At 35.5% G+C, this 144,179-nt stretch overlaps 2 protein-coding genes and 1 long non-coding RNA gene across 7 annotated transcripts; 1 reads left to right on the forward strand and 2 right to left on the reverse strand.

The window, feature by feature from the left end:
* Positions 1-3,046: 3,046 nt before the first annotated feature.
* LOC129265991 (uncharacterized) lies at positions 3,047-5,410 on the reverse strand. 2 transcript variants are annotated; one of them, XR_010293994.1, is made up of 3 exons: positions 5,125-5,410; positions 3,521-3,617; positions 3,047-3,135 (listed from the first exon to the last, which is right to left on the reverse strand). It is a non-coding gene; the product is annotated as an uncharacterized LOC129265991 (long non-coding RNA). The 2 variants fall into 2 exon arrangements; XR_010293993.1 differs by having other exon boundaries at positions 5,121-5,410.
* An 11,601-nt stretch (positions 5,411-17,011) lies between these two features.
* On the forward strand, positions 17,012-41,643 carry LOC129264797 (REST corepressor 1-like). 2 transcript variants are annotated; one of them, XM_064102173.1, is made up of 12 exons: positions 17,012-17,330; positions 17,432-17,488; positions 25,340-25,423; positions 27,314-27,528; positions 30,391-30,518; positions 32,633-32,705; positions 33,097-33,206; positions 33,742-33,943; positions 35,047-35,179; positions 36,061-36,227; positions 36,449-36,618; positions 38,546-41,643. In XM_064102173.1, the coding sequence occupies exons 1-12, from the start codon at positions 17,192-17,194 to the stop codon at positions 38,706-38,708; spliced, it is 1,641 nt and encodes a 546-aa protein (XP_063958243.1). In that variant the 5' UTR covers positions 17,012-17,191; the 3' UTR covers positions 38,709-41,643. The 2 variants fall into 2 exon arrangements, with proteins under 2 accessions (XP_063958243.1, XP_054758717.2); XM_054902742.2 differs by lacking the exons at positions 17,012-17,330; positions 17,432-17,488 and adding an exon at positions 17,955-18,020.
* A 918-nt stretch (positions 41,644-42,561) lies between these two features.
* LOC129265421 (spectrin beta chain, non-erythrocytic 1-like) lies at positions 42,562-103,110 on the reverse strand. Of its 3 annotated transcripts, none has more exons than XM_064102171.1 (40): positions 102,819-103,110; positions 95,039-95,182; positions 94,487-94,638; positions 85,020-85,193; positions 81,060-81,348; positions 78,566-78,866; positions 75,226-75,343; positions 74,181-74,503; positions 73,485-73,623; positions 71,907-72,072; positions 69,534-69,778; positions 68,902-69,102; positions 68,435-68,551; positions 67,716-67,736; positions 65,948-66,025; positions 64,782-64,946; positions 64,332-64,534; positions 63,692-63,917; positions 63,323-63,439; positions 62,573-62,848; positions 61,875-62,042; positions 61,216-61,388; positions 60,485-60,722; positions 59,690-59,953; positions 59,061-59,282; positions 58,051-58,341; positions 57,230-57,438; positions 56,539-56,743; positions 55,914-56,108; positions 55,415-55,483; positions 54,993-55,103; positions 54,114-54,358; positions 53,498-53,636; positions 52,956-53,040; positions 52,304-52,395; positions 51,651-51,755; positions 48,863-49,059; positions 47,979-48,224; positions 46,817-46,990; positions 42,562-45,683 (listed from the first exon to the last, which is right to left on the reverse strand). In XM_064102171.1, exons 2-40 carry the CDS (start codon positions 95,154-95,156, stop codon positions 45,476-45,478), a joined length of 7,065 nt encoding a protein of 2,354 aa, XP_063958241.1. In that variant the 5' UTR covers positions 95,157-95,182; positions 102,819-103,110; the 3' UTR covers positions 42,562-45,475. The 3 variants fall into 3 exon arrangements, with proteins under 3 accessions (XP_063958241.1, XP_063958240.1, XP_063958242.1); XM_064102170.1 differs by lacking the exon at positions 102,819-103,110 and adding an exon at positions 99,903-100,289; XM_064102172.1 differs by lacking the exons at positions 67,716-67,736; positions 102,819-103,110 and adding an exon at positions 99,903-100,074.
* Between the last annotated feature and the right edge of the window lie 41,069 nt (positions 103,111-144,179).

A 144,179-nucleotide genomic window follows, 5' to 3' on the forward strand; every position in this document is an offset into this window, starting at 1 on the left:
ATTTTGTTACGCGCTCGTGACGCGAAGGATTCAGCGAATCAAGCAAGCGCAAATCTGAGACGATACGTTGCGCTCTATAAAGTATCGATATCACAAGCGATATCACTTATAAACAAAGCATTGTTTGTATTGCGTCTTATAGGCCTTTGCTAATTCCAAAAGGGAAGATGAAAAGGGTAGATCGAGTCGTGATTAGGTAAAGAGATCTCTAGTGCTTTTGCCATCCCTAAATCGTAATTACCATACTGTAACTCATGATGAAACGGGCCCCAATTTATCATGTTTAATACGTTTCCTGTCCCCTTTATTCTCCAGCATTTCTTACTCTGTTTTTTTCTCCATTTAATCATTTACCCACTCAAAATTATTTTGTGCCGCCTTTCTCCTACATATGTAGAGCTCATTTTCAAAAGAGGTTATGTCCATTTTTCATCAAACTTGATTCTTATGTCTTCATGTAAAGATTTTTAGTAGCTATATAAGATGATACCATAGAAAAGTTGAAATTCCTATTAAAAAGTGAACTAATATGGCAAAGAAAAATCACCTTTTTTCAAAAGGGGTTAGGTCCATTTCAGTTTAGTTGCAAAAGGGGTTAGGTCCACACAGACTTTTTTTGGAAAATAATATCTTAAAAATATGAAGACAAGTAAATATCTTTTATACCCAATTTCATGTCCTCATCGTAGGGTATCATGAAAATTCAGTTTCGCATAAGAATATTGCAATATGGGAGAATTAAAAAAGAATTATTTTCTTGGAGTGGACCTAACCCCTTTTGCAACTAAACTCTTCTGAAGAACTCATTTGTCAAAAGGGGTTAGGTCCATTTTTCATATATTTTATTGTTTTCTGTCTCTAAACCTCTAAATTTTCAGTCACTCTGATGATACCAAAGAAAATTTGAAATTCAAATGAAAACGTGAATGGAAGTGGCAAAAAAAAAATTTTTTAATCAAAAGAGATTGGATTCACTTCAATTTACTTGCAAAAGGGGTTAGGTACACAATGATATTTTTTTAAGTATATAGAAAAAAATTGAAGACGGGTAGATTTCTTTTATACCCAATTTTATGTTCACATGATAGAGTAGTACATCATGACAATTTAGTTTCTCATAAGAATATTGCAATAAGTGAGAATAAAAACATGTTTTTTCTCGGAATGGTCCAAAGTGGCCCTAACCCCTTTTGCAACTAAACTCTTCATATATTTCTTTCTTCTTTTCCCACTTGTTATCTGTCTCCTGGTTTCCATAAATCTCGTCTTATTTCCCTTCCACCCCTTTTGTTCCTACTTCCCACATTCTAGCTCTCTTACCCCCCCCTCTAAATTATCTCTTCATATGTGCCCCTCCATTTCTTTCTCATCTCTTTTCAATCCACTTCTCATCACTCTTTCCCTCTCTCGATCTTCATCTCATTTTGAATTTTGCAAATTCCAAATCCCTTTCATTTTAGCTCTGTACAAATGCTATATGAACACAAATGAAAGACATAAAGGAATTCTCTGGTTAGTGGTGAATTTCATTAATTAGCCATAAAAAAATATCACATTATCAGAGGATTAAGCTTTACCTTTTTCTTAAGCGTATGTTAATACTTTGAACCAAAAGAATATTTTTTTTGTATGCTGGGGCAGCGATCCTGGGGAGGGCACAGTTCCCCCTACTTCTTTAAGCACTGAAAAGTGCCTTTTTATGCAAAAAAATGCCCCCTCACGAACGTGTACTGTGTCCCTTTCACCTGACGAGAACCTGTTTTAGGTGTTACCAAGTGCTCTTCCTTTTATGCAATTATTTTACCCAAAAATGCCCCCCCCCCTCCCGGAACGTGTTCTGTGCCCTTTCATCTGAGAGCCCGTCTCATGTGTTAAAGAGCGCCCCCTCGCCTTCTTGTAAGTGCCCTTTCTCAAATCACTGCCCCCTTTTACCCAAGAAAAGTGCTCCTAAAGAACTTGTTCTGTGCCCCTTTCACCTGAGGACCCGTTTTGTGGTCACCATGATGATTTCCCTTTGAAACAAGAAAACAATATTCTCATTTTGATAATATACTTATGAAGGATATCCTTTGTGCATTAAGTTTAATAATTCATGAGTGGGGGTATGTAAGCAGTTTCGTACAGATGGAGGGGGGAAGGGGGGCTTGAAGGACGCTTGCCCCCCCCCAAAAAAAAAAAAAATATATATATCATTCTGAATATTTTAGATTTTCTTTTTTAAAATGTCAAAATTTTGCTCGCTCGCAACTTCTTAAAATTTTCAAGTAATACAGCATTTTCCCTATGCCCCCCACTTTCAACTTCACTCCGCCGCTCCTATTTGTATGTTTATAGCTTCTCCTTTTGCAACCAGTTTTAATGAAAATCAACAAGAAATTTCATACGTCATGAATTTGGGGTTGTGATATTTTTTTTTTTTTTTTTAAATCGGACTTGGAAAAAAAAAACCTTTTCCATCTTCATCAGGTGGTTCCTAAGTCAGACTCTTCAATGTTTAATTGTTGGATTTCTTGAATGAAAACATCTGTTACACCAGTCCTGCAGATTGAAAAAAATAGAGAAAGAAAATCAATGAATTTAAATTAAAATTGTCGTGATTTATAAAACATAAATGTTTTAAGAAAAGTTAGACTAGACATAAATATGTTTCTTCAACACATAACAGGAAATCTTACTTCTACTACCGGTAATTATAAACTTGTACTTCTATAAAGCATATCACTTAAACCTGTTCTATGCAGTTTACATACCACTCTCCATTATAACTACATGTACTCTATGAAAAAATGTCAGAGAGTTCTCATAAATATATGAATCAACATATGTAAATTATATAAATAGTCAGAATTAAAGTTGATATGTTTTGTTGAACAGAATATTTTGATCTGTGATTAAAAACGACACTAACTATAATCTAAAAACAAAATTAAAATGGGTTTTTCAAAGGCAGGTCTATTTGTTGCCAAAAAAATGTGAACAACCTCCATTATTAAAAATATTCACTAATTAACTCACTCATATAACTGCTGTAGGTTGTATTTCTCTTTGTGGTCTAGTCGCTGTTTTATTAGGCCTACTTCACCAATTATTTATCATCATCAATCACCTCCATGGAAATTGTAAAACTGCATCATCCTATTGGACAAAATGTAAAATAAAAAGATTATAAAAAAATCGTAAATCTACAAATATGAATATCACACTAAAGAATGAATAAAATGAATTTTGTAAAATATGAAAAATAAATATTGCTTTGTTTATAAATAAATAGGAAATAAAAAGGCCATTTAATTACTAGTAGATCAAGGACATGACCTTATTTTATAAATTTGCCCCAAGGTACATAACTTTTGGCATTGGTTCTATTTTAGACTCGAGAGCCTGTATATTTAAGAAGTGTATAAACATTACAGATCCTACCTCTTTGTGGCTCGGATTATTTTTATTTAATGTAAACATGGTTAACATTCAATGCATGTAATGTATCTGTAATTTTGTAAGGTTAGTTTAAGTTTTATACCTGGATGAGAATCTGCAAAATGATGCATGCACTTATGATCATCATCTTGAACCATATAGGTAGACCTCTACTGTTTTTCTTGTTCTTCAAACTCAACCTGTTTGTGAAAGAAAAGAGAGAACAATAATAAGTGATCTTTTTCATGGCCGTATGTATAGGGGGAGGGGTTTGGGTAAGAGCTGAAATGTGAAACCTTCATCAAAAAGAGAATTGCATGACATCCTTCAATTTTACTTTAGAAAATGCACAAAACGGCCCTAGGTAATATTGGTCGTTTCTGGCCCTCGCTTTCTGAATTTTAGGTTTCTCTAAATTTTTTCACATGTCTGCCCCCCCCCCCAAAAAAAAAAAAAATCTGGATCTTTTTATTTCCGAATCTTATTTCATTTGATTTTAACATAATTTCATAATCTCATGCACTAGGTCTAGATCTATTTGTAAGAAAGTATAGATCTAGGCCTAGTCCAACGAGACTCAGTTCTGTGCGACAGCATTCATGTATCTAAATTAGGTCTAGATCTAGACTAACGATGGACTCTCGATCTATCTAGACCTAGAAAGTAAAGCTTCGGTTCTAAACCGAGATCTAGACCCTATATCGGTTTAGAAATTTTTGATGTCTGACTCTGGCTTTTATTCCTGGCTAAGACTTCGTTTCCATTATTGACCGAGAGTAGATCTAGATCTAGTCCTTGGTCCACTGGCAGTCATACTCGTACATGTAAATGGAGTCGTTTAGGCCCAGACCTAGATCATAAGCCCTGGCCTGGGGGTAAGTGTCGAGGGTTGGGAAAGTATGAGTTAGACTAGATTTGAATTAGGTAGGCCTAGCTCTCGATAGCATCGATGAATAAATAAAACTAAAGTAAAGTAGCCTAGATCTAACTCTAAGTAAGTATAAAGTAAGTAAAGTAGGGCCTAGGATTAAGAAGATCTAGGTCCTAGATCTATTGATAATAAGACAAAATGCAGAGCAGCATGTTATTTCTAAGACCGAGTCTAACTATATTTATAAATAACAAGAGTTAAAATGGGTGGGGGCTAAATGCAGAAGCCTGAAGTTATGCAAAATAAATTTGATATCTGAAACAAAGACAAAGTGAGGACTGAGGATTGACACAATGACAGGCGTATCTTCATCCACACTCCGCTTCACAGTTTATTCCTGACTGAGTCTCGATCTACTGAAGATATATGCAGATCTCCCTGTAGATCTAACGTTACAGTGTACAAAAAGAAGCCTCATTCTTCTTGTTTTAATCAATCGTGGGTTGGTCCTTGTTGGAGGTGAACCAAAACCAGCCCGATTATCTCTCGATTCCCAGCCGGCTAGGAGCCCGTACAAAATACATGTGGTTAACACAATAACACAGCGGCATAACCACAACACTGCAAGACCGCAACTAGCTACAGGCTGCACTGTACTGGGCGACGATGACAATCTAACTTCAATTTCAAAGACCAAATTCTGCTTTCCTTTAACAGAAGAATGATAGCAAACTCTCTAATTTGTTAAAGAAATAACCTAAGATCACAAAATACAGTGTGAAATGTGTAAATAGTCCACTGAATTCATGTGGTTGTATCAATTAATACGTACTCACCGGAGTGTTCGTAGGTCCATTTTGTGTGTGGAAAGAAAAGTTTCAGAATGAATAAATTAGATGACGTAATGAGGTCAAATGAATAATTAATTCTGTAACACGATACCACTAGTATCGATGACAAAGAATCGGGGAAATCGCGTATTATTGACGCTCTTAGCCAATGAAAAGGCCGGATTATGAATATCTTCATGCTCATGAATGTCAATGAGGGCTTATTTTTGTCTTCAAATGATCGCGGTAGGCGGAGCCTAATCTCATTTGTTTTGTGCTGAACGCGCACGCAGCTTTCGGTCTAGTAATATATTATAAGGTCTTTGGGCCAGGCGCTCCCGATCCAGGTGAGTGCGGTGACTGTGAAGCGCTAACGTAGGTTAGGATGGGGCCGGGGATGGGTGTCGGAGTCTCGGACATTTAAATTAAAAAAAAAAATTAAAAGCCTTCTTTTCTATTTTGTCTTTGGATGACACTAAAACAGGGGCCGCGGAACGGTTTTCAAAGACAAAGGGGGGGGGGGGGGGGCTGACCATGCAAAAAATCGCAATCCTAGGCTAAGTAAAATTCCTATGCCTGTGGTCATTTTTACATTTTTGTAACTCATTTTTGTTACACGGTTTGGGAAAAAAAGTGTGGGAGGGGGGCTGAAGCTTCTGCGGCCCCTGTAAAACATGGTCTAGATGTAACGTTCTAGATCTAGAGATCTAGAAATCTATCCAATTTTAAATTTAATCATCTTCACAAAGACTTCAGTTTTGTGCTAGGGGCCGCCAGGGCCTACCCAAACAGGAATAACCGTCGTTTCTGGGGATGAGTGGAGCCAACGCACTTCAGCGGAACAACCAAATACAGAGACTGAAGCTTTTGGTCTAGGGCCTAGCCTAGGCCTGGACCTAGGCCAGGGGCCTAGACCTGAGTCCTTAGCCTAGGCTAGGTCTAGTCTAGATCTAGAGTCTACAGGCCTAGTATTGGCTAACATTAACGTTTTAACGTTAGAAATTGATACTAAAATACTAGTCACATTAGTCTGCTTTTAATGTTAATTTTTCCTAAGATCTTAGCCTAACCGTTTGGCGTTAGGCCTGGCCCTAACGTTAGATCCTAAGTCCTAACTTTTAACGTTAGCCCTAATGGACCAATAATGTAATGGCATGCCATGGCTGTTGTTAGAAAATTGATTCATTGTCTGGACACGACAACTGCCGAACTGGGTAGCCTAACGTTAGTGTGGTCCAGTCAATGATCATGATTGATGTGTGACTATCTAGGGCCTAGAATTCTAGACCTAATTTCAGGCATTTAAATCTAGACCTACATGTAGTCTAGATCTAATCAAACTAGATCTAAAAGTCTAGACCCGGATTCTAGATCTATATATCTAGATCTAGACCCGGATTCTAGCTACACTAATTTTTCTACCAAGCAATATTTTATCTAGATGTAGATCTAGACCTTATAATATCCACTTCCAAAATACATTCCAGGGTAACATTTCTTCATGGACTTGTCCTAATGGATTAATAAATGAAACATGAACCATTTTGAATTCTAATACTGAAATATAGGAAGTAACACTATCTTCTACATCAAGATTTGTGAGGAATTGTATATTTTTGTCATACATATATATGTTTGTGGTATCAGAGACTATATTGTATGAAGCTCCTTGTTTCTTTCCTTTCCAGCATACCACATTATTCTCATCGGTGAGGAAACTACTGATAGAGACTAGAGGGATTGTGAAATCAACAGAGCATTTCACCATAGCGATGGCAGGTCCAGGTGAGATTTATTCTGTTCCAGATTTGTATTGCTTTGAAGATTTGCCAGATTTTGAGCATGAGACAAATAGCCACCTTTATGATGACTCAACATCTACTAAAGATAGCCGTGCCAATCTGAGCATGGATTCAGCTTTACAATGTGCCGTCTGTTCTAGTGTTCTTTGCAATGATCGTCAAAGCGAATCATCTACTCAACTACCAAGCACCCCTTGCTCACAATGGGATCCAAATGGCAATGTAAGTTACCATGATGTCTGGTGTGATGATGATTCTTGGAAGTTTTCATCCAGTGAACAAGAGGATTCTCAGGTCACCCAGAGCAGCACGTTGTCTTCAAGTACACCTTCATGTGCAGGAGAACCGCATGCTGCTACAGATATTGAAGGTGCCCTACACCAAGTTGAAAGTAGTGGTGGAAGTCTTCATGATGTAGCTGAATCAGAAAGTGTGTCATCTGAAAACCTTGCTGAAATGTCTGATGAAGATATATTTGCTGTAAGCCCTTCTGTCACTCAAGTTTCGTGGCCTGATAGATTTGATATTGAAGATTTTGCTACATGGGAGTTGTCTCAGATGAGCTCACTATCCAGTCAGTCAAGTGCACCAGCAGATGAACTTGAAGACTCTCAACTAGTCCCAAATCTGCAGACAATCCTGCAGAATCACAGGCATTCCCCTGGTGATCAGGTAGCTACTGCAGTAGAAATAGAGGGCAATACAGAAAATGAAGATAGGCAGAGAAATCAGCTCATCTTTAATTCAACATGTGCAGCCACAGAACAGGTTGTACCAGACTGGCACACAGAAGAATGATTTCACTTTAATCAATCCTTGTATAAAAAAAAAGAAAAAAAAAAAGAAGAAGAATAGTATGTTGGTATGAAAACACAGTACACGTGACCACGTGTGAATGATGTGATAAGCAGAATCGACTATGGCAAAGGTGTTTGATTAAGAGTTATATGGTATTCTGGTAATAAATAGATAAGCTAATAGTAATACCAATAAGTTACTTTAACTTACTACTGGAGTATTGCACCAAAAAGCACTCTACAGTCAGGGACAGCATCAGAGCATTCGGGGGGGGGGGGGGACCAATGTTCCTTAAGTTGATCGACTCAATTTTTTCTTTCAAAATAAAGGGGGGGGGGGAATATAAGTATTGTAGTTTTATGTCCCCAGGTCACCATTTTCAACTTAAATTTCAAGATTTTGCCTATTGTAATTCATGTTTTTGCTCAGTTTGAAAAAAAAATGAATAGATTTTGTGGAAGGATTATAAATTTATCCACTACAGAATATACTTTTATGTACATGGTACTCATTCATTTATAAACTTGAATGAAATTTATGTTGATTTTACATGTTATGAAAATTATATGTACACTGTATCTGTGTTGTTCAGTCCATGTATAAAAACTCATTTACAAGTTGAGTTGTGATATATGGGACAGTCTTATTTCATATTCAGTATCTCAATCAAATCTTATTCTTGATCTGCTAATGGACAATTTTTGAAGAAAGCTATTACAAGTTAATAATATTGATTTATCCTTTATTTGAAAGTCCAAGATACGAGAGCCCGTTCTCATGTTTTCAATGTCACTTATTCAATCTTTTCATTGGTTTATATGATAAATTTTGATTTACATGTACAGGGGCGGTGCCATGGGGGTGTTTAAGTAGTGAGAAAGTGGTCAAAAGTAGAACAAAAAAGAGGGAGAAAAGGGGAAAAAGATGGAAGTAGGGTATTACAATTAAAGGTTTGGCTACATACATTAATTCGATATACTAGCTTCCCCTAAAATTCAAATAATGAAATATGACGTCACATTCAGGGTGTCTCCCCCTCCCCACGATCAATATATCCTAAACATTTGGTTCCTTTGTTGTATATATTATCTAAAATCTTTTAAAAATGAATAACGGGTACATCGCAAGATATTTTCACTATTTCTCTGTATAACTCGACCATCGAAAATAAAAATGTTTGAAGGCTCGTTAATCAAAATTAATCCAAATTCTAGTTTTAAAACAGTTGTAATGTTTCTAGAACTCTTGGCTTGTAGGCTCATGCCAAATTTTGATGTGCATTCCTGCAATGTATTTTTCACTATTATATATATCTGAACTATTTTGTAAAATTAGTCTAATGTCTGGGCTGCCTCCCTAAATACTGGTATAGATTTATCATTTCGAAGTTTCATTTTTCTGAATCACGCAAATTAAAAATCCGAAAATAAGAAAAAGTGTTTGTTATCAATCTGAACATTTGGGTCATTGTCACCCCCCCCCCCATGGTTCGTTAGTCCGAAGGGTTTATAGTCTGAACTATACGAATCTTATTCCATTTTCAGACGCTCAAGCCTTTGAAATAACAAACATTTCGTTTTCGGATTAATGAATATTATTCCGCTCTCGGAATAATAAACTTTTTGGAATTTTGAACGTTATTTCATTGTCATAATGCCAAGGTTAGGATTAATGAACTTTCGGAATAGTAAAATGTATAACCTCAATTCCTCGGATAAAGTTATTCCATTTTGTATCTCCTATTGTTTATGCCAATTTATATAGTTCAAGCTAGGATTGTTTTGCATATGTTTTTGACGTGTTCAATGTGATATGTTTTTGTAGTGATACACCTCTTGCAAGGAAACGATATTCTAAATGGATGCTGTATGTGTATATAGGTTAAAAGGCCAAGTCCACCTCATACATCAATTTAAATTTAAAAAAAAATCAATCAATCAAACCTAAGAATTTCATGAAGATCGGATGTAAAATTTTAAATTTGAAAGTTTTGATAAAGTCTTGCTTATTTTCACAAAACAATTCAATATGAGGGAATCTGACGTGGCTCCCTATTTATTTTGTGTAAAGCTTTCAATTTTCCTCCTACCTTTCAGTATGTTATGTATGAATAATTGACTCCTTCGTTAATGCGTGAAATCGCCATTGTGGCCTAATGATGACTCAATCAAAAGCTTCTTTTTCATCAAATTACATAAATTGATAAATACTGTATTTTATGCATAATAGAAAAATACAAAAATAGTATGTGATGTCATCTCAAATTCGCTTATCGCCAGTAATAACTTTACGGAATTATCAAGCTAAACTTAAATAAAATATTCATGATCTAATTTTACATCCGATTTTGATGAAATCGTGCTTGTGTAATCCTCTATATTTGTCAAATTTTGGTTTGGGTGAACTTGGCCTTAACGAGAAATATGTATATGATGCAGATAACTATGCACAGTGTGTCCCCACTTTAAGTGTGTGTTTATTAATATCAATAATATGTTGAATTTTTGCTCATCGTTTGACAATTTATTGTTTCATTATTAAATTCTATTTTAAACAAAATGATTTGTATTATACATGTATCATTGTTGTAAGTCCTAGAAATAACGGGAAGCACTGATTCTCTACCAAGTGTATTGATTTCATTATTTAAAGGTGAAGTCCACCTCAGAAAATTTTTGATTAAAACGAATAGAGAAAAATCGGACAAGCATACGCTGAATAATTCATCAAAATCGAATGTGAAATAAAAATAAAAGTTGCAATGTATGACATGCAAATGAGAAATTTGATGATGTCCCTCATTATTATTTTTTAATTGTTTAAATTATACACTATTACCTGATTGTGTCTGTTTTGTGAAATTAAGCGACGCTTTGAAATGTCATAGCTTTCTTATTTTACATCAATTTTGATAAAATTTTCAGTGTTGGATTTTTCTCTTTTTATTCAATTCTACTTTTTGTTGGGGGTGGACTTGTTCTTTAATTCAAATCAAATAAGATAAGATGATGATGATGCTAATAAAATGATGATGATGATGACAATTATGATAACACTGAACATAATATGATAATAATACTAGTAATAATAATGATAATAATAATAGTAATAATAATTACCATAATTATTACATGACAGAGTGGATTTATTGAATGCACATAATACGACATGCACATTTTTTTGTTCGTAAATCATGGATCCGCTCCTAAACATTCTCGGGAGGGGGGATCCTTAATCAACAGTGAAGCATACAGGTTTTATGAAAGCAGTATGCAGATATCAAATTATATGAAAATACATCACAAAATATAAACAGGAAGTCCACCCCTGCATAAGAAATTTATGTGAATGAAAAGAGAAAAACGAGCATGACGCTGCGGGAAATGTCATCGAAATCTGATATTTGTGATAACTTTCTCATTGTAATGTTAAAGCAATGATCGACCCCCACCCTCTCTCTTTCTTAATATGTTGGAATTACCATTGCTGTAACATGATTCAATGAAGAGTTCCTTCTATTAATATTGTCAAATCTGCAAAGTCAAAATGTTGTATAATTCATATAATAAATAAAACGGACATTTTACAGAGCACTTAATAAAAAATAGGATTGGACCCTTTCACTGAAGGCTGACATCACTAGCGTACCTACGGGGGGGGGGGGCACTCTGCCCCCCCTGACGAACAACAACCCATACAAAAGACATATACCTGCCCCCCCTGACGAGCTTAAAAGACTTTTTTTTTTTTTTTTTTTTTTTTTGCTTGTCAAATTTTTTTCTGGTACGAAAACCTATATTTTTTAATTGAAGACCTTTTTTTTTTTTTTTTTTTTTTTTTGCTTGTCAAATTTTTTTCTGGTACGAAAACCTAAAAAAAAATTTTAAGACCTTTTTTTTTTTTTTTTTTTTTTTTGCTTGTCAAATTTTTTTTGGGCGGCCGATTTTGCCCCCCCTGTGGAAAATCCTAGGTACGCCACTGGCTGACATCACTGTGTGCTTTTAAACTGTTTTAAGTAAAGTAAGTGAATTTTAAAATGTCATACTTTCTTATTTTAACTACGATGAAATTTTCAGCGCTATGTGTTTAGATTTTCATGGACTACCCTTCAAGAAGTTTCTGGATATTGGTTTTGTGACGTCACATGCTTGCAACTCCCATATTTTTCATACAATTTAAATTCCACTACTTGCCAACCTCACTTGGTTCATTCTGGTATATTCGTGATTAAATATTCCAGTTATAATTTGTTAATAAACCATAAATGCCAGTTTTCGTATTGAATCCATGCACAGACTGGCTGACCAGTGGTTACCTGGTTGTTGCCCCCCCCCCCAAAAAAAAAAAAATGAAAAAAATGAAAAAAAACCAAGGTGGTATTTGGGGAATTGCAATAGGCCTAATCATGTTTTTCAACGTCATCATGGACATTCATCAAATTTTCTTAATCTGATACCGACTTGACCTCCAAGTTTCAGGCGAAATTTGTCATAGAATTTATGTTGTATAATTTATAATCGTAGGTTTATAGAGTTTATTTATTTTGCAATCAATTCATTCATTTATAAATTTTAAATCAAATTTTGTGGGGGAGACTCCAATATTGCAATCAATATTCCTCATTAAGAAATTTTCAAAGAACTATAAAACGAAATTGAACTAGCCTGCAGTGGCGTAGCCAGGATTTTTTTTCCTGGGGTCCTTGCTTTTTAATGGGGGGGGGGCAACAATTTTTTTATGTGTATGTATGTGACAGGGGCGGATCCAGCTTTCGTCAATTGCAACTTTCGCCAATAGGGGGGGGGGGCGATTTTTTTTCACCCATATTTTCCCCGATATGCCGCTCAAAGTTGATTTTTGTTTGTTTCTTTAATCTCATCAGCCCTATTTATTTTTTGGGGTAATTTCATGTATTTTGTCCTGAAAATTTAACATTCTGTGCAATGATTGTGATCCTGAACAAGATGCGTATGTATAGTTTAATAAACTTTCTGGCCTTAAAGTCGAAAAGGGACCTGCAAGGACTGTTTGCAGTTACCCATGAAGACGATACATATTTCAATAATTAAACAATTATTGAGATTTTAGACCTAAAAACGGGACACTCTGTTCATGTTTTGTAAATCATTAGTAGGATGGGTAATTGGGTATTCTCCTATTCGATTTTGTATCACTTTATTTTAATATTCATAAAGGATCAGATGACAAATAAAACAATTACATAGTAGTTTACAAACATAATTAACAAAGGAAGTAAAAGTAGCCCAGGTCCTGGCTTATCACTGCCGAGGCACGACATACAGTATAGAACATAATTCAAGATAGAAAAGAGAACAGAGTAATGTATCATAGCAAAGATCTTGGTTGCGATTAATCTCGTAATAAATTCTTATATTCTATATAGTCAAAATAAATAAATCATGTAAACATATGAACAAGCGAATTACTATTATTGATACACAATAGTTATTAATTTTATTGGTATTATACATGCCTTTGGTCTTTATCATCGTCGTCATTAATATTGTTTATTTGTATAACTGCTTTTTATTGATATTTTACTAGGCCTATATTGTTATCATTGTTAATCATTAGTGTTTTATTTTTATTTTTTTTATTATCATATTATTATTATAACTATTATAAATATTATAATAATGCGAGCGTGAAACAATAATTGATATTCTGATCTGAAACTGGATAATTTAAGCACGATTTAAATAAACGTTTTAAAGCACGTTTTAAATAAAGAAAAGATGTGTATCTCATTAAACATGCGTGCGCGTGTTTAGATTTAGTCCTAGAATCGGCGGGGCATTCTGAATAGGCCTACATTTTTTTTTATTCATGAAGATCAATAATGCGAGCTCGAAGCGCAAGCTGAAAACAATCGATATTCCGATCTGAAAAAGGGCCAAATTAAGCATTTATTTCAAGCACTGTAGGAACATTGTGAAGAGGATGTGGATCACACTTAATTAGTAAATGATACGAGCGCGCGAAGCGCGAGTGATAGTTTTTCATTATCATTTTGACCTAGGACCGGGACATTCTAAGGACATTTTGTGGCCCATGGAGCGTTGTGGTCCAGTGGACGGTCTCCGGACTTTGAAACAGAGGGTCGTGGGATCGAATCCAAGCCATGTTGTAATTTCCTTCGGCAAGAAATTCATTCACATTGTGCTGCACTCGACGAGGTGAGGTGAATGGATATATGAACGCTCTATATAGCGCCTATTAATATGGCGGCTCAGCTATACAGCCGAAAATACCAAGTATCAAAGCGCAGTTGAATATACACATAGTAACTGCGCTATATAAATGGACATATTATTTTTGTCATCATATGAAAATGATGACTATCTTCATATTATTCCTTAGCGCGAAATGAAACTTGTCGATATTCCATTCTAAAAAAAAATATCTTCTTGTTTATTAATCTAATATGCTTATAAGAGCGTGGAGTTCGTTCAATATAATTATTTAAGGTCAAGTCCACCCCAGGAAAAGGCTGACTTGAACAAATAGAGAAAAATAAAACTAGCATAGTGCTGAAAATTTCATCAAAATCGGACGTAAAATAAGAAAGTTATGACGTTTTAAAGTTTCGTTTTTTGGCCTGAAATCTCAATTTTGTTTCCGCTCGCGCCTGTAAGTAGCTTGTTATAGAATTGATAGAGGTATACAATAACTCACCAATTAAAATGCGAGCGCGCAGCGCCAGCTGATAGGCCTACGTTTGAATCACACCTGAAAAAGGATATTTTGAGAACTTTATCATGGAATACACAAAGACAATAGGAACTCAAATTGTTGATATTTTGGCCATAAAACGGACATTTTACAGAGCACTTAACAAATTTGTAAATAAAAAAAAAAAATGAAAGCTCGATGTCCGCGCGAGCTGAAATATGTTTTGTAAAATTGACATCAAAACTTCATATTTTAAGCTCCATATCAGCCTATTGAACAAGATATGAATCTCATCGAACAGGCAATGCAAGCGCAAAGCGCGAGTGAAAATTTTATATAGTGACATGAAAGTTTTTTTCTTGCAAGTCTTCACCTCACCTTATTTTATTCACTCGTTTTTATCTTTTTTCCTCCTCTCCCTTTTCCCTTCCTTTTCTTTTTTTTTGCCCCACCCCTTTTTTTTTTTTTTTTGCTTTGGCCGCCAATAGAGAGGGAGGGGGCGGCCCCTCGGGGCCCCCTTCCACTGGATCCTCATATGGCATGCATTTTGCATATCGTGATTGTTATGATTTTCCAGTTTTAAATCTGTGCTCTCATTGTCAGAGAAATACATGTATGTATAACACCGTTTAAGCAGTGTAACTTAGGCCCTACCAGTTGGTTTTTTTCAGCAGAATATTTTTTTCAGGAGGGGAACCGCACCTGGGGGTGGGCCGGGGGCACACCAACGCCCCTGCAGGCCTCGTAGGCCTTGCTTGTTACGTCATGATTTGTATTTCCTCGTCGTGATAGGCCCTACTATAAAAGGTGGAAAATGCGAATTGGAAGCCCCGGCTATTACAACCTTAAAATCTTTTTTTTTTTTTTACTTGGGACTTATATAATGTGCCTGTAAATGTTCCTGGCATTATTAGGGACATGAAATTTTACAAACACAACTTGCACGCGCAGATATTTCCAGCAGGAGTATATTGTTAATGGTTATTCCGAGATTAATATGGAGGTCACGCTTCGCATTCCCGTGACCCTAAAAATAGCCATCACTATCTGATATATGGTTATTGTTTTGTTTCCTTGACCATGCTGTGTACTTGTATGGAACTAAAGCGAGCGAGCGAGCTCTCGGTGTACAACAAAACCGGGGGTGTCCATCTCAAATGAATATCGTGACTATATTATATATTGGATTGCCTCCTTCAATTCCCCTCACTCTCGTTCTATTCGTTCCTCTCAGTTCTCTCTAATCGTTGAGCTCCGAATCTGGTGCATGTGGGATGTACAGCCTTTTCACTCGCAAATTTAGGTTGACCGAAGTTAATAAAGACAGCCCGGGGGGGCCACTTACATTGACGAGTGGATACCATGCGCGACCAAAAAAACACGTAAAAAGGATGTCTTTTTCAAGATAGGGCACGTTACGTACGTAACGTGATAAGGGTGTCAAAAACACAAAAATAATGAAAAAAGGGTATCTCATTTCGTTAGGAAAGCTACGTGTTTAGGGTCAAATTTGCGGGGATGATAAAACAAAATTAAAATGTTTTATAAAGGATGTCCTTTTTGCTCCAACACTACGTGTTTAGAGTCCGATTTGCGCGACGTGTGGACTAGGTAGGGCCGTTCTAAACCAAGTGATGTGTAAAAGTAACCGACGACCGACGGACCCGTGACATATCGCTGTGCTTGTTTAGGGGTTCATTTCAGGGAATACTTGTCAAGAGTATCGTATTGTTTCCAATATTTGTTAAGGGTAGGGTTTCACACGCCAATACTTGTTAAGGGGTGTATTTTCAGAATATGGAAAATACGTGTTTAGGGTGCTTTTCGAGACCCCATGGTCGCGCATGGTATCCACTCGTCATTGGAAGTGGCCCCCCCGGGAAAGACAGGGCGAAGATTGTATTTATCGAAGGCAATAGGCCTAATTGGATACTTCACGCTTGAGTCCTGGGGCACTGATGGGGGCTATAGCATATAGTTTTTAGGTTTATATAACTCTATGGGGCTAGAGTACCTCTGAGGTCTGATCACTGGCTTCACCGCACACTATTGGATTGCCTATACCCGGTGCCTATACAATTAATACAGGGCCATGCAGGGTCGCGGAACCTGGTGCGGTGGGGGGGGGGGGGCTTTAAAAATGTACGCCCAACCAGCATGCACTTTTAAACATGTAGGCCCTGCATAAAACGTTTAAAAAAATAAAAATAATAATCTGACTGTGATTGTACGGTCAGCCCTCCCTGAATTTCAAACTCGTTCCGCGGCCCTTATTACAATATGAAAAGAACACATTAAATTTCATTGTTTGCATCCAGTACGTTACATTTGGTTTTATTGTTGTAGATTACGCTAGTTAGTGTCCCTTAGAGCACCCGGAGAATACCTTATTTGCTGCAACACTCACCTCGTTAAAGGGGGTGTGACTCCCCCCCCCCCCCCCCCCCCCCTCGGGCGAACCGGGTTTTACACGAGGGTTAGGGCATATCATACACAGGCAGGAAACATAGGAAGGGAACCCCTGTGAAAAAATCGCACAAGCTATGTGCATGTGTGGTATACGTAGTGAAGACGAACCGCACTGCAACGTACGCACGAGTGCCGTGTGTGTGCACGTAATAGACAAAGCGTTGCAAAGAACGAATCGGAGCTGTACGCCGACTCTCGAGCCCCAGCCAGCGTTTCCGAGCATTAAATTTACTCTTTTTAAAATCGTAAAATTTCAAAGTTTAATCAGGGGCGTTACATGTGGGTTGTATTGGACGGATTTCTAAATCAATATGGGGGTAGTAGACAAGAATAGCAATTCCAGCTCTGAACATAATCATCGTTCTAATGGATCGAATTCCGGGGGTGCCAACTCTAATGGCCATCCATCAGAGGAAAGCGGGACCAGCAGCTCTGGAGAAGATGATAATGGTAGGTTTAAAAGTAACCTAATTTCATTTTTAGATCTTTTTCTAACTTTTTTTAGAGATGATCTCTTTCTATGACTTTTTGTCTACATTTTGTATTTTCAGAGCCTGGAATGCGTGTTGGTTCTGAATACCAAGCCATTGTTCCAGAACTTCAACCTGGTAAGTTTACTTTTCAAAATGTATTTTTTATTTATTTTTTTAATGTTGAGTACGAAACACTTGAATTGCCATATTTTTTATTCAATCACTTTTTCAGAATTTCTTAATTTCATTTAAGTAATAAGAAATGATTAAGTTGATGGATGAAAATAAATACTTTCAAAAGAACCTGTAAATTTGTTTAAGGCATATGTACAGTAACATATGATGGGGACCCCCGGTTGGGAAGCAGCACAACGCAACCGTCCGGGGGTGCAGCACATATGATTTATCATGTCTGAGATAATTTTTATTAAAGTTCGATTTCTGTAATTGTTTTCCCTTGTTTCTGTACATTTCTCTTTTCATTGGTCAGGAATAGCATTTTCTATAATATACTGTCAACATTATTCCTACCCAACTTCCAAATTGTTCCTGTATTGTTTATTTGTATCAACATTGATAGATATGTTGTGCACCCCCTGTACTTTACTGGCGGAGCACAGTTTCATATTGCTTTTTGTGCTTGTGGGAGGCTTATCAATGATATACAGTAGGTCACTCACGAATGGTGTTTAACCGTATGCATACATGAAAAATGATGTGATAGTTTTTACAGTTGTGCATTTACAAAATTATTTCAACAGTGTGTTTAGAGCTAGGAGTCCACATTTCAATGCTTATTTATTACATGTAGGGTGTAGCTTATTGTTTTATTTTTTAGAACTAGAGGTCTATTTTATTCATTTATGGTCTAACTTAGATCTAACTTACACTACAGTTATACTTTTAATTTGTTTACTTTTTTTTATATTTGTGTCAAGTTGGGTGTAAGTATCGCTTGTTTATTTGTTCATTCATATTTGTCTGTTTTGGTTTGGGACTTTCGGTTTAAATGACGTTCATTTTATGTCAATGGGTAAATGATCAAATTTTAGATACAAGTTATGAATTTGAAATCTATAATTTAGATTTCTATTTGACCAGTGTACAGATACTCTTGATTTTATTGATACTCTTGATAAATTAAAATTGATTTTATCCACTGAAGGACACTGTTGCTTTCCTTAATCACAATAGGGTATATATAGTTTATAAACATTTAATTACCTCTTCTTGTTTTGGTTCAGGTGAGTTGGTTAGTTTGTTGTGTTTTTTTATTTTTCTCAAATGGTTGAATGTTTTGATTTGCTTCAACCCATTACTTTTTTAATTAGCCTATGTGTTTTATTACATGTAGTTTTCAGTCACATACAATCACAATATTTAAAAGTAATTCAAAATGATTTGAGACTTAAAGAGATAAACAATCATAAATACATACAAGGAAAATGAATAAAAAATATAAATGAAAATAAGTGCATTTATTGATGTGTGTATTTTTTGTTTTCAGTTTTTTTTTTTTCATTTATTGTGTGTTACAAGTATTGCTTGTCAGTTTAATATGTAGTTGTCTGAATGTATGTACGTGTTTTACTTGGGGACTTTTGGTTATTCCTTGTTTGGTGTTGGTGATATGTCACTAACTTGTGATAATGCTTTAATTTTGTAATATAGGTCTAAATGGTTGAAATTAAGTGATGAAATTAAGTGTTGAAATTAAGTGATGAAGACAATAGATTTTAGAGAATACGATCAGTATAGATCTTTATATAGCGAGTAAATAAAAAAAAAACGAAAATCCACCATTTTGTGATGTCACATGACACAGACTAGCAGAGCTGTCCATCATACGTCATGTAACATGAATTACCCAGAATATCAATTTTGTCAAAGTATGGGGGTCTAGGGAACTGACCATAAGGGTAAAATGTGGGGTCTTGGGAACTAAATATGTACTTGGCGGTGTGAAAAACAGGGTTTACGGAACGGGATCGCGGTACAGTTGGTACGTGCACGCTAGCGGTACACGGTGCATGGAGCTGCTTGCGGAGGGAGTTGTGAAGCCGTGTGTGCAGTTATCGCATACAGTGCTCGCGCTGGACAATTTTGGCATGGCAAGGGAACTGAGATGTTTCGTAACGGGGGTCTTGCGAGCGGGGCGGGGTGGCTTCTGAATGGAATTTTTGTCATTCGGAGTATCTAGAGAACTGAAAATTAGGTCTGAAAAAGGGGGTCATCAAAGCGGCATGTCCCCGTACCACCAATATATGTGAGTGCCCCCCCCCCCAGGTTTTGTACCCCGTTTATGAGAAAAATATTTTCCCTTCATTCAACAAAAATTGGAATTTATATTACATGATAGGCCTATATGGGGGAACTAATCGCATATACATGTACATGTATATCATCAGTGATTTTATGAACTGGCACAAACCTTAATTTTCTAAATTGATTTTTTTTTTTAGCATATCTTAAGACCGGTCATTAACTGACCAAATTTCAGATCAAAATTTCAGATTTAAAGAATAGGACTTAAGGAGCATATTTAAATTTTGCACGAAATAACACATAGGCCTACCCCTCCTTTGATTTTACAAAGTGGCACTAACTATTCTTTCTGTACTGTAGCAGTTTCCAGAATGGCACGCAGAGGTCAATAACCAGACTGAACCCGACCTAGATGTTTCACTTATGCATGCACATAATAGCCTAATAAATGGTGTCTATTTCGAACAATAAAATATGGATTTTAAGATTTAAGATTTTTTTAAATGTACTGAATTTTATGAAGTGACCTAACAAACCCTGTTTTTCATAAAATTGGTTTCTGAAATGCATACCTGCACTTCATTTCAAATATTAAAAGAATAAATTCAAATTGCGAACAAATTTTTGCATAAATTATAAAAGGGCAGAATGTATCCTCTAAATTGGTATAAAATAATTGTTCTGGTTTCTTTCAAAGTGCGAAGTTATGAGCGTCAGAAAAACACTGAAACTTTGAACTCAATTATCTCAAAATTGTGTTTTGGAGACCAGGGGCCTGTTGCAGAAAGAGTTGCGTTGAAACGCAAGTCAAAATATCAAGTGCAAGTCCTGAATACGGGTGCCTCATTGGCTGAAAATCAAGTTGCGCAAGATTTTTTTAGTTGCGTTTGATCGCAACTCTTTCTGCAACGGACCCCTGTTGTGGTTTGGGCCAGTTCATAAAATCACTGATGATATGACAATGTTGCAAATTAAAAACTTGAAAAATGCATAATCTCTTATTCTTTGATGGATTTTCAAAAACCTTTACCAAAATATTTTTTTTTCAAATTTTATGCTTTTCTTAAAACCTGGGTAATTTTCAGGATGAACTTCCCCTTTAAGAATACACGAATGATAGGCATGTAAAACCTAAAAATGACAATGTAATACAGAATGAAAACATATATGAAAAAAATAAGCAATTTTCCTGCCAGGTGCATTCTGTTTACCCCTCCCCTGTGCTTGAAAGTGAGAGAATAGGTGGTTTCAGACCGATAGAAGTTCGTCAGTTCCAGGTATTTTCTGATCGGGAAATTTACCCCGATCAGAAAATACCAGGTAATATTGACAATGTGAAAGCAAATTACGTGTAATCTCCCCGAAAGAAAATACCCACTAAATAGTAGGTACCGTACTTGTCAAAATTACGAGAACTTTCGCGGGTATATTTTTCAAGGTCTCAGGTATTTTGGCAATGTGAAAGCAATTTGCGGGAACTTTTAGCCCAACGTGTAGTTGGGTGCGGGCGCCGTGGGTGGCTGCTGAGCAAGTGATTTTGAATCTCGCGCCTTGCTTGCATACTGCGCATGCTCGTAACTTCAGGAACTTATTCCGAAGGGTATGTTTCGGGGCGGTGTGAATGCAGAAATAATTAAAGGGTATTTTTTAGCCTAAAAATGTTCTCGTGATTTAACAGGGATTCTTGCGATCGAGGCGGTTTGAAACCACCTATTGAGTGTCTGAGTTAGGAGAAAGAGAGAGAAAAAAAGGGTGAAAAGGCAGTGGGGTGGAATAAGACAGAATTGGGATAAATGATCCATATCAAGGCACTGATATGAATCAAGGCTATGAATTATGTGTATGCTGGTAATATACAAAATTTTCACATGGCATGTATTTCCTTGAGATTGTTTTTTTTTTTAATTTATACTTTGGAAACTATTAAAGAAAATTAAGAATATACCTTTTATATCTTGATTGCCACTGATTCAATTTTTTTTCAAGTTGAGAAAAGGTGCCTCAATGCCATAAGTTCAAAATCTATGATTCTATATAACTTGTTTCTGATGTATCCTTTGGCATGAAATGTATGTTTAAAGTCTACATTAGAATGACACTAATTTGCTTTAATACAAGAATATGGCACTCTTGTCCCACATAAAGACATTCATGTCAGTAGATCTAGCATGACATCAAATGATATTGGTCTTTCAGAGTCAAGAAAGAAGGTAATATTCCTCATATATTCTTGATGATTTTCTAACTAAATAAAAATACTTTCAAAGTAATATGGAAAATAGATGGAAATTTCTTACATGTGAAATGGGAAGTCTGAGAATTTCCAGCAACTTTTGGAGAGGTCCCCCCTTCCCCCTTATGGTCAAACGATTGTCAAAATAGGAAAACATTTATGCTTTTAATTGTCGTTTGAAGGCAGTTAAACTTTGTGACTTGGCTACTATGTAAGGAGAATCCTCGAATAATTTTCCATAATATACTAGTATTTAATTGGGAAATAAAATTTGTCCCTTACTCTGTTCATGTTAATCTTGAATAAGAATTTCTGAATATCCATAAGTTTATAGCAAAGCATACTGTATGCAGTTCATCGACCAGGCATATATCGCACAACTCTTCTTGCCCCGGGGGGTCAAATGTATTGCTGTACAATGCGTGACCAAATTATTTCCAAACACCCCTAAACAAGTTTTTTCTCTCTGTGCAAAATAACCCCCTTAACAAGTTTTTCGCAGGCTTTATTTACACATTTTGGCCCCTAAACAAGTTGTCGCCAGAATATGACCTGGGGAAAAAACATACCCTTAACACGTTTGACCCCGCAATTGACCATTGACCCCACAATTGACCATTGACCAGTCTTTCAAAACCACCCTTTTTCTTGAAAATCTGTGTTTTTAAAAAATACCCTTAACGAGTGCGCACGTGGCCAGAATCCAAAACTGAAAAAACACCCCTTTAAATGCGTTTTTTGGGTCATGCATGTGTACAGCAATATATTTGACTGCCCCCCGGTCTTCTTGGTACTCAGCTCCTTGATATCCTAAAGTCACATTATCCCTGCCTCCCCCCCCCCCCCTCTTCATGTATGTTTGGCTTTGAGGAAAGTACCTTCCCTCATTTAAGGGTTCAAAACAAGACTATGAAAAGGCTAGCATTATGGTGACAGGAGTCAAAGACTTGGGCAAACTTGGAAAAGAAAAGAAATTTTATAAAGAAATCAACATACCTAAAAAATTCCATAATTTTTTTATTTATTGATGTAAAGTTTCAATGTAAATGCCAATATTCAGGCCTGCAATATTGTGAAAAAGCTAAATACCTATTTCATACAGCAGAATATTGGCACGAGAGTGCTTGGTTTACAATTGTAATTGTATCCCCCTTTTCATTGAGAAAATAACATTGTCACCTCTTGCTTAGGTCCGGCTCTCCCCTTTTCCAAAATACTGCTCTTTTCAGAATCTAGCATAGTATCTTGTGTCATTTAACTAATATCTTGGGTTTTTTTTTTCATTAACAAATTATTCATACATGTATAATGTACAAGGATTAAGTATTGTGTAAATACATGAGGTCTGCTATTTTCAGATTTTTTTTTTGCAATAAGTTATCAGGCTGTTACTCTGCATTAAGTTTTAATTATGGATACAAATCTGGATTATGAGTACATTGCAAACAATGTGTCCAGCATGTGACCTTGATACTTGATGAAATGCCAAATTCACCTGAACAAAAAAGCTTGTTTGAATAAATGAATATTATACAAAAAAACGAGCAAGTATAGGCTAACCCCAAATAGGAAGATCATTTAAATCAGATACTGCTACATGGCCTACATGTAGCCCTATGAATGCCTAGTCAAAGGGGAAGTTTACCCTGAAGAAAGTTTGTTGTCAGCAGAAAAAAATTATAAAAAATATTGGTGAAGGTTCGAGGAAAGTCCATTAAAGAATATGAAAGTTATTAGAATTGTAAGTTTTGGATTTGTGATGTCCTAAAATAGCAGCTGCCCCATATGTTAAGTAATATAAAATGCATGAATTTCATTTTTCTAATGGTTCCTGATGACTTATGTTTGTTTTTTGTTTTTTTCTTCATGATCGGGTGTGAAATGATTTGTCTATTGATATAAGAAAAGTACAGTAAAAACCATTTTCAATTTTCTGAGAAAATGACATTTCCTTGATTTTTTTACCATTCACTATGTAGGAATGCTGCTTGCATATATATATCGTCACAAATCACTTAATTTAAATTCTAATAACTTTTTAATTCTTTGATGGATTTTTCTCAAACTTGTGGCAATATTAATTATTACATCAGGGTGAACTTCCCCTTTAACCCTTAATAGACCGGGCTTTTGGGTGTTAACTGACTGGGGGGGGGGGATTGAATGAACTTGAATTAACCCCCCCCCCTCCGGCGGTGGTTCTAGGGTTTGTGCATAATATCACAAAATTATGATTGACAAGAGTTCTTGTGTCAATACTGTTGCACACCAATTCTCCCATAAATTGTGTTTTGAAAAAAAAATCAAATATTTCGTCTTTTTTGCCTTAACGATAAATGGAAAAATTATAATTCCAGTAAAATAATTGAATTGAGTCTTCACAGAATATATCACCTGAAAGCCAAGGATCGATGGTAGTAGAGTATCATCTAACTTTCCAATTAAAAAAAGTTGGAGTAGCCATTTGATTTTTTTTAATTGCTGATTCTCTGTAATTATTCAAATCAAACATATCTTGTCCCTCTTTTCAGCGATATTAAAAAATAAAAAAAAGCTACTAAGCATAAGGAGTTATTTCCTGAAATTGGTTTTGATATCAAATAAAAAACCACACAGATAGTTTAATCTCTTGTGAAATCACAAAATTTATCCTGTAAAATGCACTAAAAATATCCTCATTATAACCGTTTTAGGACATACACATTCATGTAGGTTGGTAATGAACTGGAATAGTGATAGCCAAACTTTTGGGGATTTACCATATACAAAGATAGGCTTTAACCTATTGTGATCCAATGATTAGCTTTTTTTTCCTCTACATGTATAAAATGTGAAGATTATGAAAATCAAAATAATTGTCCTTAATAGAAATGGAAAAGGTAAAAGTGAGTGCTCCCTCTTTTGTGTACTGCCCGTAGTCACTGTTGTGTTTAATAAACAACATGTATGTAAGTTACAAAGATTTAAAAGTATTTCCGTTTCCTATTTTTCGTACCTTTAATAATTCATTGATATTTTGAGTACAGTATAAATTTTAGTATTAAGCTTGTTGAAATGTAAAAGTTATAATTATCTTTTTTTTTTAATTCAATGAATAATTAGTGTTATGCTTGTTTGATTATTTTTCTCAATGGTATCATTTACATAGACATGAGTTTGGGATTGACTAGTCCTTTAACAAGCAGCTGAAAGTACCATGTACCTTATTGTTTATTCAGTTACTAATTCTATTGCCAACATGATTGTAGAACAGTTTGTATTCAATACTAAATCCTACCCAATACGATATACACGATAGGCTTTATGTACATGACTACTTCCAGGCTTTAACAATTACTTATTTTGCTCAATACAAAACCAACATTAGGCATTGATTTTTGTAATATATCAATATAATGACAATTGGGTATTGGTTAATCATTTATAATGTAACAGACCGATACAAAATAACTACATGTAATTACCATATATTTATTTCTCTGCATTAGATGTTCCTGTTGGGCGCCGTGGAGACAGCAGACCAGAGGCTTTACTTGTATGGACTCCAAGTCAGGAAATTTCTGATCCAAAATGTAAGTGCCATAAAACAGATTTGTTCAGTTGTATACCATAAAGCTTGAACAAATAGATTGAATTATAACATGATGAATCAAACATGCTTAGTGGCTTAAATAATCTTTCTACTGAATGAATGGCAAAAAACTGAAAAAGCTGAAATTTCATCAAAATTGATGTAAACTAAAAAGTAGCCTACTGATATCTTTAATATTGTGTTCAAACATGGTGCACATAGCTCAGCAATTTTATTTATACAGAGTCAATGGGATATGAGGCAGCAGATCTATAAGTGTTGTGAGGGAAAGGATTTTTTTGGGTCATAAAACAACAAAAATAAGCAGATTTTGGCAACCATATAAATTTACATATAAACTTACATGTAAATTTATATGTTTGCCAAAATTTTAGGGCAAGAAATATATGTCAAGAGTTGTGCAGAGACAAACTCTTGACATCATTCAACGTGACTCATGCAAATAGAAATCATGATATATGATACCAGTTCTTTTGATGTCATAATGCAATATTAAGCGCCCTATATAGCGCTATGATGTTTTGTCCAGGGAACTGTAGACTTTTTAAAAAGGTTGTTATGTCTGAAAAATTGTTTTGTCACATATATCTAAAAGAGATTTGATGTGTAGAGTTCGGAATTGTACAATGTACATTTACTTCTAGATAGACCGGTCAAACTTAGTGGTGAGGGTGGTTTAATGTGAGAACTGTTTGTTATTAAAAAAAACAATTGAAAAAGATTGGTATGGACACCCTTCTATGAATTGCAAAGTTGGTAATCAAGCAAAAAACAGATTTTTTTTTCAATGGCCTGGGGTTCAAATGATACTTTGCTTTTTAAACTCATATACTATGGAAATGTGTATTTGACATCAGGGTAATACAACATCCATCAGGGTCCTTATTGATCAAAGAAATATAGCATGTGATTTTCACTGACAAATGTATACTCAGCATCCCAGCCAATGAGACACAAAGATTTCAATAGCTTTTAACAGTCGTTGACAATCACTTGCAAGTGGCAAATGTCTCCCAAGGTCCAGTAACCAATGGCCAATATCCAGTAGTCTGTAAGCTTGTTTCTACTGGTTATTCCACACCACCTTGTATTTATTTTAACCAAATCTCAGTGGGTGGTATTCTGTTGAACCTGGGTTAACTTAAACTTAGACCATATTTTTATGGAGTGCCAGTAGTCAACTTATTTATTAATTAAAATTATTCTTATCCTGCTGCAAAATGTTGTCCAAAAATTATTAAAAGAAAAAGTATGGAGTACCGAAGTGATGATGTCACAAAAAACTTTTTTAGCATTCCATATTTTGGTAGAGCATGATGAAAAAACCCCACAACCCAAATTTGGTGGGAATCGGTCCATGGGGGCCTTAGATATGACCTCATAAATACATGTACATTCACTTCACTGGGGCTAATTATGTATTCATGAGGTCATATCTAGGGGCCCCATTGACTGATTCCTACCAAATTTGGGTTGTGGGGGTTTTTCATCATGCTCTACCAAAATATATGTATGGTATCAAAAACGCTGATATGCAAAAAGTAAAAATTGATGATGTCACACTTTAGTACTCTGTATGAATGATAATTAACATTATAACATTATATTGGCCACGAATATGGAAAAAATATAAAGCCCAGTATTCAATAGAAGTGTGATTTGAAATTCTAGTTTAGACTATGGTTGAATTCTAGTTTAGACGAGGGTTCAGAATACCACACTGTACATGTATGTCTCAAAAGGTGACCGATGGATCACTTCACATCTCCCCAATTTTTTGAAGCCCATTACTTTATAGAAACACACTCAATGGCAGGTGATATTCAGTTAGTTTTCTATAAACAAACTTCTTTCCTTCCCTCATGTGCAGTGGATGAGTACATCAGCGTGGCCAAGGAGAAGTTTGGTTACAACACCGAGCAGGCTTTGGGCATGCTCTTCTGGCACAAGCACAGTGTTGAGAAGTCTCTAGCTGACCTTCCAAACTTTACACCGTTCCCTGATGAGTGGACCGTGGAAGACAGAGTTCTCTTTGAACAAGCATTCAGCTTCCATGGAAAGAGTTTCCACCGCATCAGGCAAATGGTGAATATCTGTGACGTAGCTTAAAAAGTCAAATTTCAATTTTATCGAAGAAAAATAGAATTGACATTAATCATTAGAAAGAATATGTTTCCATGCTTTCAATCTTTATCATTGCCTTAAAGAATATTGTTTATGATAATGCAAAGATAATATTAGAGCATTAATCACTTTTGAGTCATAGGTAGTCATACACAGTGGAGTATTGAAAATTTGTTCTCTTTTCCATGTACCTTTATTTCCAGAAGTGGAACTGTTGGAATTAACTAGTAGAAATAGATGGAGACAAAATTGCTCTAAAATTAAGCATACGGGCATTTTCACGGTAACTGACATTACACGGCACAATGTTTTCACACCTTTCATTGTGTGTATCTCTAAAACAACAAATGATGGGAGTTTGCTTTTGATAGAGTTAATAAAGTGAACCTTGCTGTATAACCTGATACTAAGTTTTCCTATGTAACCACATTTTTTTACGCATCAGCAAGCAAAAATGTGTCGGTAACTGACATTACGCAAAAGGACATGCAATTTTAGGGTGTTCATTAAAATTGAAATATCTCATGTCCCTGAGTAGATAGAGTAATAATTTGAATATGTTGATATACCTCTGTTACTAGGTTAAGATGTGTCAAAATATTAAACAATTCGTTTTTGTCTTTTGGGAGCTATGATAATTTTTCCACAACCATGCTGGTAACTGACATTACGGTAACTGACATTACACTTAATTTGCCATAGAGATAACACATGGAAGTCAAATGTGTGGAATCATTGCATTGTATCTTCTGTGCAGAGCTTCACATGAAAGTGAGCTTGATGTGGAAGTATACCCGAGTTTCTAGGAACATTTCAATGAAAAAACTTTTTCTTTTTCTTAATTCCTTTCTTTGATTTGAACATTTTTATCATTACTTGTCGGTAACTGACAATACACATTAACATTTACCAGTGCTATATGATTTTCAAAGGCATAATTTTCTTGGTACTTATATGTAAGGCTTTTTAAAATCATAAAAGTTTCATAATACTTCACATTTTTAATTATCAAAAGATAAGAAATGTATGTTTTACTTACTCTGGGGGGGGGGGGGTCATAGCAGCTACATGTTTTCCTATAGTAATTTAATATTGCATTGACTGTACACATGGATTTTTCTGACTATACACCCATAATATATTCATCAGTTTTATATTGACTTTTTAAACCTTTTCCTTCTCCAACCTCCCCCTCCCCTCAAAAAAGGCAAAATGAATAAGGGTCTCCTCCCCTAGGCTACACGTAACCCTCCCCTGAATCTCATGCGGCCATGTAGTTTTATTGATTTCTATTCTGGTCAGTGCAAACAATGCTTGTTCATATCTGTCAGATTTCAATTCTCTTCATAATTTGTTTAATCATTTTCTTTGCTAATTTCTTTTTTAAGCTGTCAACAAAAAATAAACTCCAGCTTCTAAACTGAAACTGAAACCTATTTGTGAATTAGAAAAAAAACCCACAGTTTTAGTAGATCCATGCAACAATGATCAGAACTGTCAAATTTCACTTTTCATCTATACTTGTAAACCAAAAACAAAATTGTATCACACATCCACACTACTAACAGGTATAAAAACCAGGAATTTACTTTTAGCGAGGCAATGCTCAAAAGAATCCTATAAACTAAAAAAGGGACCATGGAAATCCCCTTCATCACAATGTTAAGCTTAAAAAATGTTGCAGATTTAGGCAATAGGTTGGGAAAAGTACCCCCTACCCCCCCCCGAAAACCAAACAAAAAATTGTCTGATACAATTAGGTACTTGGTAACTGCATGTACAAAACAATTTCATAGTAATTTTTTTTTGCACGATGGGAATGCAACTTCCTTCATAATTTCATATTGTATTCTTTGTGAACTATACCTTTTAAAAGTCAATAGCAAGCTCCTTCTGGTGTGACTTTTAAAGTGAAAGACTTAAATAACAAGTATACAATATTTCTTCACCATAAAATTGACCACATATTTGCATTTCAATATTGGTAACCAATGTTTTATCATGGTAACTGACATTACATCTCGGTAACTGACATTACATTTTCCACTTGGTAACTGACATTACATATATTTAATGGTACCCTATGGCTTCATTGTTAATTGGTAATCTTTAATTTTGGTGTAGAAGGGAGGGGTGTTACCTAGAGAGGAAATCTACCAAGTTTCATTTAATATATCCTCTTTTCCAGGAAATTAGAAAAAAAGTTCATGTTTTCGGTAACTGACATTACATACCTTATCACTTACTTCATCAATATTTTTTTATCAGATGAATGAATTACTGGTGTTCCTTTCTGTGGGATTTTAAAAAGTGTTATAATAGCAAGCTAAATCACAGGCAAAAACATCATGATCAAACCTGTTCTTTAAAAATCTGTCAAAACAAAATATGTATCAATATACTATTTTCAACACTAATTTGTATCCATACTTTGGCAGCCATTTTGAAATAAAAATTGGCTGCCAGGGTCGGAAATGTTTTTGTCTCGGAAACTTCAGGTCTTGTTTTATTAAAAAACATAAAGCTTTTGACATGAATATCAACTTGATTTTTTTGCCTCTGTGTCCATCTGTGGTGAAAATGCCCATACAGTAAACATTCAATGATCTCAATAGGAGGAGCTCATTCTTGTTTTCAAATTTGTGATATTCAATTGATATTTTATTTGCAAAGAGTCTTTCTTTTTTCTGTTTACGTACAAAAATGCTTATTCACAAATCAAATGTAATACATTGTCACAGATAAAAATGGCAACATTCAAATTTATTTTGTCTTTTCCCATTGTTGATTAAATTTGATAATGATACCTTTCTCCTCCTTCAGTTGCCTGACAAGTCCATTAGCAGCCTGGTGAGATATTATTACCAATGGAAGAAGACACGAACACGTACCAGTCTCATGGACAAAAAGATCGTCAAATCATCAGCTCCTACTACTCAGAAAGAAGGAAGGTAAGTTTAATACCTGTAAACCCGGGGGGTGGGGCACTCAAATTATTTTTTGATGGGGGTGTGCCTCACGAAACTCTGAAATGGGGGTCTAAGGAACTGACTAAAAGGGTAAAGTGTGGGGTCTTGGGAACTAAATATATACCGCGGTGTGTGAAAAACAGGGTCTACGGAACGGGATCGCGGCACTGTAGGTATAGTGCTGTGCATGTGCTAGCCATGCATGGCGCAGCTACTAGTTATATGTAGGGAGTTCCCAAGCCGTACGTGCATCCTCTCACATGCGGTGCTTGCGCTTGACAATTTTGGCAGGGCTGGGAAACTGAGATGTCTCGTAACCGGGGGTCTTGCGAGCAGGGCTGAGCGGCTTCTGATTCGGAGGATCTAGAGAACTGAAAATTAGGTCTGAAAAAGGGGGTCATCAAAGCGGCACGTCCCCGTACCACCAATATATGTGAGTGCCCCCCCCCCCCTATTGTAAAGATGTCACATATTACAGTCATTCAGATTTTTGGAACCAATGGGGAAATAATTCAGGGTGTCCTTGATTCTTTGATTTCATATTACAGAGTACTTTCAAAATCTTGGCTCTGTAACAAGAATCATTTAATCAATTGCAAAACTTGCAAATTTACAGTTTACTGTGCAATTAACTTCAACCTACCCACCCTTCATGAAGTTTTCAAATCTACATAATTGTCAGCATAGGAAATACATAAGGTCGATGGGGGATTTCGCCCTCATTACAGCCCAAATTGCCCCTAAAATTTCCCCAAATGCATGCTTTTGGGGTGGCCAGTCTTTCTAGAGTTGCCCCAAGATCTGTTCCAAACAATATTCAATATTGTTTAGAAAATCAATATTCTATCTGTGGCAGAAGAATAATATTTGCTTTTACAGCACAATTACTTTTTACTCTGAAGCGTAGCCCTTCTAATGAAAGAAGTAGACCCCAAAATTCTGAGAAAGAAAAATATAAATATACAAATGATGCATGGGTTAGAGTGGGTCAGTAGGAACTGTGTGCACAAGGTAACTTTGGCATGGTTTAACCCACGAGGCGCAGCCGAGTGGGTTTAGACCATAATGCCAAAGTTACCGCGTGCACACAGTTCCACTGACCCACGAAAGAAACCCATGCATCATCTGTTTTATAGAATGGAAAAAAATTATTGAATAAACCACAAAAATTAATGATTTACCGGATGCATGATAATTTCATGCGTCCGGTAAATTCAATTTACTGGACGCATGAAAATATTTACTGGACGCATGATTTTTTTTACTGGACGCATGATTTTTTTTACTGGACGCATGATTTATTACCGGATGCATGAAAATACCAAAATGTAATGCAGACCCTTTGATAACCCTGGACAACATAAATATTTATGCCTAAATTGATAATATGTTGGCACAAAGGCATTATTATACCCAAAATGCCAGATACAGCTTTGCATTGACTAGTCTAGATAGTACCGGTATGAGGCAGCCTCAGACCTCCAATAGCTGTGTGTGTATGCCCGGGCCGCGCCGGGGGCCAGTGCCTACGGCTGCCTGGGCCTGCAGTGGAGATTTGGCTGTGCACAGCCAGCCCAGCTGAAACGTTAGATCGTATGTCTGGACTTCTCAACTAACGAGTTTGCAGGCAGTTTTAATCCCTATGACAATTACGGTACCGTATTTATACTTACAGATCATTTTGCATCCTTTATTTGATTCATTCTGCCTTGATCGAAAATTCAAAATTTTGACGTAAACAAGCGTAACAGTACATGCGCGATGACATCACAATGACCTTTTCGGACGATAGCTTGTTTACAGTGGATATCGTTTTGATTATCGGGATATCGTTCATGCAGCCAGTAAAAATTCTTGCATTGCTCTCAACCAATCAGATTGCAGGGATTTTCCCATCCATTCTATAATAATTGTTTCATACCCTGGTTGTTGCATCATGTATGTCATCATGTATCTCCAGGAGATTAGTGCATGTTTTGTCTCTCTTAAATACCCAACCTATGTAAATTGTTTGTAGTTTACAAATCTTCAGTTATTGTACCTTGTTTGTGGTTATCTCTGGAATATTATATTTTTTCTTTTTGTCTTTCCTCCAGTGGAGAAGAAGAGCCTCCTAAAGAAGAGGAACCAGTTGAGAGCATGGAGACCGACAAAACTGAAGCAGCAAAGGTAAGCAGCCATTTACTAATGAATCTAGCTATTTGACAGTATATACGTTGGGGGGGGGGGTTCATGGTATGAATGTTTGTGATAGATATTTATTTAGTAAGCATCCAGAAAATGACATTGTTAGGGAAAAAAAAAAAAGAAGCAATTCTGGAGAATATGTCATGTCTATTCCTTCCATTTCTCACTAGAATTGGCTATATGCATATCTTTTTTAAGAATTACAATTAAATTATACAAGCTGCAAGTTGCAATCACAATCAAGTATTGATTATAGCAAAATGTGTTACAATTATGAAAAGTATTATGTTTAATTTGTTGATCAATTATATCTGTATCAAAAACTCAAAGAAGATGTTTAATTTGCTATGGATGTTCTTTCATGTTTTTGTAGGATGGAGCGACGACAAGTAAAAGTGTGTGTGGTAATTGTGCTAGTTCGGTCAGTCAACTTCATACTACACCTAAAGGACAGCTATGTCATCCGTGCTACAGCTACTGGAGGTACACAGACTTTTATTCATGATTTCATAAATTTATAATAACATACAGGTATCATGAGTGTCTCACTGAAAATTCAGTCAGTGTTTCTTGATCTTGTATTTTAAGTGTAATGATGCCACTTTGTTTGCAATTGTTTAGGCCCAATATTGTAAATGTTGTGTGCAGTACAATAATCTCTAAGTTCAAAATGCTCCTTGTGAACCTTTTTATCACAAAATTGACAATATTTTTTTGCTCTCTTTGTCATGATCTGCACATATGTACAATTGGCCTTCAACCTTTAACTTTAGCCATTCTGTGTACAGTTATCATTTGTATTCTGGAGTTAAATTTCAAGCTCTGCTCCCATGTAAAATCGTTGACTTTAAATTCTCTTCATTTTTATATGTCAGCTTTATCTTTACTTTTGTGCTGGGCATTCCATTAAGGAAATTAAAATCTTTAACCGAGTCATGTAAATTCATTAAAACAAATATTGAGATATAAGAACTGTAGGATTTCTTTTCATGTTCTTGTCAATGATTCATTATTGCAGGCGTACTGGTGTCATGCGTACCCACGTGGGCCCGGTGAGAAACGAGATCCAGACTCACCATCGTCATCATCCTATGAGGATGAAGAAGAAACCCCCGCGAGGGATGTACGTAGATCGTGATGACCTCCTTTCTATGGCAACCACTCAGGCTGATGCCATCTTTAAGGGCTTGGATGCAGACATTGTTAATCTCAAAAGACAGGTGAGAGGCATATAGCAATCTGCCAGACAAAGAGGGAAGCCATATAACCTGTTATATTTCAGGCTTGGTCAACCAAACCATTGGCAAGACAAAGCTCATCAACAAAGTCGGCAGCTTTGACGCATAAAAAAAGTTGCACAATTTTTTTGGTGAATGGTGTCCATTTAAAGGCTCTCAAATTTGTTATTTAGTACAAATGAATTTCTTTGATGTGCCATATTGTCCTAGCAACTTCGGAATTCTTTTGTTACAGATGATTTGCCTGACTGCAAACTTTTAAGAAATATTATTGAGCTTTGTTGCATATTTGATATGCAACTTTTACCTGTACTGCTTATTATTTCCTTTTATTAAATTTCTCTATATTAGTAATTCTGTTGTACATTGTTTACCTCTAGTGTTTGTGTAAGATTGATAACAAAAAGTCAGTACATTTTTTCCTATTGGTTTGAAGAGAAAAAAGCTTTATTTCTGAACAAAATTTCGTACATATGTTGAAAATTGATTTTCAGAAATGTTCTAGTGAGCATTTACAAATATTATCTATTTAGAGTGTATTCGCGATGCATTAAAACACATCTTTAGGTGTGCATCAATTGCCTGTTCAATTCGAGAGCATATTCCTATTAAAGAAGATCAAAATCTGACGAATATCCAATAGGCTCCTGTACAAAACTTGCTGTCCAATATGAGACCGAATTCAACAAAAGAGCATGCATGAATGCGCAAAATATAGAATGCGTACAACAATGAATGCAATGCGATAAACAGCATAGAGCACAATGATACTTAACGGCATTATAATGAATTACATTTAAGTCATATTTCTACATTAACCTTATGAAGTGAGACCATATTAACCGATTGTGGTAAATGACTTGACTTGCTCAATCAAAATTTTCCCACTTTTTTTTTTGGGGGGGGGGGCCAACTAGCATTACCAGATTTTAAAAATTCTAATTGTCCAGCCAATAGACATGTTTATTAACCTATATTCTCATTTGATAACAAAGGTTGTTTTTGACAATGTGGAAGGGTATTATTCTGAGCATATTTCTTATTATTGGTAATATTCACATTTTCTTTTCTTGTTTTGATTATAGCTCCAAAATAACAAACAATTGGTTGGTCAACAGAAGGAGAAGATGATAGATGTTGATAGCTTTCGTCCTCCTGAGCCAGCTCAGAGAAACAAATCAAGCTGGACCAATGATGAACAACTACTTGCTGTACAAGGTAAACAAAGATAGATCAGAGGCTAATAGGTTGTACAGTCGATTCTCATGCTTGATTGCATGTAATAAAATGTAATCAAGCATATAAAATCAGCCCTTTGATCAAATGCCAAGCTTTGTGTCAGATGTTTTATTGATTTACCATTGTGATATCATGTATTGTACAGTTATTAATGAGCTTTATTAATGCTGTGGAATTAATAGATTTCCTTGTTAAAGAAATTGTTAATCATCATTATTTTCTCTATCAAAGGTAAGTGAATTGGGTGTTTATAAATGTGTTTAGTTCATACCATTGTTGTGACCTTTCTCACTGTTGTAAAAATACTGTTCTAGAATGCACATTTTAATCGCTATAAATGGTCAGAGATTGCAAGGAAATATGATTAATATGATGATGTGTATGATGGTAGATTGTGATATAGAAAGTGGAAGAACTTTGAAAGTCTTGTGTCCAACTTTCCAACATTTGTAAATGGGGTACACACAGGCCTCCCCCTCCTGGCTTTGTAAACTTGCAGATTCAAGAGCCAATGAAAATGGTGCTCCCTAAGTTTCTAGCCTGTGCTGTGTTTATTTTATAATTTATAGGCTCTTTTGCAACTTGCAACCTTGGACTATTTTTGGCATATTGGGGAAGGGGGCAAATCACCTTTTTCCTTTGATATGTAATGAAATTCACTGTTTTACTATAATGATAATGATGAAACACAATTATTGTATGGTGCATATCACATTATTATATAATGTCCCCTTTTGCTTCCAAAGGATTATGTTCTCAGTGTTCCATCCTACAGCCTTGATGGCCAGTAGCTGCCTTACTGCTTCTAGCCTTTGTGATGATAATGTTAATAATGGCTAACTTGTACTGATTTATTTCAGCTTTAAGGAAGTACGGTCAAGACTTTGAAGCAGTGGCTGATGTGATTGGTAATAAGAATGCTGCACAGTGTCGTGCCTTTATGGTGACCTTCAGAAGACGATTTAACCTTGACAAAGTTCTTGAAGAGTATGAAGCAGAGAAGAAAGCAAGAGGAGACACTAGTGAGGTAAGACATTCAGAAAGTGAGTGATTGGATGGTATTGCTTAATATCCTAATTTTTCCAGATGGTGCGGTAGAAACATAAAGAAGTGAAGTCACCCATTTTAATAACTGATAACATGTGGACATGGAAGTGTAATTTGACAAGTCAACTAGAACATTCTCCTTTGGAATGATTGTTAAAATCATTGTCTAGTTTCACTGTTTATTGTTGTTTTTAATCTCAGCCACCTGTAAGTAGTGCTACCAGTACACCATTGGCCACTGCTCCCCTGGCTGTTCCAGTCATCGCTAGTGCCCCACCCCCTCTGCATAGACCAACGGCAGCACCAGCTCCCGTTGTCACTCAGTCACCCCAATCACAGAAACCTCCACCTCTACAAACACAACAGCCAAGGTAGATATATCTTTTTTCAAAATTATACTTATAGAAATTGTTTTTAATTGTCAAGCATATCATTTGCTTTATTGCAGTTTCTGTAGTAAAAGTGGGGCTGATGGGATGAATGCTTTTTAAAAATAAATTTATTATGTACTCCCATGATAAATTTGCCTTTAGATATAGCTTACTTGCTATGCAAGTCAGAATATTTTTTAATGAGTGATGAGATCCTTTCACTTTAATAGAGAAAAATTAAATTGCTTGCAGGAATTTTCTATTCCTTCAATTGCTCCAAGAATGTAGGTTGATGAGGCTTCTGATCTCAAACTTACGTTTTTTATTTGCATCTTGAGGAGAGAGACTGCTCATTTTATTATTACTCTTTTGACCTTTCAAGCATGTAGAAAAAAGAAAAATAAAGGATAAATAATTGAATCTATATCTTATTTGGCCTGTTTTATTAAAGTATTCTTGAATTAAGGAAGATGTTTGTAGATGAGAAGCTCTTCCTTTTATGCATTTTGCGCATGAAACAACAGCTCAAGCTTATGCAAGCATGGAAGTAATAACTTTGCATGTCTGAATAAATATTTTTTACACAGATGGCATTATATAGATGTCTATTATTATTTGCAGATTATTTTCATAAACAATAGATATGTATATAAGTCCCATTGATACGTTTGTTTTATTATGGTTACCATTTTATTAACCAGTTTATTAAACCGTCAAGTAGGAAATATATGGTTATGAATTCATGCTGATTTAAAGATTAAGCAGGCTGGGGGGGGCGGGCATTTCATGATTGGTCAGACACCTGTGCTTCTCAGCCAATCAAAATCAAGGAAAATTGTCAGATAACAATTGTAGATGGAACCCTCTCCAGGTGCATTTGATTGATAGGTTGTTAATTACAGGACATGCCTTTATGATATTTACCTTATAGGTTGTAAATTACAGGACATGCTATGTGAAATTCACTTTCGTGTAAATTTCTTTGATCAAAATTTGTAAACAAGTAGGAATGTGTAATTCACATTTTCACTGGGATCTTGTTTATGAAGGAAATAGAGATTCAGTTATTTAGGGAATATTGGATGGCCTTGAGTGGGATGCGTTGAAATATTGTTCTTCAGCGAGTAACAGTATTTCTACGCATCCCAAGAAAGTTGGTCATCCAATATTCTTATTATTATTTATATACCCCCACAAAGCTAAACATAAATTAATAAAAAAAAGTTAGTTTAGTAGTAGGCCTAGTGTACGGTATCAGTTTGTAAACAACAAATTCACACACATGCATTGCATTGTATGTATTGCATTATACGTAAAATTCTCACATAAATTACATGTAGCTGTAGCGCGCGTCGCGTCGTCTGCATAATTATGAAAAGCGCAACTAATACGCAATGCAATTTCGTTGTGACGTTACAATAGCTTCATGCGCTCAAACATTTATTAACCAATGATAATCTTGTGGGCGGGGCAAAATATTCATTTCGTCCAATATTGAAATTATTGGACGGTTTGCATGGGCATTCACGTTAAAAGTCAATTTCAATATTTTGTCTCCTCGATACAACCTCGCAAGACGTCAGAAAATATCTGCACCTCTAAAACACTACATCTAAATAATAATGATACATAGACTAGGTCCTTATAGGAAATATATTATTCACAAAATTTTATGGTTGGATATTGATATTGCAAAGGCCAGCTGAAATTCCAGTGGATCAGTATCAGTTATGTTAGTTCAATTTCTGTATAAAAATAACATTATTAGCATGAAATTTGCTGACTTTTTAACATTAAAAAAAAAATTGAGGGGTGGGTAATTTTTACTAAAGTCATATCCACTTTAACAGTTTAAGATAGTTAAATGATTGAATTTCATTCTTATATTTGTGAAGTAAATTGGTTATCCTTGTATCATACCTACCAGATTCCTTCACCCTCGAAGTGCCCTCCAGCAGCCCCCACCACTTAGACCCAGCACAGCAGCATCCGGTCCCCTGGCCCGCTCTAGACCGCCCATCATGGGCCCCTTATCAGGGCATCCCCCTACCATAGGAGCTGCTACGCAAAGGGAGCCATCACCACAATAGATTTGCCTCATCATGCACCAGTACCATGTCATAGGAGGCTACAACCTAGCTTCATCCACTAGAATGAACACTTTTGTCTTACAAAATTCAAGAAATATAATATATCCATTCATCTAATTGATATAAGTCGTTTATGATACATCAAAACCTATAGCTCCTTTTTTTGTTTAATTTCCATTTACTTTACCATACAACCTCCTCTTGAAAAACTCAATTCATTTTTTTTTTTTTAATTTCCATTCACTTTACCATACAACCTCCTCTTGAAAAACTCAATTCATTTTCAAATGTTTAAGCACTGATTTAGTTTGTGACTAGTAGCAAATAATATGATCAAGTTTTAATAGATTAATGGATGAGACTGAATTCCCAAACAAGTTTAAGAACAATGACACATAGAACAACATTAGCTTGTGAGAATCAAAATGAAGTGCCATAGTTCTGATTATGCAAGGTGTGCTATTTTACTCTATGTCCTTTGAAAAAATTTGATATTTCAATTTTGAAAGTACAAATCGAGGAAAGCAAGTGGACGACTTGGCTGTAATTGTACTGGAAACGAATCCAAGACTTGGCCGTAAAACTTGCAGAAATTGAAAAACCAGGTACTGCTTAAATTATGATGGAATGAATAAGATGTATCATTTGTAGCTCCTTTCACAAGTTATCTCAGGCATAGATAGTATTCAGATTATTCTGTTTTCTTGCAAGTTTGTCATCTTTTCAATGTGACTTTTCAAGCTTAATAGTCATGATATATAACTCATGTCAATGCACGTGTTGCCTATTGTGATTATTTCACTAGTTTGCATATTTTTTTTATCTGTTTGACATTGATTTTATAATGGATACTTTCTTTGTTCCCATTGTTCATCCTACCTACTGACTTTATGAAAATATTGTTGATGTTGTTGCAATGTGTTAAAGGATTGCTTTGTAATATGTTTTTTTTTTTTTTTTTTTTTTTTTTATTTGGAATTTAATTTATTTTTCAAAAGCATTACGAATAGTAAGGTAAATGTCAGATTGTAAATAGTAAAATTACCTTAATTTATGAAATGCTGAAATATATGTTGATGTTGAGCAATTGAAACAAGACTTTGGGTTTCAGTTTTAACTGTAAATCCAAGGTAGACATTTAAAAAGCTGCAGATGAAGTCTAGAAATAGACAAGTGTTTCATTCACATTTGTAGATATCAGTCCTATGTAAACATTTGTACTTTTCATATTGATACTTTGTACAATTATATTGAGGAAACTATAGATGGAAACATTTTTGAGAACTATGAATAGTGTATTTGGAATAGGTAGTAAAGTAACAGGAAACGGTGAGAAAAAATAGGGTGATTACATTTTCCACAGGATTTTGATGTGGAAATTGAAATATTGTCACCAAAATTTGTGTTGAAATTTATGTCAGGTAGTGATTTCCTGAAACAACTTTTGGGCAATTCCACTGTGGAAAACAATTAATCCTTACTGTACTCAGTGTATTGGGCCTATTTTTGATCTCCCTGCTGATTGAGGCCCCCCTCCCATCCCTGTCATCTCAGCCGCTCAGTATGTGTTCGCAAAATAAAATTTGCACAAATACCATTGACAACATAGTCTCAAATTATATGGTCAATTTTCCTAAAATTAATTTTGCTTTGAAACTCATAATTTGTAGTGTAAATGCCCCTTGAAGGAATCTAATGATATATATTTTTTATTGGGGTATGTGTCAATGAAATTTATAGGCAACACTATTTTGATAATAACCAGCATTAAGATATTCATGCATTTATAACTTTTAGCATGAAACACATTTGCATTGGATTTGCACATGCAATCGCATCTTCAAGCAACTTTTGGCATGGCGAACAACTAGAAAATTATCTCAAAATGCCTTGAGGTTTGCATTGTGCGTTGCTGACATATTATAGGAGCCCCCTCTCCCCATTACTCAACAAGCTTATAATACAATATGAATCCTAATAGTCTTAGTTTGATTTTAGAATATATTTTTCATTCTGGTATTTTTGTATCCAAGTTAGTAAATGAAATACATTGCCCATGTGGAATTGCCTTTGGATATGAGAGAAAAATCATTTAAACACTGCTTGTTAGGAGACTTTTTTTTTGCATCTGCCAAACCAGCAGAAACTGGAGAGACAGATAAATGAAAGTTTGAAGAGTTGAAACACTATACCTGTCTGCTAATTATTTAATGTCAGGGAGAACAGTGACAACTCCTTACTAGCTGAAATTTACCTGATAGTTATCTACTCACCAATGGTCATAGTTGAATGGTCTCAAAGAGGCTGCAAGATTGGTGGACTGGTTAAATTCTTCAGCACAGTTCTTGTAAATATATAGATTATTTTATACAAATTCTTGTCTTCAAAATGAAAAAGGGTATTTACAAAGTAAATAGATGCTCACCCATTTTCACTTGAGTTTCTTAGTATGTCTTTTATAATAACGTTTAAGGACACATGTACATAAAAGCACAATAATACTAATTTGAAATTACCTGAAGAAGTGAGCGAGTGCTGCAAAATTTGGGGCTATATTCGGCTCTACTTACCATTACCAGGTAGGTAAATGAATTAAACGACTACGTATACACTATTTTCCACCTCTCTTTCTAAATGGGAGATTTGTAACCTTTTTTAAGTGAAGAATTTTGATATCAGAATTTGGGTAGGCACTTAACTATACCATAATATATTGTAGTAATTTATTGACTAGTTATGTAAATACGTGCACAATGATGGAGGCATAGTGTGAGGGGAATTGTGTTTTCTCCTGCCAATATGAGCATTCATTGTTACAATGTCTTATACTGTTAATTAACCCAGGTTTCATTTATGAATGTGATGCGTTTCTTCTACACATTTTTTGTATATTATATATACTGTTATTGTAAGAAAAAAGCCTGTTCCATCATTATTTATTTCTGTTCTACCGGTAATTCTTGGGTTGTTTGTGAGGACTGAAATTATTTTCCAGAAGTAAATGTCGACCCCCCCCCCCCCATGCAACAAGTGGAGTTGATGAATTACAGAAGAATCAAATAAAACAAGCACTGTACTGACAATTTCAACAAGTTGTAAAAACAAATTTGATATCAAATTAAATCCAAGAGCTCGTCATGAAATGATTTGATATACATGTATGTAAAGGGGTACTCCATGCTGAAAATAATAATTTGAACAGATGGAGTAGACAAAACACTGAAAATTTCATTAAAATCAGACAAGGAAAAATGAAGTCAAGACATCTTGGAAGTTTTGCATATTTTTTTGCTGAAACTGTTTTGCATTCATGAATATGCAATGAGCAAGCTGGTGATGTCATAACCACATTTATTCTTGTGTATGTTATTGTATGAATTCCAGTTTTGTTCTCCAATAATAAAAAAATTGATTATTTATGCAGGGAGGCATATCATACACAAATGTATGAAAATGTGAAATAAGAACATTCTTATGTTAAAGGAACATGACATCAGACCGCCTATTGAATATTCATGACAGCATTCATTTTATCCGTTATCGCAAAATGTATTGCTCATCTTTAAATTCAAACTTGCTGAACTTGGATGAAATCTACAGCGTTTTGCTCAGTGAATTTTACTCTTTATTTAGATGAAATTATTTTCAGCCCAGAGTACCCCTTCAAGCTATGACAAAGGTGGTTATTCCATTTCTGTTCTTGGATGTATATTGTGAGAAGTGGACATTATTTATAAAGCTTGACCTCATTTATCAAGCTGCATATTCTTTTAAAAATTTAACCTTAAATGGAGATTATCTATAATCCAAACTTATAACGACACACGAAATGACAAACAATGGAAACTACAAATACATTTTTCACTTGGATTTATTGGCAATACGTGACACATACAAAATGAAGGGCTCGAGAAATTTTCTTTTTGAGACGTAGAGTGAAGAGGGATATGGTCCTGTGTGTACATTATTATACCAGGCACAACGAAATCACTTCTACTATTGGCTGTGTTACGTAGAAGTTTGTCTTAAAACATGAATTAAATATGTCAGCTGAATACATAAGTTAATTATTTCAATGATTTGTAGGGAGAATGGAATACATAATTTGAATACTACACTTCACTACACACATATGGAATACCCAAACTAAGTTTGCAATTGGTTTAAGATATCAAAAGATCTGCAACATCAATTTAATCTAACTAGTGAATACTACCTCTGAAAACTGTTTTGTCTATCTGCAAGGTGAAAAATAAAATGGTTCAGTTCCAGGAATGGAATTACATGTTTACTGACTTTACAATGTATTAAAGAGTCGCATTTTGAATGCATAAAGGGAACTAATGCTAATGTCCACTTAAATGGCTGTAAGTCCATCACCTATAAAGAATACGCACAAAAAACAGATGAATACATGCTATGATAATGTCAGTTATTTCTCACCTAACTGCACAGTTTATGTGAGGATCGATGATGGTGGTGTAATGAGAGGAAAGCTCTTCATGACATAGTACATTACAACTAAGAGCACCTATATAAAGCAGTCATTATCGTTATGGATAAATCGTACTGCAGAGCAGTTGCATTTTCCTCTTAAACATTTCATCCTCATTAATATGCATGCTAGATATAAAAAGGTCTGACAACAATATTCCATCTACAAAAAAATAATCAGTGCTCAGGAGAAAACACTGAATTATTATCCCTGGCAAAAGTGCTTTGAAATCTTGAGTTAATTACAAAATTAAAGAAAAAATTGAGGAATAAAAAAAATGAATACATCTTAGAGAAAAACCATACTGCACTATTGCAAATAATAAGCACTACAATGGAATTGCAAATAAATGATTCTAAACAAAATTAAAATTTTTCTTTGATTTGAATACAGTCTACATAAATTTTGAACATATAAAAGTAAATACATAGAAGTTGTAAGTAGGGCTGAACAAGATGAATTATATATATACTTCATCGAGATAGAATACTTTAATATACATTTACTACTGGCAACTATTTCAGGTTTTTTTTTTATGTGACCTACTTTATCTTATCCAGTTTAATATTGACTGAGTAGCTAAGCCAATTCAATTAAATGAGTTCATGTTAAGTAGCCATTTTGAATTTTGTAATTGGACAAGTGACACAGGCAAACTCATGCCTGCATTCTAGCTAAGTACAATAGAAAAAAGTCAAATATTTTTTGTAGATATAAGTCACACCACTATAAGAACATTTACATACTTTTTTTTCTTATGCAAGCTCTAATTATATGATTCCGAAGAAGAGAGAAAAACCACACATAACGTTAGATGTTATCTTGATTTAACTAATTTCCCCTACTGCTTAATTTTTCTTTGTACAATCTGCAGAAAAGAAATGACATTCACTCCACAAAAGCCCATAAAATGGACTTTATGTCATGGACTAAGCTATTTTTAAGATGTTATTTTTCTGGATCACAACACACAACAATAGCTGATAAGATTTATACCCTTTTCCTCTCTTCCCAAAGACGCTAAACATACAGATCATACTGTTCAGCAGTTCAGATGCATGCCTAATATTTAAGATATACAACTATCAAGATACAACAGCAATTTGAATAATAATTGCAAGAATTAACAACTTAATATTTATACACATTCTCTTTTAAGATGCCTAAAACTACAACACCAAGATACTCACATACACATCATTTACATGAATATTTACCTCTGTATACATTTTGTCTACATCACAATTGGATATTAAAAAGACAAGTTAGTGTCAGCTATTAAATATAACATAATGCAGAACACGCAGTTAAGGTCTTTGTGTGCCTACAAGATGGATAGACAAAAGTACTCCTCATCGAGGTACAAGGTAACGTCGTTTCGGGTACTGGACAATAATAACAATAATTATATCAACAGGCAGTACTGACTTCAGATACGATTCATCTACTTATCATAAGTTACAGTTTGACACGCCTTCGTTTCAAGTAGTGACATACAAAATGCCAAGTAAAAATCTCCGCTACCCGAAGCTTAATGAATCTAAGCTATATGGGCTTGGTATCACCCCTAATGACTAAAAGAGTAAGGGTGTTTAAAGCATGTTATGTCCAATGAAAGAATGAATCGCCTTTCTGCCTTTCTACTTATTTCTTTGTCATTTCTACACACAAGGGGACTCGCAGGGAGATAATCTATGCATATGATTTACATATGGAATGCCGCATGCACGTCTTTGATGAAAACCCTCCTCGTCTCTTTTTTAAATATATTCAATAGAAAGAAAAACAAACGTCTTGACGTCAGACCTTCTCCAGCGCTGTTCATTCACAGCGCGCCGATATTCTCAAAGACATGCCTAGTTTACAAGAACTTCAACACTAACAGCCATAAAGCCAATCAACAAGCTACCAATTTTAGTTGTGTCTATCATGAACTCACACTACACTTTATACATATATAACATCATCACTAAATCACCACATGACAGCGCAACCGTAGAATAAGAAGAAGCAGGAAAGCCTAGTTTTTCTTTCATACCGATAGTCCAAAAGCCTTGCAGCGAATAAGTCCTTGACAAATCTGTAAAAGTAATTTAAAAAAGAGCACTACCATTCCAATATCTTTTTTTCCATGTCCGTCCGATTCAATATCAATCCATGATAACAGTAATAGTACTTCAACAAATGTCATGATGTACAAGGGGGCTATACATGGGGAAAGTTGGAGGGGGAGGGGGGTCACCATTGATTATCTGACCCCGCCTCAGGGCTCTCACTTCCGCTTGAGGGTAAAGAGGCCCTTTCCCTTGGCCTTCTTGCCCCCTGGTGAGGTGGAGTCCGCTGGGAGAGTTTGGGCTCTTCTCTGTTCCTTGGATGCAGATTCCCCGGTACCAGAGATAGCTGTATGAAGCTGGTTCAGCCAATAGCCCAGTTCTTCACTGTCCTTTGCTTGGAATAGAAATTCTGATGCATCAGCCAACCTGTCAAAAAAAATGAAAATCAAACAATCCTAGGTAATCAAATGTTTCAAGTTTAATTTTTTTAAATTGGTATTTATTGTAAAGATGAGATAAAAATTCATTAACAAAACTTTCCAGAAAATACAAGCAAACGGGTGTGTCCACTCTGTAACCTTATGATTACCGAAGATTCTGATAGGAATCTGGTTTTATTTTATTCTAAAAACTTCTTTAACCCTAATAAGACTGGGGGGGGGCTGATTCAGTCCCCCCGACATTTTTTTCACGATAAAACACTCGTCGCTCGCTGACTTTTTACTTTCAAGTCTCGTGCAACTTTTGAGACCAAAATTGCAAGCCCTGGGTACGCGATTCCAAAATTTTGCAACATTCATGAGTGCATGCAGACACAAAATTGCTCAAAAACGTGAATTTGTGTACAAATTCAATGCAAATAGTGTTCTTAGCCAAAATGCAAAATATATTTCTTGTTTATAGTCAAAATAAAGTGCTTGAAAATTTCCATAGAAAAAACAATAAAAAACAAAGAAATATATAATAAATAAGTGTGATGTTGAAATTCTTTAAAGTACATTTGATCAGATTCCTATAAAGAGTCTGAACCAAAAATTAGCATTTTAGGGGCATTATTTAGTTAATTAGAGCAAAGTTTATGTTACGCATAAATTAGCATAATTAATAAATAAGCAATGAGATTTTTGGCAAAATTTGAACTTATAGTTTTGTAGATTATACCATGGGTGACGTGTGCGTGCCAATTTTTTTTTTGCGATCATGCGATCGACGGCCGAGAACATGAGGGGGGCTGAATCAGCCCCCCCCCCCCCCCTCTTCTTAGGCCTTAAAATAGCCCAGTCTATTCAGGATTACAAAAAGCAAAAATCAAATGCAGTTTAAAAAATTTAAGGCATTTTAAATTGATTTTGATCTAAAAAACAAGATCCATATGACACAGGAATGCAGGAGTGTTTCACTAAGCTCAAATAAACTTCTTAAAAGCTATAGGCCAATCACATCATAATTTCAGCTCATCAGAGAATCATCCCCTAGTCAATAAACGCATGAGCAAGTGAATGAATAATTGAAGAATGAACAATTACAACAAAAACAAGCCAGCTTATATTTGGACTTACTTGAGCCTGAAGACATACTTCTTCTTGGTGTAGTCTTCTGCGTATTCCGCGGTAGCCCCAGCCAGATTGAGAGGATGTTCATTGTTGAATGGGATTTCTTTGAGCTTGTTCTTAGGATCCTTGTAGAATGAGAGTGATTGGCCATGAGTCACTCCGTATACATGGTTCCAAGATCTACAAAAGTGGACACAACAAAGAATTATCAGAAAAATAAGGCCTCATACTCTGCCAACACAATGCACACAAATCCCAGTTCAGCTTTACAGCAAGCTGCTATCTGGATTATTTCTATTAACTACAAGGTACAACTTTGACATTTCTTTTTGTAATCAAAATGACAAAGTAAACATAATGCAACTGATGTTGAGTAATTTTCTGTTGTCAGAGTTTAAAACGATAATGCAGTAATTCTATATAGTTTGGGAGTTTGTTTTCAGAACATGTTTGATGCAATTGCTTTTCTTGTCCTTATTACCAAATAAATAACATCAACAACCTTGATTTTCATGCATTTGATAAGGGATTCCCTGAAACTGAGGAATACATATCACAATGAGTTGATGTACCTTTATGTTATGTAAGGCACCAATATGCACATATTACATAAAATCTAATGGATAACTACACAAAAACTTGCTTTCCCCCGAGCATAATCTGATCAATGTAGTGATGTGTTACATACTGCATGGAACTGAGAATTTCAACGATTTCAGTCACACTTAACTCTTTCTGAATGACGTCCAGGTGATTTTTAAGTACAATTAATTAACTTTGGGAAAAAAATAGTAATCAACAGCATTCTCAAGCTGTGTTTCTGTTTTTAAGAAATACAAACTAAACCTCAGATAGGTTAATAATAATAATAATAATATACAGTTCTTGTATAGCGCATATCACATTATGAATAATGTCTCTATGCGCTTCCAAAGGACTTGGATATTATTACCCCAGCTGTAGCTTGGCAGCCGTAATTACTAAGATTACAGCGCACACGCATTTCAAGGAATAAATTCCTTGCAAAGGTTGCAAAGAAATTGGTCCTTATAGAACAAAGAACAGCATAAAAGGGGTAATAGTATGCAGTGCTTAGAAACATTGTTTTAAGCATTACATATATGTTGCATTTTATTATCATTATTATCATTATCAATAGAAGACCTACCTGTTAGAAGCCTTCTTGCCGCCTGGCTCATATAGGTACTTCCTCATGAGGAAACCTTCAGCTTCATTGCTTCCACCCAAGGCTCCTGCTGGTACAGTTCCTGGTGCTGGTTCTTCTTCAGCAGCCATTGGTTCATCATCATCTGGGCCTTCTGCACCGTCTACAGCTGTACCGGCATGGACCTCTTTCTCGGCTTCCTGGCTCACCATCTCTTGTACTTCTTCTACGTACTTGGTGGCGGCTTGCCTGAACATAATAAAGGACATTCAGATGAAGTCTTATGAAAAATATTATTTATAAATAGTAATCATAATTGTCATAGTAATCATACTATGCGTATACTTGCCTGAAATAGATAACATTCAAATGATGTCTCATTATTCAAAATGAATCAGCATAACACACATGGATCTTAGTAAGCTTAAGAAATATTTATTTGGTAGCTCTTGCTTGAATACTCCAAAGCAAGTCGTGAACATGCATATACTCTGAGCGAGTAAGCCAGAATCAGACAACTGCATTCATGGTAATTAGTCCAAGGAATTCTTTAATTTAGAACAATTTGGAAAACAAATTTGGTGAAGCAAGGGGAATCTGTCAGAAAGAAACTCTATCTGATGTCAAAGAGGTCGTACCAATCTACTTGAATTTTAGTTATAAAATCATTGGGTGAAGAAGCATATTATAATTTCATTTTTTTTCTTGATCAGCATATTAAAAAATAAGTAGTTATGATATTCATGATTGGTAATCATTTTATGAGCAACTATGACCATATCATAGATATTGTCTCTTTGTCTAAGATAAGAGAGAAATTATACCCTTTAAGACTAAGGTTACATACACAACTACATGTTTTACAAAGACTGCAACCCTTTACATACCTAAGCTCTTCCTGTTCTTGGTGTTGTTGTTCCTGCTCAGCTTCTTCCTTTGCCCTTCGTTCCTTCTCTCTTTCCTCATTCATGAAGTCATCTACAATCTTATGTTTGAGAGACGGTGATTCCTTCATAGGTGGAGAGTCCTCACCAGCAGCACGGCGGGCCTCATCTTGACGTTTGCGTAGTTCTCTCAACTCAAACTAAGGAGAGATAACAAGTGCTATACAATAAGGTTTGGTTTCTCATGAAATGTAACCTACCAACTAAATATTAAGAAATTTTAGGATTATGGAAAGGGTAGAAGCAAGCCAAAGGAGGAAAGGAGGTTGACATTATCTATACTGGGTTGGAGAAGGGAAATGATAAAGATGTGTATCAAGTTGTTGGGGGTACTGTTATGTTAGATGTGTCTGGAGTAGCAGAATGAAACTCTTATTTTGTATCCCTTGTTCATATTCATAGTTATAACAATTTTTTTTATTGAAAATTTTCCCTGGGGTAATTGAACTTCAAACCCCCCAAAAAATTATTAGTTTAAAAATTCAGCAAGAAGTTATTCATATCAGTTTTCCATATGAAAAAGCAAAATAAAAATTCTCTATAAACCATCTTCACATCATCCCATTAATTGCCCGATTAAGAAACTTCTTTTATAAAAATTTACAAGCTGATATTTCAATAGCAAAGTATACTTATATCTCCATTCAAACACATTTCATGATGTCAAGGAGCCAAAGGCACTTAAGGTTCATTGTGAAGGTTTAAGATTCAATATAGCATTTCATCATGGAGACAAGGCATGGGAATCGCAAGATAAAATTATCCCTCCACCATGAAATCAAACGAAACATCATCATGAAGATCAGTCATATGTTATTGATGGGGAGAAAAAAGCATGAAGATCATATGGAAGATTCTTGAGAGATATGAAATGTTGGAAAAGTTGTAATACTAAACAGCAAGAGAGAGAGGCAACACCCAAAACCATGACAAGATATAATTATATATGCATCATAGAATGCCTGCTACCAGGTAAGAGGTGAATACAAGCCTATTGTATCTATGGATGTCAATGAGAGAAGATGACTTGGGCTAAAACATATTACAAACTCAGAACTATGAGCAAATGGAAAAATTGGTAAAAAAAAGTAACTGCATATTTGAAGATGGTCTTTGCTTTGCATGATGAGATTGCTGATCTTGGGCACTGAAAACACCTCACTCTGCGAAGAGCTGTAAAACATGAGAAGCTTTGGCAGTAATTCTCTTGTACATCAATGAAATACAGAGTATCCAAATTAGGAAAGTGCGACAACTTCATCCAGTTCAAAGTTATCTTTGGTTTCATTACAAATTTTGAAGAATGCCTGATCGGCACAATGTCATATATTTTGCAGCTGGGACATAAGTACACCCCTCTTCAAAAGCGAAATTTATACAAACATGATTGCAATAACACTGTAACGAATGACAAAGTCATCACTTTTGAAATGGTGCATTGGATTCATATTTTACTATAGAGAGCTGGGATTTGTGCAGGATATGAACTATATCGATCATCTTGTTATTACAACAAAGTGATATCATCTCACTGAATATTGGATAAGAGGTACTGTCCCCAAAGCGACATTTTTGCATTCTCGCAATATCTAACTTGGATATCTGTTAACCCCCTAAAATGTTCCCGCTACTTTCAACGATACTTACAGGCCCCAGTCGAGGATCTGGCTGATTTTTCTACAATTATTTCAAAGCAGTGACATGCAAAAGCATTGATGAATTATTTTGTTTGCTCGATTCTCACTTTGAATCCAACAAATCTAAATAACTAGAGCATTAAAAAGTCATCTGATATATGGAGACTACATACTACCTATTTTTCTACCTAAAAGCAAGCATTTGGTGGCTGTTGTATTTCTAATATAATGATTAATGAGTGTGAGTTAACAATCAAGAAAGAGAATACGGACTACAATCTAAATTTTACCAGTTTAACTTATTGCTTCAGTAAATCAAAACAATCTGTATAGGTTTGAATGTTTCAAATGTCATAGGCATGGAGGTTTATCCAGAGAAAACTTGCAAAGAATAGAAACATGCACCTTGAGATTTACTTGCAAAGAATAAGACTTCTTTTAAAGAAAAAGAGAAAAAAAATGGCAAGGGTGTGATATAACAGGGTAGATTCCAGGCATTTGGGTTGGAAAGGTGTGCTTGGAAATAATTTTGTTCTTTAATTGCATGAACGTAAAATACTTTTGCATAATATGCTTATATTATACAAGATTAGCTCATTGATTAGTATAGACAATCAATTTACACAAATTTTATATTGATAATCTAATTCAAGATTTTCCTTTTGGTTCTTGTGATTAAAAAAGTAACCTGACACTGTTTACCAATTATGTCCATTACATAACAATACTGAAAGCCTTTGCTAAATGTATTTGGTAGAAGCAGCTTTATTAGAATGCATTTAAATTGTTTCAGTTAAAAATAATTTATAAAAAAATCAGGCAATTTATTTGAAAACTGGACCAACTTATCAATCATCAGATGAATAATATGTAAGAAATACTACATGCAAAAATATGACACACTACTCATTATTTTCTCTCTTTTTTTCTCTATCATTTCTAGTGAGATGTCTAATTAGTTCTCTTCTAACCATAAACTAACAAGCAGGCATCTAACCATTCTAATCCAATGCTACAGCTACACTGTATACACAAGGATAGAGTAGAGTCTTTTAAACATGTACGGGAGTGAAGAGTGTGAGGGTTGGACTTACTGTTGTTAGTTTCTCGAGTGCTGTGAATCTCTCTTCTTGACAGTAGAGGGCCTTCTCGAAGGCCTCATGCCTCTTGATCAATTTCTCAACCTCGTCTAGTGAGTTCTAAAAATATAAAGCAAACAAAAAAAAATTATCAATTTTCCATCCTCTTTCTCTGTATACAATTTTTTTGTGTGTTTCTTTGCAGAACACAATCCAAACAGTCATACGTTGACATCTGTGTTGACATAATTACTTGAAAAATGTCCATTCCAAAGCAATGTTTAAACTTGTCACTTACATATTTACCATCATTAGTATCATCATTGTCCATTTTACTTCCATCAATTAGGAAGATTCTTTTTCGAACTCAAAATATGGATCTTCAAATGAACTATACACTCTGTTTTGATATATGTTATTCAACAGAGCAATATCATTTTTTAGTATGTACATCTGACCCACTTATTTCTACATCAAATCAAAAGTTGTTGTGTTCTCATATCAATATGACTTGAACAGTTCCCAGAGTGAAGTTAGAATTGAGAAAAATCTAGACTTTAGAATATTGTTGATGTTACTTTTCAACTATATTTACAATGTTGCGATACTGCCTACTCCACTTGTGGATTGATTGTGGAATCTGATAGAGAAGAAAGAACTTGACTTACTCCATAGTCTTCACTTCTCAGGTACTGTTCTTGGCTGATCAGCCAGGTTTCAGCAGCATGGGCATCACGGGCAAATTGGTATACCTCAAGAACTGAGGAAAAATAATTCAAATTAGAAATCAGTTAAGCACAAGTTACCGTAACGCTTTGATTTGTGTATCACACACCTAAAATAACAGAGAAATAAAACCATCCACCTACGGTGTTGATGTAGAAGTTGATATCACTGAGATCAAGTATTGCCTTAAAATAAGCCTTCTACTTAACCTGTGGATGAACTAATTGATATCACTGGGTTGCATTTCAAAAGAAATAAAATTAATTTATTATTACAGACAGCAATTATATAGGTATCAACATAAATACTGATGTGATTGACTAGACTCAACCCATTACAAAAAAGGAAATCATCACATAATCATAGATTAATAATAGAACAATGAGTCAAGCTAAAATTACCTTACAAATTCGAACTGCATGCCCTGAAATGCTTACTTACATCATTGCCCTAAAATGAAGGGGGCATCATATCTCATCAAGTAAAATATGTACATAGATATAGTTCAATGTATATGTACTTTTTAATTGATGGGGTATGCCTATTCTCATTCATGGTGTGTAACTGAAATTGACTAGAATAGTAAATACTTACTGAGCTGTAGGTATTCCCATCTGTGTTCCCAATCAGCGATCATTTCTTGACGTTTGCTACCAACCTGGACTAGCTTGGCATGGATCTATATACAAAGAACAAACCAAAGAAGGATAAAATATGAATATTAAACCATATGGAGACAGGCAGGGAGTAAGAACACAAAACAAAGAAAGCAAATACATGTCAGGACATAGACTATAATTGAAAGAGCATATGTGATCATCAAGAATATACACACCCCTAATAATGTTATACAATAGCAAACTGCTGCAGTAATCACAAAATAGTTCCAAAGCTACTCAAGTTATTGAAAAATTACAGAAAAAGAGGAAACAAGATACAAACTTCATCCAATAATTGTTTTTCTCCACTGAGTCAGCATATAAATATAGAACTATACTACATATAGAACAGGGCAATGCCCTTCAACACAATACATGACATATTTGTCCCCACCCGATGCCTACAATTACAAGCAAAGCAAAACCTCACTTGGGTGAGAGAGTACGAACAGAGAGAATTACATTAAAGCAACTTACATCCTTAGATGCGTAGTGATCTCTTGCCAACATGTCTTTACCCATGGTGAAACACTCTGTGAAGTTACCATCCCTAGTATCAATTTCTGCTTTGATGTTCTGATGGCCGTTCATCAAAAGCTCAACACCAGATACATCCCTGAAGGAACAAAAATCCAATACAATAATAAACATCTTGTATTGTGGTTTACAAATACATTCGTGTTTCCTACTAAAAGCTGATACATCTCAATTTGCATAATAAAATACAAACATAAATAAGAAAACAACCAACATTCATTCAACATTAGTAGTAATATCTCCACTGAATACCCCTGCTCCCACACGTGAGCCACATTTTATGAGAATTGCTTGGAAAATGAGGTGAATGATCCACATGAATTTCCACTTCATTGTTTCAATGGGAGGCAGTTACAAAAGTAATGCAATTCAGACACATTAAAAAAGTATGTCTTGCACATTTTCATATCCTAAGATACTAAGCGTATGCTAGCAGCTTATATCCAAAAATTGATAACAAACATTTTTGTGATCTCAACTAATTACAAGCTCCATCAACAAAATGACCGTCCAACGTATAATCTTCTAAAACTTAAAGAGTTTGTCCTGTTCTTACCTAGCTTTGTCCTGGTTGATGATCTGGAGCAGAATGTCTTCCATCCACATCATGAGTGCCCTGACAAGGTTGAGGAATCTGAAGAGCTCATCAGTCTGGTCTAGCCTGACTGAGCGGAACTGGATAGATGAGTTGAGGTTGTTCCATGCATCCACCACCTCCTGCTCTCTGTTGTCGATCTCCCTAGCCTTGTCACCGGCATAGGCGGCTCGCAGACGGCCAGCCTCCTCCTGGACATCTTTCACCTAAAAAGATTGGGTAAAAGTAAAAGAGATTCAACATTAAAATCGGCTCAAAGTGTCTACGAACTACACTTCTATTACTTGGCTCTCTCTTACAATCAGAGAAAAAAAAAATTTAAAGTAGAGAAAATAAATGCCCATACAACCACTTCAGCGGGTAGAGGTATAAAGGGTTATTGGGAGAGACTAACATTTAACCTCCCAAAAGCTTACACAAGTACATTAGGACCCTACTACAGATTGTAATCATATTCCTGGTTATTGCACCTACTTTCTACAACATGTGATTTTGAATACTAAATGATTGAATGAGGAGTACAGTGCACGATTGTTTCAAATTCTAAGGGACTTTGAAACAGAGGGTCGTGGGTTCGAATCCCAGCCATGGCGTTATTTCCTTCAGCAAGAAACTGATCCACAGTGTGCTGCACTCAACCCAGGTGAGGTAAATGGGTACCGGTAGGAAGTAATTCCTTAAAAAGCTGTGTGCGCTATGAACGCCTAGCTTAGCCGGGTAATATAGGAGCGCCTTGAGCACCTAACAAGGTGGATATGTGCGCAATATAAATACCCTATATTATATTATTATTATTAGATAATATAATCACTGACATAACTGAGAATGTAAGGAATGTACCTGTTGTCCAAGAGCAGAGAGATCACTCTGGAAGGAGACATGTTTCCTCTGTAAGATGGCTACTGATTGCTGATCCTTGCCCAACTCCTCTGACATCTCATGTTGCTTCTCCTGTAACAGAAGAATATTCAAAGGCAAACATTAACAAGCTGAAACAATCATTTCTCATTCCAAGAATGAAACTTAACAGAGGGGAGAACCAAAGACAATACACATTCTTCCTTTGGTGATAACAGACAAATTTCATAAAGTAGAAAGTTATAGTTACACAAGTACAATTTGGAAATATCTCCAAGACATGTTTCTTAGAATTGATACTTCCCATTTACTTCTCATTTGATTTATCAAGCAACATTCCATTATTAAAGTCAATTTTTGTTTCATTAATTGTGATCAACAGTGTTTCTGAATAGTGGACTTACCTGGATATGAGCAAGGACATCCTTGGCATCAGAGTAGAACTTGTGAAGCTCATATGATGCAGCCAACATCTGGAGAAACAAAAGACAAAGAAGAGAAATTTGTTTAGAATTTAAAAAAAATCTTGGTTACTTGACAAATTATTGGATTAAAAAATAAATTGAATTAAAGTAACCATCACAAAAAGATGGAAAAGTGAATTTCAATGTTTAATACCAAACATATACTAAGGACTACAAATGAATGTAACTGGAATAAATAAAATGGTACCAGGGAACTGGATGGATGAAATAGAATGAAAAGTAAATATTTTTATGAAGAGCTTACTTTGTGTATTTTGTTTTGCAATTTGTTTTAATTTTACATTAAACTTAATGGCAATTCACAGGGTTTCTAATTACAAGGTAATAATATAAATTTAAGGAGTCAACAGGTCTTTGCCCTCAAGTGTTATTTTTCCACTGGGGAATGATCACAAGAAAAACATATATCTTCACTTACTCTTGTTCTTGTATCAATGAGTTCAAGGAGATCAGCCCAAGCTTCATTGATTTGGTCTTTCCATTCTGCAATGATTGCAGCGTCGGCATGACCCTCGTTGATGAGGGTATCACAGGTCCTGTTGGTGTGGGCAACCTTCTCTGTGCCAATGTTGTGGGTGTCACGGGCAAACTCTGAAAATCGTTGCTGCAACATCTGAGTGACAAATATAGGATGAATTCATTACACATTGCTCTACATATAGCTTAAAGATGAAAAATTTGAAATTAGAAAGTAATGTATATTTATCTGAAGGTACTATCCAATTACAAAATTCCTACCATTGCATTTGACTAACATTAACTAATGCCCATGCCAAGAAATAAGTTAAAACATCCCAATGGCAACTAGAGACCATTATAGGATGAATGAGACTTTCATCAATGAATGAGGGATGTCAAATTGATATTGATATCGATGTTCAACAATACTCTGAAACAAACCCCAGTATTTTTCAAAATTAATATTTTTTTTACACACAGTTGTTTCATAAATAGAGAAAATCAAGCCTATTAAAAAACATATATATAAGATTTCCCCTCTTCCCCTCCCCAAAATGGGAACAAAAATGAAATGCCAACCATACCGTAACATGTTCAAGGTCCTGTCCAAGTTCATGTGAACCAGCAACAACTTCCCTCTCAGCGATCCATTGCTCGATGTCATCAACTTCTTGGTTGAGGGCGAAGAGTCTGGTAGTCTCTTGGAGGCGTGCTCTCCTCTCCTCGGCAAGATCCTTCAGACCGGCATAAAGTTTGTCAATCTGAGATTGACGGATTGCAATCTGGTCACTGTTAGAACATAATACAAAGAAGAATGGGTAATATGATTACAATGGAAACAAAATTACTTAACACTACAGTCAAGAAATACACAATCTCAATACATTGAACCTTTACGATATGTATTTTGGGTGGACAGTTTTGCTTGGCTAAAAGACACAAACCTGCCTGATCAATCTACCTTTACAACCTTACAATTATGTTATCATATGTTGAAAATTTATAAAACCCCAAGACTTTGACAACTTTCTTTCATCAGCACCAGTCAGGATCACCCACCATTCAGAATTTCTGACCATCACTCAATGTAATATTGTACCCATGCAAGTGGAACTAAATGCCTCACTGACAAAGAAAAGATAAACCCAGACTTGTTTTTGCCCCCCTCAACCCCTAGGGCAAGATGTAAGGTAATTTTTGGAGACAGCCTCTAAAAAGTACCCAGTGACAACCCTGGAGTACCCTGAAAGTGAAAAATGCCTAGTGAAGTTATACCTCTGTGGATGTCCCTCATCGATGAGTTGTTTAGCCTCATGCGAGAGCTCATTGATGGTTTCAGCGTAGTCTTCTACAGCATTCTCAAGGATGGCATGCTTCTTAGCCATGGTAGCAGCACTAGCTTCATCCTTAGCACGTTCTTCACCCATCATGTACAGCTCCTGTTCACTCATCCAGGCTTCAGCCTCCGCTGCATTGAAGTAGTACTGCCAACAAAACATAATAAAAATCATCAGTAACACCATTTTAAATACCCCGCTCTCTGGATTCACTACCTAATATGCTGCATTGTTTCCAGCGGTGTTATTTCTGCAAAGCGCACAGCAAAACAAGTAAATTTTCACTTCTTTATTCATGTTTTTTACATACATATAAGTGAATCAAAATGCAACAAATCATGAAATCTTTTGTGAATTGCTCAGTCTTGAAGCATAATCACAAAGGATTATGTACGTAAAAATTATAAATATAGAGAGAACAAGAGAATTGTGAAATTGGATCATTTTCTTTTCTTTAAGACACAACGACAGGAAAAAAATGTAATATCAGACTCAGAATAAACCACTTTGCAACTGTTTCATGGAAGGTAATTTGATGTTCCGTTATAAGTTTCCAACGATTTCCTTGATATTTGTATGTACATAAATAAAGGCAAAGAACCATTTCATCATACACAATACATTAAACTAAATACACTGCCATGACATACACAATGTAGAAATAGTTATTGCAAGTACTTTGATCAATTAATAAGGGCCGGTACCTAACAACATGACCAATAATCATATCTTCATCTTAAGAATGTGCAATGTTCTCACCTGTTGTGCCTTATTTGAGTCAACCAGCTTATCTTTCCTCTCTGTAATGGATGACTTGAGCATGATGACATGTTCCTCAAGCTCTGTGATGCTGACCTTGATGTATTCTGATTGAGGATGACCCTGTTCAATCATGGCCTTACCCCTCTCTATCACCTCCTCAACCTGAGGCACGTGGCCTTCCACCTCGGCATTGAGGGAATTGGTCTTCTTCTGCAAGGTCTGTACTGCCTGGAGGTTGTTCCCAACATCGTGGGAAGTAGCCAGAGGTAGCTTTTCCTGGACCCAGATCTGAAGCAAAAGGAAAAGACAGTATAAATAACATGTTCCATCCAGGTGAAAAACAGGAAAAAGTTGATAGGGATGTGAGAGAAATGTAATATCAAGAGCGATACATCAGGGGAGCTTTTCAGGACTTGTCAGACGTTTTATCTGACAAGGAGTCACATTTTGTCCAACAGTTACCACAGAAACCGTGTTTCTCAGCCAATAAAAATCAAGGCCAGAAATGGTGAAATGCTTGCGTGATTTTTCACAACGGTACATCGTGTCAGCATAAACCTTATATTTCATATTTACTCTAAATATCTGTATATTTGTTAAAATGTATGCATTCACTTATGTTGCATGTACCTGTATTGCCAATAACCAATATCCCAGGCTCATAACTTTTCTATTACTGTTACATATATGAATTTAAAAAAATTAGTTTTTGCGAAGGATTGCATTGATATCAAACACTTTTTAAAGACTTTTAAAAGAATCCACAGATCCACCTTAAAAAAAGAGGTGTAAGTGAAAGTGTAGGAATTATAAATGTTTCTCCTTGACATATGGCAATGCCGTTACAACATCCATCAATAAGGACATGACGTTTTATCATATTCAAAATATTTTTTTTATTTTTTTACAATAAATATCAAATTTATTGTCGTGGTGAAAAAGCAAAGCTCTACTGCGATTTACTCCTTACTGTCAACAAAGTCCAGAGTCCACTACAAACATCTTACCTTCTCATCATCAAGATCCCTGAGAACCTGGTACCCTTTCTGTTGTGCCTCTAGCTCTTCTCGCCTCTTCTTGAGTGGATCTGATAGGTTGCTGAATCGAGTGGCCATGGCTTCCTTCTTGGCCGTCACCTTCTCTATGTGTTCAGCATTCTCTAGTGAGGATACCTGGCATTGTAAGCTCTCTACCTCCTCTTGCTTGACTACCAGGAACTGTTCATAGACCTGAAGGAACACACAACATCCATTCTGTAAAAATCTATTTTCACAACATATTTGACAGTCAATGCTTCTGGTTGAGAAAGATACCAAACCTTGATCAACAAGTCCTTCACAGCACAGACCTTGTTTATAATCTCATGTTCATTCCCAAATCTTAAAATTTCTTTGTTACATGTAGTTAGACATCATCATCATCAAGTAGTAGACGCTCAGGCCCACAATGTAAAGATTAAAGGCTACATACAGTGTCTGATTATCCAGGAATCTTGCTGATGGCAAGTTATGTCCTAGGAAAACTCCTTTTCAATTCAAATTATTTATGTTTAGATATTCCAATCTTCAGAGAATGAAAATAAGTGGTGACTTCAAGCATGTGATATCCACACTGAATCTCATGAAAGCTTTCCTACCTGTTGTTTCTTGAGCAGGTTGTTGACTGAGACAAGATCCCCAGCAGCATCAGCATGACACAGCTCGGTCTCTAGGTCCACGATCTTCTGTTCCATGTCATCACAAGCTTGGGTGAAGAGAGCCTGGCTATTGGCTTCAAACAGGGTCTTACCCTTGTCTTTGGTCGTGTTCTCAAGCTCATTCCATTGCTGTTCAAGGTCAGCAATCTTGGCCTGGACTTCCTCCTGGGTCTCGGGCTTCTCTTTAATGAGTTCATCTCCATGCTGAAATGATATGAACAAGATCATTACCATATGTAGATACATATAGAAAGGGTTTAAACATAAATCATCTCATTCATTTCCGCATAGAATTCAGTATTTATATGCTGTACTGGTAAAATCATCACTGAAATGTCCGAACAAATTGAATCATTTCACGTAGATTCAAACTTCTGTCTTTGAAAAATTGTTTTGGATGTTAACACCTTTGAAGAAATCTTCTAACATTCTAATGAAGTGTCTCTGTATTAGAACAAAGAGTCTATGTTGTAGGGTAGAGACACTTATTTGTTTTTGATGTTTTTGTTAAATTGACCTCCTGGGGATGAAGTTCTGTACTATGTGTTTATTTCAAATCTACAAGCAGATGAAATACTGATGAGCTCCTTGCATGCAGATATTCTGCTAACAGTTCTAAATAAATAGAAACAATTATTTGTTACTATTCATTATGAGACCATAACTTTAAAAGTAACATGTATGTTCATTGGAAACAAAAGTTTTTTCCTAAGACTAATTGAAATGGTATCAAACCTCTTTGAGCTTATCAAGGCGCTCCTTGTTGGCGACCAGCTCAGCTTCGAAGGCCTGGTGTTTCTGCCATTTGCTATGGAGACTCCTGGCTCCATCATAGGTCTCCTCCTGGGCTACGACCATCTTCTCCACCACCCAGAGACCAAGCTCCTCAGCCTCCTGGAGGAAGGACTGCAGGAGACGGTTGTCTTTCAGCTTCTCAAGCATAGCCTCGGCAGCTAGACGGTTGGCCTTTCGTCTGTTTGTAAGAAAGCAAGTGAGGAAATTGTACCGTGACTTGAAGGTATCCAATGGCTATATCAGAGCATTCCATCTACATGTATGTATGCTTCATACATGTGCATGAATGATTTAGTGATCAAAACAGTCCTCAGGCTCCTCTTATCTTGGAGCTGTGGCTAATGCTGCGTATTGGAACATTCCTCAACTTACATGTACTGTTTCATGTATTCTTAACCAAATGAATCAATTAAAAGGTCCGAAAATCATATGAAGAAGTATCAGAGCGGCCCAAGCTCAAGTTGATCACATTTTCTAAATTAATTCAGAGCTTCATATAATCCCAAACATTACATATGATTTCAATTCAAATTATGTTATGGACACTATTCTTATTGAAAAGAAGAAGAAGCAAAATTTATCGCCTGAGAGATATGTGAAATCATGCTTAGAGTATTCATTGTGATTTTCTAGGAATTAGGTTTTTATTTTTATTTTTTTTTTAGACTGACCTTTCATCAATGTTTTCTGCCTTCTTATTGATCTTGTCTGCAGCATAATGGTCTTCATCACACAGCCTGTTAGCGAAGGATAATACAGTGTTGATCTTCTCATCGTTAGTGGCCATCTGGTCAATGAAATGCTCATACTTCTTGATGGCTTCATCACAGGCCTCAAGGGAGTTCTGTCCAGATAGAGAGAGTGAGATCAATAGATCCAGATTTCAAAAGGCAATAGGGATGACCAACATAGTTTAGTTGAATGCAAAAAAGTAAATAAATAACAAGTTAATAAAAAAACATTAAATTCATTAAGATACTACTTGCTCACAAGATCATTGTTTCGTGAAGGTCACCATCATTAACATTTTCAATTGTCCGAGTGCCGACTAGCCAATCAAACAAAGTTTCTCTAAAACTGTTAATGATTGGAAATCTTCATGCAAATATGCTCTGTTTATAAAGGTAGATTGAAATGGTAAATCCTGCAGATTAGACAAGATGCATTAGCAGTACTTTATCAAACCCACTTATAGACAGTTACCAAAGTAGTCTGAAAACTCATTTGATTGGTTCACATGACCTGAACTAGCCTGCTTTCCATCTAGCAGGTCTAGTCTTGTCCACAAATTTAACCGCATCACACTAATCTAAAAGAATAGAATACTTACAGGTTGTTCCACTTTGGTAAGGAAGTTCTCCTGTTGGTTGAGGATGCTGTCAGCTTGACGTGCATCACGCTGGAACATCTGGTAGTTGAGAGCCTGGGAAAGGAGGAGTTGACGGTTGTCCCACATCTGGTGAAGCTCAAGCCATCCATCATCCAACGCTTGCAGACGCTGTAAGAAAAATGCAAATGGATACAGTTTGTGAAAATTACACCCACTCAGTCATTAAAGTTCTTCATAAATCAAAAGCGTTATGGGTTTTTGCTAGACTTCTCACATGAATTAAGTTCTGACCTAAATACATTGGTTTATTCTGTGTGTTATAGATAATAAGCCAAGGCAGCAGTAACTTTAAGACAGATTAAATGAGCAAATTCCCTTTCAGCTGTTCTTGTACATAATTCATCTTCTCACCAAATGACACATTTCTATAATAAAACAGTCTAGCTCATAATTTTATCATTCTATCTGCTTAACCATATTTTATTTTCTCACTTTTTTTCAAATGTATACAGTATGTTTACCTTTTTCAGATAGGACCTACATGTTTATTCTTCAGGGGATTCCCATATCATTTATCTAGTCCGAGGCGCAGAGGGATGGGGGGGAATTACAGATAAAATAATGTTTACTTGTGAGGGTATATGAACAGAGTATTACATCTATCATTTAGAACAAGAGTATATGAGATGTCTCTTTACCTGTCTGAGGAACATGTACTGTGTGTCTGTCTGTCCTTCTGTGATACGTTGTCCATTCTCCTTCATCTTGGCATACTTGTCTTCATAACCATCAATTTCATCCTTGATGGCAGCATGTTTGTTGAGGTACTTCTCAGCCTCAGCCAGAGACTCTGGGGTCTCTTCCGATGCCACGGTGGTCATGGTCCTGGATAGCCAGGCCTGGAAGTCATCCAGGTCACGCAGGAATTGATGTAGGTCACCGGCCTCGGCCAGAGCAGCTTCACGAGATTTTAGCTGCAAAAAAACAATTGTTAACAAATTTTAGTAATCTTCAGTAATGATTTTGTAATTGATTTTGAAAGTCAGTCTATTCAATATAATTTGTTTCACATAAATTGGGCCACACTTTTGAACAAACAATGCCATTATATGCAAAATACTTACAAAAAAAAATTCAATGAGGGTTGGTAGAAAGGGCTAAAAGCCACAGGTCCTTGTGACCTGTGCTTGTAATAAAATCTACATGGATAATTCCAGTGATTTGTCTTGCTAACAACCCTTGCAATTTGATACAATAGGGCTACTTGGAGCTGTGTAGAATGAGTCACTAAGGAGATAAATGGTTGTGACATCATCTTTCTGTACTCTAATTTACTGTTATTCGAGCTCCCATCTCTTCCAATACATGTACTGTAAGATATCAGTTCCTTGTGAAGTAAGTTTATTCATCTCTTGTGTGACATAACAGGTATAGTTGTTGGTACTCACCAGTTCCTTGAGGTCAAGCCAGACTACCATGATCTCATCATATCTCTTCTTGATAAGTTCAGCATCCTCTGGGTGTTCTTGAGCAAGTTTCTGTGCCTCGTTATCAAGGGCTTCAAGCTATGTTGAGAGAGAAAACAAAACAAAGTGATACTCATGAAACCAAGAGCTCCAAAATAAGAAAGAAGTTGGAATACTCGACAAGGAATACCTCCTCTCAAATGCATGAATAAACAATCATGTTATGGGTTCATAAGGTTTGGGTTTGTTCAAACATCAATCTTACATTTATTATATGATGAAAGTTATTGTAAACTGAGATGGAGATCTAGAAATTTTCTGATAGATGGATGATGAGACTGACAGACCCACCTTAGCCTCGATAGCAGCCAGGTCGCTCTCCATGCCTTTGAGTCTGCGCTGTAGGACCATGATGCCTCCAAGGTCGTTGCCAAGTTCTTCTGTGGCCTGGATGAGACGAGCCTTGTCCCTGATCCATTGGGTGGTCTCCTGGCACTCGATGTGGTAGGTCTGTACCTCGGTGACAGCCATGACGGCATCCCGCTTCTGCTCCAAGAGGGCACGTAGATCGGCCCATCTGAAGATCAAAGCACAATTTTTTTACTTGTTTGGTAAGGAAACGGTTTGAGCTCTAATAAGGTATCAATATTATAACACTAAGATAACTGAACTATTATTCATATTCAGAAAGTAAGGTGAGACTAAAATGTAATTGGTTGCCATAAAAAAATCAAAAATTAAATCATACCTCACAAATATCCTACGAATACTACATGTACTCATCTAGAATTGTGAGCAAAGGTAGATTAGTGTAGGAATGAGAAATTTTTAAACCATTTTGAGGAGCTTTTACAGCCCCCCCCCCCCCCAGCAAGAGTTAAGTTAGTGCATTTTTCAGGTTTTATCTTAAAATTCTTATTGTATCGGGCGATTCTTCTGCAAATGATGGGACATATACAATATTAGATCAACATTTCTCCACCCAGCTTACCTGGCATTGAGCTGGTTCTGTTTTGTTGTGATTTCTGTTGAGTTTGGATGCTCTACAGCCAATAGCTGTCTGGCCAATTGGTTGACCAGTTCTACCTTGGCTTCGTTGACCTCTACCTCCTTCTCCAGACGGTCAAAGCGAGCCAGAATGACCTCGTTGGATTCTAGATCCTCAGCTGGGATTAGAGCAGTTAATGTATGCTCCTACAGGGAGATGGTACAAAAAGCAGTGTAGATAGTGTTATTACATTACATGAAGAGCTTAGTTCTAACAATTTCACCTTTTTAATCATTTTTTTCAGTTATTTCAAGTCCATTGTGAAACATTCAATGGGTAACAATATCAAAGAATTTTCACTCAAGACTGTTTAACAATATTCTCAAATTCTTTTGAACCTAGTTTTAGCCGAGTCATCATTATACAATAAAAAATAAACATGTAGCTACTCACCTTCTCATCTATCCATGCCTCGACAGCATCAGCCTCGTTGAAGAGTTTGTAGAGGGAGAGGGCATCGAGGAGACGTTGCTTGCGGAGCTTGGCAAGCTCCAGGAGCTCCTTGTATCGTCTGTCGATGGTTCCAAGACGAGTCTGTACTTCTGGGGAATCTCGGTCCTATTCAAAGGGAAAAGGATTTAAAAAGTCAAAGTACTAAACTTTGAAAAATATGGTTAGGATATTGATATAACTGACTTTTTTGTATTTTTTATTCTCACTAATTTTTATAGTTCAAAATTGCCAAAAACTTTTTGGAATGGCCAATTCTAAAAATCAAGACCAAATATATCCAGTCATATATCCTGAAAATATCAATGTGTAAATAATGACCAATAAAATATTGGGCACATTAATAAGATTAGTAAAATTTGACTCTATATAAAAACATGTTTTTAGTAAATTGAGAGGTCTCTGCTTGTTCAATAAGTAAATACTTAAAGGGAAGGTCCGGGCTGAAAGTATTTATAGCTTAATAAATAGAGGACTTAGAATTCACTGAGCAAAATGCCGAAAATTTCATCCAAATCGGATAACAAATAACAAAGTTATTGAATTTTAAAGTTTAGCAATATTTTGTGAAAACAGTTGTCATGAATATTCATTAGGTGGGCTGATGATGTCACATCCCAACTTGTTCTTTTGTATTTTATTATATGAAATTAGGTTTATTCAAATTTTTTCCTCCAAGAACTAGAAAAATTGGATTGACAACTGATTTAGTGCGTTAGATATTTATTGCTGCAACTTATTTCATTATAAGGGAGACATATTATTCACACAAGTATGAAATAATGAAAAAAATATGATTTTATGTAATAACATAAGAAAACGGAAAGTGGAGATGTGACATCATCAGCCCACCTAATGAATATTCATGACGACTGTTTTCACAAAATATTGCTAAACTTTAAACTTCAATAACTTTATTATTTGTTATCCGATTTTGATGAAATTTTCGGTATTTTGCTCAGTGAGTTCTACTCTATGTATTAAGATATAAATATTTTCAGCCCGGACCATCCCTTTAAGGGAAGTTTAAAGAAATACACTGAATTATAATTTAAATTTTAAAGTCAAACATAATGTACTTTCAATCAAAGATAAAGGAGTGAGCCTACCTGTTCTCCCAGCTCTGCTGCTTGTTTGTGAAGACCGTCAATAATGTTGGCGTAGTTCTGCAGTTCTTCTGTAACATCCTATAAAAAGAAAAATTATCATAAAAAATCAATGGCATTTCTGATACAATAACAGATAAAGAATACTTTATCAGATCTTTAATAATGTCATGCTCACGGCAACATACAAAATAACAACAAGTTGTAATCAATAAACATGATAAACAGGATAATTCCAGTTCACGTTCTCATTCACGTTCACGTTTTCATTTTTATAAAGGATAATTCCAGTTCAGTCAAAACTTGCATTGCTTCATCACCATCACATGAGTTTCATTCAGAAAAATTCACGTTCTCATTTTTATTTTGATGACTGAATGAATGACTAATACTTTCAAATATACATTGTCTATTTATCCGACAAATCTATTATATTTTTTTGGTTTAACTTAATGATCCATTTAGTTAATATTTAAATATGTTCTTTTTTTCTATCTTAAATTTTGAGGGTTTTTTTATAGATACAGTGCTATTCAAACACATTATATAAAAGAAACAGTTTATTTGAAAAAAAAAATCAGTTTGGGATCAAATCATAACATGTTAAATGCTAACATTTTTTTTTTCTCTCTCTCTTAATCATTTTGACTTCTCATTTAAGAAATAAGAAGAAAATAACACACCAGGAGGTATTGTGGACCATCTACAAGACAATCTATGTCATGTGGAAATATTGGAACTGAATTGTGGTGGTAAAATATTAGGAATCATCTCACAGCAAATCACACAGCAAGGAAGTACTCAATCCATCCTACAGTATCGCCTTTACGGGTATATAATACCTTGCAAACATGTAATATCATTCAAATCACCATGATTAATAAAATGTCCTCAGTAAATATTCATTTTTCATGTATGTATATATTCATTTGAACATTGTGTCACTGTCATTAGTTATGTTAGGAAACCTCATCATGTATTGTAATCATCTTCATCCCATGAATACTGTGGAAAGGAACAGTAGAGCTCCACAATGCACAGTACATGTACATGTGTAATGCTAGTATACCCCTTGCTCTGAAGGCCTTCTGATAATGTTATTGACATTCTCTGTATCATTGTGCAAACACAGCGGCCATGTTATCTATGTGACTCATTCCCATAGTCTACAAGACATCCGATTTTCAAAATGGCTATATGAATAAGATGCAGACCTTTGGAAAGTGTGAGAAAATCTATGCCCTAACGAACATTTTGAAACGAATATCAAGTTTAACCTTATTTTTTATTTTTAAAGTGCAAGGTAATAATGGCCAAAATGAGAGGTTACTTTCAAGAAACCTAGAAATGCACCTATTTTACGAATCGTTGCAATATCGTAAATATCAGCATTGAAAAATTGGGCATTACACATGTACATGTAGATGCTCATACAATTGTCAATTCCCAGTGTAATAATACCAATTTTATAGGTCACTTATAAACTTGTGTTAAAGGAATCATATAGTAAATCCATGCAAATGTGTAAAATCTAAAGCAATCTTAAATCCAAATATTACTGGTTAGTGAGTTATCGTCATCCACAATGCTACAGTGATATAAAGAAGATCTTTAATACAAGTATCACTTTATTCTTGTAATCTGATATCATCATGCAAATTGCATTCACACAATATAAAGGGAGTTTGGTCTGGGTTTGTATGACTATATTGGTTCACACTAAACTGCAATGTTATGTTTTATATATGTACCACACCACTTCTAAACTCACATCGGTCTTGCCATGAATACTCTGGTTTCGTATTTGCAACAGGCATGTACAAATCAATGAAAGAAAAATGTAACGCCATGTACATACATGTATGCAACATAGAAGTTAAATTATGTTAAGAAATCACTATGAAACAGAACAAAACAATGCAGACCTAGCCTTGATTATCTATCAATATTTACCACAACATGTTTTTCCATTATCAAATAAAACCACTAAACAAATAAAATAGGCACTACCGAATTGAATAGCCTTGAGAACTCATTCTTTGCATCAATAAGTATTACACATTTAGCATTAAACAAGTATGGCACAATAGGGGCAGGTTTAGTTGAGTGAATCATATTAAACAAAAATAGAAAATAGGTAAAAACACAACTACATATGAAACCTACAGAAATAAACTTTCTTTATCAAGCAGCACATATCTATAATTTCAAAATGAAACATCGAAGATTCATTATTTGAATAATCAAACAAGCTTAACTAATAGCTCTTTCCTCTTGAGTAGACAAAATTGCTTTTTAAATAACATGATTTCAAAACATACTTTTTACATCACTGGTGTTGACGAATTTGGACTAATAAATTGACGGGAAAAAATGTAGATAACTGAAGACAGAGAAGACCCCCCCCCCCCAGTATTTCAATATTGATACTCTAACTAGAACTCTGTAAAAATATGATCCCCTTGATCGTACATGAGCTAATGTTCTTACCCTGTGTTTCTTGAGTAGAGATTCAGCACTGGCTTCGTCCCTTCCAACGTCCTCGCTTGAAACGAGACGAAGGGTATCCAACATCCAGGTGTCAACATCGTCAGCATCAGCAAAGAACTGTTAAAGAAAACAATTATTCAGGAGGTTGAAGCAATCATTGCATTTTTACAGTACAGTACTGAACAATGAAATATCAAGGCAACAACTGATATTTTCTTTTTGTTTTCTATCAAGAATCCTTATCACCTTCTAAAATCTTGAGTATAGAATCACTCATATACCATCCCCTAACCCCCCCCCAATCTGTAACATTCATGAATAAATACAGTCTTTAAAATAAACTTGGAGTAGATAGAATATAGAATAACATAAGAAGGTTGTTGCAGATTTATAAGAAAAATATGAAGATAGCTTCAACATCATCAGAAGATTGTTTTTTCAAGCTGTCAGAGAGAATTTGTCTTTACCTGGTAGAGGTCAACAGCTTCGAGGAGACGAGCTTTCCTCTGGTCAGCCAGCTCCTGTAGCCTCTGCCACATGTTCTTGACATCGGTGATACGGTCCTGAATCTTTGGTGCTCCAAAGTGTTCCTCTGCGATCAGGTCCTCGCCCACCCGGATGTTGCTCTCCAGCTGTGCATGACGACCCGATATCTCCGTCTCCAAGGCCTATAGATAACGGGTCATCAACAATTCATGGACATTAAATTTCAAGTTTACTAGAGACGATTACAACCTAAAGAATATTTTCAAAGGCTAGAAACGATCTAATAAATGACCCATGTTTGTTTTACACTGACACAACTCTAATTCAGGATTTAAATCCAGTTTAGTACCTGATAATAGGGAAGGTAAGGGGAGCATGTCCAACAGGTTGTCAGATCTGACAACTATCCTTGATTTTGATTGGCTGAAAAAGCACAGTTTCTATGGGTACTGTCAGATAAAACAAGTCGTTAAAACCAAAATTCAATATCCAGCCTCTGATTCTGTCAAAATGATGTAAACTTTACAATTCTAATAGTTCTGATTAGTACTAGAAAGTGCTTTAAAGAAAGCATACATAATTGGTTCAACGTTTCATCAAATAGGAGGGTTACCTTTTGTTTGTTGAGTAGGAGTTTGACAGTGGTGAGATCATGTCCAATATCCGTTGATGACATGATCTGCTGCTTCTCCTTGATCCAGTTCTCATCGTCGGCAAGATCCCAGAAGAACTGCCACAGACGCAGGGACTCATCCAGCTTGTCGCGCCGGAGACGGGCAAGTTCTTGAAGCTCATGGTAGCGTTCTTCTAGGTGGTTCATGCGACTTCCGACAATCTCTGGATCAACCGGCAGGTACCCTGAAGACAAATCATACAATGGAAATACACAACTGAAAATATATATCAATATTTACACAGAATATCACATTCAGATGGAATATTTTGATATTATAACAGTATCATAAGACAGCATGTCACATTTTGCACAGAATGACTTAGAAAGCAATTTCACAGATTCTAAACAAGCGATATTTTCTAATTTACCAAAAAAAGAAGAAATTACGAAAATATATACTTCTCAATATATCTATACATTTGATTACAAAAATAAGCAAATCAGAATGAAAAGGAAATCAGGTAATAAAGAAATTTGCTAAGCATCTTTATTATCTCCTTTTTTCAATTTCAGAATCAGAAGCAATGAAAATGCAAAATAAAAAAAATGGGCCAGGATCACACATTTGAGAAAAAAATATTGAAATAGAATAATATCACAAATAAAAGTTCTTTCTTTTAGAAAGCCACTAAACATGCACATGTTTCTCTATACATACATTGAGATATCCTTGAATTTTTCATTGAATGAATGAGGTACATGTATTCATAGTTCATTGACCCTGACTGTTTAAATAAATTCCAGACATGTGTTAACTGAATGATAATCCACAGGATAAATCAACTGCTAATTGTATATATCCTGTCAGTAACACACAAGGCTAAAAAGATGAATTGGTGCCTCAGTGGTAATCTTTGCTTTTCAATTTTAAATCATCGTAAACTTCTCCAAACTTAAAAACATACTAGTAAAATATTTTCATCTTTGTTTTCAGTAGTTAAGAATACAAGAATACTGGAGCAGGTTTGTAAGTTTCGTTCATTTTCCATCTATCTAAAATCATAGAACTGATTTTATTTATATTCCATGGAGATCTCTCTGGCATTTTTTTTCTCCGAATACTTCATTAATATGTTTTTTTTTTATACCTGTCTTCACATACATCACGGAGTGTAAATATTTGCCTTATAAATTTGCCAAAATTTGTACACTTCTGAATTAAATTATTGAAAAAGCAAATAGATTTTGATAAAACAAACACACCACAAAATAAAAAATAAACACCAACAAACCTCAATATACAAATCTCATAAATAACAGAAGGGGTTGTTACTTATGACCAGTTTATGAAAATGACCAAACTTTGAAATTTTAAGCTTAAAGGAGAATGAAACCTTTGAAACCAGCTGAATCCATATCAAAGAGAAAAATCAAAGAAACATATTGTTGAAAGTTTGAGGAAGATTGAATGAATAATAAGAAAGTTATGAGCATTTGAATATTGAGATCACTAATGCCATGTAGTTCCTCCCATTGGCAATGCGACAAAGATCTGTGATGTCACACACGTACAACTCCCTCATTACTTTAGTACTTATTTCACTTATATTGTCACTTTTATAGAGTCCATCACAAGGTGAGGTGTTCTCTTTATGAGAGGACAAGTACAGAGGTTTCACAACATTATTATCATTGATGAATCGTTTGTCATATGATTAGAATGAGCAAAAAGAGATGTTTTGGAGTATATTTTCAGTGTCCAAAAGGGGAGAGTTGTTCATCTGTGACATCATAGATCTTGGTCGCATTGCCAATGGGAGGATCTCCATAGCATTAGTGATCTCGACATTCATATGCTCATAACTCTTCTATTGCTAGTCCTATTTTACTCAAACTTTTGTTGATCTTATTCTTTGATTTTTCTGCTTTCACAAAAGCTAACTTGCTCCAAGAGTTTCATTCTCATTTAATATGAACAACTATGTTAAACAGGGTACGAAAATAACACACAAAGCAAGTACAGTACATGCACCTATTTATCATGTATTAAAAAGTAGCTTCCTTCATATGTAACAAATAAATTCCAAATTTCATCAGTATATCAATATTGAAATAACTACTTCAGAAGGTCATATTCCAAATTACAATTTTCATCGCTCTAATATCCACCTAATAGTTTCATCTTCATCAAGTGAATGAATATCCAACACATGACTCCAGATTACATTTCAAAGAAAATAAAAAACACTTGTAGACATCACTCACGCATACACATAATAAGAATCAGGTATATCATAAGAGCAATAATACACAATATGAAAACAATAAATGATGACAAAGAAATGCACTGAGTAAAGGAGACATTCATACCTGAACCATCCGGTCCATTGGGGTCCATATACTTGGCAGCCTGGTTGTTGATGTTGGTGACTTGCTCACCATACACCACAATGTCGGATTCCAGCATGTTGTGCTTCTGTATGAGATCCTCAACCCCCATCAAGTGCTTGCCATAGTCCTCCGATAACAGCAGCACCTGGAAATTGAAAGTGTCATTTTCTTTGGTCAATCCTCACAGCTATCAAAGGTCAATATCAAATTGCAATATATTCTACCAGCTCGCGAAAACCAAATGTACACCATCAAGATCTCCCAATAACCTAATATCGGTGTTGTGGCCAGGAATAGATTCTCACCATTCATTTCTTTGGAGCAGTGTTATATAGTTCACATACATGTACATATCACGCATGATGTCAAAATGTAAATGAACACGGTTAATAAAATCTAAAGAATTGAATTTTTTTTCGAACTCATTCTCACAGAAAGAATATGCTTTGACAAGGGAAAACAAGAAGACATCCCTTGTAGCATCAAAGAAAGGGACTCCTGCTTAGATACCACACAAATAATTACCATGATCGCATGATCAATTAGCTGGAACCATCGTCGTGTTGACACAAATGGTACAATCCTCAATGAAACAAATCGGCAGGCAAACCTTAAAGCCAATATACTCCAATCATAAACTTGACCAACATAAAATTCAATCCAACAAGTCCTTCCCATCACCACCATGACCACCACAACTACCAGGTACATAGTAATGAAGACCAATACAGGAGCAATTGTTCAATTCATATAGACAATTTTCTTCTTGGGCAGTTGTTTGACGTCATAATACCCAAGAACGGAATCCCCTCACCTTCCTATGATCTCAAGGAGGATTGGAGTCAAATTGAAAGTTATGACCAATATCATCACCTCGCCACCATACCATAAGAATATGTATGTACCTTTATGAGCAACGATATGTACAGGGAGAGTGTACTGGATTCAATCAAAGAATATGACTTATTCACCTCTCTGCTCGTACTTTATTACACAAAGGAATTGTTGTATTTGCTGACACCTATTTCTGGTTTATTTACATGTGATCCTTGATGTTGCTCGTTCAGTTAAAGTCGTAATTTCTCTAGATAATTCAAGTGAATCAAAACTAAATTTCATCTTTGGATATTAAAATCAACAGTCACAGACCTGGATTTCAAGATGCACACAGTATTGCTGGGGTAATATAAGATGGTCTTGGGCACCACATTTGTTGATAATCTCTGTCCAACATCATCAACTACTATTAATCACAATAATAATCATCATACTCGCTTATACAGGGTATAACACTATCTCAAAGCATTCTACAATAAATGCAACATAATTACCCTGGCTATAAAAGAGCAGCATTTAAATGCTCTACATTACAAGGAATAAATTCCTGCCACATCCCCATTCACCTCACCTGGGTCCAGTACATCACAATATGATTAAAAATTGTATGCAATGTTTTTTCATTCAAACGTAATGCAGTGGACTCCCTTCTAAATTTGCCAACTAGGCTAGAAGCACTGAAAACTTTGAATAGATACAAGACATGATCCTATTTCATACCTTTGTTTCTTCCATTGAGTCTAGGAGAAGTTCCATCTCCTGGAATCGTCTCTGGATGTCCAATGAGAGCTGGAGTCTGACACGGCGAGCCTTCAGAAGCTCTATCAGGTAATCCCATAGGCGTAGAATGTTGTTTTTCCTGAAAGAAAATCATCACATTTATTTCACCATCAACTTTAATACATGTATGAAATACAATGAAACACAACTAATTCTTGATGTTGGTTGAATTTTTCTTTTTCTCATAAAAAAATTATAAAAAGGATGTTTTAACATGCTAGTAAGGCAATATTTGAATAAGTTTTGTGGTCTCTTTCTTTAACATTTCCTTTTATTACCATCAATAGAATCAATAGAACTTTTTTTTTTACTTCATTCTCTAAATTCACCATTCATTATTGGTGAATTCATTCTGATTGACCTAAAAAATCATTTGCAACATTGATGCTTATTAAGAAATCTGAGGGATTACAAGTGGGTAAAAAATGAAATTATTTACTAAGATTAAGAAAAGATGGAAAAGAAGTCTTGATAAAAAGCTTATTCAATATACTTTCAATTTCTTGAAATTGTCAATAGATAAATGTACTTTACATCATGAATTTTTTTACATTTTTCACATTGTTTCGTTTTGGATTTTCATTTAGAGTAATGAAAAATAATCAGAATATGAAGAGCAATGAACGAAAAAATTACCTTGCATTAATCCTCTCGATGTCATGATACCTCTCCTCTTCCAATTCTTGGGCAACGGCCACAACGGCAAACACCCTCTCTTGATAGGCCTTGATGTCTGTCTCGATAGCCTCATGCTTCTTGGCTGCAGCCTCAACTGCAGGAAGGTCAAAGCCGAAGTTATCCTGGGCTACAAGGCGTTGGTTCTCACTCAGCCATGTTTCACGCATGGCCGCCTTTCGGTCGAAACGGGCGGCCAGCTGCTCCAGCTTCTCCTGGCGGATCAGCTCCTGGCGCAGCGCCAGCTCACGACCGTGCTCAGACTTCTCCAAGTTCTCCCATGCCTGGGTGAGGAGGATGGAGAGGAGGGGTAAGAGAGAGGAAGAGACAGAGACATCAGTCATCATCTTCTCATTAGAAAAATGATATGGAATGGAGATTTGTCATGTCCAGACCACATGTCCTTCAGAATGTCCATCATACAAGGATAATCAGAATTCAATTTACTTATGACACTGAGCCTGAGAGGCTTTACAATAACACCCTGCTATCATTTCACCATCACAATAAAATTGGTCAAGATGTAACAGAAATGTACAGAAATACTGCATGACCCTATGTTCTCCAAATTTTTCACTTTCATATCAATTTGAATTACATCTGTTTATCATATCAAAAACTAAAAAGATAACATTAAAATTGTGAGTTATTATCTACAGTTTAACTGATAATTTATTCAATCAGATACAAATCACACATTCACAGTAACAATCTTCCATTTTCAAAACAAATAATTATACCCTGCCAATATTAACATATTTGAATAAGTTCACCATTTTACATTGTGTTATCAACCTGGATTTCTTGTAATCTTCTTTCATCATTGTTCAGTTCCTTTGAAAATTTGAATCAAGATTATTTATATGACAACAAAGTGATTGTTTATTTCATAATTTTTAATCTATTTCATCATGTTTGGAAGGTAACAAACAATCATAATTGAGGATAATCCCCTGGCAGAGAATCCCCTGGCAGTGAGTCCCCAGGGTACATGTATGCCACTGACCTTGTTGATATCATGCACTAGCTTGCCTTCCTTGGGCAAGAAGGGTTTCTGGTTGTTAGCCCTCATCTTACTCTGAATGGTGAACAACATCACCTCAAGGTTGCCCTTTTCAATGAATCTAAAAATAATCAATACAAATGAGAATGGTTGGAATTGGTATGGAGAAAGATATGGGAATATACAATGGCAGATATGAGGCATACAAGGATAGGGAAACAATGGGACAGAGAATTATGTAATATGTAAGATGCACAATACGGGATGATGATCAAGACCGAGTAATGGTAGAATAATTGTAGAAATTGGTTAAAAAAATAAATGACTGAAAAAATACAAACACTAAATTAAACACAAAATAGATTTTTTTAAATAACAAAATTAAACAAAAGTATAAGCATTGCTAAAGAAAACAGAAAGAAATTTACGAGAAAGACAGTCAAGAATGTATTGATTGATTAATGGGAGGAAGATCATGAAAAACAAAAAGAAAAAAAATCAACATTTACATTGAGATTGAATCAATTGAGTACACAGTTGTGCATGCCAGTGTGCTGCATGTCCATCTATTAATGTTTTAAGTGCTATTTTCTAGCTCGGGTCTGCCAATGTATATTTGTGTCTGTGATTAATGCACAAGCATTCACACATTCATGTTTGTTCAAAGGTACTTCATTTGCAATGGATTTTAGGTGTGTTAGGCAAAGAAAATGCATATCTGTTATTCTTTCTTCTTTTACCTGTTAACAGATCTGAACTGCTTGCAAATGCATTATATAAATGAATTACAACCAAAAATAAATTACCTTCACTAAAAATCAGTAGCATTTGAATAATAATTTAATAAAAATTTTAAATCGTTAAAGTACAATGTATCTGAAAAAACAATGCAGCCATTCCTAAGTACCCTTAACAAAAGAAATATTTTTGATACAACCAAAGATAAACCTACAAAATTATATAAAGAAATTGTCTGTACATGCACATGCATTTCCTTGTCAACAAAATAAAATATGTACATTCACTGATAAACATAATTATTTTCCTCTTAACCAATACTTATACAGGCCTACATGGACATTGAAGAAGAATATCTTTATTTTTTCTGTGGTATCAATGACAGATCTGAGAGCTGGAGCATCAACATCACATGATGTCTGGCTTATTTAATTTGTGGCTGACTGACTGGTATGAGATTACAGGCCAGTGTTTGAGGGATACTGACTGAACACCATCCATCATGAATCCAGAGTGGTGTTGAAGGTAGTCCCAACCAAACAAAACACTTCTCCATCACATAATTCCCTAGCTTTTGTGAGTCCCAGCTGTCCCTATTGCTCTTGACTTGCCAGTGCAGGCACGATTGTCCATGATATCATTCACACTGAAATAAAATCTTTGGAAAGGCTTCCCCTTTTTTTTTGGGGGGGGGTTTGTCTCTTTGAAATACATGTATGAAAATATAACATCCATTCCCATATATCTAAGCATTATCAAAGAGTAATCTTGTTATCAAGGTACAATGTACATGTATGCATATATAGGGGAGAAACTAGCAATCTGGGGGGGGGGGGGGGGTTCTTCATCATTGAAAAATATCTTCTCATGTTACTTTTATCCCCTATCTGTAGAATTCACACAAAAAATCTGATCAAGGTATGCAGACACTGTATCTCTCATTAATTCATCATGTTCAATGTCAGAGCTGATTTACACGCAGAATCTAATTTTGGATTTCTTTTCCACGCAAGCATGGATTTACTTCAAGAATGGTATAACATAGCAATCTTGCAGAAACATTTCACCACTACTGCAGCGCTCCTTCTTTAAGTCTTAGAAATATCGTAAAAATAGCTCCCACTACCTCCCAGCCAAGCGTTACTCAAACGTAAGAGCAGAAGTTGAAAGTTTGCCAATCCAGAGTCTATATTTGTCTTCGTCACCATAGAAGCATGCGATCAGAAATTAGAAGGAGAGAATGTCTGGATGAACAGACAAGAAGATTTTGATGCAAAGTACATTGATGCCATCTACAGCAAAGCTTAAATGAAACATGATTACTTTAAAAAGTTTAAAGTGAATATGGATAGAGAGTGTTGTGGGTTTTTTTTTTCTAGTGTAAATATTCATAACTCAATTCAAACGACATTTTAACTTTTGCCTTTGGTCCGCGGACCTACATGTAAAAGGGTTTCAAAGGTATTGTTTAACTTTGTGAGCAGCCGATTAAAAAAATTCTTAAATCAAGATAAAACATGTGTACAAGTGCATGTATTAGAACTAATAAACCCTGAAAACAACCATTATTGAGAATGAAAAGCTAAAACTACAAGGCAAACCCCGATTTTGTAAATAGGCGTCTTATAGACGCCTAAATAGTACACATAATTGTATGGGATGAAATTAAGATGGTGTTTTCGGTCACTTTATATTTCAATTTTTGAAGCACCAAATAATTATTTTCGAACGCAATTTTTTCTGGGCTTCATTTTTGTAACATATCACAGACACAGGTGACAAGTGTGACCTTCTAGCTCAGATTTTTTAAAAGTCAAACCAATGTTAACCAATCACTTTAAGGCATGTTACCTGGTGTTAATCACCTGAGCACATTAGAGCACATGGAGAAAGTGCAGACTGGCATTGAGGCATACCTATTTAAGGGCTCTGAAGGTGAATAAAAGGTCAACTATTTGGAAGGAAAGGTTGCATCCTGTCATGAGAGTGAGGGGGTTTGATCATGAGAGAGCGATACATACAACATTGACACAAACTACACTACAAAGATACAGGGTATCCTTCCACTTCCAGAAGTGCCATCGGGCAGCGAGCCAGCTTTGTCTATCATTGATGGGAAGATCATCCCTTTCAATGTTCCCTTATCAGGTTTTGCACTCTCATTGTGGCAGTGGCAATGTTTCCGGTACTTCTTTGGGATTCTGGTGGAAATTCAAAACTCTTGGATTCATCCAGGAGTTATTTTCTTCAAAATGACAAGTCATTTCCTCAGTGAAAAAAAAGAGGAACATGAATAGAGCAGATATGGAAGAAAGCATTGTTCATGTATGTGGGACGGGCTACTCTATGAACACATCAAGGGGATTCTTAAAAGTACAGCTCCAACAGAGTGATTTGAAATTTGCTCCAGTAACGATTTGCTCCCATTTGAATTACAGTAAGGACTGAGAAAGATTTTATGGTTTAGTTTGATGTCAGGATAAGTTAAAGATCAGGTTTTAAGTTTGATTTTAATCATTTAAAACATTTCCACAAAAACAACTGTCACTGGTGCAAATACATAAAACAATTAACAAGCCCAAAACCAAAAACATCAACATCTTACTTGGGTGGTTTCTCTACTGTTCTGTAGGTGTTGAATGCAAGAAGCTGTTGCTGTACACCTTGCAACGAGTTGGCGAACTCCCGGTCGTTCAGGATCTCGATGGTCTGCCTGATCCACTTGAGGAGATCTGACGTAACCTTGTCGTATTCGGTGATCAGCTTGTCGTTGTCGATGGCGCCACTGATGACCTTGCCGATACGCTTACCGGACACGGTCTCGGCCTTCATCTTAGAGAAGTAGTGGTAGTAGGTGACCACATAGGTGATGATTGACTTCTCATCGGGATGGTCCACAACAACATCTGAGTGTAAAAAAAAAAAAAATGAAAAGATATTATGTAGATGTTTAGGGTCTACTATACTGTAAATGATAGATAAAAGCAGGGTGCTACATAAGCACTTGCCCAATTGCCGAAGGCAAGTAAAAGTTAGAGTTGGGCAAGTGTTTTGAAGTAAGACCAAAACTACTTGCCCAAAATGGGCAAGCAAAATTCTCACAGTAGAATGACCAAAATTAGGGTCGATATGATATGATATTGACCCAATTTTGGTCATGGCAGGTAGATCAGTTCATGTCAAAAGAGAGAAAAAGGTCAACAGTTTATAAAACTGCAAAACTCTCTTTTGAAGAGGTAAAACTTTTTTTCAGGATTTTTTCGGGCAAGTGAAATAGATTTTGGGGCAAGTATATTCCAACAATTTGAAAATTTACTTGCCCAACCAGGCAAGTGCTTCTAAATAGTTATGTAGCACCCTGGATAAAAGCATATCATTCATGAATGGAATTGATTTTTCTCCTTTTTTTCCCCATTAAAAAAAGGAACAGAAAATACACAATCAAGTTACCATGATAAATGTTTTCCAAGTTTTATCTGTGGGAAAAATGCACATTTTTTAAAGATGTGAGGAACCATAAAACTCAGCACACAGAATCGATTTCTGTTTTTTTTTAATGTGCATTTTAAAGATATTTAATTCAATATCAAATCAATATCAACTGTACACCTTTACATGAGCAGTATAAGCATTTTTTTCCTTTTATTTACAAATTTTTTAGAAACACAAACAGTGAGCTCAAATCTTAAACGAATGTCCCTTCCCTGAAAAAACACGTGAACAACACACTACTAGCATAAATCGAGCAGACACTTTCCCCCTTTAAATGATAGTTATACTTTTGGACAAATGATAGTTATACTTTTGGACAGGTACTGGGTCATGTAACAATAGAATAATGCAATTAGCTTTGATGCATGCATTTGATTGTAAAACCTTTATCTGAAATCTATATACCCCACAATCTAACCAAGCACAGCTGGGGACCAATTAGTACAGAGAAGATAGCAGCAGCAGAATTGATTTATGAGAGGGATCCATAAAGGACTCAGAATCAAATATGAAATTCACAGGAAAGGTATAATGTACATGCATATTCAGTGCATAGCATTTTCACCCATTCATCAAGAGAGTATCTGAAGAATCTCTAAAAATATATCATTAAAATGTTGAGCCATACAAATCTTGAATTCTTTGAAGATAATCTTTGAGAACTCTGATCTGTATGAAGCTGATACAATTCTCTTTTCTATATTTTCTCTCTTATTGCCCCACCCCTCCCCTATTCCATAGAATGCATATTTGCACCTTCATTTGGAAATAGGCTGACCTCTTCTACTCTACCATAGCGACTCAGTCTATGAATTCACTTTCCCAAGGGAAATACTGAAGCAAATGCATCTAGAACATGTAAATAATCCCCTTTCAAACTGGTGATGACTGAAGATTTTGACCTATCTACAAGTACACACATTCAATAGGCCTACATTGCACCAGGCAGCTATGCCTGTCAGATCCTAATGGAAAATCAGAATGTAAACAAAGTTCTTTAGGATAGTGTCGCCACTGTCTATTGGAATCTGATGTGGAAGATTTATTGAGCTCTTCTAAAGGGAGATATCTTCATGTCATCTCAGATTAAGAATGATTAGGACAAATCACTGGATGATTATCTCCAGGAAAAGATACTAATGAAGTCCATTTAGAACCCCTTCTACTGTTTATTGTGTTGGGTGAGCTAAAAAAGACCACACAATGTCGAATATTATTTCAAAGAAAATGATAGGAGACAAAAACAAACAATGTGAACCCGAATTGGAGGACAGTATAAAATTTAATGTTTATGTTTATGATTTATTTTATCAGCTCTGTGTTCATGTAGAGGCATCATGGTCTAGCGGGTACATCTCCAGACTACAGATCACAATATTTGGGTTCAATTCCTGGTTTGGCCCCTATGGCCTTTGGCCAGCAAAGTACTATTAATCTACTTTTACCACACTTGACAGAGGTGTTAAATTGGTACCAGGAAGGAATGCATTCCTCAAAATGCTAAAAAGTGCCTTACTTGCAGCTATGCTATAGCTAGGTCCTGCATAAAAGCGCTATTCCTTAATAGCATTATGATTATAATCATCATTAGATCAGTCTGTACTCACCTTCGGGGTCTAGGAGCTTCATCAGGCCTAGTTTCTGTTCAGCAACATTGAATACATTGTTTAGGTTCTGAACTGGTTGTACTTTGGTCAGTTTGTTGTAGTCGATCAGGTCCGGCCTATGCTTGTGTACAAGTGCATTGAAGGCCAGACCATCTCGCCAGCTTGTTGTGAAGTTGCGGATGTCTACATTGGCGTAGCCGGCTGTTTTCATCTGGCACCAGAGGAGGAGGGCATCCTTAGCCGATCGTGTCTCCTGGTTGTCTTCATCTTCAAAAGAAATATCTTGAATCTAAAGAATCATACAAAAAAAGAAGATATTGTCATCTTTTTATTTCCAGGATAACAATGACACAGTATTTAATGTACATGTAAACACATTCAAGGAATCATAGCAGGGGAATTCTGTACAACTGTTTCTTTCAAATACTTCCAACAGAATTGCAGAAAAAAATTTAAATAGCAGCAAAAATAAGAAGCCTGAAGGTCCAAGCAATCGAGAGACAATGTAACTTACTCCAATGAATCCATTCTTATACAGGTAAGGTGGCATAATCATGCTAACAGGCCTTGCCTGAACAGCACCTCTATGTTAGGAACCCAGTAGAGGCACGACTGACCAAGTCCCATCATCTCAAGAATACATAAATGTGTATGATTTCTTGCTAAACACGTAAATGAGGGGTCAGAAAATGGATGGAAGATTCCACCACCAGCTAAACTTAGGGTGTGATCAAGATGGTGTCTGATTTAGAAGGTTGATAAATGAAGGCACCTGCGTCTCTTCGTGCCACTTTGATACCCCCAGAGGAACATTTAATGAATTTTCCATTTAGCATGTACTGAAAATACGTAATCAGGAAGATATTTCATAACAAGAATTGAGAGAACTTTCGCTTGGTTATCTCCAAACTTGTTCATGTTAACTGTAAACAGTATTTTTTCTTTTTCTAATTTTTGAATTCACTCTTTCAAGGATAAAAAATGTAAAATATAGGTTTCTATTGTATTGAAGCAATTAAAAGTAATACTAAACTCTTTTAACAGCTTCATTACAATTTTACTCTGTACTACCGGTAATCATATCCCCTGGAAGAATGTAAGAATGTACATGTAAGTACATGTAAGTTTTCCCTCTAATCCTACGTGTTATGATTTTTTATTCAGATAAAGATATGTACACAAATTGCTGTATAGTACATGTACATGTATGTCTACATACTGAGGTTTATGCTGTTCATGAACATGTGGGTGTATAAACTCAAGTTTGAATTTTGGAGCCATTCTGGAGGAAGTCAAGCTAATTGGTTCATAAAACAGGGAATAGTTTATACCCACATCCTCAAAGATTCTTATCATAGCTTGGCTGTTTGTAAGCAATAATTCACATTTCCTTTGGAGTTCAAACTTTCCTAAGTACTCTAATAGCTAAGGTGTACAAGTACATGTGCAGTAAACAACTGTTGCAATACTAACACTCAACCTTTACAGATATGTGATTTCAGAATTACACGTTTTTTGGGGGGTTTTCACAAAGAAATTATTCTTAGATATTTTTTTCACTGAATTGCCAAAATATAAGGCCTACATAAATGTACATTCTCTTCAACTTTTGATGTGAAATCAAATTGGATTCTATACTCTGTACTATACTGTACACATGAAGGCCTACATGTATAGATCTGTATTTTTAAATATGTCTGCATAAACAAATTGTATCTTTTTTTTAGGTACATTACTGTACAGTATGTACATGTACACTGTGCAGTCAAGTAGATACATGTAATGCAAATTTGTATTTCTTCCAGCTTGCATTTTACTGTACAGGACTATATAATGCATGTACCTACTAACAGCGCACTAAAGATAGGCGAGCCATGCTGTCATCCATACAGCAAGCTCTAGAGGTTTTTATAATGTTATGCATCAAGTGCTGGGTGTAGTTCAATTTCATCAGCATGGAATGCCCTAGTGCCTGTAGGCCATGCACCCAACGATGAATAAGCCAGCATGCCATAGCAGCATTCTCTGTCAGGCAAATTGCCTTCACCTTCGCTCACTCTTCTCCACTCACTCCCACACTTTCATTTTCCCTTTCTTTTTTTGTACCTACTGCATGTATATTGGCCTAAATATGATTTTTATCATTACTTTACCTCTCATTTTATTAAGCACCATCTCATGCATTCCTAATATGCTCTCAGAAAATCCCATTATTCTTTTTTTTTTCAGTTCAGATTTCTAGATTTTGAAGATTTCATTTCCAATGGTTTTTTTTCATGATTTAGGCCATCTTGAGGAAAGAGCACTTAAACAATCATAATGATATAGAATGAAGTTCCTCCATGGGTTAAAATATCCCCTTTTTAATAGCAATGTCCATGTACATTTATGTCTTTTTCAATCAATATCTTTAGATATACTCCCTGAGACATTGAAAATAAAATGCATATTTTCATTTAACAATTTATCCCTAACACATACAGTTTGCATTCTTCCCATTTCCTTCCTATGTATGTACATTATATATCTCTATAAAGACCCTCATCCCTTCCTCTCTTTCTCTTTCTCTCCTCCTTCTCATCTCACATTCAATACACTGGAAGCTAAAAGCCGCATCAACCTCCTTGGTGCCTCATCAAAGCCCGAGCCGTCATATTGCTTCAGACTGGGCTTGGCCACTAGTGCATTTGTGATGCAGAATTAATGCGTCAAATAAGCACTCTCGATGTGTTATTCCAATTACGAATCCTAGCTTACTTTGCTTACATGTAAGTTATCAAACAGTTTGACTGCATTTGTAAAGTTGTAAATGAATACAAAGGCACAATGGGAGACATCATTGAAATTATTCACTATTAAAATGGGATTTACCTTTCAAAATAATGCAGATGTCCCCCACTGGGTTTGCATATATTGCAAGTACATGTACTTTATTCTCTGTCATGTCATGAATGGCTGTACTACTAGCTGTATCCTCTAAAAGGTGGTGAACATTATCATTCCTTTGATATATTTTAATTGGCATTATTGTTTGGAGAAAAAATGAATTAATGCATGAAAACCTTCCTTTTTTTAATAATTCAAATAATGACATTTTAATGTTTTTTTTTTCTTTCAGAATTACATCATGACTTTGTACATCCAATAAAATAAACTTATACCACTCCAGTTTAAAGCAAGAGTGGAGAATATCATGTAAATTGACCAGCTCACTGTCACATTCCGAGACCTTACTAAAATAGCATGCGTAACTATTTATGACTGTGAACTTGAATTAACATTTAATCACTTTAACATCTTCTCTTTGACGAGAAGCACATTCCAAAATATGCATTCTGCCATGCAGCCAATGGAAAGGTCATGTTTATAAACCCTATCTATCATTCACATGGTACAGTTACATGTACATTACAAGCGATGCTGCGGCTTCAACCATGTTACCATCTATACCAGTATTAACCCACCCATAATATAAGACTGACAACACGAATACTGAAGAATACTGGCCAAATGATTTCACCTTCTTTTATCAAAAACAAGATTTTTGTTTGTATGGGGTGGGGCAAGAGAAGAAATGACACATCTCTCTTTAAAAGTTTCGATCACAAAGAAAAAAAAAAGATGACAAACAATGGAAAGGCATCAGGCATATTTATTATGCTACACTGTAGTTTTGTTTTCATGATAAAATTTCCAAGATAAAAGTTAATAAAATGTGACCCCATTCGATTTCAAAATTAAAAGAACAATTTCCTGGTGAATCTGGTACATGCATACCACATTTACAGAATTATTGTTTTTATCATGAAAATCAAGTACAGATGCTTTCTCTTACATGTTGAGGAAAAGGTATTTGCACCGCTGCTGGTCTAAAGTAAGACGTGAACATTCATATTTGAATGATGCGTTTCTTAAAACCGAAATCAACAACAACAAAAATGGATCTAGTTGGACACCTACCTGGAATCTAAGGATGATGGTCCAGATGAGACCGAGGGTCAATCTGTGGTTGCTATCTACGATGTCATGGGATCCCATGTTCTCTAAATGTACACGTTTCTCTTTCAGGAATTGCAGGGCCTTGTCTACGTTCTCTAAGCAGTGAATGCGCATCTTGCCTTTGGTAGGTTTGGGCTGTAATAAAACAACAAGATTAATGAATTTAGTATGACATACTGTATTATCATGAGGCCTACTGTATGCTGGTTGTATAAACACTGTACGCAATGTTCAATAGCATCTTACATTTTCAGGCATGCTATGCAGAGGATTGAATGGACGTCAGCAACATCACAAATTTATAAACAATCTATCGGAGCCTGTTTTAAATTATTTCAAAGAAATATTATATGGAGCAAAATCATTCTCTCCTGAAAAAAAATACATATACAGCATAAATCATGCATATCAGAGAAGTGCAGATACATGTAGGATGAAAGGTAAGTTATCAATATCACAGATTAATGAACTATCAATGGCTACAAGCCTACATGTTTAAAATTGTCCTGAAGCCCTACATGTAATTTAATTTTTATAAACATTCTGGAATGAACTCTTGCCCCCTTGAAACAAATATAAAATCCCATATCTTCCCAATGCAATGCAGTTTTAACAACTGAGCTGATTTTTTTTTTTTTCTTGATCACTCATCTTCTCTGCATCATACAGTACTTGTAGATATTGGTATCAGGCCGATGCAAGAGGAAAAACATCTGGTATTGGAGCAGCGAAATTTTCTTTATTTTCATAGATTTACGTATGAAATAACCAATTATTGTTCATATTTTCGCTAACTTCCGAGGCATTGTACAGGTACAGCTTAAACATTTCGCAATCAGTGAAAAAAGAGACACTCTATTCAACGAGGCGTTATAGAGGCCATAGAGCATCTTTCTTTCACATTATGCGATCTCTTGCACCATCGCTCCCATGCCTATTCGCCATTTGTATAATGCTGATCAACGCATTATTGAATGAAATTCAGTGGACCAGCTAAAGGCCTGGTCCCACAAATGTTTTATGCATATTAGGCCCTACAGTATGTAGCATGATCTGGGGCCATAGATTTGCAATCTATGCAACCTACAAATGTAAAGGTTCATACATGTACATATATTTGGGACTTGTGTGCAATCTTTCTTTAGTTGCAATAGAATGCAACTTTTTTTTTAAATGGGCCAATGGTCAACAATGTGATGTCTCATGAACCAAACACAACGCCACACAGGCCCCTACATGTACAACATACCTACACATAGAAAATAATTTGTGTTTAACAATAACAGTAACTCTTTATTCTTCATTATGCACCCCAGCCTGCACATACATGTACATGTATGTACTGTGCATGTACAGTATGTGCAATTAAATTCTAACAAATGATAAAGAGCAAATACCAGGTATGAAATAATTCACATTTACATTTGTACCTGAAAACTTCAGGAGAATGGCCTTGCTACTGTTTGTTTTAAAAGGCATGTATTTTACATATCACATCGTCACCAATGTGTTCCATACAGTATGTTGATTACACACTGTACATGTATGTAGTAAATTAAATTTACATGTATAATGTACAGCGTACATGTATGCCTACATCATACATGTACATGTACACCCTTGGGCCCGTATTCTGAACTCGAGTTTAACTTATACCCTTTTTACACACGCTAAAATTTCCTTAACCCCGTACTATAGGTGGGGCTAAATGGCAATTTAGCCCCACCTATAGTACGGGGTTAAGCTTAGCCCACTTTCTTTTTACACAGCATTTTTGCAAAGTGGGCTAACCCCACCTTTAGTACGGGATTATTTGGCCCTGCAAAAAAGCAGGGTTATCCCAGCAATTGCGGTGCTAAGAGCGATAGTACGGGGTTAAGATCGCTAGTGTAAAACGAAAGTGGGCTAAGCTTAACCCCGTACTATAGGTGGGGCTAAATGGCAATTTGGCCCCATCTATAGTACGGGGTTAAGGAAATTGTAGCGTGTGTAAAAAGGTACGAGTGAAGTACTTGTACTACGAATGATCGACAAAAACCACTAGTCCGGGGTTAGCGAGTTTCGTGTGTGAAAAGCAAGGATTCCTTATCCGGGGTTAGCGATAACAATTTGGCATGTGTGAAAAAGAAAAAAAATAGTACGGGGTTAAGGATAGTACGGGGTTAGCGATAGTCCGGGGCCAAGAAAATCCTGTGTAAAAAGGGTATTAGAGTCACTGTGGACTAACTCTGTGCTAAATTATGGGAAGCCAAAACATGTAAAAATTTGTTCACATGTTACATGTACATGTATGTTTCTAATGTTACTGTGCTCTTTCCTAATTAATGGTGATGACAATTATCTTATTTATCCTTTCCAGACAGTTAAGTCTGATACATGTATGAGAGTCAAATGAACTGATACCATGGACCTCTACTGTTACAGATTTATGTCACAATCTGCTATCCATACATGTACATATAGTTAAACTGCACTTTGAGACTATAGAGTTTAGAATTAAACCCAACTTCAGAATACAGGCCTTGGGCTATACTGTAAAAATACAAATTTATCCAACAATCAATGAGTGCACTCAGCTCAGAGCAGACTCTCCAAGGGTGAGACCTAACACCCTGCATGCATAATACCAGTCCCCCACAGTCAATAGAAGATTGAAGGTTATCAACTATACCCTGGGAAAGGAAAGACTTTGAGGTTTGAAACAGATGAATGCTCACATACAATCATCTCTATTTGTTCTTTTCCCATTCAATACACATCCCTGAATTTTTTTTTAATGGTGGAGTTTGACATAATGTGATCACATGTTGAATTATGAATACTGTAGTAGACATCTGCGCACACTATTCTCTTGCCACGTTTCAGTGCATGTTGATGACTCATACAATAGCAAACAGTGAAGATGCTTGCATGGGTCACACTCTACTGGATTCTTAGCAAGACATGTATGCCAGTGAGTACGTGGGTGGTGGCTGGCCAGTGTGATCATACTCCAAATCGTCAATTTGACTGAATTCATGCCATGATTTCTACATACCAGTACATTATATTAATTACCATTCAGACATTTTTTCATTTGACCTTTCACGTCTCTTTGACATAACACAATAAAAATTAAAAGTAATTTACTGACACACAATGTACTAGGCCTACAACACACTGTTCATACATGGGCACTGTACAAATACTGTAAGCCCATGTTAAAGGTGAAAACATTATTAAGGGGAAGCCCAAGGCACTCCAACAAAAAGTTGATGAATACAAAAAGCATGTTAAAAAAAAATTCAAATTGGATGTATGTGTACTGTACATGTTAAATAAGAAAGTTATGACATTCTAAAATTTCAATAATTTTCTTAAGACAGCTGATGATGTCACTCACTATTTTTTGTATTGAAATTAATAAAGTACATTATTTCAATTTTGCAAATTTGACAATAATGATTCTTCATCAAGTGTTCAACAATGGTAATTCTAAATGGTGGTGGTGATTTTTTTTACCTGATTGCTATTACTGTAAAAGAAAGCATGAATGCTTGTACATGTAAGCAAGCAGCCAGACGCCTAACGGCTTTAATAGGATTCTCTACGATGGACCTGGTAATGAGGATACAAAACTGTAAATGCCTTTAAAGGTCAAGTCCACCCCAACAAAAAGTCAATTTGAATAAAAAGAGAAAAATCCAACAAGCATAACACTGAAAAATTTATCAAAATCGGATGTAAAATAAGAAAGTTATGACATTTTATACATGTAGTTTCGCTTAATTTCACAAAACAGTTATATGCACATTCTGTTTGGTATGCAAATGAGGAGACTATGATGTCATCCACTCACTATTTCTTTTGTATTTTATTATAGGTAAATGAAATATTCTAATTTTCTCCTCATTGTCAAGTAATACAACGATTAATTCCTCCCTGAACATGTAGAATTAGCATTGTTTAATAATATATGGTTCAGTCAAGTTGGTCTTTATTGTCAAATCTATAAAAAATGAAATATTGTATAATTCAAAGTTTCAAACAATAAAAAACAAAAGAAATAGTGAGTGATGGACATCATCGACTGACTCACTTAGTTGTGCATATCACTGTTTTTTGAAAAATAAGCGAAACTTTAAAATGTCATAACTTTCTTATATTACATCCAATTTTGATGAAATTTTCAGCATTATGCTACATGTAGTTTGATTTTTCTCTATTTATTCAAGTCTGCATTTTCCTGGGGTGGACTTGACCTTTAATACCAAAGGACACTAGCGTAACAAGTGGGAAGCGAATCCGAAACCCCGCTCTACCAACTGAGTTTTCCCCGCCTCCGATGGTGAATTTTTTATCATATGAAAAAATACAAAAGTAACCAACCAACCAAAGTAACCAAAGTGAGTGGATGAAATCAGCGGCTCACTAATGAATATCAACCATGTCTTGCGAAATTAATGTTAGAACTTTCCTATTTTAGAACGTTCTTATTTCACATCATATCAATTTTCTTGTTTTTATTCAAATCAAGGTTGACTTCACTAACAAAATATGGATTGATTGAGGGCAACTTGAACAATTTTTTGTATGCAAATAAATAAAGTTCATGTAGCAAACACCCCTCCCTTTGTTTCTTCTCAAAACTCAAATACAATTTGTACAAATTTGGCGCGTCAATATAACATGTGACTGACCGTTCAAAGTCCTCAACTGATTTTGTTGCATTGTGAAAAATCCATGCAAACTCAAATAGCTCAACTTCTTCCGGCAACATTTTATACACATCAGTACTCTATAGTACAAAGACATAATTTTCAAAAGGTATCACAATCGCAGTTATTACTGTTACTTTATAACTGTGTTAGTGATGCCCATTTGCATGAATTAAAAGTCACTTTTATCAATCTACTGTAGATGTAATTCTAAAAAAAAACAATTCTTTCTTTTGCATTGTGTGTGTGTGTTTGGGGTTATTACATTGTAATTTGATTTGAAAAAAAAATTGTTCTCATTTTCACAAACAGTCCCAAGAGGTGTTAAAGGAGAATGAAACCCTTGAAACCAGCTGAATCCATATCAAAGAGAAAATCAAAGAAACATATTGTTGAAAGTTTGAGGAAGATTGAATGAATAATAAGAAAGTTATGAGCATTTGAATATTGAGATCACTAATGCCATGTAGTTCCTCCTATTGGCAATGCGACCAAGATCTGTGATGTCACACACGTACAACTACATGTACCTCATTACTTTAGTAATATTCTCACTTTTGTAGAGTCTATCACAAGGTGAGGTGTTCTCTTTATGAGAGGACAAGTACAGAGGTTTCACAACATTATATCATTGATGAATCGTTTGACATATGATTAGAATGAGCAAAAAGAGATGTTTTGGGGTATATTTTCAGTGTCCAAAAGGGGAGAGTTGTTCATCTGTAACATCATAGATCTTGGTCGCATTGCCAATAGGAGGATCTCCATAGCATTAGTGATCTCGACATTCAAATGCTCATAACTCTTCTATTGCTAGTCCTATTTTACTCAAACTTTTGTTGATCTTATTCTTTGATTTTTCTGCTTTCACAAAAGCTAACTTGCTCCAAGAGTTTCATTCTCCTTTAAGCAGTTTCAAATACATGCAACTTGTGCTATTTTGGAGAGTGAAGTTAAATTTTGATACCATGATACATTGTAACTTCAGTGCTGCCAACAAGGGGCTATAAATGTCACTTTCTGGTAATTAAAAAAAACTTGTTAAATTTGAGCATTGATTTGACTTATCAAAAATAATCTGTACATCCCATTTGCTTAATACCTGCAACTTGTACATAAAGAGTACTTAAACCTGTGTCTGTGGTTCTAAAAATGAAAAGTGAGAAGTCAAGTGACCACAAACACTATCCAAATTTTATTCCATGTATAATTGTATACCATAGAGTCTCCAGCAGAGAAATTTGAAGAAAAAAAATTCATAGAAAAAAAAGTTATAGATACATGTATTTTGAAAGTGTCTCCAAGAATTGGACTTTTATTTTCCTCCTTTTTTAATTTCAATCCACACTTCAATTTTTTTTTTAAACAAGACCATTGTAATGTTAACCATTTTTAAAGCACCATTTGGACATTGTACTGATACAGTTACTGTGGCATCAATGAAACATTAAAAATAAATGTGTAGTACTATAGTGCATCTTCATCCTAGATCTACAATGTGGACATTAAATTTATTTTTTTTGCAAGATTTTTATATTAGGCCATTACATGAGACTACATAATTCCTACATGTACATGTAGACCTATATCTATATTGTACAACGCCTAATACGGTACATGTAGCTTGTTGTACACAGGTAAATGGGAGGCTGAATGTCAAACATTCGTACCGTTGCACACACGACGTACAATCCAAAATGTAGTTGCATGGCTTTAGGACATGATGTCACAATACGATTCAATTCATTAATTCTCAGTTAAAAATGAAGGCGAAATACGTGTATAGCCTGCTGGCTAAATGCTGCCCGAGGTCATATTATTTCATCTTATTTTTTCATATTTTTGCCAAACTCCGAGGCGTTGTACAACACAAATAGCGATTATTCTAGTTCGGGCAACGGTGTGAGATTTCGCATTCGGTGAAAGAAAGAGACACTCTATTTATATACAGCATCTTTCTTTCACCTCATCCAAAATCTCACACCATCGCACTCATGCCTTTTCGCTATTTACTGTATAACTGGTGACCTAACATTTTGCAATCATTATTATCTGTAGCATCATTACAATACTGTACTAATAATCATTCAATTTCACATCTTCTATTACAAACATAGACCAGATGTACCGTAGTCCTACATGTATACTGCAAAGCTCATTAATTCTATTGAGTGTTTCCAAGGCCAGGGGAGAGAGTTTTTCGTACACTTTAGATGATTTTTTTTTAAATGTCTACAGCTGTATAGGACCTACATGTACAGCAGCCATTAACAAGACAAGTAAAAGGAACATGTAAGCCTACATGACATTGACAAATAATGTAAACATTTGTACTGTACATGTAGGCATACTTCACAATAAGGTAATTCTGTACATACGTACACAATACTTTAATAGTGGTGGTCGAGAGAAACCATCACTTGGGACTTACATTTCTCGATAAACCAATAAATTTGAAATGAAAAATTGGCCCAATAGTGGACGTACATGTATACTACATAGTGTACTGTACACTACAGTACATGTACATCATCAGCCTCTGATAGAAAACCTTTCTATCTCAGCAGCATACCATGTTACTGCAGTATGCCTGGATAACAGACACACCCTTTTGCAGCTAGAGTATTCATTGAGCAACACATAATAAGTCACTGTGTGTATATGCGCAGATGTATGGAATAGGATTCCCTACTCCATCTATACATCCCTAGTACATGTACAGTACATCGATGAGAATGAGATGGGAAAAACTAGACTTGATGCAGTGCCATAGAAGTTTACAATGTGTATAATATCTTCATAAAAAATTATTGTTTAGAAACACAATGCATGCAGGCATAATAATCTGAATAAGTTTATTTTACTTCACTTTCGATATCCAATCCAGTTTATAGATCATATTTCCATTCAAAGTACCGTTAAGTTCTGTGTAGGCCTACATGTATACGGCGCACTTACATGTATTTTTACATCAGGAAATGTAAAAAGTTGAGGTGCGCCATATACACGGGTACAACGGAATCGCGGCAGCAGTCCCGACATGAATGCATACATATATAGTACATGTATGGGGCGGTAGACAGAGGATAGGTGCACGGGATGTTGCACAGTTTTATAAATGTCAAAATACACATAAAAAATTTTCATACATGCAATATTCATGATGAATACTTATCACTTTGAAAAAAGCAAAAACATGCATGATCTTTATTCCACTAGCACTGCACAAGGCACTGTGATCTACCACTACACTGATTCGGCAGCAGGCTTTTCCCACTCGCAACGCATTAACAAGGTTGTACAAGGTACGGTCACATGATTTTTGCAAATGGTAGTGGCATATATACGTGCGGGTTTCTACTACACCACCAGCATATTTGGAGTTAGCAGCGTTTTTTTCTTTTTTCTCTGTTGTCCAATTAATTACCGCTTATTTAGTGTTGAAAAGCGAGGGGAAAAAATGTGGCGCAAGTAAGGAATGTGTCAATTCGGATGGGTAATTTTCATGTCCTTATAAACGGGTGCACCGTATACACAAAACTTTACAGGACTCAATCCATTGAATGCAGGCCCTACATTTATGTAATGGAGTCCTAAAGCTACATGTATGCATAAAACTCATTGCGCATTAATTTTAATAGCAAAATGCAGGCCCTATGGGACTGTTACCGTATATATACAAACAAGCTGCAATAAATTTCAAAATTAAGAGAAAAGCTGCATAATTTGCAGTATTGTAATTTTATTCTCATTAATAGTTTATTTTCATTAATAACATGAATAGGCACTATACGTGTACCTTAGAAATACGGACACAAATATGCATAATTATTTTCTTTGCCTGAAAAATTGAGTACATGTACATAGCATTAGGATTCCTTTCAAACCCGGGTGTGAAATCAAGATTTGTTCAAAGATGGCAAGATTTTTGGTCATGTTGTTTAGTGAGTTTTATGCTACCCACTTCTTGAGTCATTATCTTTAAAATATTTACCACCAATTAAATACACAGCCTGCCCAAATATTTGAATTGCCATAGTAGGACCAACTTTGTATTCAATTTGGGCAGACAACATTCAACACAAACTGGCAGAAATATGTCATATTTTCACGCTCCCAACAACAGATTTCAAGTGCAACGAGGCACTAATTGTTGCATTTTATATATGTTTTGAAGACAGGCCTATAGGATTTTAATAGGGCTGGGTAAAAATGATTAACTGCCAGTCAAATGATTGTCAAAAGCATGTACCGTATTTCAATTCTGGCAAGTGTTCAACAGTATGGAAGAAAACAGAAAAAGAAAAGTATCAGTGAAAATTCACAAAAGTCCAGAAGTCAATCTTTCAGAGTCGAGAAAGAAGTGAATATTTTGTTTTCTTCATAGACAACCAGATGAAATTCTTTCAAGAAAATATGGACAATAAAAGAGTATCTCATCATGGGTCATCATGCAAAGTGAAATGTAAATATTTTTATAAGCTTTTCAATTTTTTTTTGTCACTTCTATTTTTCTTGGAGCAGTGCAGCCGCATTCTACAGATTTCAAGGGCCAGATATATTATTTTGTTTTGGTCAGACTTTCACCATTTTGCATATAAATGTATTAAAAGAAGAAACAATAAGAAGAAACATACTAAAAATACACAAACATGAAGGCAATATAATTTCTTAATCCCCCCAAAAAACAGGAAAAAAATGAGCTGAAATAAATCAAATAAAACAACTTACCAGTTTGTCCCCTGATAAAACTTCTAGTAGTTTGATTAGCATACGTCCATCATATAAATCCGTATATAGATCCACAATGCGACAGCCAACTCTTTGTAAATGTGAGTTTACCCATTTTGTGAATGTTTTCTTTTGCACCATTTCACGCTCATCTGGAAAAATTAAAAAAAATTATCATCAATCCTAATAATTAAGAGAAACCTTTACGGTAATACAAAAGCATGAATAATTGCTCTTTCATTCCATAGTCCATACCGGGAGTCCATATAAAAACAATATAACTTTATTAAAAGTAAATGAATTAGTGAACAATTATGTAACTGTCCATGTGCACCTTCAATGCAAAAAAAAAAAAATTACACTTAGCACAAGAGAATCTAATGATTTTATCTTAATATTGAATGAGCTGGATAACAGACTGTTGAAGAATACAATTCTATTTCATACAAAGGGATTAGTGAGATATGTGATCCCCCTGTAAAAACATACATGTACATGCCCAACTATTCCTGTACTTCTAAACTCTGGACAAATGTTGTTTCGATTTCTTACCTGCCAGCGCTCTGATTCGAGAACGCTCAAACAGCTTGGCTCCTCCATCATCCAAGCTGCTTTCCACGTCTTCATTGTTATCCCACTTGACACCATTGTTTTCCATTTCTACCGACATGGCTCAAAGCCTATGTCTTCCTACTCCTGCATAAAATTAAAAAAAAAATTATTATAGAATAAAATAGAAATCTAGTTTGGTTTGTCAAACAAAAGTCACTTGGGACTGCTGAATTACAGATTTGCATACAATTTAGAAAAAATTTGTAAATCTGAATGAGACAAGAATGCATTTCGAAACAGGAATCATAAAATTATAAAAATACAGAGCTCATGCTCATCGATATTATTAATATAATAAATTCATTTGTGAGGGAAAAATATATTTTGGGGGCTACTTTTCAAAACCTTCTGTCTAAATCTGCAACACTGTCCAGACAAGCTTTCACAATGCAGTGAATGGGGGTTTCCAGGGCTCTTTTGAGCATTTTGGGGGCAAAATTGCCCAGAGCCACTATGTGATTTTTTTCCTGCTGTAAATGTGTAGGATTTACTGTACGCCGAACATGTACATCTTTTCCTTGATATTTACAGAAATAATTTGCTGACTTTAAGTTGGTTCTTACCTGTATACATGTAGGCAGATGTATACAGAACAGAAAAAAAAAGGGAAACATTTTTTTACTGCTACAGATTTATCAAGATCCAACATCATTACCGTAAGTAACGGTCTATTAACCGCACCTTTTAATCGGCGGGATAGAAGCAAAAGTCGGGGGTGCGGTTTATCCACGGTGACGGGTCTGAGCCAGCTCGTCGTAACCCTTCCCGAACATGTAAGACGTCTGCCAGTTCACAACACATCGAGTGGCCGGGCGTAGCCGCCCAGGGCAATGTCGTTTAGAGGGGTATGAGCCGCGGGTAATGATAAGCGATTAATAAGATTTTATCAAATATTGTCCATAACAAACGCACCCACCTTCATGACACTAATTTCGACTTTTATTCTCGGTTCAAAGCAGCGAAGTTCCCTGGCTAAGTTCAAAGAGAAGCCAAGCATACTCGGTAATATTTTGTCACAGCTGAGCGAGAGTTGAGTTAGCTGAGCTAGCTTGCGTTGTATTGTGGTTATAGTGCGACTTAAGCTGGCGCTATTCATTTTAACCCTCGATCCCCTCCAAAGTCCTGTTTCGCGCCAGCTTATTTTTTCTTTCCCCGTTTGCTTTTCATAAGATACCATGTACACCACGCAACGAGAGAGACGGCACGAAGCCGTCAAAACAACTGTAAAAAATGCAAATTTCTTTGTTTCTTTAACCTTCCTGTAATCCCGTATCCAAAATTCATGCTAATACATCGAATGCTAGACAAATTCTGAAAGTGATTGTGAGTTTGTGATGCAAGAAATGTGAATGTTTCTTCCTCCTACGGCGGGAAAGACACAGATCATTATTTGATAAGATGTACTGGTACCGATCATAGTTTGCAATGTACAAGAACGGCAGTGCTGTGTGTGTGTACACTGTGACTGTGAGGTGAGTGATTGTGTAAGTGGCCAATATTGTCGGGACCTTTCTTTCTTGCAAACATTTGTAGATGAATTGATCAAGAACAGTAGATTTCCGCATACCGGTAATCTCTTTGGATACTTTGAAATCTTTAACTTAGTTTTTGTTTCTTCGTACCTCAAATATAATGTGAGGATTTTTTTTGGTCCAAATTGGGGGTGCGGTTTATAGTCCGTTACTTATGGTACTCATTGTACATAGATCTATACATGTACACTGACCTAAACACACACGGCAATGTACATTGTAGCTCTGATTCATCATCGATGCACAAAATAATGTCCTTAAAAAGAGCAAATTCGGAATCTCAAGTCACAACTGTGACTTTTGGCCTTGGATTAATGACTCGATCTAGTATCACAAAGACAAATACATTTACTGGCTTCACTAGCCCTAACGTAAATAAAGACAAAGATCTATTTGCATAACAAGCCCATGAATTGAAATCACAACCCCCCTTGTGACTGGATCTTGGCTACATGTACGTCTCATGTCTTTCATTCAAAGTTTAAAACTACATTGTACATGTACTCCTGCCTACAAATTGGTCTGACATATTGCAGCTTTTCACAGCAGTATCCGGCATTGATGACATTACAAGTAATTCAGACTCCAGACCAATTCTTTTCCTTTTCAAGATCAGAGAGAATTCATGGTCATATATGTAACTTCAAAAGAAACGTATCCGTACAAAACTGAGGCAAGAGGTTTTCTCACAGAGAATGTGTGCATGTGTACTTGATTTTTTTTTGTACGTGTACAAAGGAGATATATGATAATTTACGGTCTAGGACGATATATTATATTACCATCCAAAAGACATGATCAGGGTCTGAACCACTGCATCAATTTGTAACTTCCCCACATGGATTGGGTTACAAGTGAACAACACAATGCCAAGAATCATTCAGTGAAAAAAATTACAAGATAAAGTTGTAAACATGTTCAAACACATAATTTGGAAAAGAAGTGGAAAGGGGCCTTGAGAATAATCCTGATGATAGTTCATGTCCATATTCTACCAACTACCTATGCCACTCAAAACCAAATACTTCAAAGGAGCAAAGAAATGTAATCCAAGGTAAATCCATGGTAAATTAAAAATGCAGATCTCCAACTTCTCTAAATTGGTCATAAAAAAGCAATAATAATAAATACTTCCCATTTTTACTTTAAAAAAAATCATATCTTTTCCTCTTTTTCCCTCTCAATTTATTCAAATTAATTCAGTAAAATCTTTAAAATCTTTAAATTACAACCTGTGCAAACTGTAATAACAAATTTGGCCTCAGAATTCATCAGCATGAATCGTGCTATTGACTTTATTGTAATTTTCAATTTGTGATTCAACGAACATCAGACCACGGGCTGTGAAATGAAAATTCGTTACCAGAATTAATCAACAGATCGTATCCAGATATCGGATAGATTCTAGTGTTCATGTTGTTCCAAACCCATGACTGACATTACTATCTATAGAATGTAGAAGTGAGGGCACTACTTTCTCTAGAAGCGAGGGCATTACTTTCTCTACATATACATCAAGTTCATGTAGTCCTGGATGCAGGATCTTCTGAAAAATATTCCTTTATGTCCAGCTCTTGGTGGAGCGGTCTGGGGGAGGGCCGGGGGAGGGGGGGAATCGAATTATGAAATGTGCCGCACCAAAAATGAAAATCAAGGGTTTGGAACTAAAATTTGGTCTTAAAATGGGGGTCTCCGGAACTGCTCTAGTATCAATGATTGCTAAAAATGCAATGCTCTAGAACGGCATGAATTCTATGTTTCGGAGTGTTGCATGAAATTGGTCATGGCGTTTCTGTGCGATGAACCAATCAGCGACCTCTGAATCGCTGTGCAGGGCACTGGAACAAGAAACAATAAATTTTAGGGTGTCCGGAACAGGGAAAAATAGACATTTCTATGGCTTTCAAAATCAGTGATGCTCTGGAATGGAAATTTAGGCTGAAAATGTGGTTCTGGCATTATGCCACCACAAATCAATCCTCTTTTCAAATTGTAATACATTAACCTCACAATCTCATGAAGACTAACAACTATGTTGACGGGGTGGTTGGGGGGGGGGGGTACTCGACCAAAAAAGTAGTAGGTATGTGCCGCGGGCGAGAAAAAAAAAGGGGGGCCTTGGAGCGGGCTTATTGTAAAAAGGAGGGTCCTCAGAACGGGCGTCGGAACTACAAATGTTTGTGAAAGCGGGGGTCCTTTGAACGGGTCGCCTGCATGTGAGTGCGTATGCATCCCTATGGAACGTGCATGCAGCTAGCTCGGCGGCACGGGCGCTGGGTGCGCTAGCGCAGAGGCGATGGTCGGACAGCGCTCTGCGGCCCCTTTTCACCAAAATTGCGGCTTATTGTAAGCAGATCAATTCGGCCGGAACTGCGTAACAGAAAATATGCGAAGCTTTGGGGGGGATTTCTTTCTTCTTTTTTCTCGATAAGAAGAAAATGCTATGCTTTGGAACAGAAATTTGAGTGTAAAAATGGGGGTCCCCTCTGCGGCACAGCCCCCACTATGCATTATATTATTTATATACTGAGTGCCCCCCACCCCGGGTTGGTTGGTGCTTATTTTTACAGCGTTTGCATTTATGCCCTTTCTGATTATATATTTTTTCTCCATTATTCAGACTTTTTTTTCTTCATTTTTCTTTAAAAAATTCAGTCGAAAGAGCACAAGTTGCAAAAACAAAAATATGGCAAAACCAACGCAATATAAAACATAGTATACAAAGGAACAGAAATGAAGGCTGTATATGCTTTATTTTTCAGGCTTTACTGTACATTGCCTCATTAGGCATCAGAGTATTAATGCATAGCCTACATGAATACAGGACCTATTTCATTTTTTTTTTGGGGGGGAAGTATAATTATATAAAGAAGACAGACTCGACTTCGGCCTACTTTACTTCGTACAAACAAAGTTCTGACATAGGCCTATTCATTATTCTTTTATCATGCTGAAGGAATATTCACTACTATAATACTACTCGAGCCATAATCAATGAATAACATCCCTTTAGTTTCTCACAAGGCACATGATTTATTACTATTCAATAGTATTGAGTATTGGTATTGCTTGGAAAGTCCACACAGCTAGCTGCACTATGTATGATGATGATCGTGTACCGTTATGTCCCCGTTACGTCTGGCTGCTTTACCCCTATTCAACACCTTTATCCACCCAGGCTTGATTGACTAACTCAAGATGCACACACCCGAAACATGTACGGAAACATTACGAAGATCCCCTTCTTTTAATTATATATAATACAATCTCACCTAAATCCAAAATAGCTTGATGGTATATTCCAGCTACTAAAATCCCTAAAATCCAGCTTGATAACAGGTCCTTTTAGTATTTTCCAAGGCTTTTCATTCCACATACGATAGATCCTCAGTCGGGCCAGCCGAAACACAACGCCACGCGCATTCATCTGTGTATCCCATTTACGTGCAAACTAAATAGGAAGAGTCGAACTATGTTTCATACGCAGAGAAGAGGCTTGGCTGGCTGGTAAAGTACACAAGTATGCATTGCTGATGGTGTAATATGTTGATTTCATCTTCCAATGTGTCTTATTCTGTTTGCTTATTATCGGCAATAGAATTTTGGTTTTAGTTTGGGAGCAGTCTCAAGTACATTAACATGATCATACGGATTTGTTCCCTTTTCGGTTATTGATTACTGTTCATCAATAGTCAAAGAGCCACTGGAGTGAAACTTTCAAAATATAATTCCATCGATTGTTACACTTCGGGACCACTATGACCACGCCCATTTTTTACCGCAAAAGTAAAGAACTTTCTTTTATTCTCCAAGTACTTTGCAAAAATTTTGCGTCAGAGCTTTACTTCAAGTAATGAGGTATGGCTACATGTTTTGAAAATGATAGAGACTGCAGTGGGGGTGAAAAGACGCCATCCATTGCCAGTGCCACACAGTGAAGCAGGAGCTAATAAGATGAAGTGAGCACCGTGGGTCCTCCTCCAAAAACTGATATTGTGCCATCTCTCCATGAAAGTGATAGGCCTAGGCCTACATGTATACCCCACCCCCGGTCTTTTGCATTAAGGACATTCTAGGAAAATTAATACATTATTTAGAAATGTGAACACTGGGGTACAAATGGAGACTTGGGGCCATGGACCTCAAAAAAATAAAAATAACGACCAAGAAAAAAAGGAGAAAATGAAAGAGAAAAGGGTAAAATCAGGGGCGGCGATCCTGGGGGGCTGGGGAACAGTGCCCCCCCCCCCCATTTTTTGAAGCACTGAAAAATGCCCTTTTTATGCAAGAAAAATGCCCCCTCACGAACGTGTACTGTGCCCCTTTCACCTAACGAGGACCCATTTTAGGTGTTACCAAGTGCCCTTTCTCGTATAAGTGCCAATTTTTTTTAATTGAAAATGCCCCCTCACGAACATGTTCTGTGCCCCTTCATCTGAGAATGACCCGTTTTGTGTGTGAGCAAGTGCCCCCTTGCCTTCTTGTAAGTGACCTATCTCGTATCAGTTCCCCCCCTTTTTTTTTACCAAAGAAAAATGCCACACACGAACGTGTTCTGTGCCCCTTTCACCTGAGAAGGACCCGTTTTATGTGTAAGCAAGTGCCACCTTTCTCGAATCAGTGCCCCTTTTTACCCAAGAAAGGTGCCCCTCACAAACGTGTTCTGTGCCCCTTTCACCTGAGAATGACCCATTTTAGGTGTTACCAAGTGCCCTTTCTCGTATAAGTGCCAATTTTTTATATTGAAAATGCCCCCATACGAACATGTTCTGTGCCCCTTTCACCTGAGAAGGACCCGTTTTGTGTGTGAGCAAGTGCCCCCCTGCCTTCTTTCTAATTGCCCTATCTCGTATCAGTTCCCCCTTTTTACTCAAGAAAAGTGCCCCACAAGAATGTGTTAGTGCCCCTTTCATTTGAGAAGGACCCATTTTATGTGTTATCGAGTGCCCCTTTGAAACAAGAAAACGATATTCACATTTTTATATGTTACTTCAAAACCTACGTGCCTTAAACTTCATGAGTCATGTGAGTGGGGTAGATGAGCAGAGGCGTAAAGATGGGGGGGGGGGGGCTCTTGCCCCTCCCTAAATTTTTCACGACCAATTTTTCTTTGTTTTAAGATAGTGCCCTTTTTAAAAGAAAATGTGCCCTTTTTTCCTGTGCCCCCCCCCCCCCCACTTTCACCTTTGCTCCACCGCCCCTGGGTGATGATAGTATTTTCTGAGTATCATGTCAACAGCTAGATCGCTCGTAGCCCTTTTTGCCACTGGCTTCCTCAAATGTTTGGCTCATTATGCTTCTGTTTGTTCAGCTAAAAAAAAATAAACCGGCCATCATGAAATGATCTTCTTTGAAAGATTTACATGTCAATAACAAAAATATTCTCCTTGTTTTGGGGAAACTTGGAATAAATTCCCAAAGAAAAGTAAGCTAGGTTATGCACTGATTTAATGAAGATGGCAGGGATCAGTATTTAGTCCTGGCGATGATGTAAGGTTTTGGACCATGATCGTACACTCAAATGGGGGAAAAGGTAATTATGAATAAAGAAATTAAATAGGTATGACGCCCACAAGAGGTGACCCCAATGAAAATCGCCCATTAATTTGAAAACTAAATCATTTAATATAAAACTATTAAAGTTGGCATAAAATACTATAACATGCAAATAATGTCTATCCGTCTATTTTTCTAAGCGCTTTGAGCTCAGAATACTGTATTATATAGCGGCCCGAAAACTTTTGTCATTTTTCCACTCCCCCGATTCCCAACTAGGCCCGAAGCATGGGCACCCCTGCATCCCACTGAATAGTGAACATGATTGAACTTATTTTCTGTACTAGACAAAGCCTACATTGTAGGTTCTTTACCGTCTTATAAAGTCTCCCCCATATCATTAATCAAACACAATACAATAAAGTCTTTGGAATATGAGAACTTCATCAAATCGGATGCAAAGCTAAATGACTTCTCAATTTCAGTTGGTGTCAGATTTAGTCACCTATCTCCTTTAATCTGGATGACATGGTACTTATTTTTCCTGCTGTGTTTTTATTTTTCTGGAGGGGTAGAAATCAAAAGTTAAGAAATAAAGAAAATAATCACCTTCCCCCTGTCTGAGCATCATATTTGATAGCGAATGATGTAATAGTTAAAATCAAACTATAAACCTTTAAAAAATAGCCTACCTCTCGTTGACAATGTAACGATGTCTGTGTTTATATTCCTAATTATTAATTTATCCAAGAAGAAACATATAGGGCAGATCTTCATCACTAAGACTTCCGAGAAAACACAAAATCAAACCATATTCCAGAAACTGCTACATTTCACGCTTGTAGCCGTGTCGTCTGTCAGACTCATATTCGCGACCCAGATTCATCAGCAAAAAAAATGTATCTCCGGCATTCACTTATTATTTACACTTCAGTCATCTATATTATGAAGTAGATGTTGTCTATGATACCACCATAATCCATTGGTACTATCCACGGAGACCGTGGTATCGATGCGGGATGATAATGAATTTTGAAAAAGAAAAAAAAAGTACAAGGGCATCCAGTCTGGCGGGAGAAAGGGCACGCGCATGCGTAATGATGGTATTCATTTAGCAGCATCCGGCGACGTTCCAAAGCATCGGATATTGGTATACAATGTGAGAAGATGTCCACTTCCTTTCGTTTAAGATTTGAAACTAAATAGGATGGGGCCACGCTTTCTTTGTTTGACAGAGTTAACGAATGAATACGCTTACTCCAAACCAAAAAATAAATTTTGAAAGTATATCTCAACTTGGCCCAATAATAATATTGTATGACGTCAGGATGTGGCATGTACAATATACATAGAAACTTAAGTATGCCAAGTATAATTTTATAAAGGAACAAAAAGGACACTTGCAGGCCTGTGTATAAACACAATATTTTTACATGTATTTGCAAATTAAAGTAGGGTGGCCTTTACTTTACCATGCATGTTCAGAATAAGATGGGTAACGTTCGTATGACGTCACTGTGTTATCAATAACTTCCTCAATTTTGAATAACTCTACTCAACGTGAGCTAGCGCCGAAGGAAAGGTGTGGTATATAGGCCTACCCATAGTGAACTTAAAAATACATCAAAAGTTCAGAACCTACCTCATCAATCATCATTCTGAATGCCAGGATAGATATTCAAAACATTCGTAGTCTATATCAGAGGCAGTGTACCCAATGAAGTTACTATGTTGAGGCAGGGGCGGCGACATTAATATTTTGATTGGGGGCGGGAGCAAAACTACCATAAAGGTATATAACGTCATATTTTTTTTCTAATATTAATTATCAGAGGGGTATTACACTGCCAAAACCGCTTTCTTTCTCCCCCCCCCATTTATTTCCCCCCTTTCCCTCTATTTTCCTTTTCCCACTTCTTGACAAATCATAGAGGGTGGTCGCCCCATGCCTACTCCTAGTGTCACCGCCCCAAAACCGATATCGTGAAACTTTAATAATAACCATATCGTGAACCAATATATTGCTTAGTGTAATCATGTCCACGGTGTAACCTTATCTAACACTAACCCAATTCGGCGATTCTATATATAAGGCCAAATATGAATTATATCATTGTGACTCGAAAACATTCGTTAACATAACGTATAATTCAAGTCAAGTTTCCCATGAATTTAAGATGATTTGTATATCAATCCAAAAAGCAAACAGCATGAAATTTGTCGAAACTTCCTTTTTTTTATCCAAAATGATCACACTGAAGCGGGCATTGGTGTCCCAATATATTTTTGCTACCGTTTCCATCGGTTGAAATTTGAAGTGTTACATCTTTTCATGAAAATCTGGCCCTGATATCCAAATATATAGGCCTAAGGATATTTGGTGAAAAATCTCGCCTGATATAAAACAGTTTAAAATTTTGAAACAAATTTCATATTGAAGGACGAGGGTGAGGCCGCGGCTTGGAAAGTGGTGTCAGGAAAAAATAGGCCTAATCCGAGTAATTTTTATATCAGACATTATGACAGGATGGAGAAGATCGATGACTGAATGTTGATTAAATTAATGATATTATGAATGATTAGATGACCCAGAACTTTATTTATTTATTTGTTTATTTATTTATCTATCTATTTAATTATTTATTTATTTATCTATTTATTTGTCTCTTTATTAATCCATTTATTTACTAATTCATTCATTTATTTTCTATTCCTATCTATTTTTTGGGGTGGGGCTTAGTTCATATTTCTTCCTCCTAAATTCAATACTTATATAGCGCCTATTATTTTTTTTCAAAGCGTTTTCATTTATCCTTCCCGTTTCCCTTTTTTAAAAAAAATAAATAAATGAGGTGGTCGTCTGACTCGTCTCCTTCCCCCTGTGACGTCTCTCCTGGGTAAAAACAGGCACAAAATGTCTCTTTTAAGACAAAATACAGTTTGACCCCCCCCCCCGAGCGTTTAAATTACACAAAAATTATTATGTTGTAATAACATGGTGCTGGACTGACACCACACATTTTACACAGATGTAAAATGACGGACACTCTCCTCTTTGTGCAGTGGACCAGTCGATCTGAAGCATGATTCTATATCCTCTTTCACTTTTCTGGACATACAAGAATCCCCTTTATTCGCACAATGCTCCTCCATCCGCTTTATTTATTTTAATAGTAGTTTTTTAATTGCCGGTTAAACGTACTCTCATGCTTTCATGATGCATGAAAACAAGGGAACGGGAAGATTTCGAACAAGTTTTTCCGTGACCTCATCGGGTCACAAAATCTGAGCTTAATGGAATGTTGACAAACTCCTGTCTCCATAGTTACCACTACTCGATCTTGTATCATGTGAGAAAGTGGTAGTAATCTGATACTTTACGACCCACAGGGGGCCAGCAGTGCGGACCCTGAAGCGAAGGATGAGGTAGTAGGTCCACGGTAAAACCGACGACTCTTATTTCGTTGACCCTGGATGACCCGAGGGGACCATCCCTGGTGCCTGGTATAAGGACACGCCCACCTCACTAACTTGACAGTGTACATGAGTGCACTTTTATCGTTATTACATGTATTAGGGGTTCACTTCTGGAGGTGTGATGACGTATGTACTTTTGTTTGGTTTTGTTTGTTTCTTTTGCTCTGTGTTATAGCATGGCAGTGTCGAATGGAAGTTTGACACAAAGATATACATCCAAGAATACAAATCTTTTTAACATCCATAAAGCCATTAGGTGTCACGGAAGAAATAATTCAATATTATCATTGATAACAGGCAGCTGTGTAGCCTATACTAGTTTTCTCTTTTTAAAAGGATTCTCTTTCAACTAATTTATATAATCAAGGTAATTGTATTTTATAGGCATATTCAAGTCTTCATATTGAGGATATATTTTCAGAATGTTGATATTTACGATTTTATCCAGCTATTTAGAAATCTTACTGTAAATAGCACAACCTGGGTAATCCTCAAAGGAAATAGCTAAATCGCCGACTTTATTTCATGCCTGGGCAGGGTTGCATACCGTTTTGAAAAGAAATGAATAATACTTGGCTATTAATGGTAGGATCATTAATAACCCCTTCCATGGACGATGGAGATAATGGAAGATCTTTTGTGAGGCAAACTCACAGAACCTGAACAAAGAACAGGAAGCGAATTGAAGCAAAAGATCAACTTTAGAAGTCAAAAGACAAATTTTCCGGTCTGTCACCTTTTCGTTCTTTCATCATAGCTCTATTTAATACGTTAACGACTATAAACGCTCGAGTCGGATAATACAGTAAAAGATGAAAGCATATAGCAAGTTACAACTGTCCTAATCAGTATCAGAAAATTTCTGAAAATGTAGTCATGTCATTATTGCATAGGAACACTGTCTTCGCCTGTCTAATGTTTATATCAAGAGTTAGCACATGACACATTTAAAAACGATCTCGAATTAATCCTTGTGGAAATGTGGGGGGGGGGGGATAGAGTGGTAATATATTCAAACTTATTTTGAAAAGTCAGAAAAGGCTAAAATAAGGCAGGCCTGGGTCGCATTCTGCATTCGATAAGTCTTATCACTCAAGTTCATTGAACATTGTCTTGAATTAATAGCAGCAATACATTTTTCATTTTGTTCTATTTTTATATCCTAAAATCTATCAAGATTTACGGTCTAGTTTCTGTAATTTAAGATATAATCATGAAAACTTATAGAATAATCGTACTATGGTATCATCGTGCACGATATTATTTCTAATATTGCTCTTATTTCTGCCCCTATGAAAAGCACGTATAAAATTCGACATTTTATTTTCCGTTTGAATGTTCTATCATAGCATCATTCCCCTCTCTACTCAAGAATTAACTGTCTAATTCTGATGATTAGTGAGAAATAATGAGCATCACGAGAAAACCACATGCTCATGCCATTCGCGCAGGGACATTTTGTACTTCATGCAAATTAAGGAATTATGCATATAATTTCAGTGTCACTTGTAATTACAAGAATGCAATAATTTATTAACCTTTCTTTGATTTGGACAATGAACATCTTTATGCACGCGTTCTCCCTTGTGGATTATGGTTTCTTTTATCCCTTAAATTGTTTTTCATTATTGCATTATGAAATGACCAATACCCGAACGTAGCCTAATCACCAATAATTTTATATAAAAATATAGCATTAATTAAGTTAACAAGTGGACTTGTTTCAAGAAAATAAAGATGTCAAATTTCTTAATGAGCTATAAACTGCAATCTCCTCCATGAATTGCATTACGATGACACACTTTGTAATTTAGGAAACATGCAGGTGGTGAGATAATAATTATAAAATACATGTTGATATAAGCTGCCTTAATGATTTAATTCTGAATTAGGAATTATAATGGGAACAATGCCTCGCATTTGAAAATAGTACGTTTGCAATCCTCTACCTGATGTACAAGCATTTTCTTTGCGGACACCACTCCACTCTCCACCCCAGTTTATCTAATCCACTGGCGCCATATAGTAAATTTTGACAGAGGAATGAACTTGACATGATGTCCTACATTATAGGAAATGCAGCCATCGACTACTAGTATATGAATACGAAAAAGACTGTTAAAAATAGTGAATTTCCATAGGCCTATGACTGAGGACTAGCTGTAATTCCCCTTTAAAGTTTTGTGCAGTGTTAAAATCGCGATTAACGAAAAGAATCATGCCAAAATACGTCGGTAATAACAGATTACAGGGGGTAGTCACCCTGTGATTTTTCAATAAGTAGAAAAAATATATATATAAGTGGGAAACGGAGGAAAGAAGAATGAAGAGTATTAGGATAGTTCTGGATCTAGATCCCCAAAAAGGAATTAAATGAAAGAAAAAAAAGGGAAAAGGAGGAACACAATCAGAAAGAGCTAGGAGACTGGGTCAAGTAACTCTAAATGATCTCTGTTATTCTATCAAGAGGAGAAAGAGTACGTCACGTTAGGATAGCCCCCTTATCAAAATACTACCGCCCCCTTGTTAAAAAGTAAGATGAAATCAAAATGACAGTATTAAAGAGCATTATCACGATAATGGCGTGTATACTGGATCCATACAAAGACCACAATGCATGCACTGCTCAATGCGTAGAAAAATTATGATCACAGATTTTGTCTTATGAGCTGTATTATCAACAATTTTTAGTATCACTTAACCTTTGATATACCGAAATCAAACAAACTCATGGCCGGGTGGTGCTCTTAAATACCAGTGTAATGTCAGTAAACTAATGCAATCATATAATATACAGGGTGAATAAAAAATATTTTGTCCACACATAACATGATCCAGGATTCTGAAAGGGATGAACAAAATATGCAGTTATTTTTTTGTCGGCCAAGTGCTGACGGAACGCGCAGAAAAGTGAAAATAGATGGATGGCTACCTGTCCATGAATTCTTTTAAAGGAAATACAATATAAAAGGCGTTGGAGATATAGAAAAGGAAGAATCAAGGAACCATGATAGATTATGAAATAACCATGAAGAAATCGAATGTCTGGGGGGATGCATGTAAGAAAATAGTTTACATCACACCTACATCCAGGGGGCATCAATAAATTATAATTCATTTTTAACCAATTATGTGCCTACCAATCACTGAGTAAAAATCCCAATTAGTTTCATTTCACGTGAAATTCTATTTAAACCCTTAGGGTGGTTCAATGTCAAATAACTTATTTTTGTTGTTGTTATAAGTGTACAATTCACGCACCACAAACAACGTCACAGTAGCTGCTTCATGGACCGAATGATCATCATTTACAACCACGACCACACCGTTTTGTTATTTCTTTACTATCAACATATTCACCATCGCCATCATCATTTCCACTCATATATCATGCATAAAAAGCATTTTTTTGGAACACGTTATATCAAGAGAAGGAATTTCAATATGACTGATGAAAAACTCACCCATATGAAAGAGTAAACAGAATTTGACCATAAATCTATGAATGCCATTGATCATTCTTCCAAGGACTAGTTTTTTTTCTTCATATAATCTAATATCTCGAGGTGAGGAAAGTAATGTACATGTAGCTCTTTGCAACTATTACTATTGCCTGAAGAAAATCAGTTATGATTCACCATTTGATTTCACCACACATTTTTATCAAAAATTTAGAAATTTACTCTGAAAATTATTGGAATTGATATGTGATTTGTAATGGAGGAAAAGTATGGCACAATAAACTGTCAAATGAATCACCATGATAAATTGTCTATTAAAGCCAGAACGTCACTGAACTCTATAATTCCTTATAGGCAGATATACAGAAAAGAGACATACACCAAACAGAAAAAGACAAACGCCCAAAGCAAGTTCAATGAGTTGATATTTATTGATATATCATCTTATATACAAAAGAACTAAAAAATCATAGCATAATGGTGCAAATATAACATAATTATAGCATCATATATTTTACTACATATAGGTCTGATACAAAAATTCTTGGTAATCCTGCTTGTAATAAACATATGAGGTTTATTATACTACAGCAATTTATTCAATTGGGGGATTCAAAGATAGAGGAATTGACAGTACAAAATAAGCATTAAAAAAAAGATAGTGATGACAGAATATATATATGTAGAAATACAGTAGCATCAGGCAATAGACAGAATTATAGATGGTTATGAGAAAGGGAGAGAGAGAGAGAGAAAGAGAGGGGGAGGCAACACGTATGGGGGAGAAATATACAAATAACACTATACATCACTTAAGTCATCTGACACATTTTCCTATCTATTGCATTTGTAACATTTAAATAATAAACATGAATTACCATCTGTGTCATGTATAGGAAGTTGAATCATATCAAGCAAATGTACTAATGTGAATGTACTAATGTGAATGTTGCCTGGATATCCAAACATTCATCAAAATATAGTTATAGACTGATATAAGCGTTCCTTTGTGTTGAGTGAAAACTACAACATAATCTAATTTTTTTTTACATGACAAAGAGAAGTAATGTATGAATAAGCACATATTTGGTCACTTTTAAACACCTTCATCAACTCTCACGTTGTAATGAAGTAAATAGTCATATAGTTTTCAACCAGAAAGAAAAGATTGTCAGCTATTGATAAAGAGTAAATATTGTAAGGGTTATACATTATGTCTCTTCAACCAAGAACCATGACATCATTTAATGTGTTATCACCATACACATAAACTCGAGCATCTAAAAAAAAACGACATCCATTATCTATAATGGCATAAAAGCTTCTGAACCGAGCATATATCTGCCATACTCTTAGTTTTCATCTCATATCAGATTTGCACAAAATATAACAACCAAAAAGGGGAGAAAATATCAAATCACCTTCAAACACCGAAACAATGCACTCAGCTCAAATCTCATAACTGTAAAGAGAATGGGTAAAGTGTTCCCATAAATCTTTGTAATGTTTTTTTTTTCAATATCCTGCCCTGGTTGCCTAGCCCTTCTTGGATGGGTTTGGCAAACTAAAAACCAAATAGCAAATACAATGTGTGCAGGGAGCTTTGTAAAGCTCAAAGAATTTGAAATCCAATCTGATCTATGGTCCGGTGATGTCAGATGTCTGGCAATATTGGATACAATCAATGTGGGGTTCATGCGCTTTCTGCACTTTGATCTTTCCTCAGGTTTAGAGCCAGAAAGGAGTAGAGTCAATGTTTAATGATACCCTTTAGTGCCTTTCTGGTTCTCAGAAGAGATGTAGCTAGAACAGGAATGAGGATGTAGGCTTACAGGGTGACAAAATGCAAGTCGTAACAGAGAGGGGGAAAGAGAGAGAGGGGGGGGGGGAATGACATGAAAACGAAGTAACTGAGGAAGAGGATAAAGAAGACAATGAAGGTGAAGAAACAACAAAAACAAAGAAGAAAAGAAAGAAAGGTAAGAAAATGAAAAGTAAAGGAGGATGAGAAGGGAGTGGAGAAGGAGGATGAGAAGAGAGTGTGTATTGACAAGACCAATACATAATGCATAAACACTGAAATTTAGAAAACTACAAATCAATTCCTGCATCAGTAACTAGCCGTGAGGCTACTAAATCAATGTCCTAAACGTGTAATGCTTCAAATATAATATCCATTATTGATTAATTCAAGCATTAACCAACAGTAGAGAAAATAAATCTATAACATACACAAAAATGATTGCCAATGTAATTGAAAGCATCGTCAATGAATGATAATAATTAGCGGCATTCTTCACTGCAGTATATTATGCTTACACAGTAGACAATTCTTTTTATAAAGTTTTATGATTTCTCATTCCTCTGCATATTTGCTTAGTAATTTTGAAATTGCAAAAAAGTTCATTTCAGATAACACAGTCAATCAATTATATTAACAAGACTGGTACTGGTTAACCAATTTACAGAGATTCAATAATAGTATACTCCTTGTACTTAAATTGTACAAGGTGATTTTAATGTTTTAGATGGCACAATATCAATCCTTTAATTTATAAAGAATAAGCATGCACTCTGTGTCATACAACTCTTATGCACACACACAATGGGGACTTCTGTCAAACATAAGCACCATTAATCTCATAAACTTCACTTTTCAAGATACATGTATGAGCAAATAGAATGTTTCTCTCTTTTCCTCTCTATAACACAGTATAAAGAAGAAATGGACAAATATTAACGTTTTCATTAAAAAAAAGTGACATCAAGTACGTTTTTGCAAAAATGCCTCTAGATGAAAATACCAAGAGCCAATACCAAATGAGATTCTATAAAGATTGATACATCTTTGCTTAAGAGAATGCACACAAAATAATGGTGGTATACCTCTATGATTGCTGCACTATATCAACTATACCTCAGTATGTCGTCATATACATAAGTGGGCCGATCTATTCCAAATCTATAAATGTTCAGCAGTTATCTAAACTCAAAGTGTTACATTGTTTTAGTTGACTTCATGTAATAGAGACCCTATGCCTCATGTTCAACCACCATCATCATCATCAACATCACTGTTACTGCCATCATCCCTGGCTAAACAATTCTATTGATTCCATGAGGTTCCTCATACAACGCATCTAATGTCAGACTTGATTAAAGTGTTGTTGTTGTACGGAGGAGGAAGATGAAGATGGTTGAAGAAGGCTTATTGCTCATCAACGATGCTCATTAACCTGGCGGATTCTTGATCAGCATGAGCTATAAATTTCCCCTGAGAAGCCTCCTCACATAGCAATGCATTCAACGATCAAGAATGGTGGTAATTTAAGGGGACACGGGGTGTGTTCATAAGATGAGTTTTCATGCCACCTTTAGGCTTGTGAACGATGTGGACTTCAATTCAGAACACAAGTGTGTTCGGGAGATTTATCATAGATCACAAATTTATCAGACTTTGAATCCTCATAAATGGAGAATTTTAAGGCCCTGTCACATCGTTCCGTGCAAAGTTTTGAGCGTGTTCTAAACTTTTCTGCGTGTAAATCAGACTTGCATGCACAGTGCTCTTCTGGGATACTGCCAATGCGGGTGATCTATGGGCGACATGCATTAGCAAAAATAGTTAGTCACATGCACGGCTTGCAATGAACGATGTGACAGGGCCTTTATTTTCTATGGTACAACGGAGATGATTTTTGTTGCCATCCCCATAGGAAATAAGGAGGGGGGGGGGGGGCTACTATGAATTTAAAATGTGAACAAATATGAAGTAACCAACCTGTTGGCAACAGAAAAATACAAATAAACTTTAAAGTGCCCATTTCAAAGGCATGAATGTATGTTTGAGTTGGAGTTTTGATTACCATAGTGCTCCTTGTTCTCATTCATAATTCATCACAAAAATTGTATGAACCCATCTATAGATAAATAGTCAGGCGGTATCATGGAGCAGACAAAGTAATGATATGTTATATCATGGCTCTCTCTCCCTAGAGGTTTCCAGGATAGATAAGTTCTTGCTGTTGATACAGACTGTTGACTTTGATGACATGAGATGCAACATGCCTTTCAAGGTCTTCATCAATCTTCATGTGGTTACTATGGAAATAGGCCTACATGTACATCCCATGAGGTGATTTCGTACCAACCCAATTACAAAAAAATATGACATTTCTCATCTGATCAGTAAATATAAGATATTTTGCAAGTGTAAAAGCAAAGTACTCGTATTTACACCTCAAAGAATATAACCTAATACTACCCGAAACTATTCAGAATACTAAAAAAAGTTCCGCAGGGATTTCTCCAGGGTTCTACATTTAACAGTTCAAAAAACTACTAGAACTTCAGATATGAGGCAAGAAGAATGCAGATTGTTTGCATAGGAAAGCAAGAGTCCTGTTGCAGGCTCAGAATCAAAGTATAGGTATTTTATCTGGTTCTGGCGGGTGTGGGTGCACAAAACATATTAGAGGATATTTAAAGGCCAGAACAATTTCTCAGAATTCAAATACATATTTTGTAATTGGGTGGGTAAGGAAGCACCTTCTTTCTCCTCTATCTTCCTTCCCTCCTCCTTTCTCTCTCTGTATATATCCCTTTATCTGTCTTTCCTCTCTGTAATTCAACATAGGCATATACATAGTTCCATTTTGGTTCAAATTGAATGTTTACACAGTTTACCAGGCACAAATCCATTCAACAGGGATTTCCTTGCACATTTCAGTATAGAATATTACAATATGAATAATTTCAGCTATCACAGTTGATTAACTTTTTGATATGAACATGCTGAAACAAGATGAATTCATAAACATTTACCATAGACATAAAGAAAGTATCAAGCCAACAATTTTGCTCTGGTTTAGAGCCAAATTCATTCTTTCACATGATAAATATTAGAATTCTATACTTGAATTGTGATAGGCCCCCTTTACACAATTTCATGACCTTTTACTTGGAAAATACTTATCTTTTCTGGAATAATAATATATATCTAGATCAAAGTCCAATATACCATTATATTGTAAATACATTTCTGACATATCTAAAGAAAAGATGAATGCTAATAATTTAGTTGAAGAGGAGAATCAATCATGTTGTCAAAGCTTGGAGTTTGTATGATTGTGCAAAAAAAAAAATCCCTTGGGCATGGGGTACGGTACACTATCCTCTGTTGAAGCATGAATTGAACATGTGTAATTCTACTTTTCCGGCTAAAATTGCAATATAATTCTGACATCAACATACTGGCCATTTAGCTACTCTACCTTTAGCTTGCCGTGCATGCAGCCTCTTATCCTTAATATGATATTTATTATGTCGAATGAATGTTTGTTGAGTGAATGTGGAGTGAGTTACAACATTATTTCTACATGTTTATTAGTTATATAAATGCATACTACTTTAATCAAATTACATGCCCAAATGGGAGCAGATGCATTACAGACGTGTACTTAAAATTTACTCCTGAATATCAAAAATAAAAATAAACTTCTATACTTGAATAAGTAAAATGAAGGGAAGGAAACAAAAAAACACTATTTATGCACTCAAATCTAATGCATGTTATACTTCGATTATGGGCAAAATGTTGTTTCTTGTTTCACTTCTAAAAGTAAATACTACCTGCATAACTAATTGTGTGTTCAACCACAAATCTACTTCAGACCAAACAAATGTATTTGCAAAAACAGAATATGAATATGGTTGTGATTTCATCCTTATAGCTGATTCAATGAAAAAATACTGATTTATTGTTCGTTCTACATGTATAGAGAGTTACCTAGATGTTTGATATATATTTTTTATTCTATTGGTCGTTCACAGTAGAAACCCACATTCTATACTAATTATATGCAAATGAATTCTTTCCCAAATTCCTGTTCAGAAACTACTTCATAGGCTTAGAGGCATGGCTCCCTAACAATGGATTAAAAAAAATTAGTGCAGGGTGAGGAACGCGTAACACATGTGTAAAGTTACATATTCATACGGGCCCATATTTCCTAATGAGATCTGATTTGCCACTCTCCACCCAGGTGTTAAATGAGTAAATGGTAGGAAGCGAAAGTCAAAATTGCTGGCTCACTCCCTTGGGAGGGACGGCGCAGTGGTGTACATTGTCTGAAGGCAAAGCCAGAATCTAACAGGGGTAATATTTAAAGTGCTCAGAGATGTTATTCCGATGTGATGAGTACAATACGATATTAGCTTAACCGTACTCTGAACTAAACCTTTTGAAGCAAATATGAAACAATTCTCAACTAGTCGATGTTTGATTTTGCAGCACCTTTTTGTTTTCAAAATACGAGAGACTGTCTGCGAATGTTAATGACATTAGAATTGGTTCCTATAATTGATTGCACATGATTAATGTCATCAATCAATCAATCATAAACCTTATGATCAATTGCTAAGCTACAGGACCTAGAAACCCAGCATCACATCTTAAACAAAAGTATTACATACTTGGCTTGCCATAGTTTAAACAGATTTGAAGGTTTATGATACAATCACTTTTGAGAATATCAGACATAAAATGTAGACAGTGTGCATGGCAAGCTCTCTCTCATATTTGTTTATATTTTTCAACTTCTATTAAGACAATAAAATACATTCAGACATCAATGCAGAGAATCTATGAATTAACATACTCTTTTTAATAAAAAAATAGGTCATGTAGGTTCCACGGGGCAGACCTTGGGGTCTTTACAGCAGTAGTAATGCACAATGACTCCATTGGGGTAGCGGGCAAAGGCGCTGTTTCCTATACGTTTCTTGCAGACCACACAGTTCTTCTCATCATTGATGACGCAACGGTCGCTCTGGTAGTGAATGTGTTGTTCTCTCACCTATTGTGTATAAGCAAAAAATAAAAGAAAGGAGAGAGATTTAAAACATAATTCATTAAAATTTCATATCCCAAACAATTCATTTTCAATTTCATGATTAACAATCAATTGGCTTTATTTAGTTTTGTACCATTACAGGTTTTGGAATCAATGTTCTCTTTCCACAGGATTAACCACAATCATTCAAAACACACTGAATAATGATTGAACATCCACTGCCAAGACATTCATGTGAAAAATCATTTTAATGCCATTTGGACTACCTAAAATCGTACTTCACTTAATTCCACACACCAACACACTTCAAAATACTCTTAAAATTTGCCATTACATGAAGCAGTCACCCATATATTACGCATTTAACAGTATTTAGCAGTGCTCTACTAAAGCTGCACCCAAAATAACAATCCGGTGAACAATTACATCGGCTTTGAATAGCTGTACATCTTTCTTTACAACCCACACCCCACCCCCCATTTTCCCTTAAATACTATTCATATCATTGAGTCTGATCATGGATCTGATCAATAGGCAAGGATTGCTTACAAGAGGATAATGAGATAAAAAGTGATTTGAGATTAGGAAATGATCAGTGGACCAAATAAAGCAAGGGTCTTTGGATAGAGGTTGCAAAGTGATTGATATTGGTGAAGAGAAGTATTTGCATAAAGGATTGGTGTTCTCAGATTTAAAGGTGCACTGAGCAGGTTTTTGTTATTTACATCCATGGATAAATTGAGAAATAGCAACAAATACATACTTAGAGAAGGCATGGAGTGGGGGTAATACATTACAGTTGGAAAAGGGATTACCGTATAGTTCAGTAGTTCAGAAATAGTATTTATGAGTTGGTGGGGGAGGGGGGATACACAACAATAAACAATAACAACAAGTCGATACAGATGAGGAGTCAAGAGTCATAGCCAAAAGGGAAGTAGATCAAGAGGAATTGATGATCAAACATAAAGAGAAGAATAAAACAGCGAAATAAATCTATAAGAGAGAGGAGAAAACAAACAAATTATGGACCTCTTCAGTTCGACCATTGGGGCTCAATCAGGATGCATAAATCATCCTGTGATATGAAAATGCAATTAATTAATTTATACACATTACAATCAATTGTAATAATAAATGTATGGCAAATCATGCACAAATAATTATATATTATAGATATTGATCGCATATCCTTACGTCACAGGGTCCTGGACATACACTACATCTACATCTACTGCTGACCTACTTAATTGTGTAGGTATGCATCTCATCCAATGTGAATCTAGTTCCTACAAACAAACCATAAATAAAACAAGCAGGAAGAGATAGGTTGGAGAAATATTCCAACAGTGGTGTGAGCACTCCTTTTTGTCATCGCGCTCTCACCTCAGCCCCTTAACATCTGCAGATTCGGACACGTTCCCTAACTCTACTTCCACCTATTAAGTCCAGGCATCTCGGCTCATGACAAATTATTTAATATTCAGAAGCCCTATGGCTGTTATTCCGGTGGATTTCCCTTTTCCATGCCATCTATAAATGTAGATCAGTTTCATTTCAATTCAAAATTCAATAATTACATTTTAGGGGATTGAATGACCTCAACAATTAAATCATGTACAGAATATTATACTTTGAATTCAAATGTTACTATGGCAAGCTGTCTCCGCAAATCTACTAACGGCACATTAATTTTCGAATGTATTCAATTGGCAGTGAACAATTTAATTGAATCCTCAATTTAAATGGAATATGCAAATTAATCCCAATTCTGAGTAAGTTAATTCCTTGTTTCTTCACGGTGGCTCAGTGGTAGAGTATCCAGAAGATTGTGGGTTTGATCCCTGCCAAGTCATACCAAAGACTTTAACAATAGGTGGTTTCAGACCGCCTCGAAGTTCGTCAGTTCCAGGTATTCTCTGATTGGGAAATTTACCCAGATCAGAAAATACCAGGTATTTTGGTAATGTGAAAGCAAACTACGCGTAATTTCCCCGAAAGAAAATACCCGCTAAATAGTAGGTACTTGGCGAAATTACGAGAACTTTCGCGGGGATTTTTCCAAGGTCGCAGGTATTTTGGCAATGTGAAAGCAATTTACGGGAACTTTTAGCCAAGCGTGTCGTTGGGCGCGGGCGCCGTGGGTGGCTGCTGGGCTAGTGGTTTTGAATCTCGTGCCTTGCCTGCTTATTAGACCATACTGCGCATGCTCCTAACTTCAGGAATTTATCCCGAAGGGTATGTTTCGGGGCGGTGTGAATGCAGGAATAATTAATGGGTATTTTTTAGCCTAAAAATGTTCTCGTAATTTAACGGGGATTCTTGTGATCGAGGCGGTTTGAAACCGCCGTATGGGATCTTCTGCCTCAAGGATCTAGTTGCTCAGCATTCAGATTGGAGAAGGGTAATAATAACATTGTGTATGGGGCCCACTGGTAGAGCAGTGGCTACCAGGGGTAAATAAAATGTTGTTATAATTATTATTATTATGAAATGTCTTCAATTGTAGATAAAAGCCACTTACAGTATTATAATATAGCATAAACACTATGAAATATGCTCTCACGAATGTATTCCTGATTTCATCTCTATCATATAAAGGAGGAATGACTACTACTATGACTACAGTGACAATGTCCTTACAATCTGGATAGATAAATTAACATGACTACCTGAAGATCCCGCCTAGTTCAATCAAAAGACGTCATTCAAGATGGGGGTTGAATGAATGATTCATAACGCAGCTCTGACTCACAAAGTAACACTTATATACTATAGAGATAACAGGGTTTCTTTTAGTCTACTCTCAAGACATCATCTGTGCTTCTCATCTCTCTCTCTCTCGTTCTCTCTCGCCCCTTCTCTCTTTTACAGGGCCTTCAAAAATTTTAATTTGAAAGTTGTAATAGGTCCATGGGAGCATGCAATCGTTAACAATATTAAAATGTGGGTTTTACAGCTATGATAAATATGGGATGAATAAAAGTATCTAAATAAGTATAATAACTGATTTGCGAGTCTTAGAGTGACAATTTCTGGATAGCAAGATTTTTGTGAGAAACGATGAAGGAAATTGTGTGTTTGTCGGGGGGGGGGGGGGGGGGTGGCTTACGGCACAAGCAGCAATTCATCTTAATTGCAAATAGTTGAATATACATTTATGTTGATATAATTTTCTTATAATGTGCCAATATCTCCCTGTCATTTATACTTTATAGCATTAAAAGATGTCTAGACTTCCAGTAGATTCTCATGTGCTTCTGATGCAATACATTAATCCAGGCAACGAGAGAAATTAATTTCTGACATCTATAAATAGACTACATCAGACAAACATTAACATATCAATAGCATAGGCAGTCATCAAACTGTGAACATCAAACAAATTGTTGGGTTCAAGCCGCAGAGTATCAGATGTATAATATTTACAAACATCCCTGTATATGAATTAGCCAAACAAACATTTTAATCAGTATGAAAAATTTGTCCTTGTTGATTTTCAGGAGTTTTCCTTTAAATCATAAATAATGGTGACTTTCGTGGAGGGTTCAGCGATAATAGAGATCTTTGAGAACAGAAATTTGAATTATACAATGAAGGGACAAAATCATCTTATAGATGATTGTAACATTTGTATGATGGCCTTCTTTGTTTCATTATACTGTTAAAAATGCATGTGTTTTGATATTCAATACTGTGGTCGTTGAACTGATTCTTATTGTGGCATTAATGAAGCAGAATGGTACTGCTGTTCTCATACAATAAATGGTAAGCTGGTTCAAGTTACTGACATGAGCACCACTTAAATCTCTAATTGAGAAACCCCTTCAAAGTGAACTTTCCAGTCAAAGCACCCAGGCTATGTTTTATCTAGACCCCAAAATGAAAATAAAACCAATTCACTGAAAACTCAACCCTAGCATTTGGCTGATCTTATTTGGCTTAGCTGTCGTCTAGGCAGATATCTTGTCTAATCCACTTTGGAAACTCGTCAGAGGGAGTTCACACGAAAGATCCAAAATGCACGGGGGAGGAAAACAGCTTCCGGATATCACTGACAGCTTATCGTTCATGATGGGAGGTTCTGGGAATAAGAAGAATGTTGCAACTGAAGTAATGTGCTCCCTTGCTGATATTTAATGTAAAATGGTTTGAGGACGAGGAGAAAAACAGACAATGTATTATTCAATGCTTCAGTATTAACATGAGTAAGGGATAGCCACAAATAGATTCAAACATTCAAACCTATTTGAGGGAATTCATGTTTTGTGCTTTATATGAAATTGCAGGAAGGCAAATCATCACATGAATCCTATCAAATCCAGCGAGAGGGCTAAAAACCTCATTTATGAAGGTTCATTCTCAGTTGAAGTCAAATCCTAGTTGTTATAACAATCATTAATTATCCAACATAATGACCATCGTGTATTTTAAGTAAAAGTGCATGTAAACATCCCCTACTTAACAAAATGAAAAAGGTAATTATTAGATAAATACTTCTAAATGTTCAAAATAAATTGTCAAATACTTATTTTTTTATCACAAGGGATTCACCATATATTTGAATATCAGATTGAGAATTTTCTGAGCATTCATGCCAAATTCTTAAACACTATTGTAACTTTAGTTTAAATGTATCTCCCCCTCCCCCTCTACAAAAAATGTTGTCAATAGTCAAATTAATTCTGGACAAAGTTAAACTGCCTTTGACATCACAGTACACTGATTCAAAATGTTACATTTATTTTTAAATGCCTCATTATCATATTGTTGATATTGGATAGCTCCATGATACTCGATGTAGCAAAATTTGCCTACAGTACAAGTTTGCATGTATGGCTGGAGGTATTTAATAATCAACGTGGCATTGGGTCAGAAATAATTACAGCAATCATCCAGCCATCATGCCTTGGCCAAGATCTCCAATAATCCTTGTTACAAGACCATCGCGCTGCCAATTTGATCTAAATATAGCACCAAGCATGTAATGATCTGTCGTAGGATGTCATGGTCACTCTCAGATGTTGTTTCATCGAAACATCTGTCAATATATTATAATCAAATCTTGTTTTTCACGACTGAGAGCTAGAGAGACATGTGATGGTGATGATATTACATTGGTCATTCAATACAACTTATATCAATAATATGACAAATTGATATATAGATATTAAGGTCAGTAATGTTGACGGGCCTCAAGCAATTGAAAAACTCTAGAAAGTAAATCAATTTAAATTTAAATCTTGGGCCTCAGACTCAATTTCCTGATAACTGAATCAAACTAATTTTGTGTGAATCCAACACTGAAACCGGTGATTACCTTTATGTAATCAATATATTTGAGGCTAGACAGAAAAGAATTGCTCAAAATTTCCTTGGCAACATGTCAATATGATAAATATTGGAGGTATACAAAAAGTAAAGACATTTTTGGACAGATACAAAATAACATTCTTAGCTGTATTATACAGAAAATTGTTTCTAAAGTATTAAGGTACCAAATAATCTCCTTTTAATATGAAATGTATTTGAAGTAGCCCATTAAAACAAAATAGAGAAATGATATACATGTAGGGCCTCCATGTGGCATTAGAAAAGTAAAGCATATATATATCCGCCACACTCTACAAGTTATATCCGACCAGCCTTTACTTTGTCTGATATTTCACGTGGCAAAATGCTCAATAATTTAAAGATGAATCTTTATGTCTATGGGAATGGCAATACGATTGTAGGCTAGTGTATAAGTTGTATTCAAGAAATGAAAGTGGTATCATTTTGCAATGCACTTTCCTCCAGGTCAACTTCTATTCAGAGTCATCTCTGATTCCATTGATAAGAGAGTTTCTTTGATAGACCTTGTGATATCTACTCCCACATACATCTTATTGACAAGTTTCATGGAATTTCAACAGGGGAAACTGCAATATGAAAATGTATTTGATGAATCTAACTTAATCAATCATATGACTTTCATCTACATGTAAGATGTCATTCAATATGGTGTGGGCAATTGACCCTGGCACCATGCTACTGAGGGTCTATATATATTCTACTTCAAGAATGATGAAAATGTCCTTGGTATCAGCCTATTTCATTACTCAAAATTCCTATCATATAATGTGAAAATGAATAATAATAATTTATGAGGCACCGATTATGTAGATGCCTATTCAATGATGCACTATTTATTACCCCCACTATGCACTATAGTTCCAGCTGCTATAGGCACTTGGTGCATTCAAGGAGTTAATCCTGCTGGATACCCACTTACCTCACCTGGGTCGAGTGCAGCATTATGTTGATAAATTTGAAATAAATTAATCTTGTTGTGTCGTTTTGATATTATTACCTTCTTTATTCACGGATCGATTGTTTATTCATTATATATCTATTCATTTATTCATTACATAATCTGTCTAATCATTTATTGATCATTATCCTCAGGGGATGGGGACTCAGGGTGATACAAACATTTTTGATCTGAAGGATAAATAGTTTCTCCCTTAACTACATGACTGTTGCCTCACAGGATGTTTTGAAGCAAGGTGTGATATTTTTAATTAAAAAATGGGCCCTATGTGGTGATCAGGGGTAGACTTATATGGATTTAAAGTCATCAGTGGCTCAATGTCATGTATTCATCAACTCAGCAATATTCATCTACTCCGCAATTCACATCTCATGAATTCAAGCTCTGGGTGATACTGTTGGTATGCAGCAGTGCTTTTCAATCTTTGTTATCAACATTTCAATTCAGAGGATCTTATGAAACTAGCATCATCTGAATGCAATTGTCTCGTCGAAAGTTGCCAAGAACATGCAATATCAGCTTGGATTGCAAACAGAAAGTTGGAATTCCGGTGATTCTCCCATTCTTATTGCTTAATCACATTGAAATGTACCCCTCAATGAGAAAGAAAGAAAGAGAAAGGTGTTTTCCTGTGATCCCAGGGATAAGATGAAAGTGAATTTGGGCAATGGTTGTTCATGGCATTCACACCACTGGAGATGGGTTTCTCACCTGCTTCTAGTCTTCAAACAATGCATGGGTGGATGCATCAATTTACTGGATGTCATCCTCTCTCCTCCATCTCTATTCATCACCATGGCAACAGACAAGGAGATGAAGGGGGACAGTAAGGGGGACAGATTGGAGGGTCTGTGTTGTTTACATTGTAGAATGAAGGGAAAGAAGTGATAACAACCTGAAATAAGTTTCTTTACAGGAGTGAAGGAAGGGTCCCAGTCTACTATTGCTTCTTACATCAAATGCATTAAAAAAATATTGCATTGTTTCAAAATTACTTCTTTGTTTATATACTACATCTTTGGAACAGTTAATGAGGACAAAATGAATTGAGTCTTGGGCTTAAGAAAATGAAAGGAAATGATGGGTAGAATGTGTTCAGGAAGGTGAATATGAAGAATATATGAGCCTCCCAATGTAAAAACTAATCAGCTGAAATCAATTAGGGATTATCACAAATTGGAAATGGTTGGATACACCACACACTAGTGAGCTTCTTTTAATCACACACCTGTAAGCAAAAGGAATTGTTCCTTTCCGAGCTTTTGAGAGGTTGGAAATGAGAAGAACCGTTGACCCAGTAAATAAGATTAGCTGTCAGAAGTGATATAACTCAATAGCTCTGTTTTCCTTATTCACAGAAAAGCAATTTTGGTGATCTGCTTCAAAATACTTTTGATTGCTATTTCCTACTATTCTCACATTTATATACAACAGGAGTTTTTAACTGGGCATCAGTTTGTTGCCATACAGTTGAGAATGAGTGCTGTATTCAATTAAAGCCACAAAGGATTCCCCTGATTTTCCCGATTTGTGAATGAACTTTGTTCAATTTCCCAATGGTATTGTGTAATTCAAGAGATTTGCAGACCTTCTTTCACACTCAAGAATTTAAATTTGTGAAGTTTATTTAATTGAGCAAACATCCAAACTTCTGGATAACTGTTATGTTTCAAGGGAAGTGATGGATTTTGTTCCTTTTTATAAATTAATGTACCCAGATGTCAGAGCGTTCTTTGTGCAATAAGAGTTTGAATTAGTCTTTCAAATTTCTATGGGATTACTAAATATTGTCCTTTAATTCATCAATTCATAATTCTGGATAGCTACAGAGAATATTTATGAAATAAAAATTTGCCGTACAATATACACTCACTTTGCTAGGAACTGGAGTACATCGCAATTTTCAACAGTGCACTGTACATTTACCTAAGTAAGAGGATGTTTATGGGATATCATTTACCCCCCCCCCCCCGAAAAAAAAATGAGGAGGCTATGCCTCCTTCAAACTAAACAGACATTATGTCAATTCTCTAGAATTAAATTTGGTAAATGTGATCAGTTAAGTGCTATAAGCGAGAACCGAAGTAGAAGCAGGGCATGCATGGAACATAATACTTAATACTTTAGAGCCGTGGATATAAAATGAAACTAAACTCAATGAACTTGTCCTAGCACACCTGTGTTGGAAGACAGCATGGTTTCTACATCTATATACTCCTGAATAGAGGGAATAAAAGTGGATATAAAGTCCTTATTGACAAGACCTTACTAGTATTGACAGAGCGTACGGTCTGTGTTTGCCTTCTGCTATACAGTACTGGTGTACCTTCAAAAGGAAACAATGAATCTAAAGCTTGGTCGAGACATTGATGGCTGTTAACCTTTGTTTCTTTTTTCTTTCTTCTTTCTTTTATGTGTCTCATTTTCCCCTCTCTATAAAGATGAATATAAACCCTGTATGATTTTTTTACATTCACATTTGCTATTACCTGTTAAACTTCATATATGGGAGGTATTTTTAATTCTTCAACATAATGGCATTTCTAACTTGAACCAGATAAATACCGATCAGTTTCATACATAGCCATTCCCTCTACGACATACTCTGTGTAGTCATACACAATTTTCACAAATTAATCTCCTGAATCAGTTTGTAAGCATGATATTTAATACAGGGCCTACGCAATCAATTGGAGGAATAGAGCCAAACTCATATATAAATTCATTATAACCCAGCTTAGAGAAAGCCTAAAATGTTGTTCATCTTCAAGGAATTAAACATATTTTTATTTCCTAAACACTAGAACTTAGTCACAATATGTCTGATCTTAGATCCATCTTCCTTAACATAGTCATGACTTTTCCCCTTGAGATGCCTGAAACAGAGTTATGACATTTTTAGCTATTTTATCACAAATTAAACATTATTTTCTTCCACTGATACATACTCTTTTAATGCTGAGAGGAAGATGATGTCAAACCTAGAAAATCATCCTAAAATAGCTCTGCAAAAACAAGATTGCTTAACAGTTATCAGTGCATACCATACCCATTATAGGTCAGGTTTATAAATGAAATATATTGTTGCTCATGAGCAATATTTAGCTTCAAATGTCACCACCCACAGAAGTAACGTTGAAAGTCAGGATTATAAATAAAGTCAGCGATAATTCACATTTCCCTTCTGATTATCCTCCATTGACTTGATTACAGCAAATCTACTTATTTCATTTAATGTTAAGATGAAGTAGGGCAACATGAGTAACATATTGATATCCAGGTTAGCAGCCCTTGAAGCTCCATGGCATAAAACAGGTCGCAGTTGTCATGGTTGCATTGTGGTTTAAAGATGAAGACAAGTTCTAGGCCTAATAGCACTAAGGTTTTTGATGGATTGCAAATTATTTAAAAATAATAATTTCTTTAGTGGTTAGAAAACATTATAGATTTTATTAGCAAAATCCATTTTTTGTTTGATAGTAAAATTTTGTGTTAGGGAATCCTATTCAAAACAACATTTCATTACGCCAGGTCAATTGCACTACACAATGAAATGTATGTTTATGGGACCACATAAAACTATCATGCAGAAAAATTCAGCTCTTTCTTGTCCTAATTTGAATGTATAATGTAAGGGCAATGGCTTTTTCAGTATAGTTTTTTTCGCAAAAATAGCAGGAAATGATGAAAAAAATAATGTTTTCATCTTTCCCTCAACTGGAAATTCCCTTAAAGGGATGGTCCGGGCTGAAAGTATTTATAGCTTAATAAATAGAAAAGAATTCACTGAGCAAAATGCCGAAAATTTCATCAAAATTGGATAACAAATATCAAAGTTATTGAATTTTAAAGTTTAGCAATATTTTGTGAAAACAGTCGTCATGAATATTCATCAGGTGGGCTGATGATGTCACATCCCAACTTGTTCTTTTGTATTTTATTATATGAAAATAGGTTTATTCAAATTATTTCCTCCAAGAACTAGAAAAATTGAATTGACAACTGATTTAGTGCATTAGATATTTATTGCTGCAACTTATTTCATTATAAGGGAGACATATTATTCACACAAGTATGAAATAATGAAAAAAATATGATTTTATGTAATAACATAAGAAAACGGAAAGTGGAGATGTGACATCATCAGCACACCTAATGAATATTCATGACGACTGTTTTCACAAAATATTGCTAAACTTTAAACTTCAATAACTTTATTATTTGTTATTCGATTTTGATGAAATTTTCGGCATTTTGCTCAGTGAATTCTACTCTATGTAATAAGATATAAATATTTTCAGCCCGGACCATCCCTTTAAAACTAAATTTATGAAATTTAGTTGATATAAATACAGGCCTAATTCCTATCAACATTTTAACTCAATATCAAAATTTAAAAGTTAATGTCCCAATGGAAAGGGGGGCTCAAAACTGTATCAATGTACAAGCAATAATTGGTTTTTAAAACCAATTCCTGAACAATTCTTCATAAATTTTACCTTCTGAACAATTGAACATTTATGCTCTTCTAATGGTCTGCTACTGAAAACAAAATCCACATCAATATGAGAGGAAAGATAACCTATCATGGTTTGATATATTTTAAAATCATTTCTTAAATCAAGATACAGAATGTATTAACCTTTATAACCAGTCCTTTTCTTTAAATCTGAAACAACCCCTTGTTTCAAAGGCATGGGGAAAATGAATCCTAATAATTAATTTGTTATTTTCATCCTGTAATTAGGTCATTATAACTGGCTAGACACCAAAACAAGCACCATGGGTCCAATAAAAAGTAACATGAAACTCTCGGCATGCCCAACTAATGTAATATGATAAACGGAATTGAATTTGGCATGCTCCCATGTTCACTCTGCGCATTTCTTCACTCAAGTCGAGCATGGTGGATATCGTGGGTACAGAAACAAAGGAATATATCTCAAAATCATAAGTTTCTGAGCCTGGCTTGAAAAAAAAGAAGCCATATGCATCTTCAGTACATTTCAAAAGGAAGTGATTCCAAGGAATTGGATGAGGGGGGAGGGGTGAAATTAGGCATATAGAGTTTTAAAAAAAAAGCATTAAGCAAAAAAAAGGTATTTTTCATGATTTTGATAAAGTTGTGGGAATCAGGCAAGGCATCATCTGGCATGTCATCTATTCCATTTTCTTACCTTAAATTTAGGCTTAGATATCAGTGAGTTGGAGTTCCTCCCCTCTCCTTTCATTCTTTTTACATGAGAAAGAAATGGAATCAATATAATTCTGAATAAAGTGATGTTCATTCTCTTTTCTGCATGTCCATGCAGTTGGTCAAAATGCAATGAGCATTCGTTATGCATTTTCAAGGGAGGGAAAGCTAAAGGGGTTTGGAGAATGGTAATAATGAACATAATTTCATGAAATTTTTGAACAATGATAAAGTACTGTCTCCTTACTAGAGATCAATGAAAAGATGGAACAGAATTAAATAATAATATCTAATGTGATGTGTCTTTGGAGCATTTATTTATTGTTTTTATACTGTTCTAAAAAAAGAATAGAAAGAAATTTCAAGAGGCATTACTGGGAAATGCAGGTGATGATAGGGTGAATAATAGTAATAAAATAAATTGCCAATGAGTATGAAAGGGGAAAATGAAATTCAATTTCAAGCTTGGGCAAGATGCGTCATTACCTTTTTCATTATACACTCTCATATATTTTTCATTTATAATGGTGGGGGGATGTTACATAGCCAGAATCTGGTCGGAATAATCTTTATAATTATTCAAAGTATTAAAAAAATGAGGATAATACAGGGTATTTGAGTACTATTTTATTATAAAACCAGTCAGAATTACTAATCTGAAGAATATGAAAGAGGCTAACTTCGAGTCCTATTATTAATAGGAGTTCCAAGCATAGGGCTAAATGACAAGTGCCACATCTGAATCATAGCATGGCACACAAACTCAGACTTTCATTGACTGTGGTCAACTGAGTCATGACATAAAGATAATAGCTGTAAGTCATTACGTTCAAGCAATTAAAAAGATGATACACACTGCATGACTTCAACAGGCTCTTGGCAACTGTTCATGTGGAGTTTGCGGCTTACAGTTTTCAGAAGAAAGAACCTGGATCACTTAAACCAGTTTATCAAAGTATGCTCAAGTCAATGAGTACATTCTATTGATTTATTAAAGATACATGGGGAATCACAAACACAAATGATATATCAAAGGATGGTAACTGCCAATGTTCAAGCAGTTCCCCGTTTTCAAAGCCCACCCACTGTACAGTTTGACCTAGGAAATAGAGGTCAACTTGGATTATGCACACTGTATAACCAAACTGAAAGAAGTTTCTCTACTGTTTTGAATCAAATTTTATGTCTGTGGTCTGTAGATTTGCCTTTCAAAACATACCTTCTTTCCCAAATGTTTCATGTTTTCATTTGGATAGATGCTTATTTTTATTACAAAGTAAGGAAACATGATTAAACTCTACCATGGTTAGAATCATACAACTGTGAAAATGTGTTAACTGAACAAAGCCCCCAAATTAGCATTTTAGAAGAGTAAGGCACCTTAAAGAATAAGAAAGTATCAATTCATTATGGATCATATATATGCATGTACAAGCTTGTAATCTGTAATGAAACAAAAATTGTGTACTATAATATAAGCATATATATATTTTTGTTATTATTGATGTATATTAACAGGTGGCTGCCTGAAAATATATGATTTATACATATCATACAGCCGAGGGACCACACCACGCTGCTACGTGACTGGGAACACATTCGCAATAAATACTTCTATTTTTTCAGACAGGAATAAATGCACTCTGCAACCGTGCCCTCTGATACCAATCTAACATTTGTTTGATAAGAGATTATTAAGATACAAGATTTCCTGTATATTGTATTTGCTATTTAATATTTTAGACCAAAGTTCATTTCAATAGGTAATATGTTGTTTGTTCAATAGAAAAAATGCTCAAATGAAAGATAACCAATGTTAAAATAAGCTTTGAAGCATTCCATTCTAAGAAGTGAAAAAAGTAGAGAATCACACAAAGAAAATATATTCCTTTCAAAAGTTCTTCGTGCATCTGATCAGCTTGGTGCCATCATAGTATCATGATTGATTTATCAAATTTACTGTCACTGTTCACTATTTTGGTAATGATCAGTTTCAATATAGTATTTGAAGAACACCCCCTCTTCTTTCTGCATAACAGGTTCAGGCATAGGGCAATCATTGGACAAACAAACTGTTGATAACATAAAATTCCAAAAGAAAAGACAAATACTGAATTTTATTATTTTTTAGAAAGGAATTCAGGATTCAAGGAGAGTAATCACTATCTTGCGCATTTTCACTCACTCTGTTTTAAAATCAATTTCAGCAATAAACATGTCTCTTAACCCATTGAGTCATGAGGAAACTGGGGCTGTGTCTATCACCTTATCTTCAAGAGTATAATGAGATGATCAACATTCATGGATTGTTAATATTAGCATAATGCTTGTTTGAGAATATCTTATCATTTCTTGTCAGTGATTTCCAAGGGGAATATCAGATTTTTACATGTAACATATTAATTCCACTTCCATACTTTTAAAGGTAAATACCAGTTGTTGGTAACGATCTCAAAATGAATTCGGACAAAATCCAATTAAATTACCACTAAAGTGTTTGTATGTACTGTAGAATACAAAATATGTGCCAAATAGCTCTGGAAGAAATTCAGAATTGCTAAGAAATGGGCAAAATAAGCATGTATTTCCATCAAATGTCAGGTATTTTTTTCGAAGCAATATTAATACACTGTCCCACATATGCTTTTCTGTGTAGTGATCATCAGAATTATGGATTTGAACTAAGTTTTCATGATTTTAAAAAGATTAGTTTACATTAATGTACCAGATCTTGATGTATGATAACATTCTGACAATTAACTTGATTTAAAAGACTTTCCCACGAAATAATTATTTGCTGCAACTACTGTCTTTTACCTTTAATCTAAATGCTAAAATGTCTATTTCAAACAAAATATTAAAAACAAGGCTTGTGACTTTTCTCACTAGTCTGTTTGATTTTCTTTAGTTCAGTTTCAAGGACAAGTGCAAAGCTATGGAAATTAGATAATGATTTGACCAAAGATTGAACCATTGTGAATATTTATAAGTCAGATAGCTCAAATACAGGGAAAGGGGAATTTCCAAACTGAGCATTTTTTTAAAAATGGGTGCAGTGTCTGATACACTGACAGATAAATTATGAAATGACAGTACAAATTTGTTAAAATACTATAATGTATAATAATCAGTACTAAGATTGCATAGCCAAGTGATTTTCAAAGATAGTAAAAAACATTTTTTTTATTTAGAACAATTTATAGTCATCTATAATTTTTCTTTTCATCTTCCAAGCTGCATTTTCAATCATAAATATGTAAAATATTCAAAAATATAAGCTTATTTTAGTATACAAATTATTGACAACTTGTAATGAAGTATCTTTTTATTTTATAGGGAAGGGAGCAGGTATATAGCAGGGAATGAGTGGTCTAGTATAAAACGTCATTTCCCTATTTCCATGTCTGTTACTAAGTAATATCCATCGACAATGCGCAAAGGATGATACAGTATACCCCATGTAAATGAATTGCGGCAGCACATATCCAATCAAAACCCAATTTAACAAAGTGTATTTGGGAGGATTAGGGAATGTAGCTGCTCCATCAGCTTTATGCATGAAGGTAACTCTAGATGCAGGCAAAACCAGGATTTGTCAGACTGAATTTCAGATTGGAACGCTTTCAATCTCGGAGGTTGCTATTTGTTTTTCTATGCATGATACATATCAATTGTGCATTTGGTATGACTCCACCGGAGCCAGAATGGTGCTAAGTATGTGTCATTTATGCATCAAGGACCTTTAAAAAGAAAGCATAATATGATCTTTGAAGTCATCATTTACTTACCAACAAAAATTACAATTAAACCTGAATACATTTTCATATTCTAGCTGTTCTCTCTCTTGAATCGTAATCAACAGTTTATAGTTTGTTTACATTATCAAAGCATTCCCAACTCTAAATGGTCCCAACCTGTGATTTCTTCAAAAAACATTAAACTGTTTGGTTAACATTCATGTCTTTGAATGCATTCATATTTGTCATTTTTCATTTAATCTAATTTTATCAAAAACACAGAATTACAAAAAAAATCTAACCTTTTAAAATGTCATCTTCAACAGTGAAAGAGCAATCTATATACACATGATCTGTGTTCCGTTTTCAGCCTTTAACATGAATTGATGACCCAAAGCTATATATTATTCACCAGAGAGACTGACTAATAAAACCCTCTTTATTACAGAATCATTCATGCCTGTACACATTACCCCAGAAAGCTTCCACTCTTTACTAATTCCGCTAATATTTTGCGCACATTTCCAATATTATATGATCACATGATAGCAGTTGAAGCCTTTTGCCTGCATCCTGGGGAGATATAGAGATAAGGCAAAATTCAATTTTCTTTTCTTTCCATAGGTCACAAATTACCATATAGGGTCCTGACTCATGATATATTATTTTAAAGGTACTCTAAAATTTCAAAATATCTTGTGGATATGTAAAAAGATGGAAGTTTTTATCCTTTTTGCTTGGTTCTTGGAGAACCACCATTTGAAAGACCAATTCCTTAAATTCTGTAAGCTTTGTTTTGAGTTTAAGTATCACACCAGTTCCTACAGAAAATCACTAACTTTATAAACATATATCAGGCAGGGCCTACATGCGCTAATATCAACTTTTAAAATTGAATAATGCATCTGTCCATAACTCCATGATCTCTCTTTTGATATGTGCTTATGTAAGCCCACTCATCATTTATCTATTTTCTCAATTCTTCATTCCATAGACACTGATCCACAGAGTGATAAGAAGTAAATTGTGAAATTTATGCAATGATTGGCCCCAATATTATATTGCACTACACACTACCTTGAATTTGTGCCCCCCCAAAAAAGGGAAAGTTAAAATGCCAACCCTTCATGTATTACTTTTGTAAACAAGGAGTCAAGAAAATACCATTTCTATTGTGGTTCACTTCAATAGAAAATGCAAATGATACTTCAAAGTATCTCAACAAACAACTCTTTTAGGATAAATCCTGACTTCAAATGTTTTGAAAGTGCAAGCAAAGGGTTTATGGTTGTGAAAGTCACTGAGGCTTGACTACTTGACTTCTACAATATACATTCCGATGTAAATAGAAGATCAAAAAGCCTTTGATTATCTGGGTAATGAAAATTAAGCCATGGGTAAAGTAAATTTTGATTAAAGATAAAGGACTGCAAGTAGCAAATAAAAAAAAAGTTCCATAAAAATCAGTAAAAAAAATAGAATAATAATCAACTTTTGAAAAGTATTAATTTACTACGAACAGTGCTCCTCAAATTGGCAGTTTAGGTTCAGAACTCTCCATTTGTTCTCTCTCAAGGTGCAGCTTGTCTGCATCTCAGCCTAAGATCTATAGGCCTACAGAGTTCCTATTAGATCTCATGATTATCACATATCATGGAGCTGGCTTTTACATTAGAGACATAGTGCAGAACATTTGCTATCAGTGCTGTTTACATTCTCAAATTTCCTCTAATTAAACCCAATCAAGGAAAATTGCTTTAATCTGATTGCTAAAATTACATTAGGCTACATTTTTCACACTCTTTACCTACCGCCCCCTCCTGAATCTCTGGCATAGTCTCTGTCCATGATTAATGTGCATCCCCGGGGTAAATAGACCCCCCCACCCTCCCTCCCTCCCTGATCTGGGTGATGGGTGATGAGTGATATTGGGGACGGAGGAAGGGGTGATGTTGTTCGTGTCACTAGGCAATGGAACAAGCACCAGACTCCTGCTTTCTTCCAGCGCTTTACATTGCTGGGATGCCATCTGCTGGTATATCACCCAATATATCATGCTGGAAAAACCCTTGCTAATGATGCATGTGGTAATGCTTTACAGTCTTGGTCATAACAATTTTCAAGCCAATGTCATTGTTGTATGTTATGTTTATAGAGTGGCTTATAACAGCATCGTGTACTGGGACCACTCTCACAGATGTGATGAAATGAAATCAGTCCAAACTCCTAACCTTCGTTTTAAACAGTTGGCTATCATTGACACCCTTTCCAATCACCTGCAAAAACATCTGTGCCTGATCATCTGATTTTGTAAGTGGATATCATCAATAATAATATGACCACTGCAAGTAAAAATATCGCACATACACTCTAGAACACACACAAAAAAGCAGTCCTACCATTATAAACTGTTCAAAGGACATCTCATCAAATTATCCATGATTCAAATGAGATTGACGTCTTCTGGAGGGGTAAAAAAGCTTCTCACTCTTCAAATCTCAATACAAAACTTTACAACAGAGCATGACTCTATGGAGTAAAGCAAACATCGATTGACAAACAGATGCCAGATACATACACTGTAATTTGTTATTGTTATCCATTTACAATGTCAAAATTCCATGCATTTATGGAATTCCTTATCCTTGGCTCATGGCCATTTTAAACTTAAGCACAAAAGATCAAAAATCCCAATATTAGAAAACCTCAAGTGCTGTATATCTCAAAAGATAATCAGAGGATCCATAAACTTAGACACATAGAAATTAATCTATATATCAATGTTTGCCTATTAATTATAAATTAAATATGGTAATTCATGTTCTTAAATAATTATCATGATCAAGGCATCAAACATTATTTCGTTTGGATCAAATTAAACAATATATTGTACCAGCATTTAAGCTAACCTTATGTTAATTAAAAAAAAAATTACATTCTATATAGAAGGATAAAGTAACATTTCTCTCAATTGATTTAAGACGAATACATGACCTACATGTTTAATTAATCTTTTACATGAAGAATATTATGATGCCAGCTGTAATTGAGGCATATTTCATTATGCTTCAGTGACATTGAATGTATGAGTCATGTGACAAAAGCACTCATTCACATTCAAGCAACATGAATGCCAAAGCCATGCCATCTAACCAAGCCCTTTTCTCATTTTCTCTCTGGCTCTCGTTACAAAACAGTGCAGTGTTCATCTCAATTACAGTCTGGAGGGTGCATTACCACATGTATGAACTTAATTTCAATGAAGAAGGACTTTTTAGAGGTATCTCTGAACAAAAAAAAGCAGTGCAATTGGTGCCTTAATTGGTAGCAAGCAATAGGATTACAATATAAGTATAACAATAAGGTTGCAACAAATTTTAAGATTCAAGAAGATAAACTTGCCTATTCTGAATCAACTAAAATCTGAATAAACTGAATGTGGAAAATAGTTCAATTTGTACACTGTATGACCAACACAATTCATGTCAAAAATAATATCTTTGATTTGTCTCACCAAATTCATAGCAAAATGAACATGCAAGCTTGAAAACAATCCAAGGGTTTTCACACAACAGAAAATGATATCTGCTCTTGTGTGAAAACACCCTTTGTAGCATGAATGTTGCGCTGAGAATACTTCTTGAAATGAAACTCCAGAAGACAATTCATCCTCAATCCCCAGATCAATTTGACATATTGCCTATGGTGATGACAGATCAATTAGCAATGGTAAGAATTTCAAGAGATCATTACTTCCTACGTACAGCTATTTGTTTTGCAGAAAAAAGAAACATCCTGCTTGATATTTATTCGTAACACTGCATTTCAGATGTTCCAAAAAATATTTGCATTCATTACTTGCATTATATTTTCTCTTCAATTTAAGGAGACTGATCTAATAATGCAACGCATATCAACGTACTGCATAAACTATGGAGGTACTAGATCCATGCTTGAACTTGGGGGAAAGTCCACATTCTTCCCCCCAAAAAATGCATATTCTGTGTTCTCTAGTAACATGTGCAAATTATACGAAAAAGCAATTACAAATAGTATGCATGTAATTCCATTACATACATTACATGTGTGACATTGCTCAAAAGTTTGGTGGGCAGATTTTCAGTTGAGGCAGGGTTTTGCCTTGATTTTCATGATTTTCACTTTATATTTCATAATCCAGACCTAAAAAAATGATTTTCTGTGAAATTATGTTAATTCCATGTTCTTCCTGAATTCCAGTAGTATATCTGTATTGGGCAAAATATGAGACTTTGTGATATTGCCATGCAGGAAATGTCAAGAATTTGCTATCTTCAGTTTTGGCTCAGGAGCATTGGGTATTGACATTCTGGGATTAATGCTATTACAAAATAAAATATGCTTTTAATTTTCTACTATTATAAAGTGTGATTTATTGAAAAAAAAATCAACAACTATGAAAAAGTGTAGGTGGACACATGTCTATCTTCTAAATTTATTTTTCAACCTTCAAACCAATTGCCTGTCTTTTTACTATTTACCTGAATAACCACAACTGATGAATAACCACCATATCACAGCTATAGGAATTACATGCATCATTGGAGAGATAGAATCATTCTGGCATGAACAGCAATATATTATCTATTCAGAAACAGAAAGGTGGTATCTCCCATGTTGACATATATAATAAGTAATACCTCCTTGCTCTGAAAGGAAATATTGTGGTTGGCAGAAGAGATTTCAATTAGAGTCAGATCTTGTTGGTAAATATCTAAGTACATAGAGACCTACCTGCTAAATTCATACTGTATAGCATGGGAATGCTGTGTAAAATCTGAATATCACAAAGAAAATCAAACAAAACTAAATTAAACAAAACTTCTTCTTTTTCTATGAAGGCATCTCCAATCATATTTTGACGACAAATACTTTGATATATAGGTTAACTCGGATCTCCCTGAATGTGCAAAAGTCATCATACAGCTTGGAAATGTGCCTGTCAAATGTTTGCTAAATAGTCCCAGTGGGTATATGTATAAGAGTTAACATGACTGCTATTCTTCTTAGCAGTGTCCTGGTATTGACCTAGGAATTCTAGACTTTCATTCATTCATTGAGTCAGTCATATGGAATTCAAATCTCAATTGGCACAAAACCAAACGTCTAGTCCTCTGATTCACAATTAATAACTAATCCTGTCTTTGATGTCTGTCTCATTATAGCAAATGGCCTTTATTAAATCCTCTCACTGGCTGTATAAAGGCTGGACGTGAGAAAGTGACACCTGACGAAAGACGTGATTCTTCAATGCATATGAAAAACCCTCTGATTTCCAGTCGCTTCTCTATTAATTAAAAATCTGTTTGGCTGTACCGATGGTGACATTGATTTTTTCTTATGCTTGTGTTCCAGGGACCTATCTATACTCAACCTGGTGGGTGTTTCATAAAGCTGTTGGTTAAGTTAAGAGCGACTTTAAGAACGACTGGTGAACCTTTCTTATGCGCTAAATAATCACCAATGAACATAATGGTGAACATCGTTTACCAAAAGAAAGGATCACCAGTCGTTCTTTAAGTTGCTCTTAACTTACCAACAGCTTTATGAAATGGCCCACAGATTTGAAATTCATACATAATCTGAGCTCCTTTTATCTGATGTACAAGAGTTGAAATACTACAAATGCAAGTAATAATGGTGATGATACTTCTTGTTTTTAGCACCTCTAAATATTCATTATAAAAATCAATATGATGATGAAGATGATGAGGATGATGATAATGATTATGTTGGTGATGATGACGATGCTAATAGTGATGATGATTATCTAGACCTAGTGGTTCTTAGACAGGAAATTCATCCACTAATTTACATTGTGATTTTGGGTGACAAAACCTTGAGTTGTATCTATTTAGACCCCCCCCCCCAAAAAAAAAAAAAAATAATAATAACATGGCTGCCATAAAATGGTTTCAAATCAATAGTATTCCCTTTGATGTGGTATAGCTGCTTCATTTTTCAAATAAAAGAGCTGGGATTTTAAAACATATCACTTGATACAGTATCTAGTTTGAGATGAGATACTGTCATACCAGTGATAATAGAATAATAAGATGACCATGAAGTTCAAAAGAACTAATTCAGATGAATGAGGATGCAAGTTTACAAAAAGAATGTTACTATTGAATAATTTAAAGTATTATACAAAACCACTTATACTACAATAGAAAAATGAAATCTAAAGAAGATATGAATATCATGTAAAGTGAAAACTCGACCTTTTCCCCAAACTTCATGTAAATCATATCCTTTTTTCATGAAAAGAAATGAAAATGGTCACAAAAAATATTCATTGCGAGAGTAGAGTATCCCAGGCTTTATTGTGGACTAAGGTAGCCTATTGAGTTCTAGCCTAGACCTTACAGTGAACTTTCTCAGCTGGTATAGTGACTAAGCTAAAACAGGAACATACCACTTAGTCCCACGGACAAGATTGCATGTATAGTTTTGGGGACAACAGTTTTCCTTTTACCGGAAAATACCATTAGATGGCATCAGGTGACAATGCATTCAACGTCAAAAACAAGCCACGTGGTGGTATGTCATGTGATGAGATACACATGTGACTTACAAGGAATGTGATGTGTATGATATCATTGTCGGAAATGATGTTATCACATTATGCCTACATTTCAATATTTTATTTCACATTTAAGTTCTACTCTAAAAAGGATACATATTTCAAATCCAATAGACATCTATGTCAGTCATAAATTAAAAATTGTTCTATTTTGATAGTTGAAGTAACTTATTGGACTACAGATATGATCATTCAGATTCAGAAACATATTCCATGTTCTACCTTAATACCTAAACTGTATTACTTTCTGATGTTGTGAGGGTTTGTGTCATAGACATGGGATTAGAGTAACTATGTTCCCGAGGTCCTGCTAATACATTAGCATGCAACATGCATACACAAGGCTAATTAAAATTGATCCAGGGATGTACGGGTACATTAGCCAGAGCAAAAACAACCCCATCACAACAATAAACAGCTTTTACCACATAGCGGCTTGTGGCTTTAAGGCATGGCTTCTCGCCCACTCCCACAGCTAATTTCTTTACCTCAAAGAAAATCAAATTTTATGCCACAGCTATGGCAGTATGTTCCTACTGTATACCATTTGTAACCTTATTTAATTTATGTTTCTCTCTCTCCCTCTCTCATGATTTAAATACAATATATGATCCACATGCCAAGCTCCGCACTATCCACTGACTCAATTTTGGGCTGGGTAAGTATTTTTTTCTTCTCAGCCTTGCCCCCCTTCCTGCTTGAAGTACATGTGCCTATTGATTTACATGCAGGTAATATCATGATGAATAAATTGAAGAAGGCTTGACTTGAGACCACCACGAAGCCATTTTATGAACGAGGCCATGAAACCAAACTAAATCAATGATATCTTAAATGAAATATATAGCAGAGACGCTAAATGGAGCCATATTTAATTACATATCACATCGAACTTCCCATCTTTTTTAAAACACATTTATTTTTATCATTGAAATTCAATGCTGATACCTTAACATCTATTGTTGAATTATGAAAACAAACAAATACAATTTTTAAGGAGGGGGTGTGAGTAAGGGTTATTGATGCTATTATATCTAAAGGAGAATAATCAATGAGTAAACATAGAATTCATTTGAATAAATTTCTGACTAAAATTAAAAAAAATATATTGATTATATTGATAAACTATCAATATTTTACAGATAATCTGCTGTAGTGAATTTTTAATATCATCTTGATTCAATGAATTTGACATGCAGGTTAGGTCTATTACCTGCAAGCTTTTAAATGGCCTGACTGCCTGACCCACTTTCAGTTAGTCTATTCACTTAAACTAAGTAGGCTCCTCGGGATGTATGCCTACACGAATCCAATAATATACACATGAATGAGCATTTACCCATCCTTATCCACCTCTTTAGAATACAAAATGACAAAGACCTATATTTGAAGAGATAAAAAACTTTATGAGGATAAGGGAAGAAGAGATGGCATTGATTGGAGAAATTTTTTTTATTCATTTTGAGGAAATTAAATATATTATAAGTACTTGATGGAGGACATACAAATACAAACAGACTGGGTACGGAGGAAACATGTATTAAAATAGAAAAAGTTTTAAGAATATGTGACAGTGAGAATAAGACCGAAGAAAACAGGAGAGATAAAGGGGGCCAGGTGAACATTTTGTAGTTGAGAGCAGTTTTTATTAATATGGTAAGCAGATTCATGATGACAATGGTTGGCTGATTCAATGAGAGTCAAATAAACTTGACATTTTGCATTATTCTGCATTACTGGTTCCATCACGGAACAACCTTGCCACTGAAACTTATTTCCTCCATAGGCCATGTTCACACAAACATTTTCTAACCCTTCAGCTGCTGTTTTAATAACTGATTGATAAGCATTTTGAAACATGATTCTGCAGCACTATAGCTATAAAATTTGTTGAATGCAACAGAAATCTCAAAAGTGATTTGAAGACATTGTTTAAATGGCCTGCTTTGGGTTCAGACATGCATTGCATACACTCCAAGTTGATCAATAATTCCAAGGCTAAATTGTGCAGTATAATGCGCATTGCAATGTCTTGGTGCTATGAGAGAAAATCAGCACTAACAAAAATTCACGTGAACACCCCCCCCCCTCTCTCTCCTCTGTTTGGTGTTGCTGCTTTAAAGATTTGTGATTCGAGCCTAAGAAGTTCATGTGAACACCACTGTAATTGAAAGGCCTCATCCTGTTTACCAATTACTGGAGGATCTTCTTCTCTACATCATGGATCTCATAATAACAGCAAAGAAGAAAATATACAATCTGAATTCTGATAAAAAATAATTGAAGGTTTGTAGTGCAGAGATGTGCAGTGGCAGTAAATAAATGTGATGGGAAGCTATATATGAATCTATGACTGTAAGTAGAGAGAACGGGTGCATTTAAAATGCTGATGAGGATCATAAACCATGCTACCCTAAGGTATGTATGAAATGTTACCAATTGCCTATTGCTATCTTTTGAAAGTAGCAATAGCAAGTGAAATTAAAACCCAACCAGTGTTTAATGTGTTTGAGAGACCAATAATATAGCACTAAAATATTCGGGGAAAATTAGGATATTAATGTATTAAACTTGGAATGTCTAGTGATAAAGTTTTGGTACATTTGTTCATCTGAACAAAATCATGTATGTGTCAGAGCATGGGATGAAGTGCGATAGTAATCGTCGATATACAAGATAGGAGCAAACATACAAAAATAGAAGCAGCCAGTCGGTGATGGAACACACATGCAAATGAATTGGGGATAGGGAAAGGGGAAGGTAGAAAACACTGTTTGCATTTGATTTAGGAATTATTAGTTGTTTGTGACCTGCCTGACAGGATTTTGAACTTCAGATGAAGAAATGATTGATGATGGTACCCAGAAATAATGGATGGGTGGATTCAAAGAGGCCTTCTCTCAGAATATTAGTAATCCAGATCCCTCACCAATTAATTTTGATTTATATACTCAATTGTTAGCAGACATTATGATAACATGAAGTATCCACATTAATAAGACACCAAGGGGACATACAAGGTTTACTACAGTGAAATTGAAAAAAAAAATAATGGTACGTAAAAGTGGAAAATTGAATAACTTGTCCATGATGCAACTCTTATCAAAGCAATGATATATTAAAATATTATAGAATTCTACACATTCAAACTGTTTTCTCCTCTATTTTATTTGTCAAAACATCACTCAAAAGTTTAAATCCTGTTATCATTCTGTGTCAAAATGTGTTTTGTTTTTAGTGATCCACAATCAGAACAGGGCAAGTTCACTCGGTTTCTATATATATCACATTACATCATCATGCAAAGAACATGTTTCGTAACCCCGCCATGGTGCTGACTAGCAGATCTTGCTATGTGGAAAATCCTTTCTGCCAATATACGGATAAAACATGGAGGATTGGATGAAAGCAGGGGAGAAAGCAGTGTGTTCATTAGGAAGATGAGCCTAGTAGAGAGGCAATTATCATACGCTGTCACAAACAAATTTGTATGGTGTTGGTTTATGCATGGGTAATTAAGCAGTCGAGTGGCATGGAAGGAAGAAAAGGACATAAAGGGAGGTCATTTATCTTGGAATAAATGGCATCATAGAAATTAAGCATGCTCTGTTTCAGTTTGTTTGAAGTATGGAATGCTTGTTTTATTAGCTGCATGTCATGGGCCAATAACAAATCACATGTATACTGAAACTTTTCATTTTAAAAACATAAAAAATATACTCTAAAGCATTTGTGTTTGTTTTATACACATTCCCATACATTTCTGCAAAGATCTGATTGGAAAATGTAATAGTTATTTGATAGTTAAATTTAATTTATTAAAAATGTAACAAAAGAGGCATTCTGTGAACAGTGATACATTAGACCTTACAAAAAAAAGATATAGCACCATCACCTTGGATGGAAAACATTGGTTTTGAATCACGTAGAAGACAGCAAAATAATTTTACTGGAGTATATTTGACATCTGATATGAACAATCATCCCAGTATCTCCTTTACTTGGTGGTAGTGCCTCCCTTTGTAAACTGCACTCAATTATATTACAAGGGCCAGATAAGGGCAACAGCAAATGGTAGGTCACATGAATATAAAATATCATGCTTTAATTGGAATAAATCATAACTAGATATCAATTTATCTACTAGTATATGCTTTTCATATGTATACATGTCCGTTAAGTACCTCATCAGGATAACTTGAATTGAATTGGCCTGAATAGTTGAAATGTTATAGAAAGTCCTAAAACATGCAAATATAGATTTCTATTTTAACTGTACTTTGTAATTCTAACCTCAATTATTTAATCAAAATAATCTCACTCCAAATCACTTAACTGAGTGGACATATTTTCTGTAATTTTCACTTTATTGCATAATTAATATGTTCTTTTGATATCCCTTCCCCTATGCACAACATAAATCATCCATAGCATAGGCCTTCACTGTTTATTACTGGAAACTTATACAAGAAGGATGGGGGATGCTTGTCCCATTCTACCCCTTCTGTCGAGATGCGCATCCAAGCATAAGGGTGATGCAGCTGCCAAGGCAGCCCCATCTCGCTGCATATAAATCCCTGGAGTCTCTCCCTAAGATCTCCCGCTGATGAAGCTAGCCAAGTGTCTACCGGGAATATTAATGGAGGGGGCCTCTCTTCAATGATGCAGGGGGTAAGATGTAGAAGAGGATGACTAGTAGTCTTTGGATACAGGCTTTTAAACAAATATTCACTAAGTTACATGTATTTCCACCTATTGAATGTAATGCATAACGGAAGGAAGAGTCTGTACTGCAACTATAACTCCAGCAGGGCGTTACTATTATCCACAGATTATTCCCTAAATCAGAATGCCTGGATAGACTAGGAGTGTCTGACACCAAAATAAAGTGCAATGTATGTTATTTATCCCTGCATTCTCTGATATTGTCAAAATAACATATGCGCATTAATCAATCACTTTTGGTAAATCAGGTCCCTGGGATATCTGGGGGTAAATTGCTCAACATATCATGAAGAACTTATTCAACAAAAAGCACAGAACTTGGTTGTAACATTAAAACAGATAAGAACTTGTTGGAAAAAATGCAATGTTTTAACATCTAAGATGCATGCATAGGCCTACACATCTGACGCATTGCATTTTAGGTGAATGAAAAGTACAATGACACAACAGGTAATCAAACTGATAAAACGTAGAGGTGTAATAATTACACTTAGTAATTCCTAAGATAACAGTAACAGTTGTAATGTAATCTGATGTAATCACCAAGTCTGTGTGGGAGTTAAGAGTATGGGGAAACAGGTTTCTTCATTATGGATAGAATGGCTATATTAACCCATTGACCACTGGATTCTGTAATTTCCATAGGCTATTTTAAAAGGACTGCATGGATCCATTAGGCAATGGGTTAACCCCCTTTTCAATCAAAATTCATAACAACATTGATCGTCAACAAGTGAATTGTCAATCTTTGTAAATATTTAATCTGCAAAGAGAAAAAAATATCACATATTTTAATTGAATGTTACTAGACTGTTAAATGAAAAGCAATTGTATGTTGGTAATTAAAGTACATTCAAAATCATTGGTCCGTTCAAATTTCTGTCAGCTATGCAATACACTGCTTATAAAGTGAAGTGTAATAAGCATACCTCAGCTACTTTAGGGTTTCATGCTTTTGATTTAATCCTTTTCCTGCTGGGACTATGTACATGTAGTCCCTGTACAAAACCAGTATAGGAATGCAAAATTTCATAACTAACAGGATAAGATAACAAAAACCTAAATCTAAATCTTATTCTTAAACAGCCAAAACACTCAAGTTCCATTATTAGGAAGTGAAAAGAAAGGGATGACAGACCCATCCAACAATACTTCCCCTCCCCCTGAAAACTAAAAAAAATCTTGGATCCGCCACAGGGAAGATATTATCTGCAAGTTTGCTAGCTGGAAGCGAGGCTAAATTATCAATCATGATTGAATTGAAATAAAAAGTACCAAGGTTACATGATATTGTGCAAATCTTCCTAACCAACACTGCTTTGTGATGCCGAAAGCTTTATATTCATGCCTCAATATTTATCCTTCTAGATGAATCATATGAGGGTTTCTAATTAATTTCTGAATTGTGTTTCATTATCACTTCCATTTTAATGCTTTTTTTTTCTTGGGAACATGATCGCATAATTCATCTAGGCCTATAGTCATTAAAATTTTGTCCCCTATCTTATCTAAAGATATTAATTAGAAAATGATACATATTTGAAAAATATCTCAAACAACTATTAGAGCAACCAAATTATTTTCTCTCTTTTTATTTCTTTTAAAAAGTTGAAATCGGTGATCATACAATTTCATGTTCATGTTGGAAAAAAAGCAAAATGAGATAATCT

This window comes from Lytechinus pictus, chromosome 7, assembly GCF_037042905.1.
Source record: "Lytechinus pictus isolate F3 Inbred chromosome 7, Lp3.0, whole genome shotgun sequence".
Classification (NCBI taxonomy): Eukaryota; Metazoa; Echinodermata; class Echinoidea; order Temnopleuroida; family Toxopneustidae; genus Lytechinus; species Lytechinus pictus.

What these genes read in the sequence shown, in the direction of transcription:
- LOC129265421 (XM_064102171.1), bottom strand. Translation starts at nt 95,156, where the DNA reads ATGTCGGTAGAAATGGAAAACAATGGTGTCAAGTGGGATAACAATGAA. An exon ending in AGTACATGTTCCTCAGACAG is followed by an intron (nt 62,043 to 62,572) that starts GTAAAGAGACAT and finishes TTTTTCTTACAG; the next exon opens with CGTCTGCAAGCGTTGGATGA. An exon ending in TCTCTGCTCTTGGACAACAG is followed by an intron (nt 54,359 to 54,992) that starts GTACATTCCTTA and finishes CAATCTTTTTAG; the next exon opens with GTGAAAGATGTCCAGGAGGA.
- LOC129264797 (XM_064102173.1), top strand. Translation starts at nt 17,192, where the DNA reads ATGGGGGTAGTAGACAAGAATAGCAATTCCAGCTCTGAACATAATCAT. An exon ending in TCCACCGCATCAGGCAAATG is followed by an intron (nt 27,529 to 30,390) that starts GTGAATATCTGT and finishes CTCCTCCTTCAG; the next exon opens with TTGCCTGACAAGTCCATTAG. An exon ending in CCGTGCTACAGCTACTGGAG is followed by an intron (nt 33,207 to 33,741) that starts GTACACAGACTT and finishes TCATTATTGCAG; the next exon opens with GCGTACTGGTGTCATGCGTA.